Source organism: Cornus florida, unplaced genomic scaffold, assembly GCF_030987335.1.
Source record: "Cornus florida cultivar Cherokee Brave unplaced genomic scaffold, ASM3098733v1 CherokeeBrave_3.0.0_Hap2_Chr02, whole genome shotgun sequence".
Classification (NCBI taxonomy): Eukaryota; Viridiplantae; Streptophyta; class Magnoliopsida; order Cornales; family Cornaceae; genus Cornus; species Cornus florida.
Genome location: NW_026775572.1, coordinates 45504311 through 45648489, shown reverse-complemented (window position 1 = coordinate 45648489; position 144179 = coordinate 45504311). Strand labels below are relative to the sequence as shown.

Below are 144179 nucleotides of genomic sequence, written 5' to 3'. Positions count from 1 at the left end.
CTCCCCACATGATTCTGCAGCGACAGATCTTGCTCCGCCTGCCGCCTCTTTCGCCCTAAACTCGCTTCGGCTTCATCTGCTGCAGCTACAACACACGCGTCACGAAACTCTTGCTTAGCTTGCAACATGCTGTTCACATTACTGGTGTGAAAATTCAAACTCGAACTCTCTGATGAAAACCCACTTCCTGTAAACAGAATCCGACGCTGCGAATCGTCCAAACTCCGATCCCACTCGCTCCGCGGCCTCAGCTGAGCCGCGGTGAAGCTAGGGTTAAAGTACGAGGACCTCAAGTGTGAAGGTGCCGACATGCTAGACCCTGAGCTCCGGAGTGAGATATTGAGGGAGGTGAAATTGGCGGGAATGGTTCCGGTACCAGTGGCTGCGATCACGGCGGGCTCCGCCTGCTGGAGCAGCCACTCGATAGTTTCGCCATCGGACTTGTGACCCAATTCTCTGGTGAGTTGAAAAACCCTAGCAGCACAAGTGGCCGGCATGCGGATCCGGCGGCCTCTCCCGTCCACCTTGGTGTGTCTATCTTTTGTTGAGGTCCTCTTTGGTGGAGCCTTCTTGGAAGAAGGCTCCGCGGATGCAGGGTCCACCAAGTGATGACTGGATTCGCCGCCGCCGCCGGAGATGGCTAGAGATGGGTAGCCGGAGCTTGAAGAACATGGTTCTTCTTCTTCTTTTTTCTCTAGCAACTGTAATGGGAAATTTGGCCTGCACATACCATTTTCTCCTTCCATGATCATATATGATTATATTTTATGCTAGTACATCTGTAGATGACCCTCAATTTGATCCCTTGTGGGTCTCTCTCTCTCTATCTAATTCCTTTCAGATGGGAGCTGGCAGCTGGGTGAATTGTTTTTCTCTCTCTAAAATATTCTCTCTCTAGATATGAGAGAGAGAGAGGATAAGGGAAGAGGGGGAGCAAGCTTTAAGCCTTTAAGCAACAAACACAATGAGTGGGATAGATATTAAAAATAAATAAATAAAAATAAATAAAGGAACAGGAATGAGTGGAAGGACTATATGTATAGGTGGGCTATGAAAAGCAAGGTTCTTTATGAAAAAATTTTGCTTTTACGAGGATAATTTAGTAATTTTGATGTCACTATATTTTTTTTGTAAATTTGAAATTTTATTTTTATTTATTTTCTGATGGGTCTTTTTATTTGTGGTTGGACAGTCCCTTGATTCAGACTCCACGTGCGGTGCTCTTTATAATTCAATTCAATCCATAAAGACAGTGGTAGCCAAGGTGTGGGACCCAATCTTCCCAAGTCAAAAAACTGAAAGACTGGCAAAGTAAAGATGATCAAGTGGCTCCCATCTCATTCAAGCAATCATTGCCCTTTGCCTTTCTTCTTAAACCATGGTTGGCACTACAATTCCTAACAATACCCCCTTCAAACTTTACCAGTATTTTATTTCATTTCATTTATTTTTTATTATTATTGTTTTTAATTTTATTTTTGCAGGGTATGGCTATATCTGTTCCATTGAATCCAAAATCATAGGATTCATTTCCATGCATTAGGGGATTTCTATCTCACTCTAGTCTATGGTTTCTACCATAGGCTGTACATTTATATATATATATAATATTACTATGATATTCATTTACTATTTTAAAATATGACCTTTTTTATCATGTAAGAATATAAATCAATGATTAAACCAAAAAAAAAAGAAAAGAAAAAGAGAGAGAGAATATAAATCAATGGTACAACTTTTTGTAGTTGTAAAAAATGAAAATATTCATTTGTAATTAAGTTTGATAGCATTTCAAAATAGATATAATCAAATGATTATAACCAATAACAACTTTCTATATCTAGGAATTAAAAAATGGCTCAAGACATCAATGGAAGGTAACTCAGATAGTATGATATTTACTTGAATTTTGGAGACTATCGGATGAAACTAAACCTAATCTTTAAATTCCATCGGAGTAGCCATGTTAATGTCCAAATCAATTGCCTGAAAAAAGTTGGACCATTTTAACAATTTTTTTGTGAAATTAATTTAACAATTTTATCTTATAACCTAATATATGTTTCAATCTAAATTACATAATTTTTCTAAATAGATGTAATTTTAACGCATATTTTCTTGTACTCACTTTTACTTTCAGTGCCTCAAAGCTGCTTGGTTTGTAACTCTAAAAACAATTATCAGAAACTCAGAAAATAGAAAACGGTTTTAAAAGAATTATAAAAGACTTGTCATCTGAAAACAATCTTCAGAAAACTGAACCAAATAAAATTTTTTGTAGAGTTTTTTATTTTCAATTTTTCAAAAATAAAAAACTATTTTTATAAGCTATAATTACAAACCAAACAAATTCTTAAATTTTGCCTATTTCTCGCTTCAACTCTTACTCTCACTCTGTATGTATGACACAGGGTAACCCTACCCTGGTCCACCCATCTACAATCCCAAACTAAAACATCATTAAAAGTGGATGGTAGCCAACAATGTAACAGTGTATCCATTGATCATGGACATTATCTCAAAATTTAATGGCCCACGTTGGGTTTTTAACTTTTAACCATCTAACTCAGAGCACGATCAAAACTTTCATTCACTGTATATATATATATATATATATATATCTATGGAGGTTTAATTCTTCAAGTTGACCTTGTTGGGATTGCAAATCCCAATTATTACTGATTTACCCCATGGAGGGAATCCGGACCTTAAATTCTTGGGCAAATTCTTTTGTCCCCTCTTGCTTGGATGAATCCTTCTAGCTTTGTTTCGAGCACATTTCACAATTATTGCTGACCTAGCTAGCTCAATGCATGGAGGGGATATCCAAACCCTGATGATAAGTGCTATCTCAATGCTAGAGGGGATATCCTTCTAGCTCAATGCTAGCTCAATGCATGGAGGAGATATCCAAACATCATTAAGGGCCATTTTCTTCTCTTTGTTTGGTTAAATTAATTATTGTGAGTTGTAACTTTGTCTCCAAACACATTTCCCTCTCCCACCCCCATAGTATAAGAGTCTGAGATGATAAGTGAAGGTGACAATTGTATATCCATGTCCTACTTGTGTGGTCTCATGATATGGGTATCTTGTCACATGGGTTAATACCTATTCGTGTTAAGTAACTTTAATCAATACAAATCAGACATGGCGTGCATAACTTGCTTGATAAATAGATTAAGACTTGACACAACATGACATGATAAGACGATATTTTTATTAAAATTTCATATTATTAGAATAATGTTAGTACGAATATGATACGTTTATTTGACTCGTTTAATTAAACGAGTCATTTCTAATACAAATATGACACACTTAATTATCTAACATTAAACGGAACTAATTGGGTTATAAACGAGTACGCAGTTTTGACTTATATAGTTTAACAAATCATTTCTAACACGAACATAACACACTTAATTGTTCAATATTAACCGGACTTAATTGGGTTATAAACGATTTCGTAATTCTAACACGAACACGACTTGTTTATTTAACGTGTGATTTAGATCAATACGATTGCGACTCAAACACAACTAAATCAAACCAAATTCACTTATCTCATATTATGTTTGAGTCATTTCTAAAGATTTTATTTCATATTGCATGTGACTTCGAAGATTAACTTTTCTCTCTTTTCTTTCTTCATGAGATAACTATAATGTTATCTTCTCATTTCTTCTCTCTCCTAGTACTAATCCAACACGCACGAAAAAGAAAAAAGAAAAAACTCAGCTCCAAATATATGAGAAAATGCAAGAACGTACACTTTTAACAACCATCTTTCCTAAGTCCCAACTGATGTTGGAAAAAGTTTAGTCACTGTAAATCATATGTAATGTAGGGCATATACACATACACACACACACACACACACATTTAGTGGTTGGACTTGATTATGACCATCCCTAAAAGACACACTTTCAACTTTTAATTAAGTTTGATTTGTACTAAACTTTGATTTAGATTACACTTAGTCATGTCTTTCCGTACCACAATCACCAGCTAGCTAGCCATGGAATTAAAGGAGATAGAAGAGCCAAACCCCCAACTTGTCACATTTCCTTCATTTTTCTCTCTCCTCAAACCAAACAATGATATATATATGAAGATTGCATTATAGTATTAGCCAACAAATTAAGTGTCACCATAGCAGACGACATAATCACGTTCGATTAGAACCCTAATGGTACTCATCACCATTATTGTGCACGGAAATAATCTGCAACTATATAAGCATTGACTCCTTTCATGGTGGTGGTCCAACTATGTATATAAATAACATTGGACGGGTATATATATGTTTGAATTTAAATAGGGAATAACCCTTAGGGCATGTTTGGTAGTATTTTTTTCTAAAACTATATATATATATAGTATATATATGTCACATCTACCATGTTGTGAGGAGTTGCACAATTACAATTCATACGAGTAATTAATCCAAACTCAATAAAAAATACACTCTCAGTCTAAACCTGGTCAAATTTGACCTGCAATATAAGGAGTGGAACTCAAACTTACTTTAAAGTAAAATTTTCAAATTTGGGTTAAACTTTGATTAGGTTTGAATTGGGCAAGTTAGAATCAATTTGATTTTTTTTTTTTTTTTTTTTCCCAATATAAGAATTTTTATTTAAATAAAAAAAATAACTCAACATGAAAATATGACTGCAAATTAAACGAGTAGTTGAGCTTTGGACAGTCCGAACTCAAGTCAAGCTCGTACAACCGTTTCGAACTCGACTCAAACGTCACACGTGGAGCTCAAATTAGGCTTGTTTGCTCATTTAGAAAATTTCAATCCCCTAATTTTAATCTGAAACGTGAGATCAAGCTCCTTTAAGATATTTTGGTTTAGGTTTTTAAAATTTCTTATCTGCTTAGAATTAGTTCTTATTTCGTTGATTTTCCTCTAAATTTCATACATGGATTGCCACAAACCACTATCCAAATTTGTCCAAACACCAATTTCAATTGGGATGGATGAAGTTGATGGATTTGATTAGTTTTGAATTGGGCAAGTTAGACTCAAGTTGATTTTTGTTTTTCCAATATAAGAAATTTTATCTAAATAAAGAAATAACTCAACATAAAAATATAACTGCAAACGAGTAGCCAAGTTTTGGACAATTCGAACTCAAGTCAAGTCCATATATACAACTGTTACGAACTCAATTCAAATGTCAGCTCTTGGAGCTCAAACTAGGCTTGTTTGCTCATTTAGGCAAAATTTCAATCCCCTAATCCTAATCTAAAACGTGAAATCAAACTCATTTAAAATATTTCTGTGTAAGTTTTTAAATCTTTGCATCTACCTATAATTAGTTCTTTTTTCGACGATTTTCCTCTAAATTGTAAGGTATACTTACATGGATTGTCACAAACCTCAATCCAAATTTGTCCAAACACCAATTTGAATTGCGAGGGATGAAGTGGATGGATTTTTACCCAAGATAGAAACCATGATGATACAAGAAAAGAAAACCTTTTGCACAAGCATAAATAATTGTCCAATTCCTTGTGGGACCCAACTACGAATAGTAGTGTCTAAGTGTCAACATAACCACCGTAGTATTCACTTCCCAAAAGTAATGGGCCATTGGGCCACGGATTAGGTCACGATCCTTGTTGGAAAATCACGTGCCATGCCACCTATGCCGGTGATGAGGACAGCTTACCATCCGATTTAGCTAATCATGCTAACAAATTTGTCGGAATGTTGGTGGGTATTCAGCTACAAATTAAATTATTTTTCCTCCCATTTTCAGTCAGTCACTTTGTTTCAAAGTTAAAAATTAAAAAAATAAATCATTTTACATTCACATATCAATTTCTGGCATGCTACCAAGATTGACTATTATCATACAATTTGTGGTATCGTAGACCATACATTGTGCTACCTGTATATATGCTTGATTAAGACCTTACGAAAATTTCTAGTATCCTCATCATGATAGAGGTATTCCACTGTTTTAGCGACAGACGAGTTTCAAGATGTGTTTGAGATAAATTCTAGAAGGGTCCACGGAAGAGGTGAGTAATATTATATGATTTATTAGTATTAGAAATTAACTTGAATGTTTTGTTGGATCATATATATATATATATATATATATATAAAATAATAATGAGGAGAAAGAAAGGATAATTTTTTGAATAAATAATACAAAATTAAGAAATTTTGAAGATATCCACATTGCAAAAGTGAATGACTGTGAATATATTATATTACAAAAGAGATGGATAAGGAATTGGAGAGAAATTATTATAATAGTAGTTACTCGTCTCAACCAATAACAAATTATAAAACTAAATAAAATTAATGTTATGGTGTGTTATTGGCTAGAATAATGTAATAATTTCTAAAAATAAAAAAAAATTCAAAACATATAATTTTTCAAATTTGCAAGATAAGAAAGAATGGGATTGTATTCCGGAGCGGAGCGAGTAATAATTATTTGTGGGACAAACTAATTAATTAAATTAAAATTTAATATTAAAATAAAATAATTGTAAAGATTTTTTATTTTCTTTTTGTAGTGTGTATTTTTAATGTATTTGGTTAAACGTATGTTTATAAAGAATCATTAGTGATTATATTTAATACCTTCAACATAGTTTTTCCAAAAAAACATTAGAGGTCCATTTTAATTTAAATATATACCTTAAATATAATCACTAATACTTCTTTATAAACATACTTTTAACAAAATATAGTTTTTCAAAAAAAAATTTAGAGGCCAATTTTAATTTTTGTACTCCGTTGATGATATTGATGTTGGGATTTATATGCTCTGGCATAACAAATTTCTATTTGGATTAAAGTGACATATATTCATAACATATTTGAAATATTTATGCTACAATTGGTGAATTCAATGTATTATGTTTCGATTCATTATAGAATTGATAGTGTCCACTTGATTACGAGAGATATTTATATATGTATGTGATCACCAATACATGAACATAAATAGTAATCATAAATAGTTCATAGTCGGTAATTATGGATGGACTCATTATTAACTAAGACTTGAATTAAATCTGCGTTAGGTTGAGATAAATTGCGAGAGCGGTCGTATGCAATTACTCCATATCATTGTCATGGAATTTGACTCTTAAGGATATATTGATACATGATGATGATGTATGTATAATTGTGAATGGGTGATGATGTAATTTTGGGCCATGGATGAAGCTTATAGGTTTAATGTAATGTTATCTTTGGATGAATGTAATTAAGGCTTTGATTTAGCCATTAGAAAGTTCAATGATGTATTATTATTATTTTTCATTGTATTTCATATGTATAATTATTTTCAAAGCCATGTAATCTATCAATGGGTACTATGAAGCTTCAAGAAGGTCCAAGAGTATTTAATAAGGTCCCTGGAATTTTCTGAAATTTTTTTAGATTTTTCTAGAATTTTTTAGAATTTTATAGGACTTTTTATTAATATTTTTGGATATTCGATGGTTTTCAGGTGGCCGGAGTATCGCCGGTTGCAAGGGCGGCGCCGAAAGAAGGCTATCGGATCCGGTATAGGGCAGTACACCTTAGTACCGTGCACCCAGATCCATATCCATTGGATCAAAGCCTCCAATCCAATGCAGCGCAATGGAGGTGCGCTTAAACTAGCTAGCGCGTGAGGACCAAGCACTAGCAAAGTTTGACTATTTGACTAACACGTGTGGATGCACTGCAGTTCCTCCAGGTGCGTGGCAGCGCGTGTAGGGTCCTCCGGGCACGTCCCAAGCGCTGTTTTGCTTCTCCAAGTGCGTACCAGCTCCCTACAGGTGTTAACAAGCTATTGGTGGACGCCCGTATAACAAGAATAGTATTTAAATGTTAAAAACTGATTCCATTGGCCATTTTATTTGTTTTTGTCTGTTATTTAATTATTTATGTGATGCATGGAATAATTAATTGCTAATTATTATTGTTCATGCATTTGATCCTTGATTTTTTTATCTAAATGACTTGATTTATATTAATTAAATAATGAAAATTAATTGGATTTGATTACTAATTAATTAGAGGGCACTGATTGGGAAAAGAAAAATTATTTTTATAAATTATATTTAAAGTGTACCTCAAATTAAATATTAGTGAATTATTTAAAAGTTCAGATATTTTCTAAATTTAATTGGATTAAAATCAAGGCGTTTTGCATGCTTTAAATCATAAATTGAAAACCGTAATTATAAATAATTAAAAATTGAGTAAGAGTGGGGATTTTTATACATTATCCCATGACCTTCGTTATTATAACCATTGTAATTAGATATTCAAAAATAAGGCCCCACGCATGATTTGAAGAGTCTAAAAATTACAAGAATGGTTGTCTCATGAAAATAGAAATATTAAATGTTCATTACAATTAGATCTTTAAAAATAAGGCCCTACACATGATTTAAAGAGTTTAGATTATAATGACAAGATATTTAATGTTTTATTTTTCATTGGAGCATTAATAACGTTATACACTCAATTTAAAATCAATAGTGTTAGCTCCCTAACGGAGTTGTCTACACTAGGTGATTTTAGAAAGGCTAAACATAATCAGGAATCATTTCATATATATAGATAAGGCATTGTCTTAAGAGATATGGAAATGATGGAATTTTCCTGCCAATTGCAATAATGAACTTCGCCAACCGAATAAGTTATTGGCGTATTGATTATCCGATTTTTCATGCAGTGGTTTAGGGACCCACATATTATTTTAATGAAAGTGCTCGTCTAATAACAAATGAATCTTAACAATAGTAATAATCAACTCCTCCATCAGGATAAGTTATTAACGTATTGATTGTGTGATTTATTATGCTACGAAGTTGAGGGATCCACATTAATTAAAAGAGATTGTTTGCCAATAGTGATAATGAATTCCTATACTATTGAGATTTATTATACTATATGGTTGACAAACTCATTTTAATTTTAAATATGCATGATAGTATTAATAATTTACCTTGCATATTATATGAATGCATTTATATTTAGATTAATTATATCTAATCCATTTAATCTACTTGCTAACATATTCAATGTAATTGGACCTAATTTATACAAACTGGAAAAAAGGAAATTAAATATTTTACTCACAACGTAAGAGTACAAAATGTGTTTACTACTCCCATACCTAATTCCCTTTTACTTTAAGATACCAAGAGAACATTAATATTTTTAATAAGTGAAATAAGACAAATGATATGGTTTCGTGCTACATTCTAAAGTTTATCTGGAATACGCTCCAAAGCTAATATGTGCGTTATTTTATTTTCTTCAAGCATCATGTTAAATGTCAATTGGATGTTTTTGTGAGATTAGATAGAGTGTATGCCTTAGTACTGTGTCAGACTTAAATACCATTGAGATAACCTAAGGAACTCCAGTAAAAGATCATGTTTTGAAAATGATTGTTTATTATTTAAAAATTAACTGGAGGTCAATAAGGCTGACTTGGGTGGTAAGTTTCAAGTTGACATGATTATTGCCTTATTACCAAACTCGTTCGACTTTTTTAGAGTAAACTAAATAAGGAATCAATTTGAGTTCACACTCGCTGATATTCTTATAGAATTGGTAACATATGATGGGATAATCAAAAGTATGGGCATTTCTATCAATCTAACCTAGCCTCTACCATCTTCTTCTAGGCCCAAGTGGAAGGGCAAATGAAAGAAGAAGGACGATAATAGGATTAGGCTAGTACAAAACATGGGTATCCAAAAGGTTAAAGGAAGTAAGACAGTATAAGTTGAGGGCGAAGGAAACTATTTCTTTTGCGGCTAACTAAGACATTAAAAGATGAACTGTCTAAGCAATGACGTGGCATAGGAAAATGTATATTTAATCATTGAGCCATATTATGTGGTTGGATCTATTAATTCCCGATGGATAGATTCTGGAGCCACTAAACATGTTTGCAATTCATTGCAAGGATTTCAGGAATTCAGAAGCCTCGATGATATGAATATATATTTGTCTTTTGACCTGATGCCAAGGTTGTAGCTAAGTTAGTGGGAGTATTACATCTGAAATTAGAGAGTATGAGGATATTAGTGTTAGAGAACTATCTTTATGCACAGATGTTAGACGCAATCTCATTCTTGTTTCACTTTTAGTTTATAAAAACTGTGTTGTTACTTTGGTAAAAATGTTTTTATAAAATTGAATAGATATGCGATTGCTTTTGGTGCATTAAAAGATATTTAATATACTATAACCACAAGCTCTTAATATTTGTATGATGTAGAAACTAATGTTGCATTTTCTGGATTGAATGTTAAGAAAATATTTGTTACTCCTGACTCATTGTATTTTTAGTGTCTATTATTGGGTTATAATCAGTCAAAATGAGATTCAAAGATTGGTCAAAAAAGGTTTATTACCTAGTGAGGCAGGGGAGCCTAAACTAACTTATGAATCTTGTATTGAATGATAGATAACACTAAAGGCTTTAATCAACCAAATGAAATAGACATAAAGAACAATTGGAGTCGGTACACACTGACACGTGTGGTCTTATGAACATCGAAGCAAGATTACTCACGTTTTGGATAAATTTACCTGATGCGACACAAGTATTAAACTTTTGGTATATTCCGAAAGTGTCAAGACTGATGTGAAGCATATATTAGGTAAACTTATCAAAACACTTCGATCTGATCATGGATATGAATATTTCTTGGGAGAGTCCGAAGACTATATGGTCAAGGAGGGTGTTGTGAACCAGTTTTTCCGTAATTGACGCTCAATGAATTATGGTGTCAAATAGGAATAACAGAATTATGCTTAACATGGTTAGATCGATGATCAATTATACTACATTATCTCTTTCATTTTAAAGTTTAGCCTTAACAATATCGATGCACATTGTGAACTGCATCCCATCTTAGTCAATCTCAATGATACCTTTTGAGCTGTGTTTTTTGACTAAATCTTAGTTTTAATCACATGTACATATGGGGTAATCTTGCACATGTGCGCTTGATATGGACAAGTAAGTTGGAAGCAGATCATAAGCATGCTTGATTTGATGGCTACTCTAAAGGCACTAGGATGGATTATTTTATGATCTCAATGATAAAAGTTGATTGTTTACACTCACTGTTTATCTATAGGAGGATCATAATATAAATCACATATATAGTAGCATAATGTTAGAGAATATGGTATGAGTACCAGATGTACCACATATGAACACACTCTTTATAGAGATTAAGAATTATAGATGAATTCCCTATTGATGCATAAATATCATCTAGTACACAGATTCTTACATCGATACATTGATGTAGTGGGAGGATTATCATCCAATTCGACAGAATCATATTTTTAGGTGAGACCTTTATAAACATCCCTGTTAAACATAAGTTAGATCCAGTAAGCCACACGGAAGCGTGAACCGATGTGGATACAGACCGTTTTGCCAAGTTGCTATGAAATCAGAGTTGGAATCTATGTATTCTAATAAAATCTGGGATCTTGTAGAACTTTCTAGCAGGGTGATACCTATGGAAGGTAAGTTAATGACATTACCCTGTACACACATGGTTTAGAATGACGTGGAAAGTTTCATCATTAGTAAAGAGGCAGTTGTTCAATTATTTTGAAATGAAGGATCTTTAAGATGTAAGTTATATTCCTAAGATCAAGCTTTTGCAAGATCAGGTTAAAATGAAAATAGGCTTATCTTAATAATTCTTCATTGATAAAGTTTTGACCAGGTTTGGTATGCAAAACTCAAAAAATGAGTTCTTACTTTATTGACATTGATTGCTCTCTCTAGTAAGTAGTTTTCTAAGACTAGTAGAGGAGATTGAGCAAATGAGAATAGAATAATATGTTTCGTTATGTGGGATTCTCATATATGCCATGGTCTATACCAAACAGGACATCTACTACATAGCAGGGATAGTTAATGGAAATCAGTTCAATCCCGGATTTGATAACTAGTTTGTTGTGAAATATATCATAAAATACTTTAGGAGAACCAATGATCTCATACTCATTTATGGATGTGATGATATAGTTCTAGTCAGGTATGTTGATTCTGATTTTAAATCAAATGTAGATATTATGAGGTTCAAGACTTAGTGTATGTCTACTTAATAGAAGGAAAATCAGTTGGTAGATTGTTAAGCAGATTTCAACTGCTTACTCAAACCTGAAGGTAGAGTACATTGTAACTTTAAAGGCAGCAAAGGAAACCTTTTGGTTTGATCTCACTGATTTAAAGGTTGTGGAGCATACTAGCCTGCCTATCGAGCTATATTGTGACAATAGAGCAGAAGTAGCCCAAACCAATTATCCAAGGCTCCATAGAGGAGCAAGGTATATTGATAGGAAGTATCATGTCTTACATGATATTGTCCGGCAAGAAAATGTGCTCATAGGTAGAACATTGCATTGGAACACAACTTTGTTAATTCATTAATAAAGGTGTCATCGATCAATAGTTATTGATCGTCACCTGTAGAACATTGGAGTTAGATGCAATTTGAATTGGCTATGAGGGCAAGTAGGAGCTGTTGGGATTTATATGCCCTGGCATAGCAAATTCCTATTTGGATTAAAGTGACATATGTTCCTAACATATCTGAAATATTTATGCTTTATACAATTGGTGAATTCAATGTATTATGTTTCGATTCATTATGGAATTGATAGTATCCACTTGATTACTAGAGATATTTGTATATATATATGTGATGGTGATCAATACATGAACATAAATAGTAATCATAAATAATTCATAGGCGGTAATTATGGATGGACTCATTATTAACTAAGACTTGAACTGGATTCGAGTTAGGTTGAGATATATATATTACGAGAGCCATTGTATGCAATTGCTCCCTATCATTATCATGGACTCTTTTATTAATTAGTAACTACTTTGATTTGTTCGGCGAAATCTTCGGAATCCATAGACTGTCACTTTGGGTAATTATGTAATTAATAATTAGAGAGTTATATTTTCAATATTTGTATCATTATTATTTGTATTTATTTTGTATTGATTACGATTGATCACAAATTAAATTCGAAGACCTTCGTGCGTTTTTAGACAAAATAATTTATTATATATTTATTTATTTAAATTATTATTTTTGTCAAACAAATATTTTATTGTGATCAAACCAGAAATAATCAAAGGTAACAAAATAATTATATTAATTTTGTTGTCTGATTGATGGCTTTACTATCCGATAAATAATTATGCATAGAAATGTCAAAGTATAACATTGATTTAGAGGTTATTTACTATTTAATTGGAGTTCAATTAATTTTTTTAATCGAGTAGAAATTAATTTATGAATTAATTGAATTGGATCCATGATTTAATGAAGCAGACCAATTATTAATTTATAGTAGCCAAAAAAATAGTAAGCCCAATGGATTCTCACCCATAGCCCAAGTTGGTATTGGAGTCCTATTAGAATTGAGATATGTGAATTAGAGATTGAGAAGGATTTATTATTTCCTTTCTTTACCTTTATGTTGCTTATATATACATGGGTCCATATATATTTTAAGGTATACTTTAGGTAAGAAAAAGGAATATATTTTCTCTCTCTAATTTTTAAGGTTTGTTTTCTTTTCTAAGGAGGTTATCACAAGTCTTGTCTTCAAGGTCATTCATCGAGGTATATTGGTGATTCATAAATGGATGATTACGATCAAGAAGAAAGAGAAAAGATTTTGCTAAGGGATTTACAATAAATGAGAACATTCATTTTAGAGGAAAGATTTAAAGGTTTATTCAAGCCTTTGATGTAAGTATTCAATCTATTAATTAAATGATACATTATATTTTATTTTTGCATAACACTTATCTCTATGTGATAAATCAAGATCTATGTATAAAGATCTCTCAAAAAGTTTTTAAAACTTGCACATTTTCCAACAATTGATCCTGTAAAATTGATGATATTGATATCTTCCATGGCTCGAACGCTTAACTTGTTCTTACTTTAACTTCCACACCCACACACATCGCATTTGATTTACCAAAGTAAGAGTATGTTTTTATTATTACAGGCCACTGTCCTTTCTCACTCTCACGTCTGTAATCCTACCCATGCACACATAGCAATGGCTTAACAACAGTACAAATACACTTGCATCATTAGTCTCTCCTATGTTTCCTGACCCTCACTCTTACACGTTGCCGTAAGAAATAAACTTCTATCTATATATAGATATCCTCTTCCAGTTTGGAAACATATCTACTTGTAAATATTTACATAGTTACAAACTCTAAAAAAACACTAATTTTGTAGGATCTTCTTCAATCTACTCGCTTTCTACATACTCTCCAAATTGTTCCTCCACCTCTTTAAAACACTTTATAATCCTTTACACAAATGTAAAAGACTCTAAAACAAATTGAACAATCTTTTCATATATACTACGGAAATGTTGTTTTTGTTTTTGCACTTTTGTTTTAACTTGAAACAAAACAATTGTTTTGTTGTATGGTGGTTTGAATAGTAATCAAAAGTGTGTTTGGTAACGTCTATTTGTTGTAAAAAATTTCGATACAAAAACATGAAAACATGTTTAATAAAAACGTGTTGTAAGTTTGAAAAATATAATAATTAGTTTTAAAATGTTTTAAGAGTTTTTAGAAAAAAAAAAAAAAATTTATTAGTGTTAAAACATATAAAAAGAGCAAATTGGTGTTTCAATTTTTTTGCCACTATTCACGAAACGTTTCGACACTGTACAAAATAAATAAATAAATAAAATAAAATAATACTAAACTCGTTTTTTCCATTGTTCATCGTCATAGTACTGGACAAAAACAACAAAAATAAAACCCATACCAAACAAGCCCTTAAAGATTGCATGTCGCTTGCATGGTACAATCTTTCTTTTCTTGGAGTTCTTTATAATGGAGAGAGTTCAAAAATAAATTAATTAATTAATAAATAAAAATAATAATAATAACAACCCTGTGACTTGAAATTCAATGTATCTTTGCAATGTGGTTAGGAAAGCACAAAAATCTGACAATTTCGATTATTTATGACGTAATTAATGGGGCTCGTGCCTTTCACTCTCACCAAAGCACTCAGAATACGATAATTATTGTTATACATATACATACTAGTGTTGAGCATTAAAGTGTCCGAATGAATATGAGTTTGAAGAGGAATAAAGAAGTTTTATTTTTCATTTACAAACTTATATAATTGCAACCCAAAATTAACTTGGATTTATTGAGAACCAACTCTCAATGATAAGGTTTGATTAATCGAAATTAAGGTGTACATAGTCTGATTTAGTACAGTTTCAAACTATATTGAAACGAACCGTTCTCAACGGTTCCCAAAAAATTAAAATTAGAATCAGAATTATTGAAACATGGAACCGAATTGTGAAGGACCAATTCGGTTTGGTTCATCTCTTTCTTTTTTTTCTTAGTTAGTGGTGCTCACAGCTCCCCTCCCACCAAAAAATTATTTGCACTCAAGAGTCGAACTTTAAGGAATTACTTAAAAAAAGATAATTGTTAAGTATTACAATATGTAGATATGAAGAGAACTGTAGTTCAAATGGAGAGTGAAGGGTTTGGAATATAGATTCAATTTACTCACACATGGTGCTTTTGTCGTTTAGAGCTTACAGTGAGCTCTCGGAGATGGTTTCATGGCTTTCTAGAATACAATTTGAGCATTCATATATTTTATGTTTATATTTAGCTAAATTCAATGTTTATAATGTAATAACTCAATGAAATTTTCTCAAATTTAATTTATATTATTGTGAATCCTTGTTATTTATTAAATTTGAGAAAATTTCATTGAGTTATAACATTATAAACATTGAATTTAGCTAAATATAAACATAAAATATATGAATGCTTATTTATTTAAAAGTACAGAGATTTTTTTTTTTCTTTCTTTATAAGTACAAAGATTGACAACATTATTTATTTTCTGTCATGTGTTATATTATTATTTAGTAATATTAATATATATATTTATAGTTAGTTTGCGGTTCGGTTTGGTCCGGCCCGGCCCGGCCTAATGGACTTAGAACCGAAAATTTAACGATTTCTAATTTTGGAATCAAAACCAGATCATAAAATAACTTAACCCCTATTCGGACTTGCCCATTTGTTTGAAAAATTATAGTACCATACTACCATGCAATTTATTAGGGGTGCACGCGGTTCGGTTTGGACCGGTTTAAGAATTTTTTGGAACCAAACTAATTCTAACGAATTTATAAAATTTTAAACAAAATCGAACCATTTGACCAAAGGAACCAAACCAAACCAAATCATGAAAAACCGGTTTGGTTCAGTTCGGTTCGGTTCCACGGTTCCTTTTTTCTTTCTTTCTTGTTACAGAAGTATTCATATTTTAAAATCCACATGCACAACAATGAACCAAGTTATCAACACATTCAGAACTATTAATATGTTTAGAACTTTTAATTCATTCTTCTATATCACTTCTGGAACTGAGGTGAATAAATTCAGAATTGCCAATAACCTAATACATTTAGAATTACTAATGCAACAACAAACAAATAGCCATAATTCAAAATTTAGTCACTATATATATATATATATATATATATATATATATATATATAATCTAATAAATTGACAAGACCTGAGAGAATTAATAGTGGACCATAAGAATGATAGTTGTTACAAACTTTAAATTGATTTGAATTGTAGGATTATATTATATTATATTATATATACTGTATAAACCAAACCAAACCAAACCAAACTATTCGGTCCGATTTGAATTTTCAGTTTGGCCGAATTTTTGTACACCCCTACAATTTACTATTTTGCTAATGAAGTTTGAATGTAGCTAACAACGATAATGATGTCTTTGCGCCTTTTAAAGTCGTTCTTGATCTTTGTTAAAAAGGAGAATATGTTTTAAAAAAATATCGGACAAAGAGTTAAAATGTAATTTTTGAAACAAAAGATGGTCTCAAAGAAATAAGGAGCAAAAAAATATAATAAATTTAATTATTAATTATAATTATATCTATTAATATTGCTCATTACTTTGTCCTTTTGCAGATTGTTGCCTTTGAAATAAAAATATAGCATCCATTGCTTTGAATAAATTAATTAAGACAACTTTTAAAAGGGTTTTTCAATACTTTTTCCCCAAAGTGTCAACACCATGTATACATACAACTGTTGGGTTAAAAAATAAAATAAAAAATTGAGCCTTTTAATCATATACATTATTAAACTCTTCATACAAACTAACACTTTAGATTTATTTTTTTTAAATAAAAAATCAATGATATAAATAAATGTTAGAGTAACCAACTTTTTTCAACCAAGTTCTTTTTTCTGGAACTCCTTTAAACTTGAAAGAACGAGGCATTACATAGATAAATGATGGAAAGATGGAATATAGTTGTCAATTTTAGTATCATAGTAACAATTCTGATATTGGAACTCATCTTCATATTCAAATTTATTCTCTCATATCCACTTATTTCAAGTTTTACGATTACAACAACAAATCATAAGTTGATTTAATAGAATAAGAGTAACAATGCATTGTTTGCAACTCTATTAAATGTTGGCTGAGTATTACCACTAATCTAATTAGCAGGGCGTTCAGTTCTCCGAATAGATGTAAAGTCACATAAAGCGAGAGAGGGAGAGAGAATTCGAGAGCGGGAGTGTGAAAGCGATAAAATTAAATAACAAATAGTGAGAGTTTGATCAAGACTGTGCACGGAGCGTAAAAATAAGATCACGCTCGAAGCGTGAGAACGATACCCGTTGAGAAGGATTGTGTGACTTAGGGTGTACTCATGTTTGATTGCAACACTGATGTGGTGTATCGGATGGCTACAAACATTCCACCAAAGCAAATTTATCAACTTCTTGGTTGTATTGTAGGTCCAATTTGCTATGATAAAGTATTTGTAACTTTTTATTACACCACGTCAACGTTATAATTATTACAATGAATAATTTCTAATGTTTTCGGGACTCCTTCTCCCTGTCAGAATAAGTCCATTAATAATAATCTATCCATACTTTTATCATTTTTCATAAAATAAAGAGTAAAGATACGGACCAAAGGACCAAAAAATAGTCCGAGCCTGATATGACATTACCACATTATCTCCTTAAAAAGCTGTATCCCTCTCTTCTCTTTTTTGTTTTTGTTTTTGTTTTCCTCTCTTACAGCGTCCAATAGATATATCTCAAACAAGGTTTCCAATTTAATTTTTGAGGCTTGTATGTTTTTTTTGAGATCTTTTAATTATACCATCAATTTTGAAATTCTCTTGTCTATCTCAATCTATTGGCTGGCTGTCTCATTGGTAAAATATCAAATCCATTCAAAAATAATACTATTCAATTTCGTCTGATGATTATCTCCTATTCTTTTAATAGAAAACGCGGGTTTTAGATATTTAGGGTGGAGACAAAGAGGTATAAACAGTAGATTAATTAGGGTTTCCAATTTGCAATCTATTTCTTCAGGGCATCTATTTTTAGGGGTTTTTTTTTATGCGTTTTCCTCGTAGAAATTTATTCACACTACATCAAATTTTCAGTAATGGATCAAACCCATTCAATTTGATATCGTTCTGAAAAAAGAGCATTAAATTAATTTTGGCCGACGGTTAGAGACACAGGTAGTGATTGACACAGAGGCAGAAACAAAGAGGGAAGTAAATTTTGTCACAAAGATTAAAGATATTGATAGAAATTGACATAGTCAGAAATGGAGACAGATGAAAAGGCGAAGAATGGAGATACAGAATTACATAAATGAGCGATGTGTGATTTTATTGTGGAAAAAGTGTGAGAAAAGGATAACTCAGCTCAAAGGCCTCAAGCCTATCAGTAATTGCATAAAACTTGCAGCAAGATTTTAGGCATTTAAAAGAAGAAAATAAAGGGGCCAACTAAAAGGAGCCAACTAACAAAGAGTACTAAGCTGGCAAACGGCTAAGCCAGTGGGCCCCAACTCTCCGGATCATCAATGGAATGTCATTCTCAACCCCCTCTGGCGAAGTTGGTGGGTGGGCTGACAATGCCACGTCAGTCTAGACAGTTGGAATCTTCTTTTCTTTAACCCCAAAAGAAGAGCGACCACTAACAAGCCTCCACTTTCTACCCTCCCTCTTATTTATTTATTTATTTTTTTCTTTTTTTCTTTTTTATGGTCAAATGCACACCATTTATGTTTGTCTAAATTGCTGCAACCCATCTTGAAGTTTGCACTAATAAGCCCTAAATAAAATTTGTAAAAAAAATAAAACTAATAATAATTGAATCAACCTTATTTTATGATTAAATTATTTCAACTGATATTTTCTCATCGAACAAGAGTAATTATTTCAATTAAAATTTTCAAATTATCTCATCGAACAAGAGTAATTATTTCAATTAAAATTTTCAAATCGAACAAGAGTAATTATTTCAATTTTTCTCTTAATACTATATAAATGGAGTGGACCATATGAATTCTCTCTTTTTTTTTAAACTATTTTCTATACAAAAAATTATAGTTATACAAAAAGCAAAAAACGAGTTTGCTTCGTTTGTAACTCTGAAAACATCAAACAAGAGTAATTATTTCAATTAAAATTTTCAAATTATCTCATCGAACAAGAGTAATTATTTCAATTAAAATTTTCAAATCGAACAAGAGATTTATTTCAATTTTTCTCTTAATACTATATCAATGGAGTGGACCATATGAATTCTCTCTTTTTTTAAAACTATTTTCTATACAAAAAATTATAGTTATACAAAAAGCAAAAAATGAGTTTGCTTCGTTTGTAACTCTGAAAACGGTTCTCAAGAATTCAGAGAAAATAAAACTATTTTCAAAAAACTATAAAAGATATTTCTCTAAAAACAGGCATTTTATAACTGAGTTTTCATAAAATAGTTTTAAGAAACTAAATCAATTAGAGGTGTTTTTTTTTTTTTTTTTTGGTATAGTTTTTTTATTTTAGTTTTCTAGAAAACAGAAAAATGTTTTAGAGTTATAAACCAACTCGAAGTGTCCACACCTCTAAACTTCATATATATGACTCAAAACTTTTTTAAATTCTCTATTTTGCTTTATTCTTCTTCTTTATTTTTTCCTTTTCAAAATAAGAAACAAAGAGAGTTTCGGGTCTGTTTAGTTTGTGATTATGGAAATAGTTTTTTTGTTTTCAGAAAACGGTACAAAAAAACTCTGCTTAGTTCAATTTTCTTAAAACTGTTTTATGAAAACTTAGTTATAAAAATGTCTATTTTTAAACAATTATAAAAGATTGTTCTCTGAGAACATTTTTTTATTTTCTTGAGAACTGTTTTCAGAGTTATAAATCATGTAGGCCAAAATTTCCCTGCCTATTATTTGCCCATTCTAAACCTAAAAAGGAGAGACTGATTTTTCGCCTATGTTTTTTCTCTCTCTTATTGTTCTTTTTCTTAACCACAAATTCAACAAAATTGCTTAGATAATTCGACAACAAAATTGTTCTTTTCCCTCTATTTCTTTGCTCCTTTTTTTCCCTTTGTTTAGAAGTTGTCTTGATTTTGTTAAGAATTTGACTGACTATTGTATTGACATTCTTGCATGGAGGAAACAAAGAAATTGGTTTCAAGTGTTTTTATGTCTTACTCTCTTAATATCTTTTAATGTTGATTAATTTTTGCTAGAATGTTGATGATGTTGTTGTGTTTAGCCTTATTATCTATATTTATTTTAATTTTTTTTATTTTGAAGGTTAGTTCAAGTCATTTTTTTTGTATTGGTTTTATAAAATCTTACAAGAAGATCCAATCTTATGGAACCTCCATCTACATGGAATACTGATCCAGATAATGGATCCTCCATTGATATTACCTGAAATCCTCATCAAGATAACAGATGGCCATACCCAAGACGGTATGATAAAATGGATTTGTATAATAAATCAATCAATGAAACATAGAATTAGGGTTATGATTCTTTTTATATGGATTGGGTGGTGGGTTGAATTGAAAAAAATCATCTTAGAAGCTAAGAATTACAAATATTTCTTTTAAGGTGTTGTGATAGTATCAGACATTCGGACACTTTTTAGATACGAACATGATTCAGACACGTGTCAGATATCGTTAGAAGTATCCTCAATAATGAATATTTTATTTTTTGGTCGAATACGGTTGGGACACGGCAATGATACATTTTGGACACTTCCAGGATACTGCTGTGCGATTTTTTAATTATATTTTCTTAAAAAAATGAAATTCAATGCAATTTAATTAGGGGTAGCAATTCGTGTTTGTGGGTTATAATCGCGTCGTGTCGATGTAAAAGTATTCTACTAAACAGGTAAAATCCAAACCCGACTGATTTAATAATCGTGTCAGGAACCATCAATACTAACCCGACTTGTTTATTAAACGGGTTAGTTAATGACTTGTTTATCAAAATAAGACAATTAATATTCAATTAAATAATAAATACTAGAAAATTTTGTTACAATTAACCCAAATTTTCAAAATAAGAAGAAAAATTATAAGGCATAGTCAAAATTTATGTTAAAATGACTTAATTGTCCATTGTAATTGGATTTAAACAAATAACATATTACATAGGTCATATTCACGATTATTATATGTTGAATTAAATGTGTATAAACGGGTTGAACCCCTCAACCATAACCCGACACGGTTAAGTAAACGGATTAATCGTGTCGATCCGTTTATAATCCGAACCCATTTAAGATCAACCTAAATCTACTTATCTCGCATCGTGTTCAAATCGTGTTGGCGGATCGTATCGTAATTTGACACCCCTAAATCTAATATATATTATGGTTTAATTAAAATAATAATATAAATTTTAAAAAATAAAAATAACAAACATCTAGTTTTAAATTTTAAATTAGTGATTTATTTATGATTATAAAAATAAAATGGTAAATATATACATATATTATATGTTTTTTTTTTTTTGACGTATCTATGTTGTAGTTGTACCCGTGTCCTATTCTCCTTCTTTTTATATTTGTCATATCGTTGTGTGTGTATCTTGTTGTATTTGTCTCTGGTATTCATATGTGTGTTGAAAAGGCTATGTTTGGTATAGTTTAAAAAAAAAATTAATTAATTAATTAATTAATAACATTAGTTATGAGAATTTTCTATAACAACTTAAAAGTGAAAAATCAATCGAATAACATTAATGTTATGTTTGGATTATGGAATCCACGCCTTAAAGATGGGACGAAACTTTCAATCCAAATATAACCATCATTAACTAGAGCTGTCAACCCGCCCAGAATGTTTAAAGTAGTTCAGGTTATATAAAGGAGGAGTGATTTGTCATTTTCGCCTTTTTTTTTTTTTAAGATTATGTTTGAATTACTTCATTATATTTGAAGTAAAATGTTATTATCTTGGGTTACATACATTTTATTTTTATTTTATCCTGGCAAGTTAAGGAAAGGAAACTCGAATATGAGCACACTCGCTCAAGGAGCTGGACACTCCCATTTAGAATATTGATTAATACCTGAGTTACATTCATTGATCTGACATACGTTACCTCAAGAACTTACCTCCTGAATTTCTGTCAATGCAATTATGCCCTGAGGACACATTGTATCGTTGATTAGTTTATTTTCTTTCAATGTCTTTAATATTATCATTACATGAATTTGACAATGATTTAAAAATGCTTAAGGCTTTTTTTTCTTTTCTTTTTTCCTTGGCAACAAAAGAAATAAATACAACAACAAATGTTGCCTCAAGAAACCGAAGAAAAATACTTACCCTGTGTTTGGAGTACCAAATTAGCGTTTTGAATTTAGAATTAGAAAAAAATTAGTTAAACAATTAAATTAAAATTCTTCCAATTTCAAACTCAAAGCAACAATTTAATGCTTCCAAATATAACATTTGAAAATTCAAAACTCAATTAAAAAATTATTTTCAAAAAATCGAACCAAACAGGCCTTAATTTCGTCCAAATTCATCTGAGCAGATTCAATCGTTGGTCTACTTTGGTTGAATATCCTTACCAAGGTAATGCGGAGGTTTTTAATTTGAAATATTTTGACTCTCATATCATATTAAGTTATTTACTTTTAATTTTAAGTTTCAAAAAATATTACAAACCATCACAACGGTCACATCTTAATTGTTAATGGCTTGAAAATATATACCATGGCTGTACTCACACTAGTTAAGATACCACAATCACTTTATTTGTGAAGTTACTATCACTGGTCTTAGAATAATCTCTTCTCCTGGTGCTCGGATTTTATTAGTTGATTGCTACATGACTATGACCACAATAATCATCACAAATAAGACTCCATTATTTTCTTGAAGGTTGAAGCTAGGTATAATACAAACACGTGGACACAAACAATAATACGAATTTACCATTAATGCTATCAAGAGCGCTCTCATGACAATTGTTGTCATGAACTATGAGCGTGTATGAAGTTAAATTAAATTTTTAATAAATCTTTCGATCAAGCTGATGTCTCTTGTTACAAGATTACTCTTTTGATATCACTACTCCGAATATACTTTCACTTATGTTTAGTCGGATAGAAAGGAAAGAAAAGAGATAGAAGAAAAATATAAAAGAAAAGAACAAACTTAGTCCGTTTAATATAAATGATATAAAGAAATAAAAGATAATGATGAATAAGTCATCATTCTTTGTTTACAAATTTTCATTTTAGCGAAGGAGAGGAGATAAGACAAGTGGGTTTATTATAAAAGTTTTAAATTATTATAGCATCGTAAATATTTAATAAATTTCACAAATAAAATAAGTGATGGACTTAATAGTAAAAATAAGGGATAAGTGCAAAAAAAAACCCTGATATATAGGGTTTGTGCAGAAATAGTTTTTACTTTCTGAAAATGTGCATTTCAGTCCATAAAATTCAAAAAAGGTACAAATAAGCCCCTCTGACCACTTTTTAGTCAAAATTGACATAAAATAAATTCAAAAACCTTATTTTGCCCTTGGGTTAAGTGCAAAAACCCTCATCTACTATCGATATAGTGCAAAACAGTCCGTGTGTGGTATAAAACCCTCCTATACTATCAATTTGGTTCAATTACTCCCCTTTTAGCGTAAAAAGACATTAATATCATCTCTAATATAAATGAAATAATATTAAAAAAAATTAGGCAATGTAAAATTACCATTTTAGATCATTTATTCTTTTCTTTTTCCCTTTTCTTTTTTTCCTTTGTATTTGGTTGATTGATTTGTAGGTCGTAGTGGTGGAGGGTTCAGAGGCGGCTGAGGTGATGGAAGGAAAGGAGGAAAGGGCTTTGGAGGAGGAAACAGCCTTGGAGGCCCTAGAGGCAGCGGTGGCTTTAAAAGTCATGGTGGCAGTAGAGGTGATGGAGGGAGAGGAAGGGGCAGAGGCGGCCGCGGTGGACATGGTGGTAGAATGAAGGGAGGGAGTAAAGTAGTGGTTGAGCCTCATAGCCATTGCAGAGGCCCTCATCGCCACGAGGCTGTACTTGGCCAACCTGACTGACCTTTTCCTCAGAGGTGGCGGAACCATTCTTGTCTAGAACTACCTCATGAGGTTCATCGTCCGCCGTCTCATCATCGTAGAATGAGACCTCAACTTTTCACTGTCAACCAAACTCTAGCGGCAAGCTCTCATCTTTACCAGGAGGTAAACACCAGCAGATCCAGACCCTTCTCATCAGTTGCCATCACTGATGACACATTAACGGAGTCCCGAGCTCGTTGTCCTTCACCGTTGCCAACAGTTGGGTTTGTGATGTGGCTTTATTGGATGACACACTGAGTTAACTCAACAGATCGGCGCTAAACTTTGGCTATTGGGTTGAATTGAATGGCCAGAATAAACATAGTAGTGGTGGTAGTGAGGATGGTGGAGGGGTTGGGGATGGTGGTGGTGGTAGAACATAGGAGAGAAGGGTAGAAGAGGAAAAGAAAACGGCAAAATAGGTTTATGAATTTAAATTATGTCAGTTTTGACAAAAAAAAAAGTGATCAGAGAGGCTTATTTGCACAATTTTTAAATTTTATGGACTAAAATGCACATTTTCAAAAATATGGACTATTTCTGTACAAACCCTATATATCAGGAATTTTTTGCACTTAACCTTTTAATTTATATTAGAAAGGATATTAATATCTTTTTATGCGAACAGGGAAGTAATTGCACCAAATTAATAGTATAGGAGAGTTTTATACCACACAAGGACTGCTTTGCACTATATTGATAGTAGAGGGAAATTTTTTGCACTTAACCTTAAAAATAACTTTAAAATCTCTACTTCAACCTAATCAAAGTAAATTGTCAATTTTTTTTATTTTTTTCTTTCTCTTTCTCTTTCATCCTACCATAGGGATGTCTCCATCTAATTTTACTCCTCCTCATTTAAACGAGACATTAATGTAAAAACCAATGATGAAAACAACCACACATGAAAAATAAATGAACGACTTTTCTTCTCAACTTCTCGATCAAATAATTGGGAGAGTATGAACTCAATGAAAGCGTTGCCGTTATGGTTTTTAATTTTCAGAAAAATTTGTGACGCTTAAATCGATTTATTTATTTATTTTTTGCTGGCAAATTTAATGGATTGTTTGGCAGAGACACAGTGAGAGCTGAATTATAATGAGGAGTAGTTTTTCAAACAAGCAGTCAGCCTGTAGCTTTCAGAAGAGACAATCCTATTAATTCCATCTGCATAATTGAAGCAACCTGATCCAAGAGGAAGCTCTTCTAAGTTATTGGAGAGAGAGAGATATAGATACATATATATCTAGAGAGAGAGAGATATAGATAGTCTCACATTCATTTAATGTCTCACCACATTATATATATATATATATCTTGTCAAAGTTCACAATCGTCAAGCCACGAGGTCCAAAGAAGTCCACAAAGCCAATACAATTAAAAGAGCATTTTTCTAACACCAAATTTCAATCATACTTTGTAATAATAATCTTACTTTTTTATTATTATAAATAATTAGACGTTAAATTATCTTTCCAGGCAAGTCACATTGTATACCTACCTAATTGATAAGATCTGAAAGATAAAAAAAAAATAGACATCCAACACACCAAACTACTGAAAATACATGGGAAAAGATGTGTTGATAAAGAAGAATTTTAATGAATTAATTCATTGCAAAACATCAAAATTTAGTAGATATGAAAACGGGACCATCTATGTACCGACATCCTATAAAGTAAGCCCGTTTTCCACACTTACAAGAAATATGGTACAAGATTGGACAAAGTCAAGGAAAATATATGCGCCTTAATAATCCCAAATTTCAAAGAAAAGAAGAAAAAAAATCAATCAAAAGTGGAATGTAATTAAGCAAGGTTAATTTTTGTTGTAATAATAAGGTTGCTCCATTACGATGTGAATTTACGGATTTGAAATTGAAACAATCACTCTGTGCGAAGATAAGACTGCGTATATATGATTCTTTAAAACAGTCACTCTATGTGAAGACAAGGTTGCGTATATCTGATTCTCTCCAAACCCTACAATGCATGGATTTAAAATTGAAACAGTCATTTCATACAAAGATAAAACTTCATATATCTAATTATCTCCAAACCCTACAATGATACGGGTTTAAAATTGAAACAGTTACTCCATGCGAAGATAAGACTCTATATATCTAATCTTCTCCAAACCCTACAATGCTACGAATTTGAAATAAAAACAATCACTCCATGTGAAGATAATAATGCGTATATCTTATCCTCTCCAAACCATACAATGCTACATAAGGGTGGGCAAATAATCAGTGAATCCGCGAATCCGATCCGATCTGTGCGGATCGGATCAGATTGCTACACCCACAGATCGATAGTGGATTAAAAAAAATTAAAATCGTAACTCATGTATCAGATCATGGATTGGACTGTTAAAAATCCAATCCGATCCGTAAAATTTATAAATATATTTTCAAAAATTATATTAGTTAATTTAACTAGTTAATGATAATTTAATAGACTCTAAGGATCTATTAGTTAATAATTATTTAAATATATGAATTAATATTATGGTTAAAAGATAAATAAATAATAAATAATATTAATTATAAAAATAATAATGAATAATTTAAATAAAAACCAATCCGCGGATCCGATCCGATCCGATCCGTTATTACACAGATCCGATTCATGGGATAATGAATTGGTGGCAGATTAAGATTTGTCTAAACTGTTGAGAGCAGATCGAATTAGAATTTATGCCTGATCCGATTCAATCCGATTCGATCTGTAGTCACCATTAATGCTACAGACTTGAAATTGAAACAGTCACTCTATGCGAAAATAAGACTGTATATATCTTATTCTTGCCAAACCCTATAATGTTACGGATTTAAAATTAAAACAGTCCATGCAAAAATAAAATTGTATAAAATTGCGTATATCTGTATATCTCCAAACCCTAAAGACACTGGACTAATCTTTAATGATTATTGACTGAAGGGTACACTAGTGGTAAATTGTTGAGATTCTCTGCACTAATACAATTGTCTCTCTAGTCAATGATTTATGAGCATCAAATCTATAGCAAAGAAAATGAAAATTAGTGGATCTCTCTCTCTCTCTCTCTCTCTCTCTCTATCATAATAATTATAGATGGGCTGAGAACAAGTAGTTTTGGGGCAAAGTGGGAGGGCCTTCTCACTTATATATGGAAAAAACAAGAGATGGATAGCTGCCAAATGAGAATGACAGAATCCAAGTCTTTTTTATTATTGCACTTCATATATATATGTCTGTGTGTGTGCGCGCGCGCGCGCCAGATTTTCCATGAAAATGATGTGTGTAACCAACCTTTGATGCTTTTCCATAAAGTGCTGTTTGGTCAATTACTTTCATAAAAGGAAAAAATAATAACATAAACTAAACTATTCTTGGTCCAATACTCTTTAAACCTGTATCAGTCCCAACATTTCCATACCCATCTCAACCATTTCACAACTTTTCTACAGAAAACTTAGTGCAACCCTTTAAAGGCCTAGTGGACGCCCATTCTCTTTTTTGTCTGCTTAATGTATTATCCAAAATAGGTTATCCTTAAGTGAAGAAATTATTATATGGTTTCAGGATCATTGATCCGGAGATCAGGCCAATTACAAAGTGACATATAAACAAATGTGCAAGTTTTATGTCATTTTCAATCGGCTTTTTATAAGTACGTCTCTAGACTAGCTATAAATAGTAAATCTCTCCGAAATTAATAAGCTTAAATGATGGATGTGTATAATGAGTGCTCTATTTTGTTATTAGTTAGAGTTGGATGTTTTATTCAACTCAGGACAAAAAAATAAAAATAAATAAATAATCAAAAGAAATTACATTACCCAACAAGGCAACAATACAAATTGATCAGATCAAAAATTCGGTAAAATACCTTCCAATGCATTGAAGGGCACCTTTTTTTTTTTTTGAAACTTTTTGATATATTTTTCCTTAACTTGTCCAACATTTACAAACATTTTGTCAACAATTTTACATTCAAAATCATTCATTTGATATTTACAAAATTCATTTCTTAAAGTAGAACTCTAACAAAACTGAATTATTATCTCGTTATCAATCATTTTATAAGTAAGTGGGCTAAATTTTTTTTGAAATAGTGCATTGTCATTGGATGGGTACACTAATGACATGGCTCGCCTGACGCATCCAATAGTAGAGTTCTATGACTTAAGTCACAACATACGGCCATTTCATTTAACTCGCGGGACAATACCTTAGATGACCTAACACACCAAAACATATTTTTGCCTTAAACTTTGGGCTTGTTATAGCCAGATTTATAAAGAGCCCAAGAGGAAATGTTCTAGGGGCTTGGAATGGGGCATTAAACACTATTTGGGCTTGAGGTCAGGAAATTTGTGAGCTATCCATTTATTTTTCAATTTTCTTCCTATTTGTTGAGGAAGTGATTTTTAGGAGTAATTGCGTTTTGCATCCGGGACGGGAGGGTTGCATGTGTCCAGTGATTGATTATGATACTTTAAGAGGCCGGACACCACCGCCGTTGAAACAGAAAATGTATGTTATTATTTCCTATCTTTCTACTCCGATTATAAGATAGTAATATCCAATATTTATATGGAAAACTTAACAAGCCTATATACATGTGGTGTATATAAGACATGAACCAAAAAAGTATAGATAAAATTTGCAGCCATTATCAGGAGAGTTTAATAATGAGAAATAGAGCATGATGAAATTTATGACCAGCAAGGCACTGAAGGACAAAAACAATCCAAATTGCCATCACAAAACATTGACATTGAATTTTCATGGAGATCATGTCAAACATGAAGCATGCCTTTGATCACATGGGACTTGTCAAAAGTTGCTCACTTATTTAACTTAAAATTAATCATCATGTCATATCATCATTATTGAGTTTTAATATCAATCAAATAATTAAATAAAAGTTAATTAATAAATACTGATGATTGTATAAAAGGAACTCCAAACAACACTTAAACCAAATAAAAAAAATTGGGAAAAGTAGTACCGCCTGGAAGCCTGTCTCTGAAGACGAGTTATCAGAGCCAAGATTCGATCCTGGGACCTCTGGATTATGAGCCCATCACGCTTCCGCTTGTTCAATGCTGCTTGTGGAATATAATTAACTAATAAACCAAAGCCAACAAATAACAGTTTCTTGGGGAAAAAAAAAAAGGTAAAAAATTTACCTTACCAGTAACAATTATATAAACTGTTTGGAAATTCAATCCACATAATTTAGGAGAACTTTTAACTGTTGGATTTTTTGTTTTGGGACTGAATAATAATATATTAAATTTCCTTCCTTTTTCTTTTTTTTTCTTTTTTCTATAAATGGCCTTCAAAAGTAGTGAACCAAATTCAACAATTCAAATCATATGGTCACATCAACTTCTGGTACAGTTCATTGATATAATGCTGGTCCATTTTTCAATGATTGATTTAATCGCAAGACCCTCCCAATACACACACACACACACACACACAAATGATTGTGCAATACTATCTTTGAATTGATTAACCCTCATTGGGTCTTAGACGGTTGATAAATGGATCAATTGTCAAAAAAAGTAGACATTTTATAAAATAAAATAAAGTAGACATATTATAAAATAAAATGGGTAAAGAACCTTAATTCAAAAGAAATGGTGCAAAGAAACTTGTGGTTGAGGCATGGAATTCAATCCATTGCCCTTCAGAGAGGTGATGTCCCTCAACTATAACTTTTAAAATTCTTTTAAGGGAGAAAAAGTTATATTATTGGGCTTTTTTTTTTCTTTTTTGTTTTGGGGTAAACTATAATTTTATATAGCAAAACCACATTGGTGCTCATGATCATGAAAAAAAATTCATGATAAACATAACAAATATTTATTACACTAAACCCATCAAACCTTGTATACTACATGGACTTTATGTGCCACTTATTTGGTTCATAAAATGGTGAAATACTTCATTAATATATTTTAATTTTATTGAAACAATCTGAGTTGAGTGGACCCAAAAACTTAATATCCATTACTAATTTTATGTGAGTAGATGTTATTATTATGACCTAATGAATATTAATACTCCATGAAACAATGTTTTGTAATGAATATTAATAATATCATAAATATATGACGACATTAATCACTATTTACATAAATCAATTAAAATTATTCAACTTCAAAACACTATCTAAAAAATAATAAGGGTAATAATATTGACCTTCTCGTTTAGGTAACACTTACCCTTTCCATTTTCAGGTAATGATCAAGCCTATGCGAAATATTTGTTAATACCATCATCACTTTTGTCCTTGAAATTAACTAAATCTGTAAATCTGGCCAAACCAACCTAATACATTTTGGTCCGGTTCTATAATGGATGGGTTTTGGATTTAAAATTTCGAGAATCATTCATTATGGTTTGATTTTGGTTGGAGGTTCATAAGGACTGAACCAAGTCATATAGATATATATTATATATTGTGTAATAAACTTGTCAAATTTTGATTGGCAGAGTATATAACTTTTCATGAAGTGTAAGTAAAATACTTAGATCTCGAAAATATATTACATGATTGTTGATGTGGACTAATAACACATGTACAGGTTATCTTTAATTACCAAATCAAATATGGTGGGATATAAACTCACTTACCAAATCAGAAATAGTAAGTTAATTATCATCTCTGATTTAGTAATTAAAATAGAACAATACTTAGATCTTCACTTTATTAAAATAAGATATTTTCATTTGTTATTAGTTAAGATAAGACATTTTCATTTATTATTAGTTCATGTCACTAGTGAGATGGTATAGACCCAATATATATTTCAAAATTTGGTTGGGGAGATATATTGGCACTATATAATCTAGGGCACCCTTGTGCATTCTTGATTTTATAATGCCATAACTATCATTTATACTATAACTTTACTAGTATTTTTTATTTTTTTACTTTCTTACTTCCTCTACTTTTTTTCCCCCTCAAAAATGAGATTATTTATTTAACTGAAACGACATGGATCAAAAATAAATTGAATTGTTACAATGCTTAAAGGGTGTAAGAAGTAGTAGAATATTTATTTCCCCAAACTTATTGATATTACGAAAACTTTGATACACCGAAGCAAGTCAAAACAAGAATAAAATGATGTTATTGTGTGTCTAGACCTTTCTTACTCAAGTCATAAGCCACTTTATTTTATCATCCGCAAAGTAAACTTCGAGATTTGAAGACATTCCAAATTAATTGTTAAAAATCAGAGGAAAAAAAAAAAAAAAATCCAAAACTAAACTCAAAGTATACTATTCTTTTCTTCTCAAAATTGTTGTCCATCTTTCTATTTTGGAATGTCCCAAAATACATGTTCCATTCTAAAAATATATGTACTATTTTTTATAACATTCCCAAACTATCATTTTGACTAAACAAATGTACTAATTACGGAATACTATTTTATCTTTTAACAATGATAAATTTATAAATTCACTCTTATCAATACAATAAAATAAAAAAATTAAAAACCGTTACAATAAAAAGCTAGATTCCCTAAACAGCCCACGAATTTTGGGACAGAGGGGATACATAAGAAGAAAAAAAAAAAAAAAAAAATACAACCAGTATTAAAATCGAAGGAGTTTAATGGCTCATGAAGTTTTGATAGTTTTTCGATACTTTCCGTCAGGGACGGAGCCAATGAAGGCCTAGGGGGGGACATGCCCCTTGAGTTGACCCGCACTCTATAATATATGTGATAATTTTTTTAATTTTTTTCATATATATGAAAAAAAATTATACAGTGCCCCCCTAAATTTTGTAGTTCCTAAAATTATCTCTTTATTTTTTCTTTATTTTCGTATTTTACATAGAAAAAGTCAAAATTTCCTTAATAGAAAAAGTTAAAATTTCCTTCCTCAATTGAAACTCTTTTAACTTTTTTCTTTTTAAAGTTGTCTCATTTTTCTTTTGTTTTCTACTTCTACTTTTAAAATCTTTTTTTTTAAGGTGCAAATTTGAATAATTTTCTTCTTCTTTATCTTTTGAATTTTATAGTTGTTATATTATATATATACACTCCGTATTATTATTATTTTTTGGCAGCGTACCCCCTCTCACTTGAAACCCTGGCTCCGTCCTTGCTTTCCGTGCTAACAAGATCAATTACTTTGTTCATCTCATTCATTTCTTCATTTGTGAGATCTTCCATTGATACATACAAATATCAATATCAAAACTTAAGAAGAGATCGACAAGAGATACTAAAGAAAGAGAGTTGAGAGAGACGGGAAGAGCAAAAGTGGGAGTTAAGAAACATAAGATTAAAAACATCAAAGATTGGAGAGAGATAGAGTAGGGGAGGCGAAAAGATGATCTACATTTGGAAGGGTAGTTTTGATATTTGAAAATAGAAATCATTCACTAAGTGTCATCACCTTTAAAATTGAAGCAAGGGCATGTTAGCACTGATAAAATATTTTTTTTTCAAGCAGGCCGAAAGTATAATAATGTAACAACAGTGTATTAGAATAAGTGAATAAAAAATGAATAAGAAGAGGAAAAAGAAAAAGAAGGTTATTGCACATAAATTATGCATTAGTGCAAGAAAAAGAAATTTTTAAGAAGAAAAAGCAATTTTAAAGAAGAAAATGAAATAAAAAGAAAAAAATATGAGACAATTTTGAAGGAAATGATAGGTTTTAATTGTAGAAAGAAAATGCAAAAGTTTTGAAGATGACAAAAAGATATTTGAAGAATAAGAAGGAAAGTGAATAAAGAATTAAAGACATTTTTAGAAATAGATAATTTTATAGAGATAATTTATAAATTTTATGAGGCTGTTTTTTAAATATTTAGAAATTATACGCATAAAATAAAATAAAATTTAATGGATTCAGGAGTAGAGGAGCCATTTTATTAATTTTAGGGAGGGCATTGTGTCAATTTATACAAATTTATGTATAATATATATATATATATATATATATATATTCTAGTGGGGCAACATGGGTAAGGGGCAGCTGCCCACCTGGACACATGCTGCCTCCACCCCTGGTTCCAACGACTTAGCTCAATTTCAATAGTTTTAAATTGTTGGAACGGTTTGGTTTTGATTCATCTTAGAACCGGACTGCTTGCACCTGTAAATCACATCCCCTTGTGAACAAAGTGGATATGCAAGTTTCAACTTAAAAAAAAAAAAAAAAAAAAAAAAAAAAAAAGTGAGAAATGAAAAACCCCACCTCTAAAATAAAATAAAATATAACCACCATTAGCATCGAAAGAGTTGAATGGCTCATGAAGTTTTGATAGTTTTTCAATGTTTTCCGCGCTAATAAGATCAATTACTTTGTTCATCTCATTCATTTTTTCATTTGTGAGAACTTCCATTGATACATACAGAGATCAATATCAAAACTTAAGAAGAGATCGACAAGAGATAGTAAAGAAAGAGAGTTGATAGTGATTGGAAGAGCAAAAAAGGGAGTTAAGAAACAGGAGATCAAAGATTGGAGAGAAATAGAGTAGGGGAGACGAAAGGATGATCCATATTTGGAAGGGTAGTTTTGATATTTGAAAATAGAAATCATTCACTTATCAAATTAGGGTTAGAAGTGCCGTCACCTTTTAAAATTGAAGTGTAATTATAGAAAAACAAAATGCGATATCGCCTTCTATTATTCTTTTTTATTTTATTGGGTTATATACATATATATATATATATATATATATATATATATATATATATATAATGCATATGTAAAAGAGAACCAAACTGATCATTATAGTTTGTTTCCACGGGTTCCAACAACTTAGCTCAATTTCAATAATTTTGAAATTGTTGGAATCGGTTTGGTTTTGATTTGTCCCAAGACCAGACCGCTTACACCCATAATTCACATTGCTTGTGAACAAAGTGGATGTGCGTGTTTCAAAAAATAATAATAGTAATAATAATAATAGAAGGTGCCCACCACATCCTCATTTGATATATGGTGATGATAATATGTAATGGAATTATCTTTTAGTAATCAAACATATAGCATCAAAAAAAAAAAAAAAAAAAAAATTTAAAAAGAAATTATATTTCCCTTCTACAATCAAGCCTTACATTTTTATCCTTAAAAAAAAGAAAAAGAAATTATATTTCCCTTCTACAAATCAAGACCTACTTTTTTATCCTTTGAAGTTATTTTACTTTTACTTTTTTATTTTCTTCTTCTCATTTTATTTTTGTTATCTCTTCTCCTTTTGTACTCATGTATGTATGATGTACATGTTATAACATTTTATTTTCTCACTTCTTCTTTAGTTTTACTACTCTAATTTTATAATATTTTTATTTTAAAAAATAATATAATATTTGAATCTTGATTATTGAAATAATTTTTTTTTTTTTTTAACAACTAGAAATAATTACTTTATTACATTCATTATGTATGCCCCTAAAATAAATTTATGCTCCGTCCTAAAATATATATATATATATTATATCGTTTTTTGGGGAAATACAAGCAAGGACGAGAGAAGTTTGTATGTTGTGAAATGGAGAGAGAGAGATAAAGTGAGAAACAATAATAACGCTCCGTGGCTAGTTTAGTAAGATCACGTCCCCAATTCCGCTGTACTTCAGCCATTTTTGTGGACGCGCCCAATACAAAAACAGAACAAACCATCATCATCTTCCTCCTAACCCAAAAATCGCAGCAAACAAAGCCTTAAAAAAACAAACAAAACTAAAAAAATAAAGATACTTTCTCTCTCTACCTTACCTCTTTGCTAACCCAGTTTCAATTGAGGGTTATTCTTCATTCTCAAACCCTAACTTGCTTCATCATTTTCATACTACAAAATAGGTGAAACCTTAACAGGTTTCTATAATTCTAAATCTCAATCCACATCTGATCGGTATTTAGTATTTGCCCAACAAACGTTGTTGATCTTCTCTTGGGGAGTCATTTTCACCGTTTGATTTGAAGATTAGTGGCTCTATTTATTCAATTTCGGACAATTTCTTTTAATTCGATCGAAGCATATCGATTGAAAGTTGAATTTGGGATTTGGGTTTTTGATTTGAGTTGGAATCGGTGGGTTAGAAGATGAATAATAATCAGAAGAAGAGGAATTTTCAAATAGAGGCGTTCAAGCATAAGGTGGTGGTCGATCCCAAATACGCCGACAAGACATGGAAGATATTGGAGCACGCGATTCATGAGATATACAATCACAACGCTAGTGGTCTCAGTTTTGAAGAGCTTTATAGGTTAGTATTCATAGTAAATTTGTCGAATTGTGTGATTCTCAACCAAATTTGTACCTGTTTTATATGTCTGATCTGCATATTTATGAGTATAAATATATCGTTTGTTACATTTGCTCAATTTGTGCATTGGGATGTAAGAGGAGAAATGCTTGTTGAGCTTTTGGGTTGTCTTTACAATTCTTCTGTTGCACCAGGGTCTCCTCGGATGTCAGTACTGAGGTTTTCCTGGTTTTGGATTGCGTTCAGTGATCTATAGTTTGTGGAAATGGTTTTCCGGATTAGAATTGTAGAGGTAGGGGGGTCTTTAGTTGATTGAGATCTCATAGGAAAGCTGGAGGCAGTATTGTCATTTTCTTTGCTGCCCGGGGGTCCTGTTTTTGCTGAATATCTTTTGGTTCAACAGTTGCCAACGTGCCCTAGTGTATGCATTGAAAGCTTTTCCTCATATGTTTATAACCTTCATTGTCTTTTCGATTTCACTTTTAATTATTATTACAGTTTGTCACATAATATTACTCTTCTTCTATTGTTTTCTCTTCTGTTTTGTTGGATTTCATGTGCATATTAAGTTTTACAACAGCAAGTTGATACCATGCTATATTGCATATATATTTTGGTATGCATTGTTGTTGTCACTGGAAAAGATGCAAGGGAACACCCAAGGATAAAAAAAAAGAAAAAGAAAAAGAAGAAGATGCAACGGAACTTGGTGAGCTGTGGAAGAAAAGATCTAGGGGTCTGGTACTATTCAAAATTAAAAAAACATTGTTGTTAGTCTTTTTTAACCGAAATAAGAAACCGTTACTTTGGAGGAAGAATTTTTTGGTGTTGTAATTAATGAAAATATTTACCCAGATTGTTAGCTTGTATATGTGTCAGTGTATGCATTGGATTTTGATATATACACATATACAAGCTAACAATATATATATATATATATATATATATAAGTAAGATTTCATTAAAAAAAGGCGCTCAAGGGGAGTGCTCTCAAGGAATACACTTTTTTTTTTTTTGATAAGTAAGAAATGCATTGAAAGTGCTCAAAAGGGGAACGCATTCCAGGAGAACAAACACAGGGCCAAAAAAAACAGCCCTCTAAGCCTTCAAAGAGGCCAAGAAAACAACAATATCCTCAAAAGATCTATAATCTCTACCCGTAACCCAACAAAAAAGAGTGGAAAAAATAGAGAACTTAAGAAAAGAAATAGGCCTCTCCTTGCCCTCAAAATATCTGCTATTCCTCTCCAGCCAAATGCACCACCACACACAAAGAGGCGTAGCGCTCTCAAGGAGTACACAAGATGCCAAAGGCGACAACTAATGCTTCAAGCTATCCACAAAATCCAAAAGGTGATCCAAAGATTTACAATTGCACCCATTAACCCAAAAGAATAAAGTATGAAGAATACTATATTTGAGAGTCCAAATAGGAGTCTCCTCTCCTTCAAAGGATCTCTTATTCCTCTCACGACATGAACCCCACCATAAACAAAGGGGAATGGCCCTCCAATCATCCCTAGCTCGGCTCTCCACTGGACACCCTCTCCAATCCTCAATCATATCCACTGTGGATACTGGGAACACCCAAGACAAGCGCAACAAAAAACGTTGCCCAAACTTCCCTCGCCACTTAGCAGTGAAGAAGGTGGTTCACAGTTTCCTCTATCCTCTTGCACATGCAACACCAATTAACCACAATCTGCCTTCTCTTCCTGAGATTGTCGAGAGTGAGAATGCTTCCATGAGCGGCACACCACACAAAAAAGCCACCTTCAAGGGGGCTTTCAACCTCCAAATTACCTTCCATGGGAAAGAGTGACTTGGAATCTCCACAAGACTATGATAGAAAGCTCTAACCTCAAACACCCCTCTCGACGAGCCCACCAATAGAATCTCATCCATCCCCACTCCCTCCACCATCTTGTTGTAGAGCAAAGCTAAGAACTCAGCAACCTCCATAAGCTCCCAATCATGAAACCGCACATCCCAAGTCAAACTCCCACTATCAAGCTGATAACAGTCGGCAACCTGAGCATGTCTACTCGAAGAAATCCTGAACAACCGAAGCAACCTACGAGCCAGAATAATTTCCCCACACCAGAGATCCTCCCAAAACCTGATGAGATTCCCACTCCGAACTCGCAATAAATTAAATTTATCATGTCTAATAGTATCCTTGTTCTATTTTTCCTTATTACATTAAGCACCAATTTTCTTAACAGATTTCTCTTATAGAAATACCTCTTCCTACGTTTAGAAAAGTATTTATCATTTCAATGTTGAGCTATGCCACATGGAGTCTTCCATTCCCCTCAACAGATCCGTATTGACATAACATGACATGGGTATGTTTTAGGTATGTGAAATGTCTGACACTCGTACCTAAATCAGACACCCATATCCTTTACATGTGATGATAGAATAAAAAGAAAAACTCAAATTTTATAGCAAAGAAGTCTTTCCTACTTCTAAAAAGGTGGACTCCCTTTTTGACCACTGCCATTCAATTTAATTTGCAAATATTTATATTTTATATAACAATATCATCATATTACACCATCAAATTTGATGTTTAGATGTTGTACTTAATGCAAATATAACAGAAAATTTAAATATTGAGTTAAAATTTATGAAATGACTAAATATTCCATTTCATCACCGTAAATCAGAAATTAACTTCGGGTTTCATTATAGTTGCATGCTCTTCTAAATATTTTTTATTAAACTTGTGGAAATGGATCACAGGTCGGTTTCGGTTATCTTGACACGATTTAGACTTCAAAATTTGGGGTTGTCTTAAGTTTTGTCTTGTCAATGAAAAGATTCTTACCATTGTGGCAATGGGAAAAAGTACTATAACACATCAATTTATGTGTTGTATATCTACACGTCGTGGATGTCAATCAATAAATTTGAAATGGAAACAATATCTTTTTGTTGAATCTAACATATTTTGGAATTGAGTTTCTCGACTGGATTGAATGCACTTATATTTTACCCTTTTTGATCAATACTTGTATACAGTATGAATGTAGGCTTCAAAAATTAAAGCTTAACAGAGATATTAAGGAAAGATACTTAGACATGACGTATGAATAGAAAAAAGAATTAGTTAACGGAGGAGGAAGAAGAAAATTTAGTGGTATTTCAGTATGGTAATGATGTATGATCTTTGGGCACATGATATTGAGGAGGAGGAGGAGGAGGGAAGAAAAAAACTAAATGGTATTCTCATTTTAGTAATGACATATGATCTTTGGCCATAAGAGACTGAGTGCAGTGTATTGACCTGGATAGATGTTGAATCGTATATGAAAATGGACATGTTTTCATTAATGATCCACTATATAGGTGGATGGTTTCATAGATTGGTTTAAATTTGGTTTTTGTTTTTTTATGTCTTCCTATGTTAACCCAAATATACTGAAGTTTAGAGTTATTTGAGGCACTTGTATGAAATTTTTGCAGTCTAAAGATTATTAGGTTAATGATTGGTTGTAATGGGTTTAATTGATGGCAGGTCACAGGTGTGTTAAAATAGATTTAATGTGTTAGTCCATTTGGATTGGGAATTTTAGTGAAGACTTCCAGATAGCTTTCATTATATCATTTTGTTTGGTTTATATCATTATGGTGTAATATCTGCATGATTAATGTAGTATTTTTTATCCTTTGTTTTCCCTTCTAATTCTGGTTGATATCTTTGAGCTCCCCCCCACCTAAATGAATATATTAACACCATAAAACAATAGAGTACAAGGCTAGAAGTAAGGGCATACCTTTACAAAAGAAAGTAGCAGTCTATCTCATAGAGTACAAGGCTTTTTGGAGCGTAGACGTGCCTTTATCAACTATGCAAGTGTCATGTACAAATTGTTTTTAGAAACAAAAAATAAGAAGCATGGACACGAACACGATACGTCGAACAAAAAATAAGAAGCATGGATACGTCGAACGTCAAATTTTTTAAAAAATAGGACACATATACGACTTGGACACTGCTAATATAAATATAAAATTTTCATTTATATCTCTATTGAGTAAGACAATTATAGATTTTAATTAATTTATAATTTCTATACTAAAGTTACATTAGTAAGAAGATTAAGTTATTCGAATAAAAAAGGATATTATATTATATATGATAATACTCTCCTACTATAGTTATGTTTTTGTTCATGAGATACTGTGTTGTGTTTAATGTCAACTTTTTAAAGAAAAAGTAGTTGAATAGTTTAATGTATGTTCATAATGTTATTTCTAGTACTGTCATGTGTTTGATTTATATAAAGACGAAGAGGTATGGTGTGTTGGCCAAGTGTCCGGTGTTAACCTCCATCTACTCTAAAAGCTTAAGCCATTAGAGAGGGTGTAACTTTAATATTTAAATCCTTCAACATTTCTAAAAGCTTAAGTTGTTAGAGCGGGTATAACTTTATTATTTAAATCTTGTTAACCAAGTGTCGGTCAAGTGTCCAAAATAATAAAAATTATTTTTAAATTATGGACGCATCCATGAAGTGTCGGACATGTGTCCAGGAGTGCCCATGAAGTGTCGGTGTCCGATATGGACACGGCACCTTCAGAGATGTGCCCGTGCTTCTTAGAACAAAATCAATCAAGGAGACAGATAGGCATGTTGTGGCTAAATTCTTTCTTTGTTATTTTAATCAGTTCAGTAGAGAGGATATTTTTTAATTTTCTATGTCTTCTAGTGGTATTAACATGTCATCTGTTGCTATTACTTTGCTCAAACTAATGAAACAGTCATATATTGTTGATGCAGCCAACTAAGTGACTGTTACCAATCGTGTGCCATTTGGCTGATTAGATTGATTGAGATCAGTTCTTAGGCCTCCGGGTCCAATTCTAAACTGCAGACCCTTGGACACTCCAACTAAAATGCACTAAAATCATGGTGGCATAGCTTTTTACCTTTTTTATTTTCCTTTTTGGGTGGGGGGGAGGAAAGCATCAGCCTCATTGGCAGGCTCCTATTGTAACAGCGTTGATTTAATAAAGTAATTATGACATGGAAAAGTTTCCCTGTTTGGTTGGGATAAAACAGGGAAACGAGAGGGCATATTTGGAAGCCCTTTTGGTATTGCTCACCAAGAATGAATCAGAACAGAAAAAGAAATGGAGCAGAAATTTTTTCTTCCTTAAAATTTTTGCAATTGGAAATATTTGTGTTACAAAGGAAAAAAAAAAGGTACATATCATATAGAAATTTAGCTTATTATCACAAGCTTTCGCCAAATTTTATCTTTTTGTTGTTCTTCCCAAAAGTGAAATATTTAAATTTGTTTTTACTTTTTCCTGCTAATTCTCGCCCTCTCGACAACTCATTCAAGTTCTTTTCAAGCTGTGCCAGAGAATTTTAAATATTGTAATTAAAACATGATCTTTTAGTCTTTTAGATGTTGTTTCAATCAGTAGCTATTCACCTTTTATCCTGAAATTTTATGTATCTTATTTTGCTACATCAATGTTCTGCATTTCAGCCATCCCAGAGTACTGAGGATTCTTTTGTCTGGTCAAGGGCCATCTGTGTGACAGTTTGTCTGATTTTTAATTAAAAGGGCATTATCCCATGCTTGTCCCACCTATGTAGGATGCTGGGAGGAGTAGAAACTTGAGACCGACAGAATTTTGGTATTGTTTTTGCACAAAGTGGCTTCTATCGTACTTGTACTTGCCTAAGTAGCATGGACACAGACACGATACAACACGGACATATAGACACGTCGAATCCTAAAAAAGTAGGATGTCCACACCACATAGAGTTGGCTATATATAAGTATAGATTTTAATTAATATACATCTATTGAATAAGATAATTGTAGAACTTTAATTAATTTTTATTTATATACTAAGAGTTATATAATTTTTTTCTCTACTTATAAGATTTACATCGTTTAGAAGATGAAGATATGCGAAGATTGTATGTATTATTATATTATTTATGCTATTACTCTCATACTTTGTCATTGCAATTATTCTTTTTGCTTATATGAAAAAGGGTCAATGTATGCTTGACTTGTGATGCCCATGTGTATAATGTTAATTTTTATTTTGAGGCATGTTGATATTATTTTCAAGATTGTCGGACTTGGGCACTCTTAAATGTGTTCATGTTATATAAGACTTTTGTCAACTAAGTGTCCAAAATGTGTCGGCTAAGTGTACAAATTTATAAAATCTATTTTTTAATTACGAGCAGTGTTGTGAAGTGTCTTTGACACCTTTATAAAAGTGTCTATGCTTTGCGTTGTCACGCTTTTCTACCTGATCTTTTACCATTGCACCAATCCATGACCCTTTTTTTCTCTGATATTATTTTGATTTTCTTTTTGTACTATCATACTTTAAATGCTGAATGATAATGTGTTTTGAGTAGCCTTTTCAACTCACTTCCTCCTCCTTGTGTGTGTGTGTGTGTGTATGGAACAATCTTGTGTTTTCTGATTTTATAATCTTTGCATGGTTTCAGAAATGCCTACAATATGGTATTGCACAAGTTTGGTGAGAAGCTGTACTCAGGACTTGTGTCAACTATGACTTTCCATCTAAAGGAGATATCAAAATCTATCGAGTCTGCTGAGGGTAGTTTGTTTCTGGAAGAGTTGAACAGGAAATGGACAGATCATAATAAAGCATTGCAGATGATACGTGACATTCTGATGTACATGGACAGGACTTTCATTCCAAGTGCCCAGAAAACCCCAGTTCATGATCTTGGGTTGAATCTTTGGAGGGACAACATTATACACTCCAGCAAAATTCAGACAAGGCTTCTAAATACACTTCTTGAACTGATACTCAGAGAAAGGACAGGTGAAGTTATTAACCGGGGTCTGATGAGGAATATAATTAAGATGCTAATGGATCTGGGACCTTCCGTTTACCAAGTAGACTTTGAGAAACCTTTTCTTGAAGTTTCGGCTGATTTTTACAGGGTTGAGTCTCAGAAGTTCATAGAGTGCTGTGATTGTGGGGACTACTTAAGGAAAGCTGAGAGACGCCTAAATGAAGAAATAGAGAGAGTGTCCCAGTACTTGGATGCCAACAGTGAATCCAAGATAACTAATGTTGTGGAAAAGGAGATGATTGCAAACCACATGCTGAGACTAGTCCACATGGATAATTCAGGCTTGGTGAGCATGCTCCTTGATGATAAGTATGAAGACTTGGGAAGAATGTACAACTTGTTCCGGCGGGTTCCCAATGGTCTCCCAACAGTGCGAGATGTGATGACTTCTCACATCAGGGAGACTGGTAAACAGCTTGTTACTGATCCAGAAAGGTTAAAGGATCCTGTGGATTTTGTCCAGTGTCTCTTGGATGAAAAAGACAAGTACGATAAGATCATAAATTTGGCATTTAACAACGACAAGACATTCCAGAATGCATTGAACTCCTCTTTTGAATTCTTTATTAATTTGAATTCTCGTTCTCCTGAATTCATTTCATTGTTTGTTGATGACAAACTGCGTAAAGGTCTGAAGGGAGTTAGTGAGGAGGATGTGGAGGTTGTTCTTGACAAGGTGATGATGCTATTCCGTTATTTGCAAGAAAAGGATGTATTTGAGAAGTACTATAAACAACATTTGGCAAAGCGGCTTCTATCAGGAAAAACTGTATCTGATGATGCAGAGAGAAGTTTAATTGTTAAGCTCAAGACAGAATGTGGATACCAGTTTACTTCAAAATTAGAAGGCATGTTCACGGACATGAAAACCTCGCATGATACAATGCAGGGATTCTATGCAAACGATGGTGCTGAGTTAGGGGACGGTCCTACATTGGCAGTCCAGGTTTTGACAACTGGGTCTTGGCCCACTCAGCCCAGTGTCACTTGCAACTTGCCTGCTGAAATGTCGGCCCTGTGTGAGAAATTCCGGTCGTATTATCTTGGGACCCATACAGGTCGGAGACTATCTTGGCAAACTAACATGGGCACGGCTGATATAAAAGCAACCTTTGGAAAGGGCCAGAAGCATGAGCTGAATGTTTCGACATACCAGATGTGTGTCCTCATGCTGTTTAACAATGCTGACCGGCTTAGCTATAAGGAAATTGAGCAGGCCACAGAGATTCCTTCTTCAGACTTGAAAAGGTGCTTGCAATCTCTGGCTTGTGTAAAGGGAAAGAACGTTCTTCGCAAAGATCCCATGAGCAAAGAAATTGGAGAGGAGGATGCATTTTTTGTCAATGACAAGTTTACAAGCAAATTCTATAAGGTGAAGATAGGAACTGTAGTTGCACAAAAGGAGACAGAACCCGAAAAGCAGGAGACCCGGCAGAGAGTGGAGGAGGACAGAAAGCCCCAGATTGAGGCTGCAATAGTGAGGATTATGAAATCGAGGAGGGTACTGGATCATAACAACATTATCACCGAGGTCACAAAGCAGCTGCAGTCTCGTTTCCTGGCCAACCCCGGAGAGATTAAGAAACGAATTGAGTCTCTTATCGAGCGGGATTTCTTGGAGCGAGATATGGCAGATAGACGATTGTACCGATATCTTGCCTGAAGAAACAGCTTGGGTAGAACTACTTGTTTCGCGGGGCAGGTTGGTTCTACAATTTGGATTGTACCTTAATTTGTAATTGACAGTTAGAAAGTTGTTCTTTCATATTCTGCAAGCTCATATGAGTTTCAATGAATTTCTGTTTATTGATGCTCCTTTTGCGCACCATTTTAGTTTGTCAATTGTATTATTCTCAAGCTTTGTTTGGTAGTTAATTTTCCTTCAAAACCGATGGAATTGATGTATTATGGAACCCCCACGCTGACTGTGAGCGGTGGAATACCGGTTGATGTATCAAAATTCGTTTTTAAATTCATGGATTTGAAATTTAAGACTCAAATTCAAATCTAAATCCAAATTCGCTAAACTAATCTTGACATTGACCCGACTACAAAGATCCTTTTAGGATTCATATAATATATAAAATAAATTTATTAATAAATTATTTTGTGTCATTTAATATTTGAATTGAAAAACTTCTCTTAATTTATCATTGAAAGTGGAAAGATAGATCGAGTATAAAAACATATATAAAAATTAAATATTTTAATTAAATTAAATATATAAAAAATATTTAATAACAAGTAGTTGATTTTTATTTTTATATATTTTCATGACAAATTAAACACACCTACACGGTCTACACCCCCACTTATTCATGTAATTGAACATTAACTATCTATTTTAGGAGACACGAAAAATGATCTGTAGAATGAGTTTCATGTAATTGAACATTAATCATCTATTTTAGGAGACACGAAAAATGAACTGTAGAATGAGTTTTTTTATCCACAAGAAGACTTTTTTATCCACAAAGGGTCTGTCGTTTTCACGACAACTTAAAAACCGTAGATTGCCACTTTGATATTATTCGTGTAGTTAAGATTATTTAAAATAGATATATAAATAAATAAATGACCGTTGATACTGTGAACAGTGAATAGTCATACACCAATAGTAGTAGTTCAATTTTCCACACCCGACGACCCTATTTTTCAAAGTAAACATGACGGACAATTTCTTTTAATTCGATCGATTGAAAGTTCAATTTGGGATTTGGGTTTTTGATTTGAGTTGGAATCGGTGGATTAGAAGATGAATAATAATCAGAAGAGGAGGAATTTCCAAATAGAGGCGTTCAAGTATAAGGTGGTGGTCGATCCCAATTACGCCGACAAGACATGGAAGACATTGGAGGACGCGATTCATGACATATACAATCACAACGATAGTGGTCTCGATTTTGAAGAGCTTTATAGGTTAGTATTCATAGTAAATTTGTCGAATTGTGTGATTCTCATCCAAATTTATACCTGTTTTATATGTCTGATTTGCATATTTATGAGTATAAATATATCGTTTGTCACATTTGCTCAATTTGTGCAGTTTTAATCGTATGCATGGTGGTATAGCTCTGTGGATTTATGAATTTATTTTTTGATAATGTTGTGGTGGAATCTCTTTATTGGGATGTAAGAGGAGAAATGCTTGTTGAGCTTTTGGGTTGTCTTTACAATTCTTCTGGGGTCTCCTCGGATGTCAGTACTGAGGTTTTCCTGGTTTTGGATTGCGTTCAGTGATCTATAGTTTGTGGAAATGGTTTTTCAGATTAGAATTGTAGAGGTAGGGGGGTCTTTAGTTGATTGAGATCTCATAGGAAAGCTGAAGGCAGTATTGTCATTTTCTTTGCTGCCCGGGGGTCCTGTTTTTACTGAATATCTTTTGGTTCAACAGTTGCCAACGTGCCCTAGTGTATGCATTGATGCAAGGGAACTTGGTGAGCTGTGGAAGAAAAGATCTAGGAGTCTGGTACTATTCAAAATTTAAAAACATTGTTGTTGGTCTTTTTTAACCGAAATAAGAAACCGTTAATTTGGAGGAAGAATTTTTTTATGTTGTACCTAACGAAAATATTTACCCAGATTGTTAGCTTGTATATGTGTCAGTGTATGCATTGGATTTTGATGACACAACTGGCGAAGAACGGGAAGAATCAACAGTTTTGGATCATTGGATCGTATCGGCTTTTGCACGTTGATCAGAACTGTTTCCCGGGGCTTTTTCCCTATCTATTAGTGGGAATAGAATCAGTAGGCGTATTAGTATGGGCAAGTCTTGAAGAGCCTGCCTGCACCAGCAAAGAAATCCATGAGCAGAACCCGAGGTCCCTCATCGCTGACTTCAACGTCGTTAAAGGAGCTCAAGGCAAAGCCAAAACGGATCCATTATACATGTTAGATGTGCACGAGGTGCTTGCTTTTGCTTGTGGCCTTCTTTTTATATGTTAGGTTGTCAACTCTCCTTCTAAAACCTACCTCCTCCCCAAAGTCGAAGAACAGGTGTATAACATGCTTGCTGTCTAAGATCTTGTTGATGACGGCAATGATGACTCGTCTGCCATAGTGTGGCGGGGTTGAAAGAATGAGGTCAAGATGGATATAGATTTCCCTGAAGAAACTGACTTTCTTGATTGTTTAGTATTAGATTTTTGCTTTAGAAAGGTCACAGAGGGTTTTCATAGAGACACAAAGAACTCGTCTTTATCTCTACGAGAATTTCATTTGTGAGAGTCATCCTTTTTTTGAATTCAAATTCAATAAGATCGAGCAAGACTAGCTTATAGCAACACACCAAATACAATTCGTTTCTAAATGTTGTTTGTATACAGAAAACTCTCTCACCCGGGGTTGAAACCACAGTCCAAGAACAATGGTTGGATGCAAAACGATTTCATCAACCACAACAGCCACATGATACAAGGCTTCCCATGTTCCAGTCATGGTGGCAATCCCCTTTGGCTTACGGTCGATGTTTGCATGTTAATCAAGGAAATTGGTAGTAAATACAGGTAAAAACATGTCTGGAACCGAGTTCTGACCCCTCAGGCTGGCCCCCTATATCGCAGCTTCCATCGTTTATTTGAAAGCGGATTTCCTTCCAAACCACGTGAGGCTTAAGGCGACCCCGCCAACCGCAAGGAGGGTTTCTTGACATAGTCCCGTTCCGCCAGCTTTAGGAGTCATTGGTCCCACCGGGAAGTTGCAACAGCTCCGGGCACAGAAGCAGCTGAAAAAGGGTAATAAAGGTTTCCAAGATGATGAAATTAGGCCGATTATGGCCTTTGTAGCCCCTCTGTAATACCCCGATAATTTAAATGATTTATAAATTGAGATTAATTAATTTAATTTTATTTTGAAATGGTTTGTTGGATTTAATTGGGATTAATTATTTTTATTTTATTTTAGGATAATTTCACTGACCACCCCTGAAGTTTGGCCAAATATCAATCTAAAACATCTTTCGAAAATAACTATCACTTCGGTCCATTTTTCCTTTTCATCACAGTCTCCGTGCATGAGAAAAGACAACTTTGCCCCTATTTTTTTTAATAACATTTATTTTAAAATATCAGATTAGTTAAAAGACAATTATACCCCTGACAATTGTACCACAAATAAAATCCCTAACTTCATCATCTCTCCGACGATGTCAACGCAATTGCGGATAGATGATCAGTGCGGCAGTGTTTGTGGGGTGAGTGGTGGTTGTGCAGTGGGAACAGTGGTTGTTATGGGTCTAGTGGTTGCGATGTCGAAATCATGCGAACCATTCACAGTTTCGATGACTGACGTCGAAGTCGTCACCTATGGTGCCGGAGGAGATGAAGACGACGAGGGCTTGGAGGTTTCTCTGTAAACCCTTCCCATGCCCATACACAATCAACGAATCTAACAATTGGAAGAGATTAAGCCGGACCTGGCTGTAACTGCCAATCCTGGTGGTGATGGTGCCAAAAACCCATCAAAAAGGTAATAAAAACAATCCTCTTATGATTCCATTTCATTAGTTTGTTGTTGAAATTCTTATTTATTTCATCCAACTTCTGAATTCCCTATACTATACTGAGACTGCATATTTAGGTCTCATAATTGTTTATTGTTTGGTTTGTTCAGAATTTGATATATATATATATATATATATATATTATCATAGAAACAAGAAGATTGATATATGTGTTTCCTTAACTCCAAACATAAAAACATAAACTTTGAGGGTCAATAGCTAAACATCAGCCGAGATCATAAAGAGAAGTGGAATTCATACAATGGATTTAGAAGCATCAAACCTCTCTTGTTCGGAAGAATCAAAACACATCGAAATGGTACCTTATATATAAACCCCCTCTGGCCAATATTCCACATAAACCCAGAAAATCAACCCCAAACTTTTGACCCCTTGCCAAAATCAACCCCTCCGGCCAATTTTCCACCAACAATTTCCGAACTTAGATCATCAACAACAATTTTTTTGCCTACCAATTCGAGTCTGCCTAAACCCAGAAAATTCAGATCATACCAAACCATAGTTTCCATGGTGAAAAATGGAAAGAAAAGATTTCAAAATTCCGCCGGCGATGCTAAATTCTTTGGTGAATTCACGACACAATGGCGAACAGCAGCACAACTCCAAGTGTTCCCGCAAGAAATCCATAGACGAACAAAACTGGTGGTGATATTGGTGATGATTGGTGGCCTCGACACTACAACGGACATGAAGGAGACGAACAAAATTGGATTTTCCAGAGAATTGAATAAATTAAGGTTTTGTTGTAATGGGTTTAAATTTGAGTGAGCTAACTCTTCAAATTCAATTTATGTGACTACAATGAATCAGAAAAGCAAAATTGCTAACAGGGACTTAAAGAAGAAGAGTATGGATTTCATTGGTTTTCCGAAATCTAACTGGATTTCAATGGTTTAGGGCTTTAATGGTGAATGTAAGAGACGACACAAAGAGTCAGTTGAAGCTAATTTTACTGTATATGGAAAAGGAATGGTAAACATGTCATTTGAATAGTCAAACTAAAGTTAAATGAGGGTAAACATGTAATTTTAATCATTAAAGAAATAATTTAATGGGTCAAACCAAAGTCAATGGGTAAGAATGTCTTTTTACTCGTAAAAAGTGGTCTGACACACCTGTCAACTAACTTCTGGGGTGTGAGTGAAAAACGGAATAAACGTTTATAATGTAAGTGATAGTTATTTTCAAAAGATATTTTAGACTGATATTTGGCCAAACTTCAGGGGGTGTCAGTGAAATTATCCCTTTTATTTTTAAATGATTTGTTTTATTTAAATTGAGTACTTAAATTATTTGTTTTGTTTTAATTAAAATTATATTTCATGATTGATATGATGATTGTTGTGTGTGTGTTTGATTATTGATTGAATTATTGATGTGTTGATTTTATTGGTATGGTGTGATTTGATTGTAATTTCTTGCTTCATGTAATTAGTTATTTTAATTTACGTGTTTATTTAATTATTTGATTTATTTAAATTAATTGAATTTGGGCTTTAAGGAAGTTGGACCAATGGATATGGTTTTGGGCTTGAAGGAAGCCTTGTAAATTAATTTAATTATTTTATTTTAATTGGATTGGGCTTAAGAAGAGTGGGACCAATGGATATGGTCTTGGGCTTGAAGGAAGCCTTATTGGGTTAATTAATAAAGGCCGATGGTTATTTGATTTTTTAAAGATTATTATTTTATTTGGGAGTCCTAGTAGGAATATGATTTGGATTCTAATGTGTATAAATATACACATAAGGCTTTAGGGTTAAAAGTTTTACACGTTAAAAAAATAAGAGAGGTAGAGAGAGAGGAAGAAGAAGGGCTGACAAGGAGGAGGCCGGATTTGAGACGGAGGACGTTGAGATTGAAAGAGACAATCAAAGCTTGAAGCGTTAGTTTCGTTTTGAAACCTTCAGACGAGTTCTTCTCTATCTTTCCTCTTAGAACTCATAAGGATTTCATCTTGAGTATTAAGGCTTTAATTAAATTTATTTGTTTAAAAATTATGGTTAGATCGGAATAATTAAAAGTATAAACTATTATATTTGATTTTTAGATTATTGGATTTTAATTGATATATATAGGTGCTATATATATATATATTAAAATTAATCTATAGGTGAATTTGTGACCCAAGAGGGTTAATTAGGGTTTCTTTATTTTCTAGAGTTGTTCTATAATTTTCTGGAATTTTTCTGATATTTTTCTATATTTTTAGGAATTTATTAGGATTTATTTTTCTATTATTTGTTAGGAAAATAATTATATATATATATATATATATATTTATATACTGTTTATAAATATATATATATGCAAGAAGGTCTGTGCATTGGCGCATTAAACCAAGGTGAATAATCCAGTGTAGTGCGAGAATGGTAGATAGATGTACAAGCTGATCTGGGCCATTAGTTTATTTAATCTTAAGAGGAATGATCCGGTGCATCGCGATACATGATAGTACAGTGCGTATGCAAATCTAAACCATGGATTAGGTCTGGTCAAATGTGGTTTAATCCTACGCAGTGCAAACCATGGGAGTTGGTGCCCCCAAAGATCTGGAGCATTGATGGAGGAGAAATAATCTGGTGCGGTTGCGCTCACAGTAGCGATTGAGCTCAGCCTATTATTTTGCTTATTTTATTACTCGAACTTTAAACGGTCATAACTTAGTCATCTTAAATCCAAATTAGATCATTTTTGAGCTTAAATTTAAGATATTTCGTCCTCTTTCCAATGGTACCAATTTCATTATCAGATTCCCATCATACTAGGAGATATTTATGTTTTAGTAAGACGGTGTCGAAAAATTATTTAAACTGAGATGGAGTATTTATGGGAAGCTATTTCTAACGATGTTTAGTAGCATTTAAATTGCGTAAATATAATTAAATTAATTTATTGTCATGGAAGGAAATATATATATATATATATATATATATATATATATAATTATTTATATATATGTATATATGGTTTAATTGTTTAGGATAAGTATGGAAGGATGTGTATCTATATATAGATATATATGTATATATATGATTTAAATAATCAAAGATTATTATGGATGGTATTATACATATTTACATATTATATAATATATGTGTATGTATATATATATCATTTAAGATGATTTATATTATTATTATTATTTGATATATCTGGATAGACTGGTTATTAAATTAGGGATGTACTTATAATCTGCATGAGATATCTATGTATAAATTAGTTATCGTTGAGCCTACAATTTGTACATGGATGAGTTGTCATAGGCGTAAATATATTGCCTAAGTGTTTGTATGAATAAAATACATACATAGGAAGCATGGATGAGTTGTTAGGTTATTAGTATAAATAAATATACTTGTGGAGGCATGGTTGAATTGTCAATGTATAAATAAATATACTTAAAGGAGGCATGGTTGAATTGCCAATATATAAATAAGTATATTTATAATGACATGGTTGATTTGTCAAAGTGTAATTATATTGCTATGTGTTAGATGATTATAATATATCATCTACGGTTATTGTATGTATAAGTTGGATTAGGATTAGATATTCTTAAATTAGAATAGTCTAGTACTTACATGTTAGTATATTATTTTATACATATTAATAAAATAATACTGCTGGTGACATGGATGATTTGTCAAAGCCTAAATATTGGCTGTGTGATTTAAATACTTAAAATCATTATTGGTTTTGGAATTAAATATAATGTTCTTTTAATTATATTTTATTGTTTAAATTATTACATTGATGTATAGGATGGAATTAAGGTCAGAGGAGTTTCTTTAAAATAAAATTATGGATTGGACTAGGTAAGATTATTATTTAATCATTGATAATGGTTTTGGAATTAATGCACCTAGTTATAGATGTTATTGTTATACTGTATTTAATTATTTATATATATATATGTATATCATGGTATATTAAGGTTAAAACTTTATTAGGTTTGGTTTTGATCAGAGATGATCTGCTTATTAGTTTTCAAAGGACTGGTAGAGAGAACTTGCTTGTAGGATTTAACCCATGATTTATTTTTTAGATTATTAGAAGTTCAAGTCTCAAGGTTGAGGATCCCCAACTGGAGGACTTATCCATTCTTTCTTTTTATTTCAATGTAGGATATTTTCTTATTGTTAGATGATAGATTTTATTTAGAGATCACTGGATTATTGGATTATGTTATCAGGGGTCCTTGATTTACGGGATTCCAGAGTTGTAACTTTTGGAGAATTATTAATGGAATTTTTATTTAATAGATTTTCCTTCAGCGAATTATTTATTCGTTTTATTTCTTTTTGTACTCTGTGCTTGTTTAAATACTCTAATTGTTTTGACATCCCCTGGTTTTGTGTGCAGACTTGATCAACCCGTGTTCCGAAATTAGGGGGTATCACAGTTGATATCAGAGCACTACAGGTTCAAGTGTCCTTAAGGTGTCTTTCGTTATGTGACTTCCGCGTTGTGTACTCTTTTACTTAGAGCTTAAGTTTAGGATTCATTGTATTTTATATTCGGTTCGTTAGTGCATCCTAAAGTTAAATCGTTTAGTTTTATCAACAAATGGTAGGACATTGATTTGGAAGGTATTTGAGGAGGCAAGAGCGTAGGTGCCAGGATCGTATGTTAAATTAGTATGTAAGGAGACAATCTTTTATCGTGGAAAATGATTTAATGGCATAGACCACGAAAGTCGATAGTTTCCGTTCACACAGTAAACACATGTGCGAGATAGAGTAAATAACTGAATTGTGGAAAGTTATTACTTCTACACTCAGTATTGTTCAGGGAGGATGAATGTAATTGCAGAATTAGTTTTTGAGTTCTGTTTTGAGGATTGGGGTGTTCCAAGGTTATTTAGATCAAATTAGGTAATTTAAATGGTTGAAATAGACTGGTTAAAATCTCAAAATGCATTATATACATTTATATGCTAAGGACTTGAACAATATGGAATTTTAATTAACTTACATGTTGTGAATGAAGGATTTAGTTGCTTAATATTATTCTAGCAATTTCAATGTATATTTATGTATGAATGTAGGTTTCAAAAATTAAAGCTTAACCGAGATATTAAGGAAAGATATTTAGACATGATGTATGAATAGAAAAAAGAATTAGTTAATGGAGGAGGAAGAAGAAAATTTAGTGGTATTTCAGTATGGTAATGATGTATGATCTTTGGGCACATGATATGAGGAGGAGGAGGGAAGAAAAAAACTAAATAGTATTATCATTTTAGTAATGACATATGATCTTTGGCCATAAGAGACTAAGTGCGGTGTTTTGACCTAGATAGATGTTGAATCGTATATGAAAATGACATGCTTTCATCAATGATCCACTATATAGGTTGATGGTTTCATAGATTGGTTTAAATGTGGTTATTTTTTATTTTTTTATGTCTTCTTGTGTTAACCCAAATATACTGAAGTTTAGAGTTATTTGAGGCACTTGTATGAATTTTTTGCAGTCTAAAAATTATTAGGTTAATGATTGGTTGTAATGGGTTTAATTGATGGCAGGTGTGTTAAAATAGATTTAATTTGTTAGTCCATTTGGATTGGGAATTTTAGTGAAGACTTCCAGATAGCTTTGATTATATCATTTTGTTTGGTTTATATCCAAGTCAAAGAGTTATTTGGTCCTGTATCTTTTCATGATTTAAATGCTATATTAAGAACATAGTTTTTTTGAGATTATTGGATTGAAGGTGTCCTGGGTCAGCGAGTCCAAGTTATATCTGATTGATTAATGTATGAGTATTTTTTCTCCTTTGTTTTCCCTTCTAATTCTTGAAAGAAATTATATTAACACCATAGAGTACAAGGCTAGAAGTAAGGGCATACCTTTACAAAAGAAAGTTGCAGTCTATCTCATAGAGTACAAGGCTTTTTGGAGCGTAGACGTGCCTTTATCAACTATGCAAGTGTCATGTAGAAATTGTTTTTAGAAACAAAAAATAAGAAGCATGGACATGAACACAATACGATATGGATACGTCGACACGTCAAATTTAAAAAAAAGTAGGACACATATACGACGTGGACACTGCTAATATAAATATAAAATTTTCATTTATATCTCTATTGAGTAAGACAATTATAGAATTTTAATTAATTTATAATTTCTAAACTAAAGTTACATTACTAAGAAGATTAAGTTATTCGAATAAAAAAGGATATTATATTAGATATGATAATACTCTCCTACTATAGTTTTGTTTTTGTTCATGAGATACTCTGTCGTGTTTAATGTCAACTTTTTAAAGAAAAAGTGGTTGAACAGTTTAATGTATTTTCATAATGTTATTTCTAGTACTGTCATGTGTTTGATTTATATAAAGACGAAGAGGTATGGTGTGTTGGCCAAGTGTCCGGTGTTAACCACCATGTACTCTAAAAGCTTAAGCCATTAGAGAGGGTGTAACTTTAATATTTAATTCCTTCAACATTTGTAAAAGCTTAAGTTGTTAGAGAGGGTGTAACTTTAATATTTAAATCCTTCAACATCCGAAATGTGTTAACCAAATGTCCGTGATGTGTCGGTCAAGTGTCCGAAATAATAAAATTTATTTTTAAATTATGGACGCATCTATGAATTGTCGGACACGTGTCCAAGAGTGCTCATGAAGTGTTGGTGTCCGATATGGACACTGCACCTTCATAGATGTGCGGGCCTGTGCCTGTGCTTCTTAGAACAAAATCAATCAAGGAGACAGATAGGCATCTTATGGCTAAATTCTTTCTTTGTTATTTTAATCAGTTCGGTAAATGGGAAATTTTTAAATTTCTATGTCTTCTAGTGGTATTAACATGTCATCTGTTGCTATTACTTTACTCAAACTAATGAAACAGTCATATATTGTTGATGCAGCCAACTAAGTGACTGTTACCAATCGTGTGCCACTTGGCTGATTAGAATGATTGAGATCAGTTCTTAGGCCTCCGGGTCCAATTTTAAACTGCACACCCTTGGACACTCCAACTAAAATGCACTAAATCATGGTGGCATACCTTTTTACCTTTTTTATTTTCCTTTTTGGGTGGGGGGGAGGAAAGGTTCGGCCTCATTGGCATGCTCCTACTGTAACAGCCTTGATTTTAAAAAGTAATTATGACAAGGAAAAGTTTCCCTGTTTGGTTGGGATAAAACAGGGAAAAGAGAGGGCATATTTGGAAGCCCTTTTGGTGTTGCTTACCAAGAATGAATCAGAACAGAATAAGAAATGGAGTAGAAATTTTTTCTTCCTTAAAATTATTGCAATTGGAAATATTTGTGTTACTAAGGAAAAAAAAAAGGTACATATCATATAGAAATTTAGCTTATTATCACAAGCTTTCGCCAAATTTTATCTTTTTGTTGTTCTTCCCAAAAGTGAAATATTTAAATTTGTTTTCACTTTTTTCTGCTAATTCTCACCCTCTCGACAACTCATTCAAGTTCTTTTCAAGCTGTGCCAGAGAATTTTAAATATTGTAATTAAAACATGATCTTTTAGATGTTGTTTCAGTCAGTAGCTATTCACCTTTTATCCTGAAATTTTATATATCTTATTTTGCTACATCAATGTTTTGCATTTCAGCCATCCCAGAGTACTGAGGATTCTTTTGTCTGGTCAAGGGCCATCTGTGTGACAGTTTGTCTGATTTTTAATTAAAAGGGCATTATCCCATACTTGTCCCACCTATGTAGGATGCTGGGAGGAGTAGAAACTTGAGACAGACAGAATTTTGGTATTGTTTTTGAACAAAGTGGCTTCTATCGTACTTGTACTTGCCTAAGTAGCATGGACACAGAAACGATACAACAGAGACATATAGAGATGTCGAATCCTAAAAAAGTAGGATGTCGATACCACATAGAGTTGGCTATATATAAGTATAGATTTTAATTAATATGCATCCATTCAATAAGATAATTATAGAACTTTAATTAATTTTTATTTATATACTAAGAATTGTATAATTTTTTTCTCTACTTATAAGATTTACATCGTCTAGAAGATGAAGATTTGAGAAGATTGTATATATTATTATATTATTTATGCTATTACTCTCATACTTTGTCATTGCAATTATTCTTTTTGCTTATATGAAAAAGGGTCAATGTATGCTTGACTTGTGATGCCCATGTGTATAATGTTAATTTTTATTTTGAGGCTTGTTCATATTATTTTCAAGATTGTCAGACTTGGGCACTCTTAAACTTGTCGTGTTATATAAGACTTTTGTCGACTAAGTGTACAAATTTATAAAATCTATTTTTGAATTACTAGCAGTGTTGTGAAGTGTCTTTGACACCTTTATGAAAGTGTCTATGCTTTGCGTTCTCAAGCTTTTCTACCCGATCTTTTACCATTGCACCAATCCATGACCCTTTTTTTCTCTGATATTATTTTGATTTTCTTTTTGTACAATCATGCTTTAAATGCTGAATGATAATGTGTTTTGAGTAGCCTTTTCAACTCGCTTCCTCTCCTTGTGTGTGTGTTTGTGTGTGTGGAACAATCTTGTGTTTTCTGATTTTATAATCTTTGCATGGTTTCAGAAATGCCTACAATATGGTATTGCACAGCTTTGGTGAGAAGCTGTACTCAGGACTTGTGTCAACAATGACGTTCCATCTAAAGAAGATATCAAAATCTATCGAGTCGGCCGAGGGTAGTTTGTTTCTGGAAGAGTTGAACAGGAATTGGACAGATCATAATATAGCATTGGAGAGGATACGTAACATACTGATGTACATGGACAGGACTTTCATTCCAAGTACCCATAAAACCCCAGTTCATGATCTTGGGCTGAATCTTTGGAGGGACAACATTATACACTCCAGCAAAATTCAGACAAGGCTTCTAAATACACTTCTTGAACTGATACTCAGAGAAAGGACAGGTGAAGTTATTAACCGGGGGCTGATGAGGAATATAATTAAGATGCTAATGGATCTGGGACCTTCCGTTTACCAAGAAGACTTTGAGAAACCATTTCTTGAAGTTTCAGCTGATTTTTACAGGGTCGAGTCTCAGAAGTTCATAGAGTGCTGTGATTGTGGGGACTACTTAAGGAAAGCTGAGAGACGCCTAAATGAAGAAATAGAGAGAGTGTCCCAGTACTTGGATGCCAACAGTGAAGCCAAGATAACTAATGTTGTGGAGAAGGAGATGATTGCAAACCACATGCTGAGACTAGTCCACATGGATAATTCAGGCTTGGTGAGCATGCTCCTTAATGATAAGTATGAAGACTTGGGAAGAATGTACAACTTGTTCCGGCGGGTTCCCGATGGTCTCCCAATAGTGCGTGACGTGATGACTTCTCAGCCCAGTGTCACTTGCGACTTGTCTGCTGAAATGTCGGCCCTGTGTGAGAAATTTCTTGGAGAGTGATATGGCAGATAGACGATTGTACCGATATCTTGCCTGAAGAAACAGCTTTGGGTCCTACTTGTTTTGTGGGGCAGGTTGGTTCTACAATTTGGATTGTACCTTAATTTTTAGTTGTTTTGCTTTAGCAGGAAAACTGAATGATCTCAAACTATTATGCGTAGAAGATTGAAAAACATGACCTGGAAGTTTTAAATTTGGTGATTATTAGTTTGATATCGGCTGTGTGGTCACTTTATAACAATTTTGTTTTGTTTAAGTTTGGTCACTAAAATATAACAACCTCGAGCCTTTGAGGCCAACCAAGTTGTCCAGAAGCCCCAAATCCTCCATTTTTATATCAAACTGATTAAAATGTATTTATGATAGATGATGGTTTTTGTTATGGTACTAGTAATAATGAATTTGTACCAATGTCCAGAGAATAAGCTCATCTGTATATTCTTTCATAGGCATTAATGAATTATTATCGTTATTTTTAATTAAGAAAGTTAAAATGGAGGAAGTGTGCGAGAATTATATAGGTTTTAGAGGCTTTCTAGTTTAGGGAGGAGAATGCCTATATAAATAGAATAGGGGTGATCACAAAGATTAATATACCTATGAAATAAAAATGAGAGAGATTTAAGATGAGAGTATTCACATCAAATAATTCATAAAAGTGAAATTTGAAATAAAAATGATTTGCATGGTAGATTTGGACAGGTTTAAACACTCAAGTATTCATTTTGATAGAAGAGCAAAAAAGTAAAAACGGAGAGATTTAGAGAAAATTATGCTCAGATATCTGTATAAGAAAACTATTTTGGTGAAATATTTATAAATTTGTTTTTAAGGAACATTTTTTTCACTAATAAAGTTAGAAAAATTAGTCTTATAATAACAATTAAAAAAAAAAATTCAATTGCCCCAAACATTCGGACCCTTATAAACCAAATCTTACAATTTCTCTCTATTAATTTCAAACCAATCCTTATAATCATCTCTATCACTTCATGTTAAATGCTGATAATTAAAAAATATTTAGTTAATCATCACTTAAAAATTTGGCACTTAAAATTTAATTCTTAAAATTTGTAATACTTAATTTTTAATTTTATCAAACATCACCTTAGTAATTTGTATTACTATTCATTATCGAGATAATTTTAAATATTTTTCATTATCGTGGACATTTTAAATATTTTTCATTATCGTGGACATTTTAAATATTTTTCATTATCCTTAAAATGTTAAAACAATAAAAAATAAAATAAAATAAAATAAATATTTATACTAGTGTAAAATGATAAAATGTCCAAGTGGTTGATCGATTTTTGAATAGGCGTGGTGTTTAAAAAAAAATTGATCGGTTAAAGCTCAAAATGCGTTTGTTCATGCAAATATGTGGAGGGATAAGATGGTAAAACTGTAAAAGAGATATAGATGTTGTGGTATTGGAGTCTTTGTTCAAAAATTTCCCATTTTCTAGAAGTGAATTCAATGAAATTTTCGTAACTTTTATCATAGTGAAAATGTAAATAGACATTATCACTTAGAAGTGAAAAAATAAAAAATTGTCTCCTAGAAATGCTTCCCATCCCAGGCATGAAAAGTGACATCGATTCAGAGAGTATCCACACGAATAGTGGCTAAAAAGTCCTACTTGGACCTCACGTATAATCCAACAATCTCTTAATGTATCAAAATGAGATTTATTATGTATAGAATGTGGATGGGCTGGCACGTGCTTTGTTTTAATGTTTTTATTTTTGTCGAGCATTAGAGTAGTGAAAAGTGTAAAAAATGTGTTTGTTAAAAATTGTTTTATCTTGTATAATATTGTTCCGTAAATAGTGGCTAAAAATTGAAACATCACTAATTTAACAAATTGAAAACGTTTTGTCGGGTACTGTAACAGTAAATGGTGAAAAAAATGCGTTTGTTAAAAATTATTTCATTTTGCATAGTGCTGAAACGTTTCATAAATAGTGACTAAAAATCAACACGCCAATTTGACAAATTGAAAAGGTAAATTATAATTATATTTTCCGAAGTTTACAGATTTTTATTTTTCTTTTTTAAAAAAAAAAAAACTCTTTCTCACATTGGATGACTCTTATTCGCATCAACCCTATCACAAACGATGAGATTTAAAATTGCAAACTTACTCCTCACCGGATGGAATTCAAATTCACACTCAATACACTGAATACGTTTAGTCCAGACACGGAACATTCAACATACCATCCACCCACAAGAATTTATAAAGATCTTCCTAGTATTAAAAAACAAACTTTTTATTTTGAGATTTATGATTTGGGGATATATTTTCCTATTAAAAGTTAGAATTGTTTTTTTTTTTTTTTTTAAATTGTTAACAAAAACAAATATTTAAAATAATATTTTTATCCTTGAAATAAAAATTTGTGTAAAAAAGAAAAAAAAAAATTAGGACAAATTAGTAAAAGTAATTTTTCTTATAAAAGAAAAGAAAAGAAATTGGATTGGATTTGAAATTGAAGATGCAAGAAATATTCTTTCTTAATTTGGATGGAATAGTTTTACACTTCAAAAGTATCTCAACCCCTTTTCCCTCATTTTCTCAGTCTATTTATAGACATTTACAGTCATTATAGAAGCTTCCTAACTAACTCTCCACGCTGGGCTGATCCTTTTGGCTCATCTTGGATATGGGCCCATTTCCTTCACTCTAAGACTGGGCTTTCAAGTTGATCTTCTGGTCCTGGGCCTGATCAGTGATGATTTGGTTGAACCTCGTGTTCTTTCCAGACACGTTTTTAGTAACCTAGGTCGTTCCCAGCCCAGGCCATTTTTGGTATCCTCATCTGCCCCCATAATCTCACCCTAATTAATTAGGGTGGGATTATCGAAGGGACTTAATCATGATAAGACGGCTCGAGGCGGTGACGTGAGGAAGCGAACGGTTGGCTCAAAGACCCACATTTTGAGATTCGTTGCAGCATCATTGCCATGATTCTTTGGATATTAAGCCACTTTCTCTTTAAAACCCCAAACCCTCATCTTTTGTCTTCACTCTGCCTTTCTTTTCTTTACCTTTGAGTATCGTCTCTTTCAACCACATCCGTCAATAACCAGTCTTCTCTGGTAAGGTTTCCTTGTTTTCTCCGGTGAGTTCTTCCTCCGTGATTTTTATTTTTCGCTCTACTGCGGTACACTCTGCAGATCTCTTTTCTAAGGTTAGTTCCATTCCCTTGCTATTTTCCTTAGAAGAAAGAAAACTTAAAACTAAGAAATTCTCTCAAGTTTTTAATGGCTCCCGATTTAAATGTTCTTCGTTTGAGGAACAACATTCCTAACAATGTTTCCCTTCGAGTCTACCCCACGGACCTGGACAAGAGATTCAGGGAGGGTCTCCTCCTTGGCGAGATCCCCTTCTCTGTTCTTCATCTTAATGTAATTAGATTTCCCTTACACCACTTCTTCTGTTATGTTTTTAGCCAATTAGGGTTTTCCCTTCTTCAAGTCAAACCCAATTTTCTTAGGGTAATATCAATTCTGCTGCTCCTAAACCGTGATAGGAACTTAGATCTAAACACCATAGATCTTCTTTTTTGTTATAGAGTCACCAAAATCCGAATCAATGAAATGTACCTTTACTTCTTTCCCATTAAGAAACGATCCATATGCACGGATAAACTCTCATCTGAAAAGGGTTGGAGGAAAATTTTAATTGGGGTCAGTGGAGATTGGCGAACTCCATTTGCTCAGGCTTTCCCTATCCTAACCACTTTCGGAGGGTGCTCTGTCCTTTTATATAAGAAATATAAGAAACATCTGACTGATTGCCCTTGTAAAATTTACCTTCCTCGTTTCTGCACTTTTATTTGTAATTGCCTTCACATCCAACATGATGAATTGGTTTACAGCGTTTGCAGGGCCGGACTTGACCTTCTGGAGGAGAAAGTTCTGAACGACATCCCCTCCGCTACTGACCTGCTCACCCCGGACAACCTCTCTGACATATCTGTTCTTGGTGCCACCATGGAGCATATCCAGATTCCTAATTTTAGCAAAAAGAGGCCCCATTCTATAGCCACTCCTGCGGCTGCACCAGCCACCTCTGTGGCCAATCCAACCGTCCTGGTTATGACTCAAAACGCTGGGCGGCCAACCATTGAACCCTCTGCATCCACCTCGGCTGAAGTTCAACCCATCTAGCCAAACGATGAACCCTCTGAAACCCCGAACGAAATTTCTCCCCCTGCTGCTCAGAATGCTGAAGGTTCTTCTCAGAACGCTGAGGGATCTTCCCTCGCCCGAACTAGTGTTTCGAAAAAGACCCTGGGCAAAAGACCCTAGCTTGAGGGTGGCTCTGACCAATATGACCTTCCTTTAGCCCGAAGGGCTCGGACTTTCAGGGTCACCACTACTCTCTATTCTCCTCAGATATTCATTCCAGAGGGTGAATCAACCAGAAGTTCTGCCTTTTCCCTATCAGTGGTTCCATGGCGCCCCTTGCTCAGACGGGAGGATGGGTCAATTGTGGCCCCCACGGATACTGTGTTCAAGGATCCTGTCACCTCCTTTACTTTCTATAAGGGCATTTAAACCCCTAAGGACATTGAGAACCAGGAGAAAATGACCTGTACTGAAATGTACCAGCGTTTTCCTGCTGTCGCTGTTGAGGTAGCTCTTTTTTTTATTCATTCCTTTGTTCATTTTCCTTGTCCAGATCACTTTGCACTTGTACTTACCAGAACGCTTGAGTCTTTGTGCAGACTCTGTTTGGGATGATCACCTTTTAAAGAAATCTTGAGCGGCAAACAAGAGGGTTAAAGCCCTCTTTATTGGTCTTGATAGATCTGTTAAAGGAATGAAGGCAGTTGAAGCCAAAAACACAGAGCTATTAGTCAAGCTGAATGAGTCTGAAAAGGAAATAAATGCTCTGAAGGCTGAGAGAGACGCTTTGCAAAATGAACGAGACTCTTTTCAAGATGAGATGGACATCCTGAAGACAGAGAAAAATGTCATGCAGACCGAAAGAGATGCTCTGAAGGTTGAGAAGAGGGATCTTCAGCGCACTCTAGTTGCTAAACGGCTGACCCATTCTATTTCATAAGAGAAATTCTCTAACGAACGCTCTGTTCTGCTTAATGTCATAGGCAGAGTTGATGGTGGCATGAGTGTTCTTCATGCCCGTTTATCTCGGATCGGAGCTCTTAGATATGCTGAAGGGTATAGAGATGGTTTTATTGATCGATCTCCTCATGAAGGTGAATCAAGCTCCTATGGAAGTCCAGATAAGCTAGACGCGTCCCTAGATATTGACTCGCCGAACGTTTACGAGGATCCACTCCCTGCTCCGGCCGAGAACATATTTGTTGAGTGTAATGAGATTGCAACCTCATGGGTCATCCCCCCGTTCGTCCTCTGAGTGTCTCTCCCATTACCACCCTTGCCCCTCCAGCCATTATTGCAACTGAAAGAGTGTGATACCCCCGAATTCCCGGATGCGGGTTGGCCAGGCCCACGCCCGATTACCATAGGATATCAAACCAATCAGCAATAAACGAATACAGAATACAAATAAGGAAACAGGAATAAATAAAAATTTGCTAAAAAGAAACTAGAATGATAATCCAAATACTGAAACCTCAGAATAAAATTAAATTAATAAAGAATTATTCTGATACATCCAAATTCTCCATTTCTAATACAACTCGGGAATCCATCTGGTGGGCCCCTAAAAACTCCAACACTGAAATCATCAACTGAAGAACTCCACTGCTAAATCATGAAGAACTCCTACGTCGTCGAAAGAATGAGAAGCCGTCTCTGCTCAGCATGAACAAGATCTAAGACCTGGAACCGTCCATTACCTGAAAAATAATAGTGAGTCAAACTCACGAACAAGTTCTACCCTAACTACAATCCAAATAGAGACTCGATACGCAGATACATCATAGATGTCTCAACCATATCTATATAGTCCGTAATAGATAAATATATATTCACACTACAGGACTCTCACTGAACTATGCTGAGGGTCTCAACCTGAATAGAAGGCAACATGCAATACGCACCTGAGTAGGCATGACTACCTAAGCCTAACAGGGTATACCTTAACCAACATAGCTAGCTACGCATCCTACTGTATATACGCACCCTAACCGTCGACTATGAGACTCAAGCTCAGATCGCGGTACCATAATTTATATATATAAATTCCCATCCAAACCAATGTAGTGCCGCTCAACTGTTCGTTGCCATGACACGACATAAAATTAGGATTTAAATGTTTTAATTAAATCACTATCCCAATTATATATAAGTTCCCTCCAAGTACAATGTTGTGCCGGTCAACAGTGCATTGCTCAAGACACAACATGTAATCAGGATTTAAACGTTTTAGTTAAAACCCTATCCTTCCTAATACAGAAATATAAACAATCATCCAGTATGTCGTTTAACTATTTTAGTTGATAGGACATGAAACCATGTAGGATTAACTATTTTAGTTAATCCATTCCGTATGTATGAATGGGTAGGAATTAGCGTTGTGACCTAATCCATCCCTCCGTATGACACCATCCCATACCGGTGCATACATGCAAATGATTCGTAAATGATGCAACATTATAAGCAGTACATTAAATAAAGTCCACAGTATTCATATAGTTGATAAATATAGAATTTAAATAGTTCATCAACTACAAATCCAGAATCCATCCATGTAATTAAATGAGACAAAGTTTACTAATTCGTCAAGTTATATTCCAGCATCCATCCAGGTAATTGACAGAAAATATATATTTAATTCTTCAATGAATTCCAAGCCAACATCCAATTAGATTGACAAAACCTAAGTACTAGTTCAGTAATTTAAGTCCAAACTCTAATCCAAATAATTGCAGTGTAATGCTTAAAATCACCGCAACTAAAGTTCCAAGCTTAAATCCATGCATTGCAGAAAAGTATTATATATTTCAACAATTAACATCTATGATATGCATAGATCACACTTGTTAATTAAATGATACTAGCATGCACCTACAACCAGATTTATAAATATATACATATTCTATTAAATTGCTAAAACTAAATTAAGCAATTAAACCTCTTCCATCCATTAACAACATGCACTGCTGTATACATTCCTACGGTTAAATCCATGAGTTCAGAGACATTAATTTATCAAGTGTGGCTCTAATGTAGCATGGTACAATGATTAGAATCCATGTTATATTCCTTTTTAATTTCTAGACACCGTTTGCACCATTAAATCCTTCCGGTCAGTCAAGTCCGTAAACTGTTGCGACTTGCCCTAGATTTTTCCCTACAGTTTAAAACCTTAGCATATAAATAAGTTTATACATCCTAGGGCATTAATATTCCATGGTTTAGTGTTTAAAACCATCACAGTAGCCTAAACACAGTTCTGAAACCCACAGTTGAACCAAATAAACCCCAAACTGCTTCAGAACACATAAAGGATCACAAAGCCTGCTCTTAGAATCAAAGAGCAGGCTCTAACCTGCCTAGAGCCGGCTCCTACAACCCTTGGAGCTAGCTCTAATAGAGTGGGAGCCTGCTCTTTGCTCCCAGAGCCGGCTCTTCCTCTCTGAGAGCCTTCTCTGCCCACTTTTCTTGCTCTGTTGCTCCGTTTTGACTATTAGCTTCGTCTCCGGCTATTCCCAACCTTCGGTTCATCTTTAATACTGAGTTTAAGAATCCTATTTACACCCAATATCATCCCCATGACTTGTTCATAATAGTTCAATTCAATTACAGTGTTTAAAACCTTAACCGATTAAACATGCTTCCACTCCAAACTGCAAACCAGAGGTCTAAGAACTTTAATAGAATAATTCCACACATATAGACATCTGATTTAGCATATAATAAACATGTATAATTAATTATTGATCAATTAAAACCCTAGAGACAGTCTAAGGATGCACAAAACACAGGCAACGAGAGAGATAAAGGAAATAACTTGCATGTGATTTCAATTATGAAATATTGGCATCGTGTCCATTGTTCCGGCAACACGAACCACTGTAAAGCCTTCTAGTGCTCTGGAATGATCCACCAAAATCCCACCTTGGTCCCCTTTGTTCTTCTCTTTGCCACCCATACAGTGTTCTGTTCCTTTGACCCTCTGTTTTTACAGAATTATCTTCACGTTCTTGTGCTATGAGGTACGAGTGTAAACCCTAGGTTATAGCATAATGGTTGTATTTATAGACTTAATCCTAAAACCCTAATCCTTGTAATATTAGAGACAGAGCCCTAATGTTACCCCAAGTCGGCCCATAAAACAACCAAGATTTATCCATGTCGGTTAAACAAACTGTCTTCCTAGAGACCCTAGTTAACTAACGTAATAACCAAAAAATCATTTAACTTATTTATATCAAAATTAATAATTACTAAAAATAAACCATTTAAACATACAAGCCAAATAAATAACAATTTATCAATTAAATCAATTAAATATACAAGTAAAGAAAACAATCTATTTAAATCAACAAAATAAAACAAACAATTAATTAAAATAAAATCAAACACATAACCAATTTGACACATAAGCACCTAGCCACAAAATCAAAATAAAATTTCACACAAAAATAAATTTTAAATTCCCATTTTTATCCTTTTGAAAATTAGGGGTATTACAGAGCCCTGTCAGCTGAAGAGGTCATCCACCTTGACTCTTCCTTTAGAGGCGATGAAGCAATCAATGATGGGGAAGCAAATAGCGAACTGGCTATTGGTGACGAGGCAACTAATGATGGTAGAACGGGGCAATGGGTCAGGCCTAGGAGAGGATGCGACAGAATAGAGCTCTGCCGGCTTTCATACTTGTTTTTTTTCATTTCAATATCAATCCTTATGTATCAAGAACTCTTTTATGATGATGAATGAAAATACAATTTTATTTTGCAACGCATCTATACTTCAATATGTGCTTAAATAACTGACAGTTAAATTTTTCCATCTGATTTTTATTTTGTACGACTGTTTGGTGTTCGGCTCATAGTGCCATTTGCCACTTGCTTGGTTAAGTGTTTGGTGCTCAGCTAGAATGCCACTTGCCACTTAACTTTCATTTTGTTCAAGTGTTTGGTGTTCGGCTCATGGTGCCATTTGCCACTTACTTGGCTAAGTTCTTGGCGCTCGGCTAGAATGTCACTTGCCACTTGACTTTCATTTTGTTCAAGTGTTTGGCGTTCGACTCATGGTGCCATTTGCCACTTACTTAGTTAAGTGTTTGGCGCTCAGCTAGAATGTCACTTGCCACTTATTTGACTAAGTTTTCTTTGCTCAATTAATTTTTTGAAACAAAATGAACTTTTTTTTATAAATCTCGAAGAGTTTGTACATTTGTAAAAGCGTAATTCTAAATGAACATTGTTCAGAATGGAATTCAATCTTTACTGGTAGTACCTTTTTAGAGACGTGGCATTCCATGATTTGTTGACCAATCTTTCAGCCATGGTCTCTAAATTGTATGCCCCCTTTCCTATGGCTTCTGTAACTATGTAAGGGCCTTCATAGGGTGACATCATCTTTTTTGACAATTCCCACTTTCTTTTTCAAAACTAAATCACCAGGTGCAAAGTCTCTATGCTTTACCTTTTTGTTGTGACTATTCATAAGCGTTTGCTGATATGACGCGAGCCTTATTGTTGTTGCATCTCTTTTCTCCTCCAGTAAATCAAGGTTAAATTTCAACATACTATCATTCTGTTTTTGATTCCATGCCAAACTTCGAACAGTCGGAACTAAGTGTTCAACTGGTATTACCGCCTCGGTGACGTACGCCATGGTGAATGGGCTTTCTCTGGTCGATTGTATAGGGGTTGTTCTATAAGCCCACAAGACGTTCGGAAGCTCGTCCAACCATTTACCCTTTTCGTCTTCAAACTTTTTCTTAATACAAGCAAAGATTGTTCTGTTTGTGATTTCAGCTTGACCATTTGCTTGCGGATGGTTAACCGCTGCCAACTTTTGATTGATTCCATATTCTTCTAGCAAATCCCTCATTTGCTTATTGTCGAAATTAATTCTATTGTCTATAACAATCGATCTTGGCACGCCAAAACGACAAATGATATTACTCCAAATAAAGCGTTTTACTTGAGTCTATGTCACACTAGGATACGGTTCTGCCTCCACCCATTTGGTAAAATAATCTATTGCAAACAGAACGTATTTTTTCTGCGATCTCGCGGTCGGCAGAGGGCCAACCACATCTGTAATACCCCTAATTTCAAAAGGATAGTCCTGGTATTTAATTTGTTATTTAAATTAGATTTTTTTTATTTATTATTTGATTATTTGATTTATTTAATTGATTGTTTGCTTGAAATTTGACTTATTTGCATAAATTGTTTTTAATTTCCTTATTTGACTATTTGTTTGAAATTATTTGATTATTTGTTTTATTTGAATTAATTGTTTAAGTTAATTGTTAATTATTAAATTATTTTATTTTATTCAATCTCATTATTTGTTTTGCCGTAACGTGACTGTAGGGTTAGTTGCATACATATAGTACACAGTTCATAGCCGACATAGTTTATAACCTAGTTTTCTATGGGCCGAGTGGATTATGTTTAGGGTTTAATTGAACCTAGGGTTAGTGGCCTATAAATGTTCAGGTAGTATTCTGACTAGGGTTTTAGGAAAAAAACTATTACGATATAGTAAGGGCTGAGGGAATTAGAGACGGCTGGGAAGGAAAACAGTGAGCCAACAGAGAGAGTTTCGCCGGAAAACTTAGACGAACGTCGATGTAAGGCAAGTTCTGTTCCTAACTCTCTCCCTTTGACTTGTGTTCTTTGCATCTCTATCACAATTCCAGGAGTAAATAAATGTTAAATTAATCTGGTTAGAATTTAACTATGTAAGCATGCTAAAACTTGAATTACAGTAGATTATGTATATATGTATACGTCTGTTTAACTTCGAATTTCTTGTATGATTCTTGATTATAATTTGTTTAAATTATGCATAAGAGGTTTACATAATGTTTAGGGTTGTTCTGGACTTAAAACAATAGTCTTAGTACTTTAACGGAAAAAGACGTAGTCGCCGGAGCCGTGGAAGACGAACTGTCACAGTTTGGTCGACCGGTTTAGTGCACACGTCGACCGGTTGGCATGAACCGGTCGACACCTTGGTATTTCGGTTGACTGGTTGGTTGCAACCAGTTAACACCTTGTTAAAAACATCAAATGGTTATTATACCAGTCAACATCTATGATAAAACAGTTGACACCTTATAGATTTAGTGGACTTTTGCAAACCAGTTAACATCTAGGATGTATACATCAACCGGTTTAGGCGAACCGGTCAACACCTAGGATTTTACATCAACCGGTTTAGGCGAACCAGTCAACACCTAGGATTTTACATCAACCGGTTTAGGCGTACCAGTCAACACTTGGGATTTTACATCAACTGGTTCCTGTAACTCTCATATGGGTTGTCTAGTGTTGGATTTTGGCATAGGAGTTGGTATTTAGGGATGGTTGGGACTGGTTAAATAATTTTTAGTGAATTTCTGGGACCTGATATTTAACTGGAATGCATAATATGAAATAATATGCTAGGTTTAGGATAAAATTAACATAATGGTTAATTTTTAGTGAACTTCTGGGACTCAATAATTAACTGGAATGCATAATATAAATGATATGCTAGGTTTGGAATAAAATTAACGTAATGGTTAATTGATGGATTCAAACTGTTTTAAATCAATCAACTGAATTGAAATAGTTTAATTATGTTGGGGATGTTATATAGTCAATTGGAGATGCCTGATAATTTGTATAAAATAAATTATATGCATGCTATTTAGATTATTATTGCTAAATAATATGCAAAAATTGTACCCATGTTTTATATCATGGCTATATGAAATCAATGGATGTATTTATAATTGTGTGCAGACATTTATTTATGTCCTCTCAATTATACGGATCTTGGGAATAAATTGATATTTACATATACTGTTGTATGGTTAATTATTGGATTTTTGGTTGTGTTGTTTAAATCAGCATATTAAAATACATAACTTTAGGTATGCTTATTATGGAACAATTGATGTTTAAATTTAATGTTTTTATTCTCAATTGTTGGATGTATGGATTTAGTTGATATTTACATGCATGGTATGTATTATCAACTGCTGGATGGATGGATTGTATGCACCGGTATGGGACGGTGACATACTAGGGGGATTAGCTCAAAAAACGCTAAGTCCTACCTACTCTGGAATTAAGGAATGGATTAATTAGAAGTTAAATCCTATTGATTTGTAGTGTCAAGGCAACGCATAGTTGAGCGGCACTGCTATGGATTCTGGATGGATTGTAAATATATTTTTATGGTACCTCGATATGAGCTTGAGTCTCAGGATCGACGGTTAGGGAGCGTATATGCATTGGGATACATAGCTGGCTATGATGGTTGGAGGTGTACCCTATTAGGCTTAGGTACGCATGCCCACTTTGTGTGCGTTTTGCATGTTGCCTCTATTCAAGTTGAGACCGGCTTGTAGTCCAGTGAGAGTCATTTAGTGTGATTATATATATATACATACGGACTATTAGCTATTGTTGAGTTGGTTAGAATGTACATGCGTATCGAGTCTCTGCTTGGATTGGAGTAGGATAGAACTTGTTCGTGGGCCTGACCCACTCCTATTTTTCAGGTGTAGGTCCGTTCCAGGCTTGAGCTTGTTCGTGCTGAGCAGAGACGATTTTCCATTTTACCGACGATGTAGGACTTCTTTTCAGATATTGGGTTTAGATTTTTATCTTCAGTTTTATTTTCATCTAGTTTGGGATTTTTAAATAAGGGTCCACTAGAGATGGATTCCCGAGTTGTAATCATGGAGGTTTAGAAATTGGATTTTGTTAAGTGTTATCAGTTGAGGATTTTATATTAGTATTCTTTTCAGCTTATAATATTTATTCTTATTCAATTTTGTATTTTGTGTTCGTTATAACATATTAATTATTAGATATTCCCTCGGGTTCAGGCCTGGGCCTGATCAACCCGTGTCTCGAATCTGAGAGGTATCACAACATCCATTCCCCATTGCGCGAAAAGGCCATGGTTTGGCCATTACGTGCAAGTCTTCAGGTGGTTGGTGGATCAGTCCGAACCTTTGGCACTTATATCATCTTCTAGAAAATTATTTTGCATCTCACGACATGTTTGGCCAAAAATATCCTTGCGTCATTACTTTATGTGCTAGAGATCTCCCTCCCGAGTGATTGCCATACACACCTTCATGAATAGTTTGCAAGATCTGCCCAGCCTCTGTGGGGGTAACATATTTCAAGTACGGACCCGAGAAAGACCTTCTATACAATTGATCATAGATAATGGCATACTTTGTAGCATTTGATATGATTTTTCTTACCTCATCTCTTCGTTCAGGCAGCATACCATCTCGTATGAAAGCCATGATTGAATAAATCCAGCTTGGCTTATATGGTATGACATTCACTTGCCGAGGATCCGAGCCGACTGGTTCCTCAAAGATAGATAGTTGATATAACACATCAACTGGAATCACCCTTGCCAAAGTTTCTCCAGAACTTGACGTACTGCAAGTTAACCGATCGGCGTCTTCGTTTTGTTCTCTTGACAATTGGATGAACTTGATTTGATTAAAGTTCTTTGCTTCACGCATAACGGCTGAACGGTATGCCTCTATTGTCTCATCTCTGGTTCTATATTCCCTCGTCACTTACCTAATGATTAGCTGTGAATCACTAAAAGCCATTAGACTTTTGACCTTCAGTTCTTTGGCCAGCTTCAATCCTGCCAGCAATGCTTCATTATTGGTTGCTCCGAACTCGAGTCTAATTGCTTGACTCAACGTGGTGCCTTCTGGTGTTTGTAGCTTGATCCCAACTCCTGCCTCCATTTGATTTGGAGAACCATCAACGAAAAGCTTCCATGAAGAGCTTGTAAGGTATTCTTCTATGTCTTCCACATCACATTCGCAGGAAATCAGCCACTGCTTGTCCTTTTATGGCCGTTCCGGGTTCGTACATTATATCAAATGAGCTTAACTCTATGGCCCATTTTGTCATTCTTTCTGACAGATCTGGTTTATTCAGGATCACCCCTATAGGAAAGCTGGTAAGAACAACGATAGGATGTGATTCAAAATAGTGCCTGAGTTTCCTCTTCACATTAACCAATGATAGGATCACTCGTTCGGCCTTTGAGTACTTTCTTTCTGGTTCAGCCATTGTTTTGCTAACATAGAACACTGGGAATTGCTTGCCTTCCTCACACCGCACCAGAACGGTGCTTGTTGCAATGCTTGACATACCTAGATACGTGAAAACTTTTCACTTAGTTTTGGGGCAAATAAGACCGGAGGGTTCTGCATATACTCTTTTAACCTGGTTAGCACCTCTCATTGTTCATCCCCCCAGGCTTGTCTTCCGTGGCCTCTTATTGTATCGAAGAACGATTTGCAGCAATTTGACAGCTTTGAAATGAATCGACTTAATGCTACTATTCGCCCGGTGAAAGCTTGCACCTCCTTAATTGTTCTCGACTCTGCATTTTTTTTCAAAGCTTCTGCTTGGGCTGGGCTGACTTCAATTCCTCTGCTATTGACCATATACCCTAGGAACTGCCCAGAACCCACACCGAACGAGCACTTAGTCGAGTTAAGTTTCATACAGTACTTTCTCAATACCCTGAATACATCCTGCAAATGTTGCAAATGATGGTCCTTCTTTTTACTTTTTACCACCATGTCATCAATGTAGGTTTCTATAGTTTTACCCATTTGGCTTTTAAAAATCCTGCTAACTAGCCTTTGGCAGGTGGCTCCAGCATTTTTTAGTCCGAACGGCATAACCTTATAGCAATAGATCCCTCGCTCGGTCACAAAAGAAGTTTTTTCCTCATCATTCGGATCCATATGGATTTGATTGTAGCCTGAGTAAGTGACCAGGAAAGTAAGTCGTTCATATCCAATAGTAGCATCTACCGTCTGATCAATCTTTAGTAATGGAAAACTATCATTTGGACAAGCTTTGTTCAGGTTCGTAAAATCTATACATACTCTCCATTTTCCATTCGTCTTCTGAACCACAACCACATTTGAGAGCCAAGATAGGTACTGAACCTCTTTGATGAATCCTGCCTCCAGCAGCCTGTCAATTTCATCAGCTATGATCTGATTACGCTCTGGGGAGAACCTCCTCTGCTTCTGTCTTACTGGCTTGAAGTTTGAATCCATATTGAGGGAATGACAAGATACAGAGGGGTCAATTCCAAGCATATCTGAATGACTCTAGGCAAACATATCTGTGTTCTGATACAGGAAATCAACCAACTGTTGTTTCTCATCTTCTGAAAGCCCTAACCCCACTATTGTGGTTCTGTCTGGCCTCAGAGGGTCAATCTGCACATCAATGAGGGGTTCTTTAGTAAAAATCAAAGGCTCGTCCTCCTCCCCAATCTCTTTGGGTGGAGGCTCCTGTAATTGCTATCTCGGGTTATCAGATCGGGTGGGAGTTTTCCCCTTCCCAGCAGTTTTCAGAGTTACAGATTAACACTCCTTGGTTGCAACCTGGTCCCCATGGATATCAATCACCTTGCTCCCATCTGGGCTTAAACACCTCATCACCTGATGCAAAGTCGATGGGACACCTTGGACCCTATGAATCCACCCTCTTCCCATTAAAATATTATAGGATGGGTGGATCTCGACGACTACAAAGCTTTCAATCAGATCTCTTTCAGTAGTTCGCACTGGCAATTCAACCATTCCAATAGGTTCCACCCGCTTTCCATCGAATCCCAATAGTGGATTTTTGGTAGGTTTAAACTTCTCTGGCTCAATCTCAAGCTGGTCAAATGTTACCTTTGGCATGACGTTCGCACTACTCCCTGGATCAATTAAAACTCTTCGAACCAAGCATTCTGCCACTGTCAAGCTAACGACCAAGGGATCCTCATGAAGGATTTGAACTCGCAACAGATCCGTTCTATTGAAAATTATCTGAACTAAAGCGTTATGCTGATGTAGAGCATTTACACTGCCCATCCTCCTCTTCATATGTGCTTGACGAAGACGCGTGCGGAACAGTTCTTTTGACTCTTCGGTCGGTTCAGGTCGGCCATGAATTGCGTTTATTATTCGAATGGGCTGAGCATTATAATAGTTCGGCTTCTGATTTCTTTTCACCTGCTCTGCCGGTCGGTTCTACTCCACTGCTGGTCCTTGGATGTATCCAACGAACTCTCCCTTTGCTATCAGCATTTCCACCTGCTTCCTTAAGTTCCTGCATTCATTAGTCTGATGGCCAAAATCACTATAAAAAACACAATTTTTAGATTGATCTCTTTGCTCAAGTGGCTGTCTAATTGGTAGGGGAGGACGAAACTTATCTTTATTTTCCTAATATAACCTTGCCAGGGTGACTTTGAGTAGAGTAACTGACTCGTCCTCTCTAGGCCTCTTTTTTTGCTTTCCAGGAGGCCGGACATTGTGGTGCTGTTTGTCGTTGCCTGATCTTCGTTCTGCTCTTCTCCTCCGTCGTGACTATGGACGTCTTCCTTGCGTTGGCAGCCTTCTCTTCCTCCAAACAAACAAAACCATCAATTCTCTGTTTCAGCTCATCCATGGTCTTCGGCGTACTCACCACTAGATTCGTGTGGAATGGTGTCCCTCGGTTCATCGCTAGTATGAACGTTTGAACTGTTGTGGAAGGATGGCACTCTATTACTATGCTCTTTTCTAAGTTAAATCTGGTGAGAAAAGTTTGGAGACGTTTGTGTTCTAGCTGTTTCATTGTGAACAGGCTTGAAATATCCTTGGCTGGACGTTTGTTTCCATAATACTGGTTTATGAACTTGTCGCATAGGCTCTGGAAGCTGTCCAACGAACCTCTTGCCAAGTTCTTGAACTAGTTGAGCGCCGGTCTAGTCAAGCTTGTAGGGAAAACTTTACACATTAATGGATCATCCTCTGTATTTAGAGCCATTTTCAATTGAATGTGATAAACGTGCTCGATCAAATCACTCATTCCATCGAACAGAGTGAAAATTGGCATGGAAAATTTTCTCATATTCGGAGCATTTAGGATCTCGTTTGTAAACGGTGAGTCGACAGTTCGCGCTGCCGAACGGAGAGCTTCATTTTCCCTCGGAAACCTTGGGAATATCCTCTGATCAACCGACCTCCTCTCCGAACCTCTATAATTAAACGTGGCCACTGACGGTCGGTAGGGCGGATCGAACGACCTTTCCTCTGTCAACTCCTTCTGCCATGACGGCGTGGCCTTGTTGCGACCGAACTCCACGACTTCTTCTTGTATAAGCCTTTCTTGATATGGATCATACACCATGGCTTTTTCTCGCCTGATCCTTTCGCGGTATTGATCAATCTCCATGGCGTCTTTTTGCCTGATCCGTTTGCGATGTGGATCTAAATGAACAAATCCTTCTTGATCTTCCACATGATGAACATTTGGCGGTAAATCTTCTGGCCTGATCTTTTTGCGACGGAGATTTAGGTGAACGCCTCCTTCTTATTCAGCCTGGCGAGCAACATTTGGTTACGGAACTATGTCTCCTTCTGGAGGCGATCGTGGAATTATCGGAACTTCTCGACACTCTATTCCGGCTCTCAATTCCGCATTCTCTCTTTTTAAAGCTTCAGTCATACTCATCAATTCATCGAGCTTTGAGCGTTGCTCATTCTTCTGCGGATAAGAACTCTCATCTCTTATCATCGTTCTTGACCAGAGTAGAGTCATCAACCGAGAACTCTTGATCAGATCCAAACCCTAACGACGTGAACGCACCAGATTTGGCCTTGGAATGGCCGAATTCCGATCTCCGTCAGCTAGATCTAAATCTTTGTTGCCGTAAACTCGTCGGATCTGGTTTTCGTCAATCAAGATCAAATTTCCTCAAAACAGATCTCAATCTTCCAGATCAAGATCCAATTTCCATAAATCAAGCTTCTGCCTCGCAAATCAATGTCGATCTTCTGAAAAAATGATCAATTTGCTTGCAGAGAACCCGATGATCAACTGAATCCTTCCTTCGTTTCCCACAGACTGCGCCATTGAAGATGCAAGAAATATTATCTCTTAATTTGGACAGAATAGTTTTATACTTCAAACATATCTCAACCCTTTTTCCCTCCTTTTCTCAGCCTATTTATAGACCTTTACAGTCATTCTAGAAGTTTCTTAACTAACTCTCCGCGCTGAGCTGATCCTTTTGGCTCATCTTGGATATGGGCCCATTTCCTTCACTTTGAGACTGGGCTTTCAGGTTGATCTTACGATCCTGGGCCTGATCAGTGATGATTTGGTTGAACCTAGTGTTCTTTCTAGACCTGTTTCTAGTAACCTGGGTTGTGCCCGGCCCATGCCATTTTTGGTATCATTAAAAATGATATTTGGAATTTGTTTGAAACCAAAATCTTATGGAATTTGGATTTGAAAAGGGGAAGGAAATTAAATTAGATTTGAAATGAAATTTAATTTGGAATAAATTAGAATTAAATTATAAAGGAAATGTTTTTTTTTTAATCATTTTATTGAAAGTAAAATGATTATTACAGTGAATAGTTACAGTGACTTCTTAAAGTTACTTGTTTTTTAGTTTGGTCAATTATGTAACTTAGTTATATTTAGTATAAATAATTAATTAAAAATTATTTTATTCACTTAAATGTTGGGTACGAGGAGCATTGAAATTATAAATCCTGACATTCCAAACATTAAATTTTTTTAATAATCAGAAATATTTGTAATTTTACTTATTTAATGGGGAAAATTACATATAAATGGAGTCAAAGTTTCATATTTACTTAGAGGCTGAGTCAAAGTTCCATATTTCTCTAAAATGGATTGCTGAGGTGGCACATGGTTTTTTACTGTTTAGAAATTGTGGTGCCTAAAATACCCTTCCACGAAGGTACTACTTTTTCTTCGAAGGTACTACTTTTTTGAACTGAAGGTACTACTTTTTGGCGTCCAGGTACCATGTTTTTTAAACACCCGCGAAGGTACTACTTTTTCTCCGAAGGTACTACTTTTTTACACTGAAGGTACTACTTTTTTGTTAGAGAAGGGCATTTTAGGCATCACAATTTTCTAAATAGTAAAAAACCATGTGCCACCTCAGCAATCCATTTTAGAGAAATATGGAATTTTGACTCAGTCTCTAAGTAAATATGAAACTTTGACTCCATGTATATGTAATTTTCCCTATTTAATGAGATCGGTCTCATTAACCAAAATTAGCCTGCACGTACTGCACTCCCAATTTTTAACTACTCCCTTGCCGCCAAAAATTTCCCGGCAAAACTTTCGTCATTTCTGGCGCGCGAATAAAGTCTGAAACAACCAAAAAAAGGAAAAAAAATCACAAGAAATTCATGTTCCCGCCATTAATCCGCCTTCATTAAAATGCAACGCCAAATCTCTTTCTCTCTCTCTTCATCCAAATGGATCTCTCAGACATAGCAAATAAACTAGGGCTTTCTGAATCCAAACACCTGGTCCGCAAAGCCGCCGAGTTCCGTCGCCTGTGTGACGTCCAATTCGACTCCTCCGTTATCGGAGTCGTAAGTCTTCACAATATCCAAATTTTAATTAATCGATCTTTTGGTGTTATGTGCTTATACCAATGATTTTTTTTTTTTTTTTTGTATAATTTTTAGGGAGAGATATGTAAGGCGATAATATGTTTAGAGATTGCTGCTACAAGGTATTGTAATTCACATTCCTTGTATACTTATATATATATATATATATATATATATATATATATATATATGATTTGTATTGATGATTTATAATAAATGTAGGTTTCAAGTTATATTTGATCGTCAAAGCGCGATAAGGTTGAGCGGGATGTCTGAGAAGGCTTACATTAGATCCTTCAATTCATTGCAGAATGGCCTTGGTGTCAAGTCAGTGCTTCATTGTCTTCTCAATCACTACTGTTACATACACATACATACATTTATATAGATATATAGATGTACGTTTGTATTATTTGTGTAAAATGAGGCTTGGTGGTGTTTTGTAGGAATCAGCTTGATATAAGAGAATTGGGTATTCAGTTTGGATGCGTTAGGCTCATACCCTTTGTCCGAAAAGGCTTGTCTCTGTAAGGCATTTGCTTTTATGCTTGGGCATTTCAATATCATTCAATTCATATGTTCATTTGTTTGTTCTGGGACATCTGTTACTTGTTTGACAAAATGCCTACACCAGTTTTTTTATCTGAACCGACGTGGATTTGTTGTATGGTTAATTGTCATATCTACCAAGCAACATAATAATTAACATATATCATTTTAGACAAACAAACAGGTTTGACCGTCCAATGCTTTGCAGCTCCTTAAAGTCTCCAGGAGAAGGTAGTCCAATGTTAGATGCATAATTAGCATGAATTTGATAGAAATTTGGGGATATGGTACCTTAGCAGAAAATTTACATTCAAACACACTTGACTGGGAGAAGAGGTTCAATATTGCAGTGGGTACAGCAAAAAGGCCTTGCTTATTTACACGAAGAGTGCTTGGAATGGGTTTTACACTGATGTAAACCCTCAGAACATACTCTTGGACTCTGATTACCAGCCAAAAAGTCTCGGATTTTGACCCAAAAAGTCTCAGATTTTGACCTGTCAAAAATATTGAACAAAAGTGGTGAGAATAATCCGAGCTTCTTGAGGATAAGAGGAACTAGAGGTTACATGGCACCTGAGTGGGTCTTCAATCTCCCTAATTACAGCTTTAGGATCTCTGTGTTGGAGATGGTTACTGGAAAGAGTGCTACAACAGGCGTCAGCGCCAAAGGAACGAAGGGGAGATGGAACAGAGAAGGTTGGTTAAGTGGGTGAGGGAGAAAACGACTAGAGGGGATTTGATGACATCGTGATTGAAGAAATCATTGACCCTATGATGAATGGTAACTATGACATAGGTAAGATGGAAATTTTGGTTGGAGTTTCTCTGCATTGTATAGAAGAATAAGACAAAGATGCAAGACCAATATGAGCCAAGTGATAGAGATGCTTCTGCGGCATCAAAATGATTATTAGCAGAGGTAATTCATTGTTCCAGGGACAGATAAAAAAAATTGCTTGCTATTATAACCAATGATTATTGGGCTTCAAGGCTTAGGGCCTGCATTGGACAGTCAAACCTGTTGGTCCTGGGCCGTAAGCTTGTGGTAGTGTGGTCACTGTGGTGTACATATTACAAATTACATAATGTATACAATTAACGTATGAATTGCCAGTTTTATTGTATGGTTAATTTCTTTTGTGTTATGTTGTTTGGTGAGTGGTTGTGTGATGTTTTTCAGCTACAAGGACCGGTTTCTCATGTCATTGCCTGCTTCTCGTCGGTCAAGTGCTGACTTCACTCGACCTGTATTTACTGCCGTGGCTTTCTACTTGTGTGCAAAAAGACACAAGGTTAGCTAATACTTCTATCTGCTTCTCTGGTTTAGTGTGTGGAGGAAAGAACAGTTGAAAGACCTTTCAGTATTTTTTGCTTATTTGTTTCTTAATACACAGCTCAAGGTAGACAAAATTAAGTTAATCGAACTCTGTGGCACGTCAGAATCTGAATTTTCCAGTGTAAGAAGCACCCTATGTTTTATTTTTGTCATCTATTTTTCTGCACTATATTTTTCTTGCCTCTCTTAGTCTCTTACGATCTTATCATGTTTTATTGTCAAATTTGATCTGCAGGTCTCTACATCCATGAAGGACCTGTGTCATGATGTTTTTGGGATATCAAAGGAAAAGAAAGATCCAAGAGATGTGAAAGGGAACCGAGGTATGACTTGCTTTGGTTTTCTTTAAGCTTACAACCTTCATGTGCATATTCCAGTGCTCATTCATATGATTTAGTAAGGATTATTACCCCTTTATAGTGTTTTTGGGAACTTAGACCTCATTTTCATCAATTCCTTCTAAATTTGGCATCTGTACACAGAATTGCTAGATGCATTGCCTGAGAAAAGAACATTTGAGGATGGTGGTTATTTGTCTGATGATGCAAAAGAGGTACTTCACAAGCACAGCATCTTTAATCTTGATTCTTATTGCTAGTATTTATTTGCTAAAGCACTTTTTACATTTGTTTTTTTCTTTTCTTTTGGCCATTTATTTTCTAACGCGTGTTCTTTTTGGTGTTAGTAATAATATGTACCCGGTTAAAAAACTGGTTTAAAGCTACACCTATTTCCTTATTGACAACTTGTACCTTATCCGAATTAGCTGAGAAAGTGGCTTCAAAATTATAAGTAGTCGCTTACACGTCAAGTTTTATGAAGCGTTGATAAATGGTAACTATATAATCTTGTTTGATCTGACACAATTTGATCTGTTCAGTTCAGATTGCGCACCTGCAAAACAAATGATTGAAATAGGACACATGACAAAATATGTGGCCAAAGTGGCTATGTATGAAATGATTTTTGATTAAGTTGCAATATTTAGCACAAGATGAAGTATGTGTTTGGCGAAAACAAACAACTCACAATGAACAAGTTTGTATATCTTTTATTTCATCTATAAGGTTGTTTCCTGGCCTCTGCCCATTTATTTATTTATTTCAAATTTATTACTGTTGCAGTTGTAATAAGATCATTGGGAGTTGTACTCCCTACTTGTTATCAGTAAAAAAAAGTTCAATTCATACCAGTTACTTAGTAACTTTGTATATAATGCATTTCCGTTGCTTAATTACCATCAAACTTTTGATATAATATTCAGACTTCTTTTAGCTGAGCCGGAGAAGATGACCCAAGTTGAAAATCTTATTTATGATTTTATCTGTCAGATTCACTCCTACTTGAGGTTGACTGATGTGATTCCATTTGCAGCTCTCGTGTTACAAGAAGCGTAAACGAGTGGAGAAAGTTGCTTACGAGGATTGGAAATCCACTGTACTTTCATCTAATAACAAAAGCAAAGCAAAAGATGGTGAAGCTCTTTCCTTCTTTATTACCTGCACATTACCATTGCCACAATGACACTATAACTGATTCTTATTTTTCATTTGCTTTCTCCAGTTCCTAGCAAGCACGCTAAGCAAGCTCGACTGAACTTTGCGAAGGAGGCTCCAGAAACCCAAGAAGTGGGTGCTTTGTGAGGGTCATTGTTCCTCTCCTGCCATCGAGTTTTTGTTCGTTTTTTGGTGCAAGTGCTCACAAGGAGAAGAGATGATGGAAGTACACCAGTTTTTCTATACTTTGAAAGAACACAAACTTTTTGAGGGTTGATTAATTTGTTCTAATGGTTTGTTTTTATCAATTTCTATGTATTGCGTGGATTTAAGCCCTACGTTGAGCAGCATTGTACAGAATGCAAGTTACTGTCTATACATTACATTATTAACTTCCAAAGATAACCTCTCTCATTAACATTGTATTTGAATATCTTAGAAAGATTTAATCAAATATTCATATTATGTTTTCAGTTTTTATAATTGTACGTGTATATTCGATAACTGTAGGTACTCAAATGATATGGCACTATTTCTGCACTTCTTGTGACAGAAATGGAGTGATGAAACTCTTATTCAATCACATGTAGAGTGTAAGTGCGAAAGGTGAGGCTTGATACTGTTGGAGAGCAAAATTTCTAAATTGGGCCTTCTTATATTTAATATATTAATTTTTTTTATTCAAGGAAACATAAATTATTATTTACATTTTTACCTTTAAAAATGGTGATTTAATTTTATAAGCAATTAATGCGTGAGAGTTTAAAAGAAATATAATGACAGTTATTGGCAAGTAATAGAGATAGTGTTTTATTTTGTAGGTAATTGATGTGTGTGAGTTTAAAATAAATATAATGTTGAATAATTATTGACATGTAATAGAGATAGTAATTTTATTCTGTAAGCAATTGATGTGTGAGAGTTCAAAGAAATATAATGTTGAATAACTAATGATACACGAGAATTTTAAAATTATAAGAAGGCCTAATGATAGAAATAAAACTTGGGAGTTATATTTATATGGTAATTAATACATTAAGAAAAATTTGGGGTCTCTTTTTTAATTGAGACAGCAACTTGTATTTGATCAATGATTCAACAATACAAGAAGAAAATTATTCAAATATGCACCTTAAAAAAGAAGAATTTTAAGAATAGAAGTAGAAAAAGAAAAATGAAAGAAAAATGAGAGAACTATATGGTAATTAATACATTAAGAAAAATTTGGGGTCTCTTTTTTAATTGAGACAGCAACTTGTATTTGATCAATGATTCAACAATACAAGAAGAAAATTATTCAAATATGCACCTTAAAAAAGAAGAATTTTAAGAATAGAAGTAGAAAAAGAAAAATGAAAGAAAAATGAGAGAACTTTAAAAAGAAAAAATTGAAAAATTTCAATTGAGGAAATTTTACTTTTTCTATTAGGGTCTGTTTGGTTAGATGGAAATAGATGGTGGAAAGTGAAAGTGAAAGAAAGTGAAGTGAAGAAAAAGAAAATTAAGTATCTATGGTGCATTTGGTTAGTATGAAATTTTTTCAAAAAAGTTGTGAGAAAATATTATGTTGTTAGTTTGGATAGAATGAAAGAGAAAAGAAAATGATTGTACTTGTCAAAATTGCTCTTATAATTTTAAATACTGAAAATATAAATAAATTTAAGTAAAATTAATTCATGCATCAACAGACGTCAAGTGACCGGAATTTCTTTACTCAAAAATATTTTAATATATATATATATATATATGATTTGGACCTTATAATTTATATAGTAATTGTAAGAATTTTGATAAAGTCGAATAAGATTAGGATTGTTCCATTAGATGTTTGTTTATATTAGAATAATCAAAACCAATAGAATTTTACATATTAATTCAACTAGAATTATATAACTATAAAATATTTTGTATTATTCTTTTAAGGAACGTATATATTACGTAAAATTTATAATAACTATAGTATCAAAATTCTAAAACCTAGTTGATATATATATACACATATTGAAAATTAATATAATGTACTTAAAAAATATCCACCATAATATGTTATATGTATATACGTAATTGGAAGGGAAAAAAAAACATAAGAAAAAAAAGGGAAAAAAAGAATAAAGCAATAAAAATAGATTAAAAAAAAATTGTTAAAAATAAGATCTCTCCAATTTCACGATTTCATTTACGTTTGGAAAAAAAATGTCTATAAAAAAAGGACAAAAAGATAAAGGAAACCCAAGTTATCCAACTGATAATTATGGGTATAATAGGAATTTAAAATAAAACTTAACAATTGACATCCTACTTGCGAGAAAATTAATAAGAAAATTAGCTACTTGCGTTTCATCCTAAACAAACGCACAAAAAATTTAAATATTTTTCGATTATTTTCTTTTCTTGCTAGTTCTACCTAACCAAACGAATCCTTAAGGAAATTTAAGGAATTTGATGAGTAAAAGAAAAAATAAAGAGATAATTTTAGGAAATATAACATATAGGGGGCAATGTATAATTTTTTTCATATATATGAAAAAAATTAAAAATATTACCACATATATTTAAAGTGCGAGCCAACTCAGGAGAGCACGTGCCCCTTAGACTTTCATTCGTTCCGTCTCGGATGGTGAGTGTTTATGAAATGAATTTAAAATATTACCACATATATTTAGAGTGCGAGTTAACTCATGAGAGCACGTATCCCCTAAGCTTTCATTGGCTTCGTCCCGTCAAAGTTTTCTCCCATCTATCCCCCTCTTGCTCCTTTCCAAATATTTCTCTCCCAAACGCTTAACTCACAACCATAAGTTGACTTTATTAACAAAAGAAACGTTTATACAAGGACATAATGCAGGCCACACAAACACAGCAACAAACAACTTCTCTATTTTTTCTCTTTTTAACACAAATCCATTTTATTTGCCTAATTTTTCTCTTTAATTAAAACCGCCCATATTCTCTTCTCAATTTCTCTCTAAAACTAATCCTAATCATTTACTATATGCTTATAAATAAACGCGTTGTTAAAAGGAAATTTATCGTCTACTCCAATAATTACTCTCTAATTAATTAAAAAATTGAACCCATAAAAATTTAATAAATATTATAAATAATAAAAATCTAAAAATGGCCTATGATTTAAGACACCATCATTAATAAATTTCTAATTAAATACTATTACGTATTCACTCATTTATGCATATGTACTCCAAATATATTTGAAAAAAAAAAAAAAAAAAACATTTATTAGTGACTAATGCCCTAGCATCAAAATCTCTGATGGTAAGTATTTGTCAACCGACACGTCATCAAAAATTTAAACATCGTGCGTCTACAAAGGCGGTTGGAGAGAATAGAGTATAGATCGAATGCACTAGAAAAAAAAATAATAATAATAATAATCACCAGTACTGTGATCAAAATAGACAGCTTCGAATTTTGTCTCTCTATATATCTCTCTGTCTCTCTCACTTCGGTTCCAACGACCCACTCCCAGGATCGTTCCAAACGAGGCCAAACGACTTTAGTTCTGAAAATTGGTCATCGTGTTGTGTCGGTCCTTTAATGCTAATATATTTTTCCGTTTGAAATCAAAGACAATATCGATCGAATTCTAGGGTTAGGGTTTGTTTGGATTTAAATCATAAGAGGATTTGAGCACTGCATTGGGTAAATTTACTCGTTCTGGAACGAATTTGAGAGATGGGTTTTGCGGTATCGGATGAGTTGTTGGGCACTTTTGCGCCGATTTTGGTGTATTGGGTGTATTCGGGAATATATATTCTCTTGGGTTTGTCGTTGGATAATTATCGGTTGCATTCGAGGAAGGACGAGGATGATAAGAATTTGGTGTCGAAGAGGACGGTGGTCAAAGGTGTTCTTCTCCAACAGGCCGTTCAGGCCGTCGTCGCTACCCTCTTGTTCACCGTATGTTTCTTTTTATTTTTTATTTTTTATTTTTTATTTTTTATTTTTTACAACTATTATTCTCATCATATACGTATGTGTCTGTTTGTATTATTGTTTACCTTATTATTATTTTTTTAAACGTATGATTAATATGCCAACAGAACATCTACATATTTTAATGGGTTTAGTTGATTGCATTTTTTTTTTTTTTAAATAAAAAATTATGTGATGAGTGTGTGTTTTCGGTTTGCCAATTAAACAATTGCTGTGGCCCTGCTTTGAGATTTATTTTTCGCCTCATGTATTATTATTATTATTTATTTATTTGCCATTTACAGTGATCCATTATTTGCCTCTATTTGTTGAAAAAAATCTGTTGGTTTGGGGTCTGAATTTTGTTTTTTTTTTTTTTTTTAATGATTTAGTTAGAAAATTTGGTTATCTTAATTTTTTTCAATAGCAATGTAGATCAGATCTTTGGATGCTGTTGTGGATTTCTAGAAGGTAGTTGCTAAGGAAAAATGCCATGAAAAATATCAGAAATATATAAATAACAAATATTTAGACTATCACCCCATTAATGAAATATGTATATAGACTGTCAAATGAACACTTTAGAACACTTTAGAATTGTTTCTCTTTAGTGTTATACATTGACTGGGAGATTTTATTTTTTGCTCAGACAATCAATGGATTTTTTAAATATATATGTGTACGCATAGGAAGAAAGAATCATTATGTAATGTAATGTGCATTATATGAGAGGTACTGTGATAAATTTAAATGGAAAATATGAGTTTCAGTTTACTATTTTATGGAAAATAGTTTGGAAGAAATCAGAGTAATGTATAGTGGAAGGATGGTTTTAGTTTGTTGTGTAATTGTATAATACCTTTCAGGTGACAATGGAATATATATATGAGTCTAGATTTACTTACGATGTAGAAACCCATATGCTACTGATGTGGTTGTAAGTGCTGGATCTGGAATCACACATGGGTGTCAAAGTTCTATAATTTTTAAATTTTGGAATGCATGGGACAGATTGGTATTGAATTGTTTGAAATATATTTTCTTTATCCTGGGGAAAAATTTGTGTAAGTATGGCATGTCAATTGTGTATACTTCTCCCAAAAATGATAAATACCCATGCTAAATCAAGGTGTCTCCCGTCCAACAAAGGACGAGCTTTTTTGTGGGTAATGTATCCATCATATAGATTACTCATATTTCATAAGCGTACATGCGTCTTTGTGTATAACATGGTTACATTATGCATTTTGAAGTGCCCACAAGGCATGGTAGCCATGGTAGGATAATTGAAAATTAAGTAGCAATGTAAAAAAAGTGTGTGGCCAAGTGGGTTATGAATGGTTATTAATTGTGTAAAGGATTTGTAAGGAGTTATAGACGAGAAAAGAATTTAAGAATTTAGAGACCACTGGTGAATGATATGCAGGGGTAATTAATAGCAATCTGTGGTAGGTTTAGAACCAGTCCTTACTCGTGTCTTTTTAATCAGAATAATTTGCTGATACTCAATCGTACTATAGCAGTTTACTTTCATGGATGTGGAATTTTTAGAGGTGGCCTATGGCTATTACTGCATGAGTACCATGTTATGAGGTTTTCTGTGTGAAAAGTCCTCTGATTGAATAATTGCGTTCTTTACTTCTTTTTCAAGCATTATGTAAGCAACTTAAGCTATGTTTTATAATTGGTTTAATAGTTTCAAATAATAATGGGAGCAACTTTAACTGAGAAAAAAAGAAGAAAATCATGGGAACTGCATTTATAGTTCATTCCTGTAAAATTATATTCCGCTTGTTTAGACCATCAGTACTTTTGATATAATGGAAGGAATGCTTATCCTTAATTGGCAGTATTATAATTTATGTACGGTCTTATCCGGAAGATCCAGGGCTAAGTTTCATTTTCATAGTATAACTTGTATCTTTATATTTAAGAAATTGGAGTTACTTAAAAGGTATTTAAAGATGGTTATCTATTTCAAACTCTGGATTACTCTCTTCTTTTTCTTTTTCTTTTTCTCTCTCTCTCTCTCTTTTGTTCTCAAATGAATCGATCATATATCATATATCTATCTGTGTGTATATATGTACACAAGAAATGAAATTTTAACAAAAAGTATTAGTGAATTGACGTGTAAACGTAGCTATGAGTTCTGTTTCTGTGGACATTCCATTTTTTCCATTGAAGTGGAGTCTACCAGTATCGGAATGTTTTCGTACATGATATATATACATATATCATATATATGTACAAAAGTAAAATGCAATTTTAACCTCCCAAAAAAAAAAAAAAATAGTAAAACTGACATGTAAGCATAGTTATAAATTCTGTTTCCATTGGTTCCATTCTTTCCATTGAAATGGAGTATACTAGTATCGGAATTCTTGTATACTATTTCGAATTTATCACTATGAAATATATCCAATTTTAACTTATGTTGCCACATCCAGCATCAATACTTAACTTTACAATGAGAGTAGGAACATTAAAGAATATTTATTCTAAAATTTACTTCTTTTTTTCCCCTTCTTTTTTTTGGTAAGCTAATAACTAAATTGAATTACTACATAAATTTGTTCGTAGTTATACAGCCCCATCCTTATTTATCGCGCCTTTCTTTGCTATACAGCTGTATACTAAAATACAAAACAAGACATTTCTCCTCTATTAAGACCTGTCTGCCATTCGAATTGGCAATCGATATCTAAAGACAAGCCTATACATATGTACACAACCAGTATGGTATTTTGTACTTCTTCCACGGTTCCACCACATCTTTCCGTCTTTGATTAACTTTACAAAGGCTGTTTCTATTTTGTTTTAAATATTCCCAATGTATAAAAAATTCCTATCAAAACAAATAAAAATAGACAAAGTAAAAGAAGATTGATTTAGAGTTTATTTATTTATTGAGTTGAAATAAAGAACTAATTTCCCATCAATCAAGGTCTTGATAGGCTTTTTGAAAATGATTCATATATTTCCCATCTATATGCTTTTTCTTTTTGGTTGAATAGTATACATATATAGAGTTTGATGCCTCAGCTAGGGTTCAGGATAATGAGAGGAACAGAGAGGCAGATGAAGAGGGAATTTGAAGAGAATCATCATCGAATAGGGAGTGGTCATAAAACTTTGCACTTTGCCTAAAATAGCCTAATATTTTTGCATGGTTTACTTAAAAAGCCTTATTGTGGTTTTAAAATAGAAAGGTTTTTATACGCGTGGAAGGCACTGATGGAATTTGACTCTTTGCGTGAAATGGATGAAACAGCAAGAAATATATGACGGAATGGAGTAGAAGGCATAATATACCATTTTGTTGATGAGAAGGACATTCTGGCCAAAATGAACTGGGAATTTATAGCATTGCATAAACATTATGGTTTCCTATGTTCAGTGTCTTTTTATTGAAGGGATACTATTTTTTTTATACAAAACAATGGGCAGTAATCATGGTGGGTGGGATACGAAGGCACCTACCTGGGTTATATGTTGTGTTAGGGACTGTGAAAGTGGTGTAGGTAGGCTTCTTATGGCATGTTCAATGACACAGTGCTGTCTAATAGTAGTATGTAGTACTACAGTTTTTTCCCCCTTTCGGTCTATATTGATGTACTCATGTACATTGAGCAAATCAGCTGTTCTTCCGTAGCATTCATGGTTTTTGTTGGGTTATTTTTTTGTGCTATGCTCATCAAAGTTGATTATGGTTTCTTGTTACCTGTTTAGGTTACGGGAAATGATGTTGAAGCTTCCCTAGATGAACAGCATTCCTTCATTGTTCTCGCAAGACAGTTCTTTACTGCAATGGTGATTTTAGATACGTGGCAATATTTCATGCATAGATACATGCACCATAACAAGTTCCTCTACCGGCATATCCATTCTCAACATCACCGGCTTGTTGTCCCGTATGCTTTTGGAGCTCTATACAACCATCCCATAGAAGGGCTTCTCCTTGACACAATTGGGGGTGCGCTGTCTTTCCTCCTCTCAGGCATGTCTCCTCGAGCCTCAATATTCTTCTTTTCATTTGCGACCATCAAAACAGTAGATGACCATTGTGGGCTGTGGCTTCCTGGGAATCTCTTTCATGTATTCTTTAGGAACAATTCTGCCTATCACGATATTCACCACCAGCTGTATGGGACGAAATACAATTTCTCACAGCCTTTCTTCGTTATGTGGGATAAAATTCTTGGTACTTACATGCCTTATTCAATTGAGAAGAGAATCGATGGGGGCTTCGAAGCACGACCTACGAAAGAGAACAAGGATGATTGATCATAGAAGAGAGATTCATTGTTTGTAATGAGTATGTATCACTAGTTCTAGTTTGCTTCTTTCTCCCATATATTCTCTTTTTTGTACCCAATGCCACTGGTTAGAAGCTGTGCATTTATATATTGTTGTATTATCCATTTGCTTTTGTCCATATAAAGAGTCACAAATTGCTATTTCAATTGTTTTTCTCTGTTTATCAAGTATGAGGTGCTGTGAGACTGCTATGGACAGACTTGATGTAGAACTAACCTTTTTGATATTATTTGGCGTTGTATGTAGGGCATTAAAGAACTTTAGGCACGTACCATTTCGTGGCCCAGTTTTATACTCAAATTTTTTAATTTTTTTTTGTTTTGTTTCTATCATTTTGTTAGAACTTAGGATCTGTTTGGATATGGATATGAGTTGGAGGGATTTGGAAAGTATAGAAAATAAAAGAAAGGATAGTGGGATGTGTTTTTTTTTTTTTTTTTTTTTAATTTTAATCTTTGTTCTCTCATAACTAAGGTTATCAATATGGGAATTGCTGTTGAGAGGCCTTCTGATCTTTAGGTTCAAAGGTACTTGACAATATTTTATGTGGATAGAAGTTGTTTTTGAAAAAGTCAGCAATGTTGCCTGGGGTACTTGAATCAAAGTGTGCTTCAGAAGATGCGTACAAGGGCCAACAAAATTCGAGGAGCAGTCCTCAAAGTTCCGAAAAACCCTTGCTATTTAAACCTCGAGCACTGACTCTCGATTCTTGAAAATCTTGAAGACACTCTCAAGTCAAATAAACTTCGAATATTAATTGTCGAGTCCCGCAAACTCTGAGACATTATTGAGTTAGATAAACCTTGAGCGGCAGCCCTTGAGTCACAAAAAACCCTAAGACATCTTCAGGTCAAGTAGGGCTCAAAAAGCACCTAGAAAAACCCTGAGATGCAAGCCCTGGCTGCACTCCCTTCAGGTTGGATAAATCTCGAGGAGGCATCCTCGAGGTTCGAGCTTAACAAATCTCAAAAGAAACTAGCAAGCTTAACAAATTTCAAAAGAAACTAGAAAGCTGTAAAGCAATACTCGAGGAATGAACTTTGAGTCCCTCACAAGTACCCAGAGCTAATGATGTCCAACGGACATAGATATGAGACACCAAACAAGCCATCCATCCATTAGGACATTTAGAAGGATTTTTGGAATGGTGGATGAGAAGTTAGTACATACCTCGGAAAGTCAACCAAGGGAGTGGTAAAGTAGAAACCCTTACCATCACAATTAATGATACAGATGAACCATTAATGCTCAATTACCACCGCTATCAATAAACTCAATGAATTTAGTGCTTGTATTATCCAAATTAATACGAGGTGACCACTTAGGGAGTCAAACCTCTGGGTATTAATCAAGTAACCTAAAACTATAAATACAAGTATGGTGGAGCATTAAAGGCAGAACGGAAGCAACCAAGAATCACAACCACCTTAGCCCATTTATTCTTTGCTATTGGTACAAACATTCCTACTTTCACCATTAACTCCTCTGGTTGGTCTACTTCTCCTTCTCATACCTGGATCGCTCTTCGAGTCTCTCAACTTGTATTGGGAATCTGTGATACAACCCCATTATTACTATTTTTATTTAACTGTGCTACAAACCCACTACCTACAAAGTTACATTAGGTTTCTCTCATCAACTTTCAACAGTTTGAATCTGTGATCCACCCCATTATTACTACTATTAATATTGTTCAAGAATGCCCTTTTTCTCTCATCAACTTTAACCGTTTGAAAGCTCTTCTTTTTTCTCATGCCACTCATTTTCCCAGTGACCAACATGCCCTCTCTTTAGTTGTTCCCCTAATCATGTTTCAGCCTAGGAAATGATAGGGTTTTTAATTACCTGGACCCTTTCTTTCATGAAGACAAGCCATTTTTCTGTCATCAACTTCTATAGTTTGAATTTTGAAACCTACATACAATCATTAACTATATCAATCATCACTATCAAGTGGTCCATGACAATGATACAATTCTTATCCCAGGCTTGCATTGCAGATACAGATACCTAACTCACATTATTACATTGGCCTCTCTGATTCTTCCCGCTAACTCTACCGTCGTAATCTGCCAGTTCAATTTGCTTTGAATTTCTTCCACCTATCACTTTGGATTCCTCTCGAATTGTTTAGAACGTATACATTTATTGAATTTATGGTTCAGATAAGTCTGCTTTTCGGTGTCATTTCTTGACTGGATCATTTCATATAATTAATCCACTGATTTGGCACATCAAAGCAGTGCTAGGAAGATAAGAATGTCTCTTGGTTATTAAATATTTGGTACCTAATTTTCTCGAATGGGTGCTGGGAGAAGAAGGCTAGAGATAAATCTAATATTCGGCATTATTTTGTAGAAAGTGACTACTCTCCTCTCGTATTCAAATCTTATCATTTGGCATTATTTTGTAGAAAGTGACTACCCTCCTCTCGTACTCAAACCTTATCATTCGGCATTATTTTGTAGAAAGTGACTACTTTTCTCTCGTACTCAAACTTTATCATTTGGCATTATTTTCTAGAAAGTGACTACTCTCCTCCCGTACTCAAACCTTACCCTCATGCTTGCCAACATGAGTTGGGAGGGGTGTTGATTCTTTCTTATTATCATTATAAAATTCTCCTCTCTGTGAAAATTAAAGTGACGAGGTTATGAAAAGGGGATATAGATTTTTACAAATAATTATTTTCTAGAAAAGGCTTGAATCTGATATTGACGTTTTTGCTATATTTTCAACACTATTTATTGTGACAAAAAATAGATGATATGAGATTATGGGCCCAGTTATTTACAAAGTAGTTGTATAATTGATTGAAGCAGTCTACAGTTCTCTCTCTCTCTCTCTCTCTCTCTATATATATATATATATAACGGGGGATTTTGTCACTGCATACAACATTCTTTGAAAAATTCTCATTATTAAGACTAGAGAAAGCTGTGTTTGCTAATTTTGGTTAATCATTTAAAAGTACATATGGGGATATACATTTGACCAATCATTAGGAGCACTATTTTCTTTCTGAACCCCTCCATGGGGTCTTGAGCACCTTCTGTAAAACTTATGAGTTTTAATGGCAGAGCATTGCATTGTAAAGAGAACATGAATGCAAGTGTTGAGAAATTTTAAGAAATGGCTGTTCTTTTGCATGTCTAATTAAACAAACTACACGAGAACGCTGAATCCCAAATTCATTAAGCAGTATGGTTCTCCTTAATTCAGAATTTGGGGAGGTTTTACCACATTTCACCAAGCAATGCCCCTCAAAAACTACATGACAACCAAAAGCTTAATTTGTAACTCTCTGAACATCTATAGAAGGAAAATAAAACACAGTATAGATTGTTTACGGTAATGACTAATTTTCTTCTGCAAAATTATTGCTAATACTGGTGTTGAAAATGATACATGGATACAAATTACAAAAGCAAGCTTGAATGCAGTATTATTGGATCAGGAATTGCCTAGAGAGGTCTCAGCTTGAAACCTTGTCATGGCGCAAAGGAGTCTGTTGTCCCGTGGCGCCTTCTTGGATCAGGAATTGCCTTTTCACTTGTTCTATAGGCATATCCTGCAACTGTCACAGCTTTGTCATTTCTACAACCCAACAGGCTGTGGTGCGGCCTCTGTATCTGCCTGCTTGGTGCAGCACCTTTGCCGGTTAGAACCATTCTGTTAGGGTTTGTTGCGGCTGCTATTGCTCTTAACTCCCAAGAATTGGACATCACTGAGACATCTGTTGCGGTGGCAGTGACAACGCTCCAGTCTATGCTTGCTTCACTTGGATCATAACAAGTTGTGGGGGTGACACAGCTGGAAATGCCATCTGATGCCTGGCTGGTGCGAAACGTGTTGGCATTATTTGTGAAGCTGTCTAGCTCGAATAAATCTGAACTTGAATCACTTCCAGTAATACTGTGCATACCATCATAAATTGCTGAAGTTTCAGTTTCTTCCACTTTGGGAATTGCATCCCAAGTCAACATCCTGCCATGACTTGGAGTGTTCTTTCCTTTTTTCAAGATAGGGGAGCCAAACACCTCTAATGACTTTCGCGGTTTATCATCTTTCTCTTCTTGCGACTGTATTTTAACTGCTCGATTTCCCTTCTTAGGATTCAAAACCGGAAATCTAAAATCATAACAGTCTTTTCTGCTCACCGCAAATTCATCAAAATTCTTGCAGTGCATGTCCTCCATGACCCATGGATCCAACCGGGACTTATTGGTTCTGGCTAAATCAACTGGAACACTTCCATTGGAACTGTCTCCACCAACATGTTCATAGATATCAACAGAGTTTTTGTCACAACAAGAGCAGCTGGAACCAATACTGGCAAGCAAACTCTTGCCATATAGCTTGCTTGTCTTTCTTTGTGGTGAATTTCTCTGGACAAAATGCAATAACGCGCTTTGGCTCCAATTTGATCCAGAATGAACACTTGGAGTTCCCAGTTGAGTTTTTGTTTTAATGGGGCATATCTCAGCTGGTTCATCCTTCTCATACCGGTGTCTTGTTGCACCCATGTCATCAATTCTTGGATTCTTCTCATCCATTGCCCCATTGAAGTATTTTTCTGCTTCAAAGACACCGATTTCTGCATCTTCAACATTCTCTTTTTGCATCAAAGAATCAAGGTTTTGACTTGATTTGGCAAGTTTGAGGACCAAGGTTCCCTCGGAACCATTCAAGTCAGAAGGAAAAGAGGCATCGCGGAGATTGTTGTCTTCAAGGGATAAGGTTTGTGAGAGATTGGTGTTGCAGGGTAATGACAATGTAACCATGGCCATGGAGACTTGCATTTAGAGAAAGTTCCTTTTAGTTGTTCAAACAAAAAGGAGAAAAGAAAGTGACCCTACTGAAGAATTGTTTGTAGTGACTTGAAATTTCAGATAAGAACACAAAACTACAAAAAAGAGAGAGAACTAAAACTAGAAGATACAGAACCAAATGAAAGAAGAAATGGAAAAAGGAGAGGTTAATAATGAAATAGTACCCAAAAAAAAAAAAAAAAAATTGAAAAAGGAGGATATGATTTCAAGAAGCTTTAGGTATTGGAAATGCTTCAGAAGAAAAGTTATGAGGTGAAGGAGCTTTGATGCAGAAGGAGGTTGATATCAGCTAGTGTAGGATAGAAATAGATAGAAGAAGAGTGTGAATTAAGAAGCTGTGAGACAACCCTATTTCTATAAGTAGACTTGAGGACTATGCAAGTTGGTAAGAAGGTAGGCCATACACTTATTATGCTTGTGGCTTAATTGACAGTTAGTCAATATTTTGTTTACTAGAGATGATGTGTTATAACCTAAAAGCCTTACAGAATTATCTTGTGACAGCTAGTATAATATTGACAGTAATTTCCTTATTTTTTCTTTTTGTGTTTCTGTAGACATTATAATATCTTTTTTTTCTGATTATCAGATACTGATTTATCTATGCACATAGCTCACATAGATTCACAATCCAAGCATGATGCAACAAACCATGTCACAGGCATTGACAAGATTCTGAAATCTAAATAGTCTAGTAGATGTTCCATAAAAAATATAACCTTTGGAAGGATTAGGTCTCTGTCACACTGATTTTCAGATGATTATCAAATAATGATGCCATACAGTTACATATACATGTATATACAGAAGTCTGCTGTCTCTTATCTCCTACCATTGAATACGGACGTTCAAAAACCTAATGTTTGAGTTGATCTTTTGAGCATTGGAAAGATAATACAACATTATTTTGTAGTTTAATCTATTTTAGAAGTTAATACTTAGTAGGATATGGTATGTTTGAGAATTTTATAGGAGGGACTTTAATGGATGTAAATTCTATGAATAAGGGAATTTATGAGGTTAGGAATCTGTCACACTTGTATTTGTGTTTATGCTTGGTTTTCTGACCCACATGTTCTTGATGCCTACTAATATCTCTCATCTCAATTCATTACACAGAACTACCTGTACATGTTCTTGCCTTCAATGTTTGGTTCAGAGGAATATTGGCCACTAAAGATACCAAGCCTGATCATCTTTTAATGCCAATATTGAATATGCCCTCAAATATTGATGATCTGAGCCCTCGCTGGGACCATAAACATAAATTTCATGTTACACCTGCCCAGAGTAATTGTATTACAATCTTTATATGATTAAGCTAATGCAATCTCTTCTTTGTGAACATTGAATCTTGCTATTTTGTAAGCAGAAATGATCTATTTCTTTAAATCAAGTCTTAGTAGGGATGCTAACAATTACAAGTTAATGACATAATTCATTTGAGATTTTTCTTGCAGTAGTGGTTGCTTATATTATGCACTGTACTATCTCTATGGATGATGAAAATTTTCAGCAGAAAAAATATATTTGAAAAGCTCTGAAATTTTCTATATGTGCCCTGTTGCCATGTTAAACATATACCTAATGTCCTGCTAAGGCGAACGAGAACTCCAAGACTCGAGACTGAAAAGATATACCTATAGTATTTGTACTATCAACCAAACATCACCGAGCAAAAGAAAAGAATGTAAACCTGAATTGATCCTGGACACTCTTGAATGAGGAAGATGGTAGATGGACTGAATCATGAATTGAACCAACGATGTCAAGGTTGCACAAAGAGAACAGTGTTATATAATCTCATTTATTTATGCTCTAAACAAAAGAGGATGATAACATTTGCTGGATAAAAGAATACAAAACTGAGTTAGATATTCGCATCATTACAACTGAAAATCAAATTCATTAATTTACCCAACTTGAACTAGTTCCAAAATTGTATGTCAAACAAAGCCAAGATGACCTAGATTGATCTCCCAGATAAACAGATAATGGTATGTCAAACCAAGCCTAAACCACTACAAAAGTACCCGAGAATTCAATGCACCACATTGTTGAGCTTCAAGTTTTGATTGCCAGAACTAAAACAGAGTCTCTCAAAATTGCTCAGAGATCAATAAATGTGAATTGATTGCAATGTTGTACTTCAAACAAAAGCATATTCACCCACTACCCAAGAACCCCACTTCTTATAAACCTCCACCTTCTTTTCCCAAGTTGATTTACTCATTGCCCTCATTGTCCAAATTGCAGAAGCAAACTCAATCTCTCAGGGTTAAAACCCATTTTCTTTACTTCCTCCACAATCTCCTTAAACCTATCAGCAGTAGTCCTTATATATCTAGGTCCAGAATTCAAAAGAAACACAATATTTGATTCGGGCACACCTATTTCTCTCAGAGGTTCAACAATGGAAGCACATATGTGAACATCAAGCAACAAGAGCCCAGCAAAGCGTTTACTAGTTGCAATTGTTTTATCTTCAGACTTGAGCAACTTCTTGAAGTGCTGCAGTCAGTATTTTGGCAATATCTTCGGGTTTCTTCGGGATCGGACAAGAGTACCAATGCGAGAACAGAGTCTGGTTTTTCTGGGGTTTCGAAGTTCATGCACTTGGAGGCCGAGAGAGCCTTTTCTGGAGGGAACCCACATGATTTGATGAGGTAATCGACTGTGAATGGGTGTTGATTTGAAGTGGCAGAGATGGATTTGAGTGTTGACGATGACGACGAAGATAATGAGTAGTTTTGAAGCAAATGCAGATTCTGGGTTGGTGAAGTTGATACAACAACGCACCTCATATATTCAAAATTGTTGGAAGGGACTCACCGGTTGTTGTCCTGTTCTTGTGTTCTTCATAGAGAATCTTGTCGCAAATTTGGATCTCCTTCTTAAACCATAAAATATACCCTCCTATTTCGTAAACTGCCTTACACGACATCGTTTCCGGAGTGCAGGAATATCCCAACTAATCAAGAAGGCAAGAAGTGGATTTTACAAATAGTCCTGAAACTATATATCATATATATATATATATATATATTTAATAACAAATATCTATTAATCATTTGTATTTGGAAAATGATATTACTACACTAAAAATGAGGTTAAGGACTTGTCGAAAATTAGACCGATAGACAAATAAAAATAATTCTTCAACTTTCAACTTACTCTCTCCGTTCCATAATAATTGTCCATTTCAAAAAATTTTGACTCAATACCACATTTTATTTTTGAGTCAGTTGACATCATTTTTAGTCATATTCATTTTTTATACTTATATACTACTTAGATTTCATATTAGATGTCTATTTCGATAACTTTGACTCACAAAATTTATGAGTCAAAGTTTTTTATTAGGATAACTAATATGGGACGGAGGATGTATTATTATTATTATTATTATTATATTTTTTTTTTGCAGTTCTTCAACTGATTTTAATGAGTAAGAGTTTCACACTTAAATTCTAATTTAATGTATTAAAAAATGCAAAATGCAAAATGTAAAAGTGTTCGTGCATTAAAAAATGCAAAAATGTAAAAGTGTTCCTACATTTCACTTTACATACAGGGAGGAAGACTTTCATTTTTTTTTTTTAAAATTTATTTATTTTTTTATGTTTGTACTTCAATTTTAAAGAATGATAAATAATAATTATTTTTTAAATGTCTCTGGGGTTCAAATTTCATCTTTCTATCTCTAATCTTTATTATTTTAGGTGTCTTCTGATAAGACCAAAAAAAACAAAAAAAAGTTATCTCACTCGAATAAAAAAAATTTATAAGATCCAACAAAAAAAAGTTACATCTGTTTATTAAATTGCCTCTTTTGATTGAGAAAAAAAAAATAGTACCCATTAAAAAAGGGAGACGATATTGACACTCTATTTTTCTCTAATTGCACCATATTTATTTTTTTCTTTTAAAGAAAAGGACTAAAAGGTCATTGAATTCATTAATGAACTATCCTTTAATTTATAATGTCATAACTATCATTTATACAGCTTTAACTTTTTTTTTTTTTACCTTATTTATTTTATTTACTATTTATTTTTCCTTTCTATTTGTTTTTTTCAGAAGTCTTCTCAAATAAAATAATTTATTCCATACTAATAATTTATTTTTGACTATCAAAAGAGATAATTTATTACATAATGACTTTTTTGGGTACAATTTAATTTATTACATAATGACTTTTTTGGGTACAATTTAAAGGGATATTTATTCAACAAAGTTAACTTTTTTTTAGTCAAAAGAGGTAACTTTTTTTTTTTTTCAATAATTTTTTATAAGTCCTGTCAAAAGAAATAATTATTAGATAAAAATAAACTTTTCTTTTCTTTTTTTGGTTCTTATCAAAAGAAATAATTTATTCAATATATATATATATATATAATCCTCTTCTTTTCGTACTTTTTTTTCTTTTCTTTTCTTTTGGGGATTTTCACAAAAGATATTTTCTTCAATAAATATGTTTTTTTTTTTCCTCCTAGTTGGGACTCACACACACTGCCTCCATTGAGATTCGAACTCCTGACCTCTCTTTGAGAAGTAGGAGCCTTGTATCGCTAGGCCATGTCAAAAGAGATAATTTTTTTTAGTGGTAACTTTTATTTTTTTGGTCCGGTCAAAAGATGCAATTTATTCAACATAAATTTTTATTTTTTGGTCTAATAAAAAAAAATATTCAATAATTTTTTTATATTATCTAAAGAGATCTAAAATAATAAAGATGAGAGATAAGGAGAGAAATCTAAAATGATAATTTTATCATTTAAAAAGTAATAATTATTTATTTGTAAAGTTAGAGTTAAAATTACCGTTTCATTTAAAATTATAGTACAAACATTGAAAAGTGGAGTCGCCTTCCAAAAAAATTTCTCTCTGTTGAATAAAGTATCTCTTATGACAAGACCAAGAAGACCAATATATATATATATATATATATATATATATATAGAATAATTTTTTTCTTTTGATCGGACCCACAAAAAATTGCAAAAAAATAATAATAATAAAAATAAATTTTCTATTTAAAATAAAATATTTAAAAAAAATTAACTTTGTTAAATAAATTATCTATTTTGATTAGACCAAAAAAGAAAAAGTAACTATTGAATAAATTACTTCTTTTAACAGTTAAAATTAAAATTATCTCTATTGAATGAATTAATATCAATATATTAATTCAATGTTTCACGAATTGGATTGAAATAGCCTAATGCTCCGCAGATTCGTTTCAAAATTTATCAACCGCGGATTCGTTTCAAAATTTATCAATTCTTTAGAATTGGACTAGTTTTAGTTTTATGTTTAATCTAATCAATCCATGTCCTACAATTGGAAATAACACACTTTGGGAGTTTGGTGTTAATTTCATAATGTATGCGGTGAAAACAGCATTAAATGAAAATTCAAGTAGCCTAAAAGTTAAATCACAGAACCAAGGGGGTGGTTTTTGTATTTTTATCATTTTCTCGAATTTTGCCTTTTCTTCTGCTAGTACTCGGACCTCTTTCACCTTTCTCTGCCACCTCTCTCCCAATGCTTCTCTGATTTTCTCTCTCCAGCTTGGAGGTAGAGTTGCTCTCATAGTGTTTCCAATTCAGGCTATTATGCAATGGCTTTAACGATATTTACTCGATCTTCTCTCTCTTCTCTCTCTCTCTCATGGAAGCTAAATTCATCCAAAATACTAACTCATGGAACTCAAACTCTTCTTCTCAAAAGAGACACGAATTTCTCTCGACGATCCCTAGGGTTTTGCAGAGCAAATGCAAGCCCAGATTCAACAAGAATGCTTCGTTCAGTTTGCTTTTACAGTACCTATGAAGAATCTAGAGCTAAATTTCAACGAAAGGTAAGACTATAACTTAAACCCCCAAAATGGGTTGGATTGTAACTGTTCTGATTTTGTGCTTTTGATGAGAAATAGTTTTGACCTGCTCCCTGTTTGGCTTATGAGAAAACGAGCAAAGATGAGAAAATAAAAGAAATGAAAATTTGTATCTGATATATATATATATATATATATATATATATATATATATATATTATAAACTTGAAAGGAAGAAATACAGATTAAACTTTTTCTGTGTATTAGCACACCATTCATAAGTTTACACGGTTCTCTTTATAAGAGAGAATACACGCACATAACTAGCTGGCCTAATTAATAATTTCTTAATTTACAATATTTGATCAATATTCTATTTACAGCAAATATCGTCCAAATATTATATTTACAGCTAATAATATTTGGTAGTATTACTACCGAATCTTTCCTTTTCAACACTCCCCCTCAAGCTGGTTTGAAGATATCCTCCATAGCTAGCTTGCCAATTAGTCCGTCGAACTGTCCTGTAGGAAGTCCCTTTGTAAGCACATCTGCAACTTGCTCGGTAGTAGGAATGTACGGCATACAAATCAATCCTTTTTCGAGCTTTTCCTTGATGAAGTGTTTGTCTACCTCCACGTGCTTTGTTCTGTCATGAAGGATTGTGAGCGAACGAAATAGCAGCTTTATTGTCACAATACAATTTCATAGGCAATGGATTAGAGACCTTTAATTCATCCAATAGTCTCTTAATCCATAACACCTCACAAATTCCATGAACAACTGATCTAAACTTGGCCTCTGCGCTGCTTCTTGCTACTACGTTCTGTTTTTTACTCCGCCAGGTGACAAGGTTACCTCCAACAAAAGTGCAGTAGCCAGAAGTTGACCGTCTATCAATAGCACTCCCAGCCCAATCCGCATCAGTATAGGCTTCAACTTGCAAATGCCCACGGTTTTTTAACAGTAGACATCTTCCAGGGGTCCCTTTTAGGTATTTGAGAATTCTGTAGACTGCATCAAAGTGTTCTCGTCCAGGTGAATGCATGAACTGGCTGACCATGCTGACTGCAAAAGCTATATCTGGACGTGTATGCGACAAGTAGATCAGTCTTCTAACAAGTCTTTGATACTGCTCTTTATTCATAACTTCTTCATCTTTAGAAGGCTGCAGCTTAAGGTTGGGCTCGATGGGTGTCTCGGCTGGTTTACATCCTAGCAGACCTGTCTCACTAAGTAAATCAAGAACATATTTACGTTGATTCACAAATATACCTTCTTTGGATCTAGTAAACTCCATTCCTAGAAAGTATTTTAATGCACCCAAATCCTTGATCTCAAAGTCAGCTGCAAGTCTCTTTTTCAGTCTCTCCAATTCTTCATTGTCATTACCTGTCAAGACTATATCATCCACATAGACAATTAACACTGCAACCTTGCTTTCTCTACTGTGTTTGTAGAACATGGTATGATCAGCTTGGCTTTGACAGTAGCCACAATTCTTCACAGCTCTCCCAAATCTCTCAAACCAAGCTCTAGGGGACTGTTTGAGACCATATAAAGATTTTTTCAGTCTACAGACTTTATTAGGTTCCAATTTTCCCTCAAACCCAGGTGGTAGATTCATAAAGACCTCCTCCTCAAGATCTCCATTTAAAAATGCATTTTTTACATCTAACTGGTGTAATGGCCAGCTGAAATTCACAGCCAAAGATAACAAAATTCTGATTGAGTTTATCTTGGCTACAGGGGCAAAAGTTTCTTGATAATCAATTCCATAGGTTTGGGTGAACCTTTTTGCTACTAGTCTTGCCTTGCACCTCTCTATGCTACCATCAGCTTTGCATTTCATAGTAAAGACCCACTTGCACCTTCTGTTCTTTTCTTCTTAGGTAAATCAACTATCTCCCAAGTACCACTTCTTTTAAGAGCATTCATCTCTTCCATCACTGCCAACTTCCAATTCGGATCATCAAGAGCTTTCTGAATGTTTCTCAGGACAAACAGGTGTGAGATTTTTGATGTAAAAGCCCTATGAGTATGAGAGAGTTTTTCATAAGAAAGGTATTTGGCAATGGGATATTTTGGATTTGGATATTTGATTCGAATACCTTTCCTAACAGCTATAGGAATATCAAGGTCTGATTGTTCTTGGTTAGGAGAAACAATAGGAACTGAAGATGAGTTAGGAACAGAATTACCTGTGATATTTGGAGGTCCAGTTCCCGGAGGTTTAGATTGATCATTTCCAAGAGGAATAGGCTGACTTTGACTCTTTTGATGAGGTATTCTCCGAGTATAAACCAGAGGCTCAGTATTGGGAACTTTAGTGCCCAGTTGTAGTGATTCTTCCCCTGTTTCAGATACAATAATGTTTGGCACTATATGACTAGGATTTCCTTTATTGTTTTCATTGGTTTTATCACATTATTCCTGACTTTAAATTTCGGGAATAACAGTATGATGATGTGAAGGAGTCAAAATCACATTTGGTAAAGGAGTTGGACATAAATCCCAAAAATTTTCTTCCATCACCTCATTCTCTCCCTAAAGAGAATTTTTGGGAAAGTATGATTTATTTTTAAAGAAAGAGACATCCATACTTACATAAAATTTTCTTGTTTGGAGATTATAGTACTTATATACCTTTTGATTAGAAGTATACCCTATGAAAACACATTTTTCAGCTTGAGTATCAAGTTTGGACCGAGTATTATTGGGTATATGAACAAAAGCTATGCAACCAAAAACTTTTAGAGGTAAATCCGAGTATATCCTTGATAATGGAAAAATTCTTTTGAAACATTCTAATGGCGTGATATATTTTAAAACACGTGAAGGCATTTTATTAATTAAATACGAAGCTGTTAAAATAGCTTCCCCCCAAAGATATTTTGGAACATTCATTGAAAACATTATAGCACGAGCCACTTCAAGTAAATGTTTATTTTTTCTTTCGGTAATGCTGTTTTGTTGAGGGGTATCCACACATGTAGACTGATGATGTATCACCCTTTTCTTTCAAAAAACTCCCCAAAATTTCATTAAAATACTTGGTTCCATTATCGGTGTGAAAAATGCTAATTTTTGCTTGAAACTGAGTTTCAACCATTGTGTAAAAATTCTTAAAAATCTTTTCAACCTTAGACTTTTCATTCATCAAATAAACCCAACATAAACGGGTATGATTATCTGTAAAAGTAACAAACCAATTTTCCTAGAGATAGTAGTGACTCTTGAAGGTCCCTAAACGTTGCTATGCATTAAATAAAGTGGTTTTGAAGAAGTATAAGGTTTTGGCAAATAAGTAGTACGATGACTCTTAGATAAGTAACAACTCTCACAGTAGAACGATGAACAATCTAAACCTTTAAATAAAGCAGGAAACAAATGTTTAAGATATAGAAAGTTAGGATGTCCTAGTCTTAAATGCCAACACATTATTTGTTCGTAAACAGAGTTAGAACTAACACTACTAAGGCCCTGAGCCTTTTTATTACTGAAGAAGTCCCCATCAAAGTAGTAAAGTCCATCTATTATCTTAGCACTGCCAATCTTCTTCCCCGAGCTCCGATCTTGAAATTCACAGTAAGAATCACAGAAAATTACACGACAATTAGATTCTTTGGTTAGTTTACTCACAGACAAAAGGTTACAGGCTAGTTTAGGGATATGGAGAACAGATTTAAGATCTATATTCTCGGATAATTTTATCAAACCTTTTCCTGCAATAGGTGAGAAATTACCATCTGCAATTCTAATTTTTTCAAGGCCAGAACATGGTGAGTAAGTGCTAAAAAGTTTGGAAAGGCTGGTTATATGATCAGAGGCTCCAGAATTGATGATCCATGGAGTATAATTTAAACAACAAGAAAGGGCATTAAGTGCACTACTTGTTTGTGCAAGAGAAACACTAGAAATACCAGATGAGGATAAATTTTAGTAGCTTCAGAAGGTGATCCATCTGCTCCTTGCTTAAAGGACTTGTCTCAGCTTCATTAGCAGTAGGAACCACACGCCTATTTTTGTCACCAGGCTTGCTACTCTTCCAATTCGCTGGTTTTCCGTGGATTTTCCAACAGTTCTCCCGAGTATAGCGCGGTTTGTTGCAGAAGTCGCACCAGACTCGTGGCTTCTCTTCAGTTTTTCACTGAAAATTGACTACTTTATTAGCAGCAGTCTCTGCAACAATAAGGGCGGAACTCTCAACAGGTCCGCTGGTAGTCTTCTTCCCCAGCATTACATGTCTGCGGCTCTCTTCTCTTCGAACCTCAGCAAACACTTCACCAATTGGAGGAAGTGGAGTCCTGCCAATGATCTGTGCTCGTACTTCATCAAATTCCACATTGAGCCCAACAAGGAATTTGTAAATGCGATGAGCCTCCACGGTCCGTTTCTAGTGATTGACATCTTCAGTGGATTTCCATTCATAATCATTGAACAGATCCACGTCTTGCCAAAAACGCTTCAATGAATTGAAATACTTGGTGATCGAGTCTTCTCCCTGCCGAATCTCACCAAGTTTTAGAGTCAATTCGTAGATCTGAGACTGATTTCCCAAATTAGAGTACATTTGATTCACATTGTCCCAGAGCTCCTTGGCCGTGGAGTAGCACATATAGTTGGAGCTAATATCCTCGTCCATGGAGTTCACAAGCCAAGTCATCACCATTGAATTTTCTGCATCCCAGGTCACGTAGGTTGGGTCCTCTGATGCTGGTGCCTTCTTGTCTCCCATCAGGTACCCGATCTTTCCTCGCCCTCTGATGTACATCCAAACAAACTGGGACCACCGTAAATAATTATCACCATGAAGGCGAATATTGGTGATCTGAACCGAGTGAGAATCAATACTGGGGACTTGGGTTGTCGGATTGGTTGACTGGGTTGTGATAGGCGAGGTTGACATGGAGGAAACGTCAGACATGGTTGATCAGCGAAGAAATTGTGCAGAAAAGAAGATTAAGGGTTTTTTTTTTTTTTTTTTTTTTTTTTTTTTTTTTTTTTTTTTTTTTTTTTTTTTTTTCCCCTTAGGGTGGCTTTGATACCATATAAACTTGAAAGGACGAAATATAGAATAAACTTTTTCTCTGTATTAGCACACAATTCATAAGTTTACATGGGTTCTCTTTATAAGAGAGAATACACGCACATCACTAGCTAGCCTAATTAATAATTTCCTAATTTACAATATTTGACCAATATTCTATTTACAGCAAATATCCTCCAAATATTATATTTACAGCTAATAATATTTTGTAGTATTACTACCGAATCTTTCCTTTTCAACATATATATATATTTGTGTTATGTTGTTTGATAGTTTCATTAGGTCTAACACTGAATAAAATGCAAGGACATGGTTTTACTTTTACCCACATTTTCTTTGTGCCCAAAAGAAGGCTTGACATTGACATTTTGTTAAGAAGAGAACTAGATGGTGTCATAGTATAACTTAAATGGCAATCACTTTGAAGAGTTAAAGAAAAATATTACAGTTCTGATGGAATTTATATACAGAATTAATATAGAAAGTTGCAAATAAGTGACCCTGCCCGGCTTGTGAGGACTTGTTTTGTTCTACTTCAGCTAGAAGAAGAAAAGAAAAACAATGAGCTGTAATATTGATCCCCGGAACAATCTTGCACAAGTCTGTAATCAAGTTATTTTGATTAAGCTCAAGTAGCTTGGTTAATATGAGAATCACTGCTTGGTTAATATGACAATCACTATTTCTGCGTGAACTTGTCAACAAAATTCAAGCTAGGGTCTTACTTATGTTAAGGCTTGAACATTATTAGAAGTTATGTGAATATTGAAATTTTTGTTGATTTATTTGCTCAATGATTTTTTTAGGAAAGTGGATTGGACTGGCCAATTCTGAAAAGGTGGGATGTGCCTTGGAAGTGGCAAACATTTGCCCTGACCTCACTTGCTTGTGGATTAAGGTGTCTTTCCTATACTTGGCAACCTTCCTTTGATTTTGAATGTCAACTAAGCGTATCCAAGCACCATGTGGATTCGCTTGTGAGCACTCACATGTGGAATGCTGTTACATATGAGGACTATTTTCTTTTCACTCTGTAATGTATCATTGATAAGTTTGTGTTTTTTAAGAATCTTTGCATCATATAATCTAACATTAGGCATTTTTTTTTTTTTAATCTAATCTCGATATTGATCAATATTGTTTCTATTTATGTAATTTGAGGTCTAAAACTTCTTCCCTTCTTCTTCTTCTCTCTCTCGTGGAGATAAATTAGTTTTATTTCTGTTCATCTACTAGTAATTGTGTTTTCATGATAATGTTTAAGCATCAATCAGTTGGAGACTCTAATTATTATCCTGGCAGTTTTGTTTTGACAGGGATTATAGAGACAAAAGCTATACCCTATCTCGGACTTGAATTTGGAGAACTAAGCTTGGATGAGAAAGCTGAAATAATTTTCGTGCGTCAGGCGTACAGACTACTATCCTTGCTCTTCTGTTTTAAAATTTGATATTGTTTTGACTTATAGGTGTCATTTTTTTTTGATAAGTTTAAATTATTATTATTATTTTTTTATAAGTGTCATTTGGGAAATTATAGAATTTGGCAAGCCAGATTTAGAGCTGCTTTTCATTGTTAGGTCATCATTTGGTATATAGAGTGGTATGCACTTTTATTTATTTATTACTTATTTAATTATTCATTGTACTCAAAGATTGAAATTTCCGTTGTTCAAATTCTCACCAGTTTACCTTCGCTTCTGTGTTTGGCTAGTATAAAATTTCAATTCCCTAACAATGCTCAGCCATTCTCAAATTTGGTGTTGCTTTTTGATAAAATGTTAGGTGATCTGCGAGCAGCAAAAATACGTATGGAATCTGCTATATATTTAACCCCGTAGTTGACATAAAACCTTCATTTTTACTTTTATCTGAAGATTTATCATGCACTTTCTACCATTCTGCATTAGTTTTATGGATCCTACTGTTGTGCCCTTTTGGTGCAGCGTCAATCTCTCTGTGTCTCCAACCTGCTTCTTCCTCTCTTTTTTTATTTTTTATTTTTCTTTTTTTCCCCTCTTCGGGCTTCTTCAGGCTGCAGAGATGGTCCAATGAGAAAAATTGCATATCCCTTGGAAAATTCCATAAGAGGATTGGCATCCTCGATTTCATATCCATTTGAAAAAAGTTCTATGACAATCAGAGGTATTGCATATCCATTGAAAATTCCATTAGAGGTTAATAGATAACCAACATATTTATTTTTTCTTAGTTAATTTTACACTCTGTTTTGAAACAATAAGTGGGTATAACTTCATTTGTGTTATTATTTTGCAGCATTGGGACTGCAGTTGTACTTGGAGTGGTGTATACTGTTACCAATATGTTTCGACCACTTCCTGGTGACTTGTTTCGCTATGGTAATAACCATGTTTGACATGTTCATTACTTTATCCTGGATTTATAAACCAACTTCTACTTTAACTATAACTAGTTATATACTTATGTCATGTGAAACCTTGCATATTCTATAAGGATAGGCATGCATGATTGCCTTTTACATGTAGTACTGTAGTTCTTGGAAAGAAACAATTGTTTAACGTATTTCTATTATTATAAAGCTGCAAAAGTTTTTGTTCTTGGTTGTATTCTTTGCAGTTGCTTTGTTCACTGTTAGTTATCTACGTTTGGACCCAGAACCACAATTTATCGATTTACCACTTAATAGAATTGTTTCAGGTTTGAGGGATCCTTTCAGTCTACAGAAAGGATGGCTCTTGTGGGCAGCAATTGGACTTGTTGGAGCTCTACTTGCTGTAGGATTAACAGGAGTTTCCCTGTACTTTTTTAGTGGTGATAAACCGCGAAGAGAGGTCAGAAATTGATTAATAATATCAAGAACTTCCACACATAAACTCCTTTTTTTCCCCTTTAGGTGCAGAGAACATATTCATATGACTTATCTGGTTGTGGTAATGGGGCTAGTTATTTATAAGTGATCGTCGCTGCATTCTTGTTCAACAGTAATATAAGCAACTGTACATGGATTTTCTCTTTGAGCCCATATATGAGAGTGATGCCATAATTATCTAATGAATAGGCTCTCTTTCTCTCTCTCTCTCTCTCTCTCTCTCTCTATCTCCATATTATATATAACACTCACACAATGGAAGGCCTGGTGAATAATGATCTTGACTTTGCTTCATTATCTAGTTGAAGTATCATACATTTTTTGTAGGGTCTTTTTCTTTTTGTTTGTTAATTGAAGAGAGTTTTTACTTTGACTAATTTAAAGGACACGACTTGATTGTCAATGTGTACCTTTGATTCTAAATTTATGCAGCTTTTGTGCTTTCTACTGCTTGAAGGATCCTAACTAGAATATGTAAATTGGTTTCAGAATGATGCTCTTGTTCTCTTGCTTCCATTGATTGGATCATCAAGTCTATGGTACTTCAACAAAAGGCTGTGTTTCTTAAATTGCCCACTTGAAATACTTATCTTGCCATAGTTAGATCTTGAGGATTAAACAGGAAAATTAATCATCCTTATTTTCATGTAGCACTGCCTGCCTGCTCGGAATCACAGGCGTCCTTGCTCCGCTTCTCGAGGAGACTTTCTTTCGAGGGTTTTTTATGGTGTCTCTAACCACATGGTATGGTATCATTTCTGATTTCTGAATATGAAAATTTCTTTTCATGTTGCATTATTGTAGATTAAGTTGTATCTAGCAAACACGCTATAATGCTGACAATGTATGTTGTATGTATTATATACACGAGGACTCGTGCTCTAGAGGTGCTCCCTCTATGAGCATATTTCAGATTTCGTGCTCTTTCATTCTGGCTACTGATTTTGCTCATTCTTTTGATTTTTATATTGGTTACATGTGCTGAAAATGCTTCCATGTTTAAGTGCTTGATTCTATGGTTCATTTTGGGGGAAATTTAATAGGGGTTATATCTATGAATTGCTGAGAATTTTTTTGGTAAACTATAAGACCAACTTTGCTTGGTCATATATTATGTTGTGCAGTTCAGAAACAAACTTCTCATGAAAAAGAGAACAACTGAAAGGGTTATAACTGGGACAAATAGTTAAAACAGGAAAGATTTAAACTAGAAATGAATTGATTATGGGAAAGTTAAAGTTGACATTCATCACAATATGAGAAAAAGTTGATTGAGATGATTTATTACTGTGCAGCTGCAAGACTGGGGTTTGTAGGTGATCAGGAAGAGAAGAAAAGTGATTCTAGACCTTTGCAGCAATAGGGGGATATGGGAAGGGTGTAATGGCAGAAGACTAGTTTAGAATGAAAAGAAATGATAGAGACAGCGATCATGACTGTCCACAAGTGTTGTCCTTGAAGCAGTGCACACTACTGGAATGTCTTGGGGCACATTGGGTGCCTCCATGTTCCTTCCTTTGTCCTTCTGGCTGAGATGCAGATAGGCTTTGTGTGTGCACTGTGCAGTGACTGCCCACTTCAGTTCAAGATGCAATCGTCAAAATCAATAAAAATGCCATTTGTCTAGAGGTACTGCGCATGACAGTCGCCCATTACCTTGCCTCACCTAGGCTTGCCCTAATCTAAGCCAACATGCCCTGGCAAGCTTGAAATTATGGCATGATAGCACAGGGGTTGCACCATGATCACTGTGGTCATAAGATTGTGTGCACAACAATTTGACAGTAACTTAATTCAGAAAACCCAAATTACTTTGGTCGCATTGTACCACACATACATCATGACTACACTATCCAAAGGTAATTCATACTTGTGATGATTAAAGTCAATCACAACTATACTGCATTCAGATTATGGCATGGGACGGAGTATTTCGATCTGCGAGTCCATTGACTATATTATCGGAGAGCCAAATGGGGTGTGACATCACCCTATGCAATCTAATAGCAATCTTGATGAAATAAGTGGGTATGTCACAGTAATAGAGTTACACCGCGGAGAAAACCTTTCATTCTTTAGGTTTTATTATTATAGGTACCCGTTGATGTTTAGGGGAGGAAGTGAATGGAACGTGCTTTATCCGTATGCAACTACGATTCACTCCTTTGGTGTGCAACACCTCCTAGCACTATCCTGCATCTAGGGGGATGGACCATATATTAATTTTATATATGTTAAACGGCCTTTCTTATTGTCGTCTTGTGACCTTTGGGCGCCTCCAGTCCCATTCCTTATTCCTTGAATCATTACATTTCTTTATACCTTAAAGCAGCAAAGGCTATTGGTTGCAACTTGCACCAATCCGTAGTGCCAGTTTTTGGATTTATATAGAGTGAAAGACAAGTGAGAGGCCAAAAAGAAAGTGATTCACTTCTAAGAAAAGACATGTTTCCTATGACTGGATGCTAGAACCTAGATAAAGTAGAGCAATGAAAAGGGCTCAGACAGTTATCCTAGAGAGCATGGGTAAGACTTAGTACTGCAAAATTTAGTTTTTCCTGCGGTTGCGTTCAAAAATACATACCCCCACATATGCATATGAGCTCAGATTCACACATCACAGTTTATTGATTCTTTATATGCTCTCACGCTCTACCCAATTCTTTCTACAGGTTGCCTACGCCAGTTTCTGTCCTTATTAGTGGTGCAGTATTTGCAGGTGCTCATCGCACTCCTGAATTGTTTCCCCTGCAGTTTGTGTTAGGTATTGTTTCTACATTGTATAACATTTAACCTAAATTTAAGCAGTTAATTAATCATTAAAAAATGTAGAAACACCAAAAAAAGAGAGAAAAGAAGTGCAAAAGCTCATAGTATCCATAGTCACTAATGTACTGATGGACTACAAAAGAAAATGTGCAGAAACTTGAAAGGTGTAATTTTCACATTTCATTGCCTGGTGAGAACGCGAGAGGTATAGGGAAACTGATTCTGTAATTATATAGATTTACAAAAACTGAGCTGGAGATGGTAGATCTATTTAGTGTAATCCAAGTAGTTGGGATTAAGACTTATAGATTTAGTGGAGTGATCAACTGGGGAGAAGGGGCAAAATTTTCTGGGCTGAAGTGCATATGAAAATTTTGAACTCCACGTGTTCAATCATCAATTCATGTTCCTAAATTTGATTATGCTAGCATTTTTTTGGAAATCGAGGAAGCGTTTTAATTGACAATATTTAAGTTTTAACAGTCTTTAACATGGTTTGAAAATAGAAGGCCAAGTCTCAGCAGCACCATGATTTGTTTCTTTCCAAATACTGTCAAAATGACCCACCTATTTCGAAGTAATTAACTGTATTATATATGCATTTAGGTTCTGCTTTGGGATTTTCATATGCTCAAACTCGCAACCTTCTGACTCCAATCACCATACATGCCGTCTGGAACTCAGGAGTAATCTTGTTTCTTACCTTTCTTAAGGTAAATTATTTACTTCTTCTGGATATGAATTTGCTTGGGTCCTGGAATGGCCCACATTTAATTTACAATTTAGAATGATTTTCGTAGGGAAAATTGCTTTTATGGGACCTAGTTATAGTAATTACTTTTTATTTCCTTGTCAACCTGTTCTATAATGTCAGCTGAAGCACATAATGTAATGCTTCATTTCTAAATGAATTGGTATATTTTGAGTCAAAACTTCCAAAAACTAATAATGACACTGATTTTTACCTTGTTTGCTTCAAATCCTTGAGGGCAAAGTTGCTGCGAACTTCCCTTAATTTGTAACTGACTTTGCATGTTCAGGTTTATTATTATTAAGTTTCTGCAAGTGCTGAAACTTCTGCTCTTCTTTGTTTGTGTGTAGCTCCAAGGATGTGATATCAATAAATTGGTGCAGACATCTCGATGAAGACATCATTCTTTGAGGGTATGGACCTTGTGCAGGTTCCTTACAGACTTGTCTTTTGCTCTCTTCTTCTGCAAGATTGAGAATGACCAACAAATGCCAATTTAAAATGTATAGAGTTGACTAGCCTATGGAATTCCGAGCAATGGCACTAGTAGAAAAACCGCGAGCAGTAATTTTGTTGGCCGAACTTAACTTGTAATGTATTTGAATATACTTCATCATCGTCTTCTTAGTTTTACAGAACATAACAATTAGGGAAAAGTGAGTTTCTTACTTCCTATCCTTTATGGGTTCTAGTCTTTTTGACACCAAATTTTCACCACTTTGCTGACATCTTCAATATAATCTGTAACTATCAATTTTGCACCACACCAGATATGAAACTTTTGACACCCAACTTCTGTCACTAGCATCAGCTGACCCTTAGAGACTGACCTGTCCTTTTGCAATACCTTCTAGGCCTCGCTTGGTAAATGATTAGGTGCTGAACTAGTGTTACTTCCTCGTCTTCCAAAGGGGGTGTGTGAGTTTCTTGCCGGGAAAACTGGTGTGATACTCGTCGTAATCATTCTACAGAGAAATTTGAAAGAAGAGGAAGCATTTTTGGGGAGAGAATTAAGTTGAGACAGAGGGAAATAAATTTAGGAGAGGTTTTAGCATTGACCTTATAATAAATTATGCTTTTATAACGTGATTGTTTCTTGTGTTATGTGTACTTTCATTTAGAGAGACATCTATTTAAACTTGTGTGTTGTGGTCTTCACTAACTTGATTTTCTAAGAGGGGTCATGCGTTACAATCTACAGGGACATCATTGTCATGAACCAAAGAAACTAATTGGTCTTGTTTTGGCTGTAAAATATCCCTCACAGCTCTTTCAATCAAATTTAATAAATTTTGTGAACATAAAAACACTGACACGGTAAACACGTAGTTTCAGAAAAAGTGAATGAACAATGTCAATGAAGTATCTCTATTCTCCTCAAGGACTGTCTCGGTTCTTCCCTTGTTTGGTTCCTCGTAGAAGAAATTATGTAGCTCATTTGTTGAGTAATTATGTAGCTCATTTGTTGAGTAGGGAGGCTCTTGAAACCGAATGCTTGATATAAGTGGAGCATTTGGCCCGTGATTGTTAGATGTTCTCCTCCCCGATTGTATTTTTTCTTCCTTTGAGTGGTATTGCCGTTTTAGTTCCTGTGTGGAATTTGCAAAGTTTGGCCGTGCATGATTAATGCAAAAGGGAGTTAATGTTCACAGAGAAAGAGGTAAAAAAACAAAAGGCTTGGATTTCAGAATTTTGACCCACTTTTCGAACTTTGGTTACACGTTTGGGAAGCAAACCCTAGGTCAAGGAAAAGATATAAAGGATTCCAAACGAGACCTATATTTGAGAAGTTGGTGTCTCCAAGTTTGGCACGTACCTGACCATGTGAACTTTCCCATTTAATAGTTGGTACTGTACTTGCTGAGAGAGCCAAGACTAGAAGATAAATAGTACGACAAATTTGTGTAGTTTGATCTACTTTAGATGTTAATGGTACTTAGTAGGATATGGTATTTTTGATAATTTTACAGGAGAGACCTTCATTGATGTAAATTATATTAATAAGGGAATTTATGAGGTTTGATATCTGTCACACTTGTATTTGTGTTTATGCTGACCCACATGGACTTTGATCCCTACTAATCTCTCATCTCAATTCATTACACGTAACTACCACTACTTCTTCTTGCCTTCAATTTTTGGTTCAGAGGAATATCGGACACACAAGATACCATCTTTCGATGCCAATATTTAATACCCGTATAAATGAGGGTAAGCCTTAGTACAACGGTAAGGTTATTTTATTGTTAATGAGAGTAAGTCTTGGTACAATGGTAAGGTTATTCTATTATTACTTGAGCGTCGCGAGTTTGAATCACGAAAACATCCTTTCCGCATACGAGATTAAAATTGCGTACATATGTCCCTTTCGAAATTCGTATTGCGGAGTCTCATGCTGTCTAGCCATTTTATTTATTTATTGAATATGATTCAAATATAGATCATCTGGCCTTATGTATAGATTTCAGTTTTAAAAGAAAAAGCATGTAGCTCAGATGCTAGGAGTGGTGATGGCTTAGCATGCATAACCTACGCCTGGTTAGGGTTTTGATCTTATGAGATGAAGGTCAAGTCTGAGCCCTCACCGCGACTATAATTTTCATGTCACACCTGCCCACCATAATTGTATTACAATCTTAGTAATTCAATCTAAATTAATCTTTTAATTTAATCTTTATCATAATTGTATTTAAAAGGCTCCATTTGTAAGGACATAAATTTTTTAGTGTTTGGTTGTCGTAAATTTACGAAGAAAAAAATATATTAAAATTTAACAAAAATAATTTATTTATCAATTTTCGACAAGTTAACGACGTAAACATTAGCCAAATACCGACAAAGTAAAAATAAAAAAATATTTTACTGAAAAAAAAAATATTTTTCAAAAAAATTAGTTTACGGAAAAATAAAAACATTTTCTAAAAAAAATAGTTTACGTCGAAACAAATGGAGTCTTAGTTGTTAATTTTTTATATGTGCCTTATGTGAAGATGGGATGTTTATGAGATTACATTTAGATTATTTCGCAATTCCAATAATGAATATTTTTGCCTATCTTCCATGCATGACTATTTAAAATTAAAATTTTTTGAGTGATTATTCACTATATGAATTTAAGTGAATCACTCATGAAATTGTTAATTTGGATAGTATGCTGATAGGGGAAAATAAAGAAAGCACTGAAAACTTGTAGTCATCAAAAAACAAGTTGAGTAACACTAAGCCACCGTCTTTAAAGTTGTAGATAAACATTGCACCATCACTTCATAGCAAAATCTGAAAGAAAAGAGGAGAAGAAATCTTGGCGTTTCTATATTTTGAGCATTGCTTCAACTTTAACATTTATAAGTAAAAAGTCACCTTCCAGAATTGTTATGTATTTCCTCAAACAAGCATAAACATTCTAGTAAAGTCTTTTTTAGAAAGACACCTTTTAAAATTTATTTCAAAACCTATATAATATATTATATAAAAATTATATTTTATAGAGTAATACTACTGTAGGTGCAAAATTTCGTTCAACCAATAATGATTAAGAAAAATAAAACAACTCACTCAATCAATAGTAAAATAAACAAGAACAATATATCTTGAAGCGTAGAATTGCTTGATCCCTTTATTGGAGGTCTAAGCCTCTATTTATATACAAAAGATTGTAAAATTATGGTAGGACTCGCGTTGCTTGCCCTCTAATTCTTTCTATATAAACATTCTTTACTAATAGAGTTCTTTCCATTGTCTAATTTTTCATACATAGAACTTGCCTTGTACAGAACTTCCTATCTCAGAATTTTCCTTCTACGGTAAATCCTTCAATTGGTAGGACTTGTGCATTCTTGAATAACTGGGCTGAACATATTTTGATCCGGCTGGGCTTGAGTAACGGACCGGATGTTAAATATTAACAAGTTGGGCTGATAACCTCTTGATTCGGCCTTGATGGAGATTAGAGGACAAATAACAATGGTCTTGGGCTATAAGTACCCTCAATCTGGGCTTGAGCATGATGGGCCTTATATGTCCTTGGAATGTAGATATGTGTAGTGATGACGTGTGCGCTTTTTATTGGAGGGAGTTTTTTTCCCTCCACACTTTGCCCCAAATTTCATTTTTAATTGAGTGACGGCTCCTATTAAAGAGGGAATTGAAACCGGTTTTTTACTTTGCTTCAGAAACGGTTCGAGGTCTTTCATTATTACTTCGTCATACAAGATTTTGCAAGAGTTACATTCACCCTTACTGCACTTCTGCGTTCTTCATTCCATCGCTTTGTCAGGTTAGTTTTTTTCGCATCTTTCTCTTCAATCTTTCATTATGAGTACTTCATCTACTCCCGAACGCATAGACATTGGGGATTCTGAATCCATACCTTCATCTTCCCCCGTTCGCATTAGGGCTCCCCCTTCTAGGGTTTCTACAGATCGTCTTTCGTTGAATCAATTAGGTACCTCCCCCCTTCCAGCCGAGACATCCACCTCAGGCTCTGATTATGTTCTTACTCATGAAGAGAGGAAAGCAATCATCTCTATTCGCCGCATCAAGTTCTCTATTGCTTCGGTAATGGAAGAATTTGATATTCTTGAGGGAGTAGAAATTGCAGAATATCCCGAGGGTGCCGATTTTACCTCCGGCGAAAGAATTGAAGAGAGTGAATTGTTTCTTTCGGTAGGGCATCTTAACGCCCTCCGATTCCCTCTTCATCCCTTCTATCATTTAGTTTTCAACAAGTTAGGTCTTGCCCCCTTCAGGTAAATCCTAATTTCTTTCGCATCCTTTCGGCACTATTGGTGCGCCGAAAATTAGAGGCTCTGGATTTGACCCTTGCCGACCTTCTGCTTACTTACAATATATCTAAGCATGGGACCGAGCCTGGTCGCTTCTTTTTTACCTCTCCCCTTCATCAGAGGATATGCACGAACCTTCCTTCATCCGAAAAGAAGTGGAAAGAAATGATGGTTATAGTTAAAGGAAAATGATTCGTACCCCAATCAATTACGTTTCCCATCCCGCGCAAGTTCGGGAAATTAGGTATAGAATACTTAACCTCCCTTCATACCAAGTGTTCTGGCTGTTTTCCTTGCCAAGTCTTAGTGTTTCGCCGTACTTATGAGTTTCTTGGTGTTTTTTCAGCTACATTCCCCTCCTCCGCAGCAAGGAACAGACTTTCTTTTCTTGAGGAACGAGTCTGGAGTGACTCCTCACCTATCGAGGACCTGCTAACTTCTTCAAACCTCAAGGATATTGCCTCCAGTGCTGTTGCTGCAGACCTCATGGATCTGTCTCTACCATCCTTTGACAGTTTCCCCATGACTGAGGAGAAGATACGGAGGGCTGAGGCTTTAAAAAAGAAAGCCGAAGATGCCCAACCCTTGGTCGTTATTAGATCTACTGAGGATGAGGTGGAGGCTGAAGAACCACCAATGAAGAAATCTCGCCTCAACCCCCCATCCTCTGGCAAGGGCAAGGTCCCTTCTAAAAGCAGAGGGAAAAAGGCTGGAGAGGCCGAACCTGAAGATGAAGTTAGGGCCTTTGTTCTGGCTGAGACTGGGGCTCCTTGGACTCCTTCCTTCACCAGGGCTGACAAGTCAGTCCTGCACTCAGGGAATTCTGTGATTACAGACCCTTCAGCTACACTGGCGGTGGCTCGAGGGATGTGGCTCCCAAAGGACGAGGAAGCCATCAGTCAAATGGGGTTGGAACAACTACTACCCTCTGCCCCGGTCCGGGCCATAGAGGTTCGCATTGCTCCTTCAGAATTATGTTACGCTTGCTTGCTTATGTTTTCATTTATGCTCATATTTGTTCCTCTGTTATACAGAGTCTATACCACACCATGGCCCTCTGCGCCACTGCTGAAGCCCAATCCCTCTCCATCAAGAAGCTAGAAAAGGATCTTGACAATGCAGAGAAGAGAGCCACCACTGTCTCTACCAATCTGAAGATAGCTTCTGAAGCCAAGGATGTGTATAAGAGGCAGTTGGCTGCCTCTGAGGCTAAGGTGGATTCTCTTCAGGCCGAAGTTCAACGCCTGACCGAGGCTCTTACTACTTGCTTCAAGGCGGGGAAGCAAATGCAGGGGCGCTACTCCTGTTTGGCACACCTGGCTAGTGCTAAAGCGTTCCGGTCTGGCTATAATCAGGGCTCAGGCCCTAGGACGATGGATCCGGACGCTTTTGATAAGCAGGTGGGGGTGCACTTCCCATATGATGAAGGGCCAGAGGCTTTGGAAGCTGAAATCCGCTTTGCCGAGATAGTGAAGGCGCACCTGAAGGGTACTCCTAGCTCTTCTGCCCTTGCGGCTTCAATTCCTCCTACCCCAAGTCCTACTGTAGTGGATGCTTTTGAATTTACTCCCTTCGATCCGAAGAGGAAGTAGAACCATGTATTTTGTTTTTATTGACAGTATGTTTGGGATAATGAATATAATTTTTTGCTTTAGGCTTTCAATACCTGATTTGTTTTTGCTGTATGCTTTTGATACTGTTCATATTTTTCTGACTGGTAATGTTTTTATGACAAACAAAACACATTGTCTTTATGCTTCGGATTTATGCTATCCGAGAAAAAGCAAGGATGGTGGGAAGAAGGAGATCCTTTTAACAGTTTAGTTGATATCTCAGGATGATTCATATGGACAATGATTTAACTGTTAAGTGAACTCTCCTTGCCTTTGACTTGCCTGCAGTAGACGTATAGATATTCTTTCCTCCTCGTGTGTTCCTGATGTGGGGTGGATCATGATGAACTTATGATATATCTATATCCACAGGGTATAAAACACTTGGAATCCGGAGGAAAGAGTTCTGATCCGGGCACCTGAGGTCTGAAGCGAATTATTCCTCGGCACTGAGTGTGGAGGAATATTGCTGAATAGGACATTTAGGGTCCGAAGCTGTCTCGGACACTTAGGATTCGAGGCGAATTAAACACTCCCTGGCGTGGAGCGGGAGGGGAGGTTTTGCCGAGCCGGACACTTAGGGTCCGAGGCGAGATTTTTGCCGAGCCGAACACTTAGGGTCTGAGGCGAATGACCTACTCCCCAGCGCTGAGCCTGAGGGGAGGTTTAAATGAATTACTCCCCGGCGCTGAGCCTGAGGGGAGGTTTTGCCGAGCCGGACACTCAAGGTCCGAGGCGAATGAATTACTCCCCGGCGCTGAGCCTGAGGGGAGGTTAAATAAATTACTCCCCGGCGCTGAGCCTGAGGGGAGGTTTTGCCGAACCGGACACTTAGGGTCCAAGGCGAATGAACTACTTCCCGACGCTGAGCCTTAGGGGAGGTTTGTTTATATTTTTTCTCAAACAACTTATAATGAGGCCGAGGATTCAAAAATGACAAGAGGCCAAGAAAGTGAGTAACAGTGGCTGTGAAGTTTCCTATTTGTTGACTTTGGAGACTTTCCTCCTCCACTGATACTCCCTTCTTGGCAACCAAATGTTGTGGACCACGCATATATGAACCGCATTTCTTTTCTATTTCTATCCGATGTGGGATATAGACTAAATTTCATCAAAAAGGTCGGTGTAAGGAATACCTCTGGTATCGAGCTTGACAGCCTTAAATACCAGTGGGCCCTCCTTACACCGTAATTAACTATTTGAATATTCCCATATATAATAGAATGTAGCACATATTTTTTTGTCGATGTGGGATAGAAAGTTTTAAGCATAGCCCATAACCTTTTTTTTTCTTTTCTTAAAAATCATTGTGACGAATGCTTTTTAGCAGCTTGCTTCTAATTGCATAAAAATTGCATAGTGCGACTTGGCATGCATAAAAATTGCCTAATGCGACACATGCATAAAAGTTGCATAATCATAGAGTAGTATGGCCCCTATTTTTATGGAAAGAAATAAATAGAGTAGAGTTGTACTGAATATAGAAGTAAAATAAAGAAAAGTTTGGCTGACTGTGGACATACGCAGCCTTATTTGTGAAGAATTTGCAGCAAAATTAACAAACTTAACTAATGGAAATACCTTTTAAGGTGTATTGCGTTCCAAGGACGCGCAATGGGACGTCCGCCAGCTTCGGCCAAACGATATGCTCCTTTCCCCACTACTTCGGTAACCCTGTAGGGTCCGGTCTAATTAGGTTCCAGTTTCTTTACATGAGCTGTCTCTTGCTTCAAAACCCAATCGCCTACCACAAAGCTCCTGAATCTGACGCGTTTGTTATAACTGTTACACACCTGCTGTTGATATGCCGCGAGCCGAATTGCTGCTGCATCTCTCCTTTCGTCCACAAGATCAAGGCTATGTTCGAGTTGTTGCTCATTGTTCCCTTCCAGTACCAAGGATGTCCGAAGGGTTGGGATTATGGACTCGGTAGGAATGACAGCTTCGGATCCATATGCCATAGCAAATGGGCTTTCTCCCGTGGGTCGTCTTGGAGTGGTTCGATATGCCTAGAGCACTTGAGGGAGATTCTCGTACCATTTTGTCTTTAATTTCTCCAATTTTTTCTTTAAGCACCCAAATATCGTGCGATTAGTTATTTCAGCCTGCCCATTGCCTTGTGGATGACTAACTGCAGCCAATTTTTGCAGGATTCCATGTTCGCTAAAGAACTTTCTTGTACTTCTGTTATCGAGGTTCTTACCATTGTCCATTACGATGACTTTTGGTACCCCAAACCGGCAAATAATGTTGCTCCAAATGAAATGCTTTACTTCTTCGTGGGTGACGCTAGAGAAGGCTTCAGCTTCCACCCACTTGGTGAAGTAATCCGTAGCCAGAAGCACATACTCCTTTTTTTCCACGGTTTTGGGTAACGGTCCTACTACATCAATCCCCCATTGGGCGAACGGCCATGGATTAGCCATGGCGTGCAAACCTTCGGCAGGTTGATGCTTTACTGGACCATGGCGCTGACACTTGTCACATCTTCTTGTGTATTCTTCGGCATTCCGAGCCAAGTATGGCCAAAAATAGCCTTGGGTTAGAATTTTGTGTGCAAGGGATCTTCCTCCCGAGTGATTTCCACAATCTCCTTCATGAACTTGTTTTAGAATTGTGAGAGCCTCAGTAGGGGTTAAACACCTGAGATAAGGACCGGAGAATGACCTTCGGTATAACTGGTTATTGATGATTGAGTATTTAGCCGCGGTAAGCCTAAGCTTCCTTGCCTCAGTTTTTTGATTTGGGAGAACTCCTTCCTTGAGGTAGGCCTCAATTGGATCAATCCAGCATGGCTCGCGTGGAACTTCCGGGATCACCATCACCGCTTGCCGGGGATTAATGCCAGGTTCTTCGAGGACATCGATTGGAACAAGCCGAATCAACTCTTCATCTGAAGATGATGCGGCTGCGGCCAATCGATCTGCTTCGGCATTTTCATCTCGTGGTACCTGTTGGAATTCGATTTGATCGAACTCCCGGATGGCATTCTCTACAGCATCTTTGTATGACTTCATACGTTCCTCCTTGGGATAATAGTGCCCTGTCACTTGATTGATCACAAGCTGTGAGTCACTAAAAACTTTTAAGCACCGTACCTGTAGCTGTTTAGCTAGTCGAAGACCGGCAAGCAACGCCTCATACTCGGCCTCGTTATTAGTAGCTGGGAAATCTAGCCAAATTGACTGCTGCAGCTTGGTACCCTCGGGTGTTGTGATGTCAATCCCGGCCCCTGCCCTTTTCTGGTTGGAAGAGCCATCAACCCGTAACTCCCAGTACGGCTCTTGAAGTGTCGGCTCCTCAGATTGATCTTCATACTCTAGTAGGAAATCCGCTACGGACTGCCCCTTGTGAGATACCTTTAGTGCATAGGTGATATCAAAAGAGCTAAGTTCAATAACCCATTTTGTAATTCGACCAGACAAGTCTGGTTTAGCTAGGATAGCCCGTATAGGGTGATTTGTAAGTACCACTATGCGGTGAGATTCGAAGTAATGTCGAAGTTTCCTCTTGGCATAAATTAACGCCAGGATTATCTTTTCCGTCTTGCTGTACCGTGTCTCGGCATCCGTCATCGTTTTGCTTGTGTAAAAGATTGGGTGCTGAACCTTGCCTCCTTCTTTGATCAACACTGCGCTTGTTGCTACAGCAGATACTGCCAAGTACAGGATGAGAGTGTCTCCGGGCGTTGGAGCAGAAAGGATTGGGGGTTTTGTCATGTAGCTTTTCAATTGATTGAGAGCTTCCTGTTGCTGAGGTCCCCACATATCTTTGTTTTTGGACCGAATAGCATCAAAGAAAGGTTTATACTTATCAGATAATCGGGATATGAACCGGCTGAGGGCCGCAATTCGGCCGGTTAAAACTTGCACTTCCCTGCGGGTTTTTGGCTCTTGGTTCTGTATGCCTTTGCCTGAGCTGGGCTTACTTCTATTCCTCTTTTATTTACAATGTGCCCGAGGAACTGTCCTGAAGAGACGGCGAAGGAGCACTTGGTGGGGTTCAGCTTCATATTGTACCTCTTGAGAGTATCAAAGACTTCCTAGAGGTGCTTCGGGTGATCCTCTTTCCGTTTACTTTTGACCACCATGTCATCGATATAGGCTTCAACTGTATTCCCCAGTAGATTATTGAAAATTTTATTGACAAGTCGCTGGTAGGTGGCTCCGGCATTCTTTAGACCGAAGGGCATCACTCTGTAGCAGTAAGTGCCCGTCTCTATGATGAAAGCGGTTTTCTCCTCATCTTCAGGATTCATGGGAATCTGATTATAGCCGGAATATGCATCGAGGAATGTGAGCCTCTCATAACCTGTCGTAGCATCCACCATTTGATCAATCTTGGGTAGAGGGAAGCTATCTTTTGGGCAAGCTTTGTTAAGGTTAGTATAATCTACGCAGACCCTCCATTTCCCATTCTTCTTTTGAACGACTACTACATTTGAGAGCCATTGTGGGTATTGCACCTCTCGAATGAATCATGCTTGTAATAGTTTATTTACTTCCTCGGCTATTATGTGATTCCGTTCAGGTGCGAACCGTCGGTACCTCTGCTTGACTGGCCTGAATTCCGGGTTAACCCTCAAACTATGGCATGAGACCGTAGGATCGATCCCCACCATGTCCGAATGATCCCAGGCAAAGACATCCGAATTGCACCGAATGACCTTGATCAATGCTTCCTTCTCTTCGGCTGTGCAAGATGAGCCAATGTAGGTGACCTTCTGAGGGTTTCCGAGGACTACCTCTATAGCTTCGAGGGACTCCTCGGTAGGTGCTTCAGCTTCGGCTTCTTCCTCTGCCTTGAGATACTTGGGCAGAGGATACTGTAACTGCTATTTGATTGCGTCTTTGGGATTTGCCTTTGACTGAGGTGATTTTGACGCTTTCTTTGCTTCATGTAATGTTAGCATGTAACATTTTTTTGCAGCAACCTGGTCTCCCCAGAGGTCGATGACCTCCCTGCCATCCGGGGATAAACACCTCATTACTTGATGAAGGGTAGAGGGGACTCCATTCATACGATGGATCCAACCTCTCCCCATAATGAGGTTATAAGATGGATGAATCTCCGTCACAACGAAGTTTTCCTTCAGAGTCCTCTTTGCTGCAGTAACGGATAGATCGATCACCCCAAGCGGATTCACCTTAGTACCATCAAACCCCATTAGGGGGCTGGAAGTTGGCCTGATGGACGATGGTGAAACCCCCAGCTGATCGAAGGCTGCTTTTGTAATGATGTTGGCGCTACTGCCCGGATCTATTAGCACCCTCCTGATCATATAATTCGCCACTAGGAGGCTGATGACCAAGGGGTCTTCATACGGGCGCTGGACTCTAGATAGATCATTGCTACCGAATCCAATGTTGATGCTGCCTGGCGCAATCGTGTTTACCGAAGACAATCTTCATAACTTATGAGCCTCTCTTAGCCTAGATCTGTACAACTCTTCAGACTCTTCATCATCCTCTGACCTTCCGTGTATGGCATGGATAACCTTTACCTGACCACCTTCTACCCGTCGAGGGTTAACCTCCCGAGGTTTTACGTACTCCTTCGTGGCGAGATACTCCACCAACTCTCCTCTCGCTATCATGCTTTCTACCTGTCGCTGAAGGGACCTGCAGTCATTGGTGGTATGCCCATAGTCTCTATGGTAGGCACAATGTTTGCTTTTGTCCCTCTGCTCCAAGGGTTGTTTCATGGGCTGAGGATTTGCGAACCTCGTCTTATTCTCTTGGAATAAGCGCGCTAAGGTAGTACGGAGAGGGGTAAGCCTGTCCTCTGTCCTTCGCCTCTTCTCAGGCGCTTGGGTGACTTGTGTGGCGGTATGAGGAACCTTCTGCATCCTTGTGCTTGCAGCTTTCTCTCGAGACTTGTTTTCCACTATGACGAGGGTAGCGTGCTGTGCACGGTGGGCTACGTTTTCCTCCAACCGAATGTAGATTTGTGCCCTAGCGTTCAAAGTCTGCATATCCGGGGGGGAATATTTGATCAAGGATGTGTGAAACTTGGTTCCCTGGATCATTGCCAACTTAAATGTTTCGATTGCCGTGGCAGGGTGGCAATCTGCTATCTCCGAGGCTTCCATGTTAAACCTGGATAAGAAATCTTGCAAAGTTTCTCCCTTCCTTTGCCTTATGGTGAAAAGGCTGGCGATACTTTTCTTCTGCTTCTTATGCACAAGGTCTCATAATCAGGGATAGACTTGTGTGGCCTATTCCTAAACCATTCTAACGCTGCTCCGGTTAAACTGGTAGGAAAAACCTTACACATCCGCGGATCGTTATGATCGTCCAGTGCCATCTTTTGCGCATAATGATCGAGATGCCGAGAGGGGTCTCCTGCCCCATCGAACTGGGTGAAGGATGGCATAGTGAACTTCTTTGGTCTCTCCACAAGGTACACATCGTCAATAAAGGAGGTCTTGACCAAGGAGTTCTTGTGCTCTCTAGCCATCTCGGCTGGTGTCTGAACTCTTAATAGCTTCTTTTCGTCGAAGGCATCTTGTACGCGTGCGCCATCTGGAACGCCATTGGACCATACCGTAAGCCTATGGCTGGACTCGGCCTGTTCGTCCTGTGTGCGACGCGGGAGATTATTCGAAGCAACCGCCTCGGACCTCGTCCCTTGCTGTTGCTGAACCTCATTAGGTCGAGCCCCGTTGGGTGGTGTCCCGTTGGCCGGAGGCTCGTGAACTAGAGGTAAATTCTGGGTGGGGGGTGGTGCTGCAGCATCGCCTGGTGGTGGTTGTGGCGTTAGCCCGGCCATCGCCGTGTGCAGCGTATGAGTTTGCTGCTGAAGCGCAGCTATCTGGGCGACACTCGTATCGTTTGCTTGCCGGAATGTCTCGAATTGGTGCAAGAACTCCTCTCGCATTTTCTGCATCAATTCTATTTGTTGATTCATTGCTGACTCTCCGTTTGACATTCCAGATACGACTAAGGATTTGATTTGAAGAGCAAGTGGGAGTATATTTTTATACGTTTCCCACAGACGGCGCCAAAGTGTAGGTGCAAAATTTCGCTCAACCAATAATGATTAAGAAAAATAAAACAACTCACTCAATCAATAGTAAAATAAACAAGAACAATATATCTCGAAGCGTAGAATTGCTTGATCCCTTTATTGGAGGTCTAGGCCTCTATTTATATACAAAAGATTGTAAAATTATGGTAGGACTCGCGTTGCTTGCCCTCCAATTCTTTCTATATAAACATTCTTTACTAATAGAGTTCTTTCCATTGTCTAATTTTCCATACATAGAACTTGCCTTGTACAGAACTTCCTATATCAGAATTTTCCTTCTACGGTAAATCCTTCAACTGGTAGGACTTGTGCATTCTTGAATAACTGGGCTGAACATATTTTGATCCGGCTGGGCTTGAGTAACGTACCAGATGTTAAATATTAACAAGTTGGGCTGATAACCTCTTGATTCGGCCTTGATGGAGATTGGAGGACAAATAACAATGGTCTTGGGCTATAAGTATCCTCAATTTGGGCTTGAGCATGATGGGCCTTATATGTCCTTGAAATGTAGATATGTGTAGTAATGACGTGTGCGCTTTTTATTGGAGGGAGTTTTTTTCCCTCCACAACTATTATGAGCTTTCACCTCATGACAATTATTATCAACACTCATTTAAATTAACACATTTTTTGCAATTAAATTATATTGCATCGTATCAAAATACCTTAAAATAAAATGATACGTGATGATCATATAGTCAAATATGTCGAAAAAAGAGACTGCAAAAGTTTAACTGATTTGTGAACCAACGGATTCAAATTTGAAATTAGTAAAGAATGGATTTTTTAAAAACTTCAATAATATTCAATATAATACTCTGTAACTAATAAGATAAATTTATAATGTTTTAATTAAGTCATTTCCTTTCCAAATATTTGTTAGAAATCATTTTGGTCATTTAAAAGCATTTATTGGGAGTTGGTGTAAATTTCATAATATATATGGGTGAAAATGAAAACTAAAGTAGCCTAAAAGTTAATTCACAAAACCTAACGAGTGGTTTTTGTAATTTATCATTTTCTCAAATTATGCCTTATCTTCTTCTTCTTCTACTCAGCCAAAGCTCACGAGTTCTCTCTCTCCCAATTCTTCTTCTCTCTCTAGCTTTAAAATAGTAACTGATAGTAATTCAAATTCAGCAATGGCTTTAACATGTACTCTATCTTCTCTCTCCACACTCTCTCTCTCATCGAAGCTATATTCATCCAAAACACACACTCGTGGAACCCAAACTCTTCTTCTCAAAAGACGCATCAATTTCTCTCGACGAGCCCTAGGGTTTCGCGGAGCAACTACAAATTCAGATTCCAAAAGAAGACTCAGTTCAGTTTGCTTTTACAATGCCGATGAAGAATCTGAAAGTAAATTTCAACCAAAGGTAAGATTATCACTTAAACCCCCCTAAAATGGGTAAGATTGTAACTGTTCTGATTTTGCAGTTTTGACTTACTCCCTGTTTGGTTTCTGAGAAAACCAGGAAAGAAGAAAAGAAAGTATATTTATCTGATTATTTTATGTGTTGATGTTGTTTGATAGTTTCATTAGGTCCAGCTGTTCTAATGCTGAATAAAATATGAGGACTTCTTTGTGCCCAAATGAAGGCTTGACATTGAAGTTTTGTTAAGCTGAGAACTCTGTAATGTCATAAAATAACTTAAATGGCATTCGCTTTAGAGAGTTCAGAAAAATATTACAGTTCTGATGGAAGTTATATACTAAGATTATATAGAAAGTTGCACAAAAACTTTAGAACTGCCCGATTTTCTTTGTTCTAGCTCAGCTAAAAAATGAAATAGTGAGCTGCAAACTAGGATTGAGCTTATTAGTTCATTTATCCCCGAAACAAGCTTGAGCAAGTCTGTAATCAAGTTATTTTGTGTAAGCTCGAATAGTTTGGGTAGTATGACAGTCACTACTTTTGCAAGAGCTTATCAATAAAATTCAAGCTAGGGTCTTATACTTAATGACCTCCTTATTTTCATTGAAACTGGTGTGTGTGTATTCAACGGGCAATCTTGAATGAGCTTCCATTCTAAACACATGAAAATGTAGTTGGCTAGAATTAATGTTAAGGTTTGAACATTGTTAGAAGTCTTAAAAATATTGAAGTTTTTGTCGATTCATTTGCTTGATGATTTTTTTCAGGAAAGTGGATTGGACTGGCCAATTCTGAAAAGGTGGGATGTGCCGTGGAAGTGGCAAACAGTTTCCCTGACCTCACTTGCTTGTGGATTAAGGTGTCTTATCTATACTTGGCAACCTTCCTTTGATTTTGAATATCAACTAAGCATATTCAAGCACTATGTGCATGCACTTGTGTGCACTCACACGTGGAATGCTGGTGCATATGAGGACTATTTTTATCCCCTCTATAACGTCTCATTTACAAGTATTTTAAGAATCTTTGTATTGTATGATCTAACCTTGGTATTAGTCAATTTCTTATCTAACCTTGATCCTCTTCTCTCTTGTGGAGATAATAAGTATATTAGTTTTATTTCTGTTCATCTACTGTTAATTGTGTTTTCATGATAATATTTAAGGCTTTAACCATCGATCAGTTGGAGAATCTAATTATTATCCAGGCAGTTTTGTTTTGACAGGGTTGATAGAGACAGCAGCTGTACCTTATCTCGGACTTCAAATTGGAGAACTAAGCTTGGATGAGAAAGCAGAAATACTTTTTGTTGATCAGGCGTACAGACTACTACCCTTGCTCTTCTATTATCAAAATTTGATTTTTTCTTTTTTTTTTTTTTTTTTTTTGACTTTTAAGTGTCATTTAGGAAATTATAGGATTTGGCAAGCCAAATTTAGAGCTGCTCTTCATTGTTAGGTCATCTTTCGGTGTACATAGTGGTGTGCATTTATTTATTTACTTATTTAATTATTCATCGCACTGAAAGATTGAAATTTTCTTTGTACAAATTTCACCAGTTTACCTTCACTTCTATGTTTGGCTAGCATAACATGTCAATTCCCAAACAATGCTAAGTCATTCTCAAATTTAGAGTTGCTTTTTGAGAAAATGTTAGGTGATATGCGAGCAGCAAAATACCTGTGGAATATGCGATAACCCCGCAGTGGACATAAAAACTTCATTTTTACTTTTATCCGAAGATTTATCATGCACTTTCTACCATTCTGCATGCGTTCTATGGATCCTGCTGTTGTTCCCTTTCGGTGCAGCCTCAATCTTTTTGTGTGTCTCCAACCTCCACCCTCTACTTCTTCCTTTTTTTTTCGGGCTTCTTCAGGCTGAAGAGATGGCTCGATATCAGAAACTATTAAGTCAATGTCCAATGTGTAAGTCATAAAAACAACTATATGAGAATCAGAGACATTGCCTATTGATTGAAAAGTTCCATTAAGAGGTTAATAGATAACCGAAATATTTGTTTTTTTCTTATTTAACTTTACACTCTATATTGAAACAATAAATGGGTCTAACTTCATTTGAGTTATTATTTTGTAGCATTACAACTGCAGTTGTACTTGGAGTGGTGTATAGCGTTGCCAATACGTTTCGACCACTTCCTAATGACTTGTTTCGCTATGGTAATAATCATGTTTGACATGTTCATTATTTTATCCTGGATTTAGAAAACAACTTCTATTTTAATATTTTGGTGGTTGGCTATTTTAGCTATAACAGGTTACTTCTGTCATGTGAAACCTCACATAATCTAAAAGGATAGGCATGTATGATTGCCTTTACCTATAGTACTGTAGTTATTGGAAAGAAATATTTGTTTCATGCATTGCTATTATTATAGAGCTGCAAAAGTTTTGTTCTTGATTGGATTCTTGGCAATTGCTTTGTTCACTGTTAAAATCTACATTTGGACCCAGAACCACAGTTTGTCGGTTTACCACTGAATATAATTGTTTCAGATTTGAGGGAACCTTTCAGTCTACAGAAAGGATGGCTCTTGTGGGCAGCAATTGGACTTGTCGGAGCTCTACTCGCTATAGGATTAACAGGAGTTGCCCTGTCCTTTTTTAGTGGTGATACCCCGCAAAGAGAGGTCAGAAATTGATTTATAATATTAGGAACTTCCACACAGCTTCGTTTTTTTCCCTTAAGGTGCAGAGAACGTATTCATATGACTTTCTTGGTTGTAGTGATGGGGATAGATATTTAGAACTTAGAAGTGATCGTTGTTGCATTCTTGTTCAACAGTACTATAAGCAAATGTACATGGACTTTCTCTTTGAGCCATATATGAGAGTGATGCTATAATTTTCTAAATGAATAGGCACTCTCTCCCTCTCTCTCGCTTTATCTCTCTCCATAGTTATATGTATATAAATGACACTCACACAATGGAAGGCTTGGTGAATAATGATCTTGACTTCACTTCATTATCCAGTTGAAGTATCATACATTTTTTGTTGGCTCTTTTTTCTAATTGAACCAAGGTTTTACTTTGATTAATTTAAACGACACAACTTGGTTGTCATGTTTACATTTGATTCTAGATATTTGTAGCTTTTGTGCTTTCCACTGCTTGAAGGATCCTAATTAGAATCTGTAAATTGGTTTCAGACTGATGCTCTTGTTCGCTTGCTTCCATTGATTGGATCATCAAGTATAAGGTACTTCAACAAATGGCTATGTGTCTTAAATTACCAATTCGAAATACATATCTTGCCATAGTTGGATCTTGAGGATTAAACAACCAAGTTAATCATCCTTATTTCCATGTAGCACTGCCTGCCTGTTGGGAATCACAGGTGTCCTTGCTCCGCTTCTCGAGGAGACTGTGTTTCGAGGTTTTTTTATGGTGTCTCTTACTACGTGGTATGTTATAATTTCTGATTTCTGAATATGAAATTTTCTTTTCATGTTGCATTGTTGTAGATTAATTGATATCTAGCAAACACACTATCATGTTGACAATATATGTATATACACAAGGACACATGTGCTCTAGAGGTCTATGAGCAAATTTCAGATTTGGTGCTCTCGCATTCTGGCTACTGATTTTGCTCATTCTTTTGATTTTTATATTGATTAGTTGTGCTGAAAATGCTTCCATGTTTAAGTGCTTGATTCTATGGTTCATTTTGGGTGAAACTTAATAGGGGTTATCTATCTATATTATTTCTGTACATTTTTATACTATTTTTTTTTTTATCAATTAAATTTTTTGGTTTTTAATTATTTACAAGTAATTGAACCAGTAAGTGTGTCATTATATTTAACATACAAAGAAACATCATTTATATACCAAGAGGCAAGAGTTATATTCATTTGGTCTCAAATATGATTTAAAACACAATATTTAACAAGTTAATGAACCAATAACTGTGTTATTATATTTAGCATACCAAGAGACAACAACTATAATACGAAGAGGCAAGAGTAATATACATTTGGTGCGCAATTTTTAATTTTAATTATTAATTATTACACACATGATTTAAAACACAATATTTGTGCAATTGCATGGGCGACATGGAATGTTTTTTTTTTAAGTGAAAGGGATGTCTTCTATTCAAGAGCAACAATTTATTCATGGTGTGTCTAAAACAGGAGAATCCGCATCATGTGTGGTTTTAGTTTCAATGTGGAGTCGTCAAGGTGATCTTTAGATATGAAGCTGAACATTAATCTTAATGTATTTGTTTTGTATTTCATATAAATGTTCTGTTAAAATAACTTAATTTTCCATGTTCTCACAAGTTCACAACAGTTTTCTAGAGTAACACAATTTAAGACTTGATAACATCATGCATATTTTCTTCCAACAAACACGTTCTTACATTTTTTTTTTTTTTGATAAGTAAAAAATATATTAGAAAAACGTTCAAAAGGGGAACGCGTCCCTAATAGACAAAAACGAAAGAGCAGAGGTCAAACCTACGGACCAACATAGTCCAAGACAACAAAAAAATCATCAATCGAGGAGCAATCGCTGCCTCTTCCATAACAGAAAATAGAGCGAAGAATGTGAGACTTTAGGATTGCTAGAGACGATTCCTTTCCTTCAAAATTTCTGTTATTTCTCTTTCTCCAAATACACCACCAAACACAGTGTGGGGCGACCCTCCAAAAATCACGAGCATGACCAGTAATAGGGCATCTTCTCCAAGCATTAATAAATCGAAAAGAATGCTTAGGTATTATGCACTGAACTCCAAAAATACTGAATATGAGATTCCAACAATCAGACGCAACAAGACAATGTATAAGAATATGGTCCACGGACTCGCCATCAGTTTTACATAGACAACGCCAATTAACAATGGTATTACCTTTCTTGCACAAATTATCCAATGTTAGAATTTTTCCCCAGGTAGTAGTCCAAACAAAGAAGGCGACTCTAAGAGGAGCCTTAGAGCGCCAAATACACTTCCATGGAAAATCATGTCCAATAAAATTAGACAAACACAAGAACATGGATCGCACTCCGTATCTGCCATGAAGAGAGGGGGTCCACAAAATGTCATCATAACCTCTGCCAACATCCTTCTTTCTATACAACAGGTCCAAAAAGACGCAAACTTCTGCTACCTTCCAATCCTGAAAGGAACGCCTAAACCGCACATTTCATGTAACTCCACTATTATCAAGATGATAACAGTCAATTACGTAAGCATGCTTATTCTCGGCAATACAAAAGAGACGAGGAAAGGAAAGAGACAACAACTGATCACCACACCATAAGTCTTCCCAAAATCTAACATTCGTACCATTCCGAACCTTGAAGCGAATATGGGTGGAAAACACATCCCAACCTTTCCGAATAAACTTCCAAGCGCCATCGCCTCCAATAATAGATACAGGACGAGAGGACCAACCTCCACTCTCCTCCCCAAAACGACACGATATTACTCTTCTCCATTGTTGATGACGCTCTTTACCGAACCTCCATAACCACTTTCCCAATAAGGCTCTATTAAAAGGGACCAACTTCCGAATGCCTAAACCGCCGAACTTCAAAGGTTTGTAAACCTGCTCCCAATTAACAAGATGATACTTGAACTCCTCTCCACCCCAAAGAAAATCTCTCTGAATTTTTTCGATCCGTTCAGCAACAGAGCACGGGATTTGAAACAAAGATAAGAAATATGTGGGAAGGGACGAGAGGGTGCTCTTAATAAGAGTGACCTTCCCCCCTTTCGAAAGATATTGTTTTTTCCACTCCGCCAATCTTTTTTCATACCTGTTAATCACCGGATCCCATGTCCCCACTCTTCTGGAGGAGACTCCCAAAGGTAATCCCAGATAAGAAAGTGGAAAAGCACCCACTCCACACCCAAGAACTGCAACTAAGGAGGAGATATCAGAAACATCCACCACTGGGACAAGCACACTCTTTCCAACATTAATCTTAAGACCAGACACCGCTTGGAAGCATGTAAGAATGCATCTCAAGTACTTGAGTTAGGAAACATCAGCATCATAGAAAACCAAGGTATCATCTGCAAACAACAAATGGGATATCTCAATCTAATTAGCAGCATCTCTACCAACTGTGAATCCCCTTATGTAACCCAGATCCTCTGCTTTTTTCATTAATCTGCTCAATCCCTCCATAACAATAAGGAATAGAAAAGACGACAGAGGGTCACCTTGTCTCAAACCACGCGAACTCATAGTCATAGCTTTCGTTGGCTTCTTTTGTTATCGGTGGGCATATTGTTATGAATACAAACATACATTTATACTTCGAGTAAACTGTTAGACCTTAGTGTAGAAATGCAGAGTTGGATTGGCTTTTTTTAAAAAAATTGTTTCTTTATTTTTACTTGAATTAATTTAAATAATCTTCATTACATTACTATATTCTTTTGATACCCTTTTTTTTTTTTTTTTGTTTGGGGGGGGGGGGGGGGGGGGGAGTTGTTGGGGGTTTAGGTAATACAATGATAGAATTAGCACAAAATCAATATGTACAAGTTCTAATATGTTGTTAGTTTACTATAAGTTTTAATAACACGTGCATTGCACTGCCTCTTTTCCTAGTATCTATAAATTGCAGAGAATATTTTTGGTAAACTATAAGACCAACTTTGCTTGGTCGTCATATATTATGTTGTGCAGCTGAGAAACAATGTTCTTATAAAAAGAGAACAACTGAAAGGATGATAACTTGGACAAATAGTTAAAACAGGAAAGATTTAAACTAGAAATGAATTGATTGTTGTAAAGTTAGACATTCATCACACTGTGAAAGAAAGTTGATTGAGATGATTTATTACTGTGCAGATGTAAGACTCGGGTTTGTAGTTGATCAGGAACGAGGAGGAAAGTGATTCTAGAACTTTGCCGCAATAGGGACCTTTTTGGGATATGGGAAGTCCGGAATGGCAGAAGATTAGTGTAGAATGAAAAGAAATGATGGAGACAATATCAGGATCATGATGACTTGTCCATAAGTGTTGTCCTTGAAGCACCGTACGCTACTGGAATGTCTAGGGGGCACATTGGGTTCACCAATGTTCCTTCCTTTGCCATTCTGGCCGAGAGTCTGAGACACAGATGGGCTTTGGTTGTGCACTGTGCAGTGACTGCCCACTTCAGTTCATCCATAGAGAGATGCAATCATCAAAATCAATAAAAAGTCCATCATGTACCAAGATCCAAACGGACCAATCTTGTCTGGAGGTACTGCCCATGACATTCACCCGTTACCTTTCCTTACCTCGGCTTGCCCCTAACCTTAGCCAACATGCCTTGGTAAGTTTGAAATTATGTCATGACAGCACAGGGGTTGCACCATGATCACTGTGGTCATAACATTGTGTGCCCAACAATATGACACTCTTACACCAGAAAAGCCAAATTACTTAGGTCATATTGTACCACGCACACATCAGGACCACACTATCCATTATCCAAAGGTAAGTGATACTTCTGATGATTTCAGTCAATCACAACTATACTGCATTCAGATTATGGCATAGGATGAAGCATGTAATCTGAGTCCCTTGACTATACTATCGGAGAGCCAAAATGGGGTGACATTACCCTAAGCACTCTAATAGCTATCTTGATGAAATAAGTGGGTATGTCGCATTCTAGAGTTACACCGCAGAGAAAACCTTTCATTCTTTAGGTTTTATTATTATAGGTACCCCTTGTTGATGCTTTGGGAGGTAGTGAATGGAACATGCTTTATCTGGATGCAACTACGAGTCGCACCTTTGGTGTGCAACCCCTCCTAGCACTATCCCAAATACTAGGGGGGTGGACCATATTTTTGTTTTCTTTATGTTAAGCGGCCTTCCTTATTGTTATCTTGCGACCTTAGGGCGCCTACAATTCCATTCTTTAATCTTTGGACCATGACATTGCTTTATACCTTAAAGCAGCAAAGGCTAATGGTTGCACCAATCCGGATTCCCGGTTGTTGGATTTATAAAGAAAGTCATTCACTTATAAGAAAAGACATGTTTCCTGTTAGTCTGTGACTAGACACTAAAACCTAGATAAAATAGGGTAATGAAAAGGGCTCAAACAGTTATTGATGGAGAACAAGTTGTTATTCGCATGCTGAACCACGCATGATTTGCCTCTACTCTTGGAGAAGGGGCAAATACAGATGAAATTAGGTTTTTTTATTTTATTTTATTTATTTTATTATTTTGGCATTGTTCGAGTTTTAGGGTTTATTAGGTTTTGCTTAATGTTTTGCCCATATAAAGGCTCCTATGTAAACGGACTATTCAGCTTTTGATTATTGAATTATAATCGTGAGTTTGCAGACTCTCTGTATCTCTTTCTCCCTCTTTGTTCTTGCTATTCTCAATCCCTCAGTCTCTCTCTAGCCTCTTATCTTTCAATCTATCTTCTCAACCCTTCATCTGTCTTCTCACTTCCTTCTCCTAGCCTCATCTCATCTTCTCATTTCATCCCCTTCTTTCTCTCTGGTTCTAAATTTACAACAAGCCTAACTGTCCTGCATCAGTTAGCCTAGATAGCATGGGGCATGACTTACTACTGCAAAATTTAGTGTTTGTTGCAATCATGTGCAAAAATACATGCCCCCAGCATATGCATATGAGCTCACATTTACACATCAACAGTTTATTGATTCTTTATATGCTCTCATGCTCTACACAATTCTCTCTACAGGTTGCCTACGCCAGTTTCTGTCCTTATTAGTGCTGCAGTATTTGCAGTTGCACATCTCACTCCTGGAGAGTTTCCCCAGCTGTTTGTGCTCGGTATTGTTTCTACATTGTATAACATTTAACCTAAATTTAAGCAGTCAATTTATCATTAAAAATGTAGGAATACCAATTAATCATTAAAAAGGTAGGAATACCAAAAAAAAGAAAAAGATAGAAGTGCAAAAAGCTCACAGTATCCATAGTCAATGCATGTACTACAAAAGAAAATGTGCAGCAACAAAATGTTTTCATCTTATCATATGGCGAGGTTCCAAAACTAACAAGTTTTGTTGATATTTCATGCATATTAAAACAAAAACTATTATAAATATTTCTCATTAAACATGCTACAAACTGATTTTTGATATTTTGAAAAAAATTAATTTTTCACATTAAGAGGTAGGTAAGGTTGCCGGTGATTCTATAATTACATAGATATACAAAAACTGAATCCAAGTAGATGGGTACTAAGACTAGTTAAATTGAGTGGGTTGATCTATTGGGGAGAAGGGCAAAAGAAAAAAAAAGAAAAAGGTAAAGAGTTCAGTTGAGTGCTCGGTGCAAAATTTCAGGGCTGAAGCACATGTAAAAATTTTGAACTCAACATGTTCAACCATGAATTCTTGTTTTTAAATTTGTTTATGCAAGCATTTGCTTAGAAATCGAGGAAGCGTATTTAATTAACAATATCTAAGTTTTAACAGTCTTTAACATAGTATGGAAACAGAAGGCTCTCAGCAGCACCGTGATTTGCTTCTTTCTAAATATTGTCAAAATGGTCCACCGTTTTTGAAGTAACTTACTGTATTTTATATGCATTTAGGGACTGCTTTGGGACTTTCATATGCTCAAACTCGCAACCTTCTGACTCCAATCACTATGCACGCCCTCTGGAACTCAGGAGTAATCCTATTTCTTACCTTTCTTCAGGTAAATTGTTTACTTCTACTGGATTTGAATTTGCTTGGGTCCCGGGATGACCCACATTTAGTTTACAATTTAGAATGATATGCACAATGGAAATAGCTTTTATGGCACCCGGTTATAATAAAAAAAAAATTTATTCCCTTGTCAACCTGTTTATGAATGTCAGTCAGCTGAAGCACATAATGTTTATTATATAATGCTCTTCTTCTCTAAATGCATCAATAAATTCTGAAACAAAACTTCCGAAAACTAAAAACTAAATCCTTGAGAACAAAGAACCGGACCCAGTATTGTTTGGATCCTTTGGGGCAAAGTAGTTGCGAACTTCCCTTAATTTGTAATCGACTTTGCATGTTCAGGTCTATTATTATGTCTCTGTAAGTGCTGAAAATTCTGCTCCTCTTTGTTTGTTTGTAGCTCCAAGGATATGATATCAAAGAATTGTTGCAGGCATCTGGATAAAGATCACATTTTTTGAGGGTACGGACCTTGTGTAAGATTGGCTTCGGTTTTTTTTCAATGTTCCTTACAGATTGAGAATGACCAACGTATGGTAAAATGTATAAAGTTGATTAGCCTATGGAATTCCTAGCAATGGCACTTGTAGAAATACCACAAGCATGTAATTTTGTTAGCAGAACTTGTTAACTTGTAATGTATTGCAACTTTAAGTGCTTTGATTTTATATGCTTTTACAACTTAATTGTTTCTTGTGTTGTGTAACTTATGTGTACTTTCATTAGAGAGAATTTGAACTTGTGTGTTATGGTCTGGTCTGTCTTGATTTTCTAAGAGATGTTATGCATTACACTCTACAGGAATATCATTGTGATGAGCCTAAGTTTCTAATTAATTTTATTAATCCTTTTTTTTTATTGGTAAAAAACTCACTCACCAAGAAGTATAATCAACGAGTGTTCAACCTTGTTAGGGCAATATGGTAAAAAGAAAAAGAAAAAAAATTGTGTAGAAGATAAAAAAAAAAAACCTCAACAAGTTTTTTTTTGTTTTGTTTTTGTTTTTGTTTTTTTTATTTTAAAAAATCTATGTAGTCGATAACGTGCTTTATTGACTAATTGAAAGTGAAGCGAAAGATAAGAGACTACAATGGAGTTTAAATTCAAGTATCTCGTGTTACAACGGGTAACATGTTTTGCTGACAAAGTTATTTTCTTTGTCATCTATATTTGTGTTCAAATCAACTTTAAGTGGTTTGATTTTAATCATTTTACGGACTACACTCTATGGTCAATGGTCAAACCATGATCATAAGAAAAAGTTAAATAAATTATTATTAACTTAAACAAAATACTAAGATAGTTCTATGGAAAAAAACTAAAACAAGGACTAAAATAAAAAAAAAAAAAAAATGGCCTGCACATTTTATGAGGATTTACACTGTTGAGTTCTATTGTAAAACTTGTGACAGGCAATATAATAATTAGTTTGACTATATTTCACTACATGTTGCATACTTTTTTGCTATTATTATTATTGTTGTTATTATTATTATTATTATTATTATTATTATTTTACTAAGAATTTGAATTTTTTTTTTTTTTTTTAATCCTGACAATTAACTCCGACTTGGGGAGACTTGAACCCTAAAGTGGAGTTTTTTTTTTTGGCATGCAAAGGGCTTAACATTCAAAGAGGGAAGTCAAAGACTGCTTGTCCAGTCTTGCCTAGTGCACGTGACTTGTAGAATTTTGTGTGTGTCTTTAGGTGAATTAGTCTTACCTGTAACGTATGGAAATACCTCTATTAAAAAAAAAAAAAAAAAGGATTAGTAAAATTAATTCACTAAACTTATGTGGACTTTGTTAAGTTTGGCTGTGCGTGATTGATGCAAAAAGGGGTTAATGTTCACTGAGAAAGAGGTAAAAAAAAAGGTTGGATTTCAAGAATTTGACCCACTTTTCAATTTTGGTTACACGTTTGGGAAGCAAACCCTAGGTCAAGGAAAAGATATAAGAGATTCCAAACGAGGCCTATGTTTGGGAAGTTTCACTAAATTTGGAGTCTCCAATTTTAGCACTTGACTATGTGAGCTTCCCCATTTAATAGTTGGTACCATACTTGTTGTCCACTAAGCAGACATGGTTAGCAAACTAAAGCAGAAATTTGAAAAGGTGAAAAAAGAATTACTACATATGTTGAACATTTTAAGGTAGTGAAGGAAAGTCAAACAGCATTAAGTTCAATTATAATCCGTAGTAAATAAATTAATAAATATAAAAAGAGTTCCATGAAATAACCTTAGTTAATTTGTATAATTGCTTTGCAAAAAGCAAGAAATTGAGCAAATCCATACCATTGTTTTCCAAAAGGGTCACAAAATCGAAGGAAATTGACTTGTGCTTCTCTTAAATGTGCCAACACACTCATCTCTATAATTCTTTTTAGGAAGTCAGTTTTGTCCAAAGAAAAGCTAAACCAATGTATGTGTCTCTCTCACCCCCTCTTTTTTTTTTCTTTTTGTTGGTGGGATGGTAGCAATAAAATCAAGCTAGCAAAATAAAAATTGTCTTATGATATTCAAGCCAACCAGTTAAGTTTATTTGTCAAAGTGAAACAATTAAGATATTTCACTTTGAAAAATAAGCTTAACTAGTTGGCCTTAATATCATTTTCCATAAAGATTTGAACTGTGCAAAATTTTAGGAAAGTTCTTTTAATAAGGTCATAGGCTCCTAGTGTTAGAGGTTATCCAACGGATTAAGATGAAGAGGGTGTTGGACTTATAAGAGTGGTTATGCAGTATCACCTAACAGTTTAAATTTTTGATCGAATGACAAATGTCCAGCATATTACAGAGGTATCAGAACATATCCTGTCACTAGGAGAACAGTAAGCAGGGTGGTCCGACCCCAACGAGAACGTTACGAGTTCGAGTGTGGAGATAATTTTAGAACTTCTTGTCTGACATTGAATTTAGATGAAGAGAGTCTTAAACTTATAAAATCAAATATGCAAAACCACCTAACAACCTAAACTTTTAGACTGGATAACAAGCATCTTCCTCGTTTCACCTAGCTTGTAACAAAAAATGAAGGCCAAGCATAACCAGATTTTATTGTATGTACAATGTAAATTTACCACTTTTGGAGTGCCAATACAACCTATTCAAGTTCTAAGGTTGGGTTAATACCCTATAATGTCGAGGGCAAACTGTCATTTTATGGTGATAGGACACCTTTGCCCCTCTTGGCCCCAAGTCCTAGCCATGTAACCAAAAAGTCACCTTTTAAACTTGATAGGTTCAGAGTGCCAATACAACCTATTCAATTTCTAAGGTTGAGTAAATACCCTATAATATCAAGGGCAAATTATCATTATATGGTGATAGGACACCTTTGCCCCTCTTGGGCCCAAGGCCTACCCATGTAACCAAAAAGTCAAATTGCTCATGGATAGAGATTTGACTCTGAAAGACATGTTGTGGTCCCAAAAGGGTCAACTAGGACCTCTAATTTATTCTAAATAGCACAGGGTCTTTCCTCGTAGATAATGACTATATCTTATTAGGCTATATCCAATATGTCCATTTGACAGAAAATATTCAATCTGACAGATGAGTGGAATAGAAACTCTGAGAATGGAATGGAAATGGGATTTTTGGATCCTGAGAGACTAAAATATGCATAATCTCACTGTAATAGACAGTTGAATATAAATTTGAGCTCTTGCATTGGAAGTTGGTTTAGGTCCACATTACCAAATATTTAACAATTCAAACCAAGGCTATATATATATATATAGGTCCACATTACCAAATATTTAACAATTCAAACCAGGGCTATATATATATATATATATATATACTTGGAAGTTTGCTTTGTCTTGATATTTAAGAAAGAAATTTTCATGACATTAATATGAGAAGTGTGAAATACACATACAGAATCATGATCCCAAGAAACTGCTGATTTGGTAGTTTCTTGAGATTCCTCAATTTGGACTAAACAAACCACAAATGCATGGTTTCATGAAGGCACAAGTAGGAAAATAAGAGTCTTTGCTAGATATTCATTGTCTTGAGCTGGGGTTTCTTGGTAGTTGTTCTTGAGAACTTGCCCTTAACTTCTCTGTAAGTTATCGCGATCCTCGCGAAAACAAGCTTCTTTAAAGTCACCAGAAAAGACGGCTGATCCTTCGGAGGCAGACCCCTTCTCTGGAAGCATATAATGGCTTCAAATTAAGTGAACTTCTTTGTTAACTTTGTCACTTTGAGTTCATCTTTTTAGTTCATGTCTTTTAAGGTTGCTTCACAGTTGAGAGCTGTTCTTCTGTTAAGGAGTACTAGTTTTTGAACTTTCAATTCAAGGGTTTGGTTTAGTTTCTCAGAAGGTTTTACTTTTCTGTTAGGTTTATAGGATCAACAAAGACTTTCAAAACTCTCTCGTCCCTTTTAAGGATAGAAAAAAAAAACTTTAAGTTTTAGTCCATATATATTGTTTCTCTAATATTTTTTTTTCCATTGATTCTTAAATAGTGAGAAAGATTGTGAGGATATATATATATATATATATATATATAGAGAGAGAGAGAGAGAGAGAAGGGAAAGAACTGTATATGGATGAGAGGAGTGATACAGATAAAATGGATGAAGTCTTGCTGCCAGGGTTTAGGTTTCATCCCACTGATGAAGAACTAGTTGGTTTTTATCTGAAGAGGAAGATTCAGCAGAGGCCTCTCTCCATAGAACTTATCAAACAGCTTGACATCTATAAATTCGATCCATGGGACCTTCCAAGTAAGAGAAAGTTCATGTTTTTTTCTCTTTTATGCATCAACTTATTAGTCCCATGCATATATGATATAGTTTCAGTAATTTTCATTATAGAAGAGAGGGTGGGACTTGGCACAATGGTAAAGTTGTTCCATTGTGACCTGAAAGTCACGGGTTCAAAACCGAAAACGACTTCTCTGTATGGACGTAAGGCTGCATACACATGTTCCTTCCCATTGTGCACTAGACTAGCCCTAATTTTCATCATAGAAGAAATGCAACTGAGCTCTTAATTGGCATAAGCTTTTCCACTTTAGGAGTTTTATTTGTTTGAAACAAATACAAAATACAACTCTGATCCATGCATATGCACCACAGAAAAAAAAAAAAAACACACACACACACACACATTTATACATATGAAACTGAAGTTAAAACACCCTTGAACCTTTAAGAATAGGAAAAGGCTATTCCGAGGGCAAGATCTTACAGTGAGAGTGCTCTCATAATATATTTTATTCTTAAGATTATTTTATTAAAAAAAAATCATCTTCTTGTCAAGAGTACTGAAAACTTATTTTCTTTGTCCTTGTTGACGCAAGAAGAGTTGGCAACTACTGGTGAGAAAGAATGGTATTTCTACTGTCCGAGGGACCGGAAGTACAGGAACAGCACACGGCCTAACCGGGTAACCGGAGCAGGGTTCTGGAAAGCCACTGGAACAGACCGGCCCATCTACTCCTCCGACGGTTCCAAGTGCATCGGCTTAAAGAAGTCCCTTGTTTTCTACCAAGGCAGAGCTGCCAAAGGGACAAAAACCGACTGGATGATGCACGAGTTCCGGTTACCTTCTCTCACTGATCACTCAGCGCCACAAAAGCGATTTGTGGACAAAAACATTCCTACCACTGTAAGCCATTAGAAGAGTTCAATTTACATATTATTTGCAGAAACACTATATTCTAGTACACAGAGTACTAAGACACTGTGTGTTGTGGACTTGCAGGACTCATCATGGGCAATTTGCAGGATCTTCAAGAAAACTAACTCCACTGCACAAAGAGCAATATCTCACTCTTGGGTGTCCCCAATATTACCTGAAATCACCACCACATCTGATGTACTCACCCAAGGTGTACACAACACTCAGTACATCAGTTCAGAGAACATGTCATTGACAGCAAAAACAAGTCCACTCATCAAATATGGTAGTTGTTACTTTAATGATATACAACAATCTTCTTTTACTAGCTTCTCTCCTTTGGACGTCTTTCCCTCCAACAATGGAGATCTTCCCCTAAGCTACACATTTCCGTCCCTCGACATGTCAGGACCTACCAAACTCACAGTTGATGCATCTTCTATGCCACTGAACATGTCATGTTCCATATTGGGAGATTTTGGTCAGTATGACAACTTCGAAATGGAAAGGAATGGGAGTCGTGGAGAAGAGACAGACTCGATAAAGGATCCGAATGTAGCACATTTTTCTGATCAATGGGGGACTACGAAATCTGTTGGATTACCCTCCAGTTTGCCTTCAAGTCTGTCGGATGCATGGAGAGAAGATTTTCTATGGGATTCTTCCCCTTGTCCTAGTAATCAGATGTCCACTAGTTATTCAACTAACAAGTGCTATAATTAGTTAATCAAGTTGAAACACTGTAGAACCATTGTTTGTTTTCCAGTTTTGTGCACTCAAGTTCATGTCAAAACAATATAGGATAGCAGTTTATAATATTTTTTGTAAAGCCTTGAATTTCTTTTCTGACTGCGAAATGAAAAAGAATTTCTAATCCAAGTATTATAATATCGAAAATTTAGTCACTACTCTCTATGAATAAGTACAGAGATTAATTTCAATGGCTATATTACATAGCAGTTGAAACTACATATCCATCAAACTCTGGAGCCTTTATATCAAATGGTAGCATTAGTTTTAGCCTTTGTAATATATATATATATATATATATATATTTTGTTCAATAACAATGTATATATTCAGGGAAAAAAAAAAAAATAACAATGTATATGATTAAGGAGCAGTTAATTTTACAGGGTCGTTGAATTTTTTCTTTCTAAGCAGCATTATTATAGGAGACTTCCGTTAATTAGATCAGAATTTTTAGTCAGATGACGGTATTTTGGGATAGCAGAGTAATTTTCAGTCTAGATATAAAACTAGATTATTCACTCTAATGGAGCATCTCAGTTGCGAAGCCATTCGTAAGTACTGAAAATAGGGATCAGAGAATCTGCTCGCGGTTGTTCAGAACCCCATCCCTTTTCGAAAATGTCTTTCGAATTCATCAAGCCAAAATTGAGGGATGGCACTTTGTATGTTCATTCCCAGGCCAGTTCGTTTGCAAACAGAATTTGAGCTAGTAGGATTGGAGGAAATCCTAGCTGACAAGTGATTTCTTTTATTCAAATTTGAAAATAAGGACTCTTCTAAATAGACTTGCCATTGCAAATAAGCTTAACATAACATAGTAGAATTCAGGGAAGGTGTTTATATTCTATTGGAACTTTCATCTAAACAGAGACCACTTTCACTGGTCAAAATCAAAGTCCCACAATATTTTCAACAGGTGCCGCTCCCATGCTCCTAGCACGATCCCGCTCTCCCGCTCTCCGTATGTCTGGGACAGCACTCCTATTCTCAATTTGTGACTTAAATTTTGCCGCTCTCGCTCTATGTAACCTAGGTCAAAACTACAAACTATTTGCCGCTCTCACTCAATGTAACTTAGGTCAAAACTACTACAAACTATTTGCCTCTCTCATTCTATGTAACTTAGGTCAAAACTACAAACTAACTGAGCGCTAATTAGAATATCATTTTTCTATTAGATACTAAATCAACAAATCGTAATAAGAAAGTGAAAAGTATGTCTATTCTCTCATTCTACAGCAACTATGGAGAGAGTATTTTCAGGCATGAAACGTGTTAAAACATGGACGCGTAGTAGGATTTGAGATGAATTTCTTACTGACTGCTTGACCATCAACATTGAACGGGAACTTGTTTGGAAAATTGACTAGGAATCTATTATCGACGAATTCGAGTCTTTAAAGACTCGTCGAGCACAACTTAAATAGATATTTTGTAATATTTCAATTCAAATATTTATTTATATTATGTTATAAAACTCTTTTCTTTTTTTTTTTTTTTTTTTTTTTTTTCGCTTAAGAAATTTTGTTATTAAATTTATGTTTAATATTAGCCCACCCAACGACAAATCCTGAATCCGCCCTTGGAAGTAAAGAGTAAGTATTATAAAGTTTGGTGTATAGATGAAAAACGATATGCAAACCCACTGCCAAGTGTTGAGGAGGACCAATGGGATTACCTCATTAAATATTGACGTACAAATGCAGCACAAGTAATTCGTAATGTTATTTAGGTTATTTAATAATATTATATTTATCATTCCATGTATGTAGGTATATTCCTATCTAATGTGTATTCACATTTGGATAATGTTTGTGTCCATCCAAGATGAAGTTTATTTAATCCATTAACGTGGCCCAATAGAATTGTGACAAGTGTTTCGAAATAAATATAAAATTGATAATTGAGGTTTCGAATTGGTGGTTCGGGGATGATGTTTGTTTGCTTGATTTGGTTGTTGGAGTCCGAATTTGGGTGTTGATTGCTATGGGTAGTTGAATTTAACTAACAAAAATATTTCCATGTCTTTCATTTTAGGGTTAATTATAATGACACCCCCTGAGGTTTGTCCTAATGACAGCTATATACAAGTTAACCTCTTTTTAAACAATAAGACCCCTTTAAGTTTGATAAAATTAACAAGGACACCCCCACACAAGCTAAAATGACCTTAATGCCCTTTCACTTGTGAATTAACCCATTTGAATTATAAAATTACCTTTTTAACCTTTCTAATCATTTCAATTGACCAATTTAGCCCTCAAACCACCACTAAAGCTGAGGAGCCCTACACAGATTCAATCAGCTCTGCGATCATGGATTCTCCATTGGAATCTCAGTCA

The 144179-nt window shown here is 35.1% G+C and overlaps 9 protein-coding genes across 12 annotated transcripts in view; 6 read left to right on the top strand and 3 right to left on the bottom strand.

Moving 5' to 3' along the window:
- The window catches only part of LOC132294865 (transcription factor TCP15-like), a 1721-nt gene extending 742 nt beyond the window's left edge, over window positions 1-979 (bottom strand). The window contains exon 1 of the mRNA XM_059792873.1: window positions 1-979. This exon is cut by the window's left edge and continues 742 nt beyond it. Within this exon, the coding sequence (XP_059648856.1) occupies window positions 1-752 (752 nt within the window). The 5' untranslated portion in view covers window positions 753-979.
- Window positions 980-35073: 34094 nt separating this feature from the next.
- On the top strand, window positions 35074-44509 carry LOC132294863 (cullin-3A). Its single transcript, XM_059792872.1, has 2 exons — window positions 35074-35807; window positions 42304-44509. Exons 1-2 carry the CDS (start codon window positions 35644-35646, stop codon window positions 44342-44344), a joined length of 2205 nt encoding a protein of 734 aa, XP_059648855.1. The 5' UTR covers window positions 35074-35643; the 3' UTR covers window positions 44345-44509.
- Window positions 44510-45268: 759 nt separating this feature from the next.
- On the top strand, window positions 45269-57812 carry LOC132294862 (cullin-3A-like). Its single transcript, XM_059792871.1, has 2 exons — window positions 45269-45600; window positions 56762-57812. Exons 1-2 carry the CDS (start codon window positions 45437-45439, stop codon window positions 57597-57599), a joined length of 1002 nt encoding a protein of 333 aa, XP_059648854.1. The 5' UTR covers window positions 45269-45436; the 3' UTR covers window positions 57600-57812.
- A 15091-nt stretch (window positions 57813-72903) lies between these two features.
- LOC132296170 (uncharacterized) lies at window positions 72904-73671 on the bottom strand. The gene is made up of 2 exons (XM_059794394.1): window positions 73183-73671; window positions 72904-73014 (listed from the first exon to the last, which is right to left on the bottom strand). The coding sequence occupies exons 1-2, from the start codon at window positions 73669-73671 to the stop codon at window positions 72904-72906; spliced, it is 600 nt and encodes a 199-aa protein (XP_059650377.1).
- A 3194-nt stretch (window positions 73672-76865) lies between these two features.
- On the top strand, window positions 76866-81087 carry LOC132294861 (origin of replication complex subunit 6). 2 transcript variants are annotated; one of them, XM_059792869.1, is made up of 10 exons: window positions 76866-77199; window positions 77296-77342; window positions 77443-77547; window positions 77667-77747; window positions 78953-79064; window positions 79167-79229; window positions 79344-79431; window positions 79591-79661; window positions 80483-80582; window positions 80672-81087. In XM_059792869.1, exons 1-10 carry the CDS (start codon window positions 77080-77082, stop codon window positions 80749-80751), a joined length of 867 nt encoding a protein of 288 aa, XP_059648852.1. In that variant the 5' UTR covers window positions 76866-77079; the 3' UTR covers window positions 80752-81087. The 2 variants fall into 2 exon arrangements, with proteins under 2 accessions (XP_059648852.1, XP_059648853.1); XM_059792870.1 differs by lacking the exon at window positions 79167-79229.
- A 2924-nt stretch (window positions 81088-84011) lies between these two features.
- On the top strand, window positions 84012-89003 carry LOC132294860 (sphinganine C4-monooxygenase 1). Its single transcript, XM_059792868.1, has 2 exons — window positions 84012-84522; window positions 88270-89003. Exons 1-2 carry the CDS (start codon window positions 84298-84300, stop codon window positions 88822-88824), a joined length of 780 nt encoding a protein of 259 aa, XP_059648851.1. The 5' UTR covers window positions 84012-84297; the 3' UTR covers window positions 88825-89003.
- Window positions 89004-92348: 3345 nt separating this feature from the next.
- LOC132296169 (protein PHYTOCHROME KINASE SUBSTRATE 1-like) lies at window positions 92349-93647 on the bottom strand. The gene has a single exon (XM_059794393.1). It carries the CDS (start codon window positions 93645-93647, stop codon window positions 92349-92351), a length of 1299 nt encoding a protein of 432 aa, XP_059650376.1.
- Window positions 93648-99197: 5550 nt separating this feature from the next.
- On the top strand, window positions 99198-136133 carry LOC132294859 (uncharacterized). Of its 3 annotated transcripts, none has more exons than XM_059792866.1 (10): window positions 99198-99552; window positions 105385-105476; window positions 105881-105988; window positions 106855-106937; window positions 107257-107390; window positions 107918-107967; window positions 108080-108172; window positions 110101-110192; window positions 110804-110910; window positions 111299-111616. In XM_059792866.1, exons 1-10 carry the CDS (start codon window positions 99313-99315, stop codon window positions 111341-111343), a joined length of 1044 nt encoding a protein of 347 aa, XP_059648849.1. In that variant the 5' UTR covers window positions 99198-99312; the 3' UTR covers window positions 111344-111616. The 3 variants fall into 3 exon arrangements, with proteins under 3 accessions (XP_059648849.1, XP_059648848.1, XP_059648850.1); XM_059792865.1 differs by lacking the exons at window positions 105881-105988; window positions 106855-106937; window positions 107257-107390; ... (3 more) ...; window positions 110804-110910; window positions 111299-111616 and adding exons at window positions 126968-127075; window positions 127854-127936; window positions 128273-128406; ... (3 more) ...; window positions 135327-135433; window positions 135848-136133 and having other exon boundaries at window positions 99243-99552; XM_059792867.1 differs by lacking the exons at window positions 99198-99552; window positions 105385-105476; window positions 105881-105988; ... (5 more) ...; window positions 110804-110910; window positions 111299-111616 and adding exons at window positions 125426-125756; window positions 126524-126615; window positions 126968-127075; ... (5 more) ...; window positions 135327-135433; window positions 135848-136133.
- A 3872-nt stretch (window positions 136134-140005) lies between these two features.
- On the top strand, window positions 140006-141807 carry LOC132286913 (protein FEZ-like). The gene is made up of 3 exons (XM_059789347.1): window positions 140006-140186; window positions 140768-141072; window positions 141169-141807. The coding sequence occupies exons 1-3, from the start codon at window positions 140006-140008 to the stop codon at window positions 141805-141807; spliced, it is 1125 nt and encodes a 374-aa protein (XP_059645330.1).
- Window positions 141808-144179: the final 2372 nt, after the last annotated feature.

Bases quoted from the DNA above. Each gene is read 5' to 3' on its own strand.
- LOC132294860 (XM_059792868.1), top strand. From the start codon at position 84,298: ATGGGTTTTGCGGTATCGGATGAGTTGTTGGGCACTTTTGCGCCGATT. The intron at 84,523-88,269 runs GTATGTTTCTTT...TTACCTGTTTAG, and splicing joins TCGCTACCCTCTTGTTCACC to GTTACGGGAAATGATGTTGA.
- LOC132286913 (XM_059789347.1), top strand. From the start codon at position 140,006: ATGGATGAGAGGAGTGATACAGATAAAATGGATGAAGTCTTGCTGCCA. The intron at 140,187-140,767 runs GTAAGAGAAAGT...TGACGCAAGAAG, and splicing joins CGATCCATGGGACCTTCCAA to AGTTGGCAACTACTGGTGAG. The intron at 141,073-141,168 runs GTAAGCCATTAG...GTGGACTTGCAG, and splicing joins ACAAAAACATTCCTACCACT to GACTCATCATGGGCAATTTG.
- LOC132294862 (XM_059792871.1), top strand. From the start codon at position 45,437: ATGAATAATAATCAGAAGAGGAGGAATTTCCAAATAGAGGCGTTCAAG. The intron at 45,601-56,761 runs GTTAGTATTCAT...GCATGGTTTCAG, and splicing joins GATTTTGAAGAGCTTTATAG to AAATGCCTACAATATGGTAT.
- LOC132294859 (XM_059792865.1), top strand. From the start codon at position 99,313: ATGGCTTTAACGATATTTACTCGATCTTCTCTCTCTTCTCTCTCTCTC. The intron at 127,937-128,272 runs GTAATAATCATG...TAATTGTTTCAG, and splicing joins TAATGACTTGTTTCGCTATG to ATTTGAGGGAACCTTTCAGT. The intron at 128,407-128,927 runs GTCAGAAATTGA...AATTGGTTTCAG, and splicing joins GTGATACCCCGCAAAGAGAG to ACTGATGCTCTTGTTCGCTT.
- LOC132296169 (XM_059794393.1), bottom strand. From the start codon at position 93,647: ATGGCCATGGTTACATTGTCATTACCCTGCAACACCAATCTCTCACAA.
- LOC132294861 (XM_059792869.1), top strand. From the start codon at position 77,080: ATGGATCTCTCAGACATAGCAAATAAACTAGGGCTTTCTGAATCCAAA. The intron at 79,432-79,590 runs GTATGACTTGCT...ATCTGTACACAG, and splicing joins AGATGTGAAAGGGAACCGAG to AATTGCTAGATGCATTGCCT. The intron at 79,662-80,482 runs GTACTTCACAAG...TTCCATTTGCAG, and splicing joins TGTCTGATGATGCAAAAGAG to CTCTCGTGTTACAAGAAGCG.
- LOC132294863 (XM_059792872.1), top strand. From the start codon at position 35,644: ATGAATAATAATCAGAAGAAGAGGAATTTTCAAATAGAGGCGTTCAAG. The intron at 35,808-42,303 runs GTTAGTATTCAT...GCATGGTTTCAG, and splicing joins AGTTTTGAAGAGCTTTATAG to AAATGCCTACAATATGGTAT.
- LOC132296170 (XM_059794394.1), bottom strand. From the start codon at position 73,671: ATGAAGAGGAGGATGGGCAGTGTAAATGCTCTACATCAGCATAACGCT. The intron at 73,015-73,182 runs GTTGCAACCAAG...ATTGATGTGCAG, and splicing joins TTGATATCCATGGGGACCAG to ATTGACCCTCTGAGGCCAGA.